Raw genomic sequence first — 144179 nt, 5'->3', positions numbered from 1 at the left:
CTGCATTAAGATCTACAGAATGTCCCAAATTCTGAGATTCAAACTTATTGCAATAATGTATCTATGGGAACTGAAATCAAGTGAAAAGTATAGAAAAGAATGCTAAGGGAAGACTCTTGAGTGAGTAGCTAATACGTGCAGCTCAGGTAAAGACTACCTAAAGAGGTGAAAACTAAATAATAGTTGGAACAGGACAGGAGTATTAGCTGGGCTGATTAAGTATAACAGTTATTAAGGTAGGTAAGGGGAAAAAAAAACAAAACCAAAACTCTGTGCTTGCATGAGACCAATCGAATGTATCCAGGCTTCTGAGACTTTCCTATTTAGTGACCTGATTAGTTTTTGGTAATCCAGGACCAAATGTTCCAGAAAAAAGCAGGAAATATATTAGCATGCTTTTGTTTCTGAATTTAATGAGATCCTGCAAGTTCTTTTAGTGTCATGCTAAATAAAAACTTGTTTTCTACCTAGAAGTTATTCTGAATGTTGAAACATTCATTGAATATTGAATCTGGAGTCAAAACCTGGATTCAAATCCTGTCTCTAATGCTTTCTACCTAAGTCACTCAATTTTCTTGGGCTTCAGTTTCCTTTCTGCCAAATGAATGATAGGTGTTTCTGAGCTCTGTTCTGAATCCAACATTTTGTGTGTATTATACACTAAAAACTTATATAGGAGTTGACTTTATGGTAAAAGGATGGGTGGTGGGGGAGAAGGAATGAAGAAGGGGAAGGGGGAAAATCTGATAAAGTTTATAAAAATAAAAAATGAGGCTTTCAACAAAATAATCCTGCAAAGCAGAGGGTAATAGGGAAATAATTCTACTTTGTGTAGAAACAAACACACACACACACACACACACTCTTTCTGATAAAAAGAACAGAACTAGCTTAAATTTGAGAAGTAAAAAAAAAAAAAAAAAAAATTGAGAGAAACCAAAACGGTAAATTTACTTGGCCAATAGTATTATATTGTGAAGTCCTTTTCTAACATTGTAATAGGGAGCAAAAAAACAAGGGCCCTCTCAAAACCTGAATGTTTCCAAAGGATACTGAGGAAACTAGAGGGGAGAAAAAAAGACTTGGGAGTAAGATTGGTTTCATTTCAAGAGGTTGAAGAAGGGAGAGAGAAGGGAGGGGTAAAAGTAATATATTAACATAAGAAGAGTTAGAGGATAAGGCTTGCTATTTTTCAAAGCTGGTGTGGGTAAGGATATATAAATATAAGGCGAGAAAAGGTGGTGGGAGAAAAAGGTAGTACTTAAATGTTACTTTTATCTGAACCAAAAGGAGGAGAATTGGACACAGTTTAATGCAGAAACACAAAATTCAACAAAGGAAACAGTTAAGAAAGGATGTCAGGAAGAAGATGGTTATAAATAGACTAAACTTACTGGTCTTAAAGAATGTGTCTAAAGAAAAGGGGAGAGAGGGAAACAAAAACCAGTAACTAAGCAAGTGTTCATCAATTCTGGAAGGTCTGGTGCATTGATAGAGTTGAATTTTTTTTATGCTTATAGAAGTGACAAATGACTTAGAGAATCTTGAGTTAGTACGAACAGAGTAAAATAAGAGTAAAAACAAAAAAACAAAAAAATGGAAAAAAAAAAAAACCCAGGAGAATGAATTATGCAATGACAACATTTCAGAGAGAAACTAATTTTGAGTCAAAGCAATGGACGTCTCCAGACAATTGGTAGACTTGGGGTATAAAATGAGAAACTTTTTAGGCGTGGCTTCTGTGTGGATTTATTTCTCAATTACGCTTCTTAGTAGAGGATAAGAAAATGGTTATCAGTGATGTACATTGAAACTTTTTTATTTAATGTACAGAGGGAAAAGATGTTAAGAAAACATTTTTAAAAAGGCCATTTTGAAAGTAATGTGTTGACACTTTCCAGACTCAACACCTGACCTGGACTATGGTTCTTAAACCACTTTCCAGATCTATCTATTCATTGCAGTGTGAAGAAAGGCCCTTGGGGATGAGGCAGGAAGTAGTTGGAGATTTGGAGTCTTTAAAAACCGTGGCTGGTCCTAAGTATCTGCTTTTTGTCTTTCTTGTGTCAGTGTCTATATGGTAACTAGATGGACCTCATGCTTGAACACATGTTATCTTTTCATCATTGGGGCATTATTTGGCTTATTTTCAAAGTCAGATTCTGTGAGCAATGAGGTAGATTGTTTTTTTGAAAATTGGAATCCTTGCTCTTTATTTTCTTATACCTCTTTTCATTTTTCCACAGACTTTCAAACACAGCTGACAGATCCCTTAAGGATGGAATCTATGCATGGGTCTCTGATATGTTGTGATAGGGAATTTGAATTCTTGAAAAGCAAAGCAACTGATATTTTTGACTTTAAGTTCACCCTTTGTAAAATAAAAGAAGCAATGAAGAGAACTATGCTTCTGGACTCTGTTCTGAGCAATGGAGGAAAAAAAAATTGCTAAAGTAAACATGATGATGGTCGTTCCTGAGGACTTGGATGTTAAGGTAAGGAGTTTGGACTTATTCATTAAGGCATTGTCACTGCTGAATTCTTTTGTGTGGAACTCTGTATTGGGATATGATCGGATTTATACACATAGTACAAAGGAGCCGTCTAAAGCCTTTGACACAGACCTTTAAACCATGTAAGTACTAATGAAAAACTGTTGCGTTAGTAGGCCTTTCATCTTGTAAGTAGTTAAAACACAAATGTTTCCTTGTAGCAAGGATGGTAGATAGTTTTGTTATGTTGCACTCCTGGTAAAGCTGTCAGTGAGTAAAAGCCTGAATTTTTCTTCCTCAGATTACCTAGCACCTTCCTTACCCCATTGAGCCTATGCCAGCTACCATTACCGGTATGTCTCCATAAGGAAAGAGGGAGATAGTGTTGGTCTGTGTAACAACTAGTTTTGTAAGGTAAGTAAACTTATTTTTTTAATAACTCTTTGCATGGGTCATGTCCATCCCTGTTGTCTTGAACTTAGGAATCAATAGATTTTATTTTCCCACTTCCCCCATTTTATAGTAATGTTGAAGGATGCCTTATTCTCCCTAATTATCATGAGAAATAATCTTAAATAATTTGAACAAATCTATGCAGTTGGCTTTAATGGCAAAGTTAGCGGGATAGTTGAGGGAAAATCGGGGTTGGTCAAACTGGTCAAATAACAATGTTTAATTGCTCAGGAACAGAAATTACTTATCTACCATGAAAAACCAACTCAGATGAAAAGTACTTAAAAAAAAATAAACTTTTGGGCCAAAGATCAGTATGAACCACAGCATGAGGGAGATGCTGTCTGGCCTTTATGGTGATTAAAATTATACATTTCCAGTAAAAGATTGAGGCAGAGGTCTGAGCCAATAACACTTTAAAGTTCCTTCTAATTAAGTGGACCTCAAATCTTCCTCATGATCTGAGATGCTACCTTCAGGCATCATTTTTATGGGGCTAGATGTCCAGTCATTCCAGAACAGCTGTACCAAATACAGAATAATTCCAGTGAATAAGCAAAATAATGTCAGCAGTGTCACAAGTTGATTGAAGCAAGGAATATCTCCACATAAGACAGCCAGGCTTCTTAATTTGGGCAGGAAGAGATGGTACAAGTTATCAGTCAGTGACCTAGTGGTCATAAGATGATCATTTGTTCCTATTGGATGAGTGATGATTAGTCTGGAGGTACAAAAATATTTTGGAGGGACTTTCCATGCCTGTGTCACCTCACTTCTGTGCTGGGCTTGGTAGTTATCACAAGGCAAAAAAAGGGTGGAAGGCCAAAATAACTGCCCCCTTCTTCCTCCCATGGAAGACCTCCCTCCATGCATTTAGATTATAGATCCATAGAAAGACTGGTGTCTTTCTGTACAAAGGGGGAAATGAGAAATGATTGCTTTTGAACCCCCAGCTTTATTCCAAAAAGTACTAATTTGATAGTCGATCCAAAGTTGTGTAAGGCCCCAGAGCCGTGAGCTGCAGATCCTACATTCACTTGCTTAACTATAAGAAGGTAACTAAAGGCTTCCACACACTTGTTTTGCCTTATGATGACCAAGCCTCTCCTGGCAGAGGTGGCACCTGCATGGAAAGTCCCCTCCCAAATAGTCTTTACCTCCAGATCAATCACTTGTCCAGTTAGGAGCAAATGATCATCCTATGACCCCTTAAGTCACTGACTGATAGCTTGTACCATTTCCTCCTGCCCAAATTAAGCCTGGCCTTCTTATGTGGAGATACTTCTTGCTTCATCCAACTTGACCCTGCTGACGTATTTTTGCTTATTTGATGGAATTATTCTGTATTTGGTACAGTGGTTCTGCAATAACTGGACATAGAAGTAGCCTCTCAGATCAAGAGGAAGACCTGAGGTCTATGAAGTTGAAGGGATCATGGGCACTTTAATAAAGTGCTATTGACTCAGACCTGTGCCTCAGTCTTTTACTATAAGTGGGAGAATTTTAATCTCCACACCCTATATTTGAGCTATAAAACCATGATAGCAGATAAGTGCTAAAATAGCTTCTTCTCAGCCCTGCTGAGGGGAGGCCTCTAACACATAGGAGCCATTGTTCCTGTGTGGAGAGATATGGGGGGGGATAGCTACACAAGGATCTTCAGCATCAGGAGAGAATATGGCTCTGTGGGGCATGCAGGCTGGTTTTAGAATCAAGAAATCCTGGGTTGAAGTACTGGTTAACCTGTTGTTAACTAGTCACACGATTCATATGGCATTCATTTATTTTGCATATAACCTAAACTTTTAAGGTTTTTTTGTTTTCTTTTTGAAGTGCCAAAGAACTAGAAACGGAGATTTCTATTGTTTGAAGGATAAAGTTACAGCATATGAATGTAATAAAATATCACTGTGCCATAAAGGAACAAAATGAATATAGAAAAATATGGAAAGACTTAAATTATCTGATGCAGTGAACTAAGGTAGAGATGAGGAAAAACATAACATATAACTATTAATTTCAAAGAACAACCCTCATAAAATAATAATTGAATGTAAAAAATGACAGAACCAGCAAGAGGTGACAAGACAGACTTCTTTGCAATTCTCCTAGTTGCAGAACCATGAGCTTCAGGATATGTATTATATTGCATATATTTCTGATTATTTCAATATATTTGTAGGATTTTTTTCTTGTTTTTCTCTTTAGAATTTTGTTTTTGGATTTATGCAAGATGGATTCCTGGGAATATAATAGATAATATAATAGATTTGATGAAATGGAAAAAGCATATGATTCCTTACAAAATAAATATGAAAAAGAAACCAATTCAATGAAAAACAGAATTTGTGAAATGGAAAAAATCCAATGAACAAAACACCTCATTTAAAAAAAGTTCAATTGGCCAAATGCAAAAGGAGATTAAAAAAAGCTTAAATGAAGAAAATAATTCACTAAAAATTAGAATTGAACAAATGGACACGAATGACTCGACGAGACTTCAAGAATTAAACAAATAAAATGGGGGGAAAAATAGAAGAAAATGTAAAATACCTCAGTGGAAAAATAATTGACCTGGAAAATAGATCTTTGAGAGACAATCTTAGAATTATTGGACTTCCTGAAAATCATGATGGAAAAAAAGAGCCTCAATATCATTTTTCAGAAAACCAAGAAAAACTGTCCTGATGTCCTGGAATCAAAGGGTAAAAAAAAATTTATGAAGAGAAATAATCCAATATAAACAAATCAATCTAGGCTTTCCAGTTGTCTTTAAGTAATAACTTAGAATTTCCAGACTGCTTTAAAGTGGGAGTTGCTATATTTCCTTTAAAATATCCAAAAAAAGATATCATCTGTATTTAAGTATCCCTCTAGTTTGTTATTAAAACAAATGTAGAAGCTATGCTCTGTAATAGGTATTTAAAAAAACATATACAACATATTCTAAGATGAAAGTAAAGTAATTAGAATTTCTCTCAATGCAAAGGCTAATGGTATAGTCATAAATGGAACTTTGCAGGTGACCACTACCATTGTGGTGTTCTTTAGTGACTGATATATTCAGGACACTAGGCCAGACTGGAAAACTCACTCATTTCTAATTTGCAACTGCCAGCCACCTTCAGTCTTGTGAGAATTAGGGAGATAAGCAGCTTCCCTTAATTGTTTAGTTGTGTGGATTAGTAGGGTTTGATCCCCTGTACACAAAACTATTTTTCAACCTAAGTTATCCGGGTTGATTTGGCTCCATTAGCAAATGAATTTATTCTTCCATGAATTTGAAATGTCTTTAATATATTTCTTTTAGTCCCTTCCTATGTAAATGACTGTTTCCCCCCAAAAGTGCAGAGAAAGATAATTAGTAATTGAGGAAAAATCAGGTAAAGTTATATATAAAAGAAACATTTTATTCTAAAGGCAACAGAAAACAAGATAGAGATGACTTCATCTAATTTAAAATAGCATTTTTTTTTTTCCTACCAGGAAACAGCTTAGAATCATTAGAATCACATGTAGTTTACATTTGTAAACTCCAACCAGCCCTCCCATGAATCTAGTCCATATGAATGTCCCTAGAATACTTGACATTTGAGCTTTTGTTCGGCCTTGTTTTAACCTCTACTTGAAGTAATGTTGGATGGTGGACTGAGAGTTGGAAGGGACCTTAGATGTCATCCAGACCATCTCCCTTCTTCCCAGCTTCTACTTGATATAAAGAGTCAGAGAAATACATTTTTTCAAAATTACACATCTTTAAACTCCAATCTTAACTTCCTCTTACAAAGTTGTCTGATTATAAAAATCTAGCATGCTTTCTAATGTTCATTCTATTTTTTTTTATAAGAACCTTTTGTTTTCTAAACTGATCTATTCCCCTCCCCCCCCCCCCCCAAGCTATATTTGCTTTACTGGATTTTCAAGAACAACCTACATAAAAACTGAGAAGGAATAAATTGCTTTGAAGAGGAAAACTGCCTTCAGCCAGGGAAGTCTCAACCAAATGGAGAGCAAGGGAGTTGGACCAGGGCCTTTGGGACATGCTAACGTTTGTAGGTGCAAAGCAAAATTATTCTTCTGTCCCCTAGGAGGCCTCTTAGTAGTGGTATATAAAAGGAGGCTGTAGAAAAAAGGAGACACTAATTTTTCATAAATTCTTTGTTGGTTCCTAGAACTAAGTTTGCATCTTCTTTCCCTCTGAGTGTAGTATGACTTCTACATGGTGAGCATGATCCTTCCTAGGCCTAGGAATGGAACTTTGCACGTGACCTAGGTCTAATGTAACTCATTTCCCTTATTGTGGGTCTGGATTAGGTGATTATCAATTTTCAGTTGCTTGATGCTCCCTTTTCAAAAATGGAATTTTTAAAGCTGTAAGTAAACTCTCCAAAGAAACTAAAATGTCCTTGTTGAGACTGTTGTAGAACAGGGAGGTCCTTTGGGGCCTACATAAAAATATGTAGAAAAACAATTTTTTTTAAGATTTTGGCAGAGACTTCAGTAAACATTTTTGCTTTTGGTTTTAATCTGTTTTTATTTTTCTGAACTATAAAAAGCCACTGTCTTGTAACTTACTTTGACCAGAGGTATTTGAAAATGTTTATTTTATAGATTATTTAGATCCTTGGTTTCTGTGAGATACATTGCTTCAGATATGGGATAAAATTCAATGATCAGACTTAACTTGGGCCATTCATCCATGAATGCAGTATTTATGTACCATAAATTGAATAAAAGCAACTTATAGAATGGGTTAAACAATTTGATTTCCAATTTCGTGTTCATGTATGAGTGGGAGGACTAGCACCTTGAGTGTGAGGGCTTGCTATGGCCTTTTCAGGGCTGCTTATCCACCTGATGTCTGCTCGGCACTAGGATTTCACCTGTGGCTTTCAGAAGCTGTAGCAGGGCAGTGGCCACATTCTGGTGATCATCTTAGTAACTCAGTAACTGTGACAGTTCTTAAACCTGATGAGATGGGGATGTCTGATCTAAGTATCTGAACACTCCTCCTGATGGAATAGATGGATGAGAAGAACTTGTTTCAACAGCCATAAAGGTGGCTTAAATAATCATTCTATAGAACATAGACCTTGGTTAGAGCTGGAAGATGCTAGGATCATCTGACATTCTAGACCACTGGACTTAAGTGCTTTGGAAGAAGGACAACTTTGTAGCTTATTATTCAATTTATTCATGAGGCAGGACTTTTGTCCTCTTTGAAAATGAAGTGCAAATAAGTTCTTAATTCAGATAAGATATATCTAACTTTTACAGATACCATGACACTATTGTTGCAAGCTAGGGAGAATTCTAAGAGTTGAGTATCAACTTCCCATAGTTTGACTTTTATACCTTAAATGGCAGCACAACTTAAGTGCTGGTTCAACCCTAAACCCTCTTGTCAAAATCAAATACCAAGGATTATTTCCCTGCTCCCTCAAAAGGAAATCAGTCCAGCTGATATTGAGCAAGATTTTCCCCAAAATACAGTTCCACTACCCAATTTTAGGGCCTCTCCTACAACAAAAGGTCTCAAAAAGTTCAACTTGTGGAGAAATCCTTAACATTGTTGTTCAGTCATCCAGCTCTTTGTGACCCCATTTGGAATTTTCTTATTGGAGTAGTTTTCCATTTTCAGCTCATTTTACAGATAAGGAAACTGAGGCAGGGTTAAGATTTGCCCAGGGTAACATAGCGAGTGTCTAAAGCCAGACCCCAGTGTTCTATCCATTGCTCCCAGCTATCTGCCTGATTAGTAGAACCCAAAGAGCTAAATACAAAGAATGAAAAGCTGCAACATATTTTATTAAGTGCTTTTATTAAACCTTAAATCCCCTTCATATCTTGAGTTTTGTAAGCCAAGTGACCATAGTTTGATTGGAGAGGGGTCAGATTCTAAAGTCTCCAGATCCATAAAGAGTGTCACAATTTCCTTTAGGGGAGAAGTCCCCTCAAAGTATACCTGGAGTGGGGTTCCTAAACAAAGATATTTTTATCAGTTTTAAATTTGCCCCTTGGCAAACTCTCCTTGTTTTTTTCTTCTGGAACCAAATAGGAATAATCTAATCCTTCCATATGACAATATTTGTAGTCTGAAGTCGGCTATCATGTTTCAGTTCCATATCCAATGCTTCTCAAACCCACTCCATTGCACTTTCAACCAAGGATCATACTATATAGCACTGATAGTCACCCACCTCACATAGTGGGTTGGGGATCAAATGAAATTGAAAAAAAGCTCAGCACAGTGACTGTCATGCAGTAGGTGCTATATAAATATTCTCTTTTTCCCATATGTGCCAATGATGGGGGTAGGGAAAGAAGCATTTGCTGTGTGGCAGTGAGGGTATCTGCAGATTTCAATATCTTTTTAGCTAATTTACACTAATGTGTTACAACTCATAGCTTTACAGTAAAACGTGGACATGTTTTAATGTATTTGCTTTAAGGAGAAATTGGCAAGTAAACTCATATTGGGAACTCATTGAACAATGAAATGCCTCAGATGGTGATCCAAGGTAAGTAGTTTTAGCTCTAGGTCCTATCAGACAAGGCAGCAAAGATTAATGTTTAGAATAACAAGGCCCTTACGGTTCAGTGAGGGGATACCAATTATTAAAGTAAGAACAGAACATTAAAGCTATGTAAGCCCCTTTAAAGTAGGAAATTCAATTGGTCATACCTACATTTTCAGTGAGGTTGTGGGATGGAGTTTGTGGAGTTAATCAGAAATTTTACATAGAAATTTGTTTTCCCAAATCTTCCCTTTGCCCAAGGGATTGTTATATGCCATAGTAAATAGAAACTAAATACAATCCTAGTTTTGCTCTTCCCTTCTGCTAAAACAAATTTGAATTGTAAACAATTTGGAAATTCTTTCCTTTATAAAGTTGAAGATGTTGGTAAGTTTTGTCTACAGTAATCCACTGAAATCTTCTAATTTTAGAGCTTTGAAAGCCATTCTAGGAGGGGTTCTTAACCTAGAATTCATGAGTTTGTTTTTCAATATAATTGATTTCTTGTGTCAGCCTACATATTTTACTTCATGCATTTAAAAACATTCTAGGCAAAGGTCCTTAGGCTTCACAAACCTACCTTTACCAAACTGCTATGAACCAAAAAGGGCCCATGATACACAAAGCAATTAATAGCTTCAGTCTTATGTTTCTAAGCTAATAGGATTTAAAACTTACTAAGGTTATTAAGAGATCTAACTTCATTTTAGAGGGGAAGAAACAAAGAGCTGAAGAAATTTGCCTAAAATTATAGGTAATAAATAAGTCAGAACTGAGCACTACATATGGGTTTGTTGGATCTAAATCTAGAGTGCCTTCTCTATTCCCTCTAAATTCCCTCTCGTGTTCTTAGTGTTATATCTGACTTTTATATAATTCTGTGGTGCATTGATTTTTTTTTCCACTGTCAAGATGTCTTATTTTCCTCAATAATAATCATCCCAGGATGTGTACAGATTATACACATTTAAAGGCAGCAAATATTTACCTTTTGTCCCAGACTGTGATGGAAAAATACCAAAAATTAAAAAAAAACAAAAAAGTCCTTGCCCTCAAGGAACTCATTCTGATGGGGAGACAGCAAACAGCTCAGTTCTAATGAACTATATGAGATCACTTGGACATATCAATTTGGGGAGATACTATCATTAAAGGAGAGTAGAAAAAGCTCACAGTGGGTATGATTTTAGCTGAGATTCAAAGGAATTGAAGAGGCAGCAATGGGGAGGGAGAGAATTGCAGGCAGCCAATGAAAATACATGGAGTCAGGAAATGGAATTGTGAGAGGAACAGCAGGAAAACTAGTGTCACTGTAATGAAGAGTATGGGGGAAGGGAGAACTGAAGTGTAAGAAGGTGGCTATGAAGGGCTTTCAAAGCCAAACAAAGGATTTTATATTTTATTTTCTAAGCAACAGGGAGTCACTGGCTCCCTTTAGGCAGATCAGTTGTACAGCTGAGTGGATGATGAACCGCAGTGGAGAAAGATTTCAAACAAGACCAAACAGAAGGTTATTACAATAATCCAAGCACCAGGTAAGAGCATATGCTTGGAAGGTTGCAGTAACAAAACCAAGAAGGGGACATATATAGGAGGTGTAAGCCTGGGTGACTAGGAGGAGGATAGTGTCCTTGAGAGTAATAGAAGTAGATTGTAATTCAGAAGACCAGATGACATGGGGAAGGATAGATAATGTATTCAGTTTTGAATATATTGCATTTTAAGATATCCCTGGGACATCCAGTTTGAGATATCCACCAGACAGTTGTAGATTTAAAGCTGCAGTTTAGGGGAGAGTTAGGACTGGAATAGACCTGAGAATCATCAGGATTAGAATGACAATTGAATCCATGGGGGCTGATAAGATCATGCAAAAAAAGTAGAAAAGAAGAGATGAGGGCTTCCGAGATACAGCAAAAGAAATTAAGAGATCTAGCAGGTAAAAATCAGGATTAGGGTAGTGTCAATGGAAACCTAGGGAAAAGAGAATGATGAGTATTGTCCAAGTCTGCAGAAAGGTCAAATAAAAAATGAGAATTAGAAAAACCATTAGATTTGGCAATTAAGAGATCAATGGGAAATCATTGATTACAGTTGAATGACAAGGTTGGAGGGGAGACTACAGATTATAGGAAATTAGGAGGAAAAGAGTTTACAATAAATTAAAAGGAAAAGAAGTGGAAGTACTGATTATAGATGGCCTTCTCAAGGAGTTTCGCTATGTGGAAGACACTTTGAGCCCAACAAAAAGAATTTACCGCTCACATATTACACTGAATCTAGCTTTGTCCTAACTTCCGAGTCTGTCCCAAGGCAATCTTTCTATGAATCACTCTGACAATGTTAATTCCTGCCTCTGTCTTCAGATTTTATGTCTTGCTCTGGAAAAGGTATATTGTGTCAATTTGTCCATCAACTTCCTTTTGGCTCTGCTCATTCTCGTGATTTCTCTAACTAGACTCTTACTTCCTGGCCAGCATTTCCCTTATGTTTATTGTCTCTCCTTGGAGCATGAGCTCACTTTTGTGAGGACCTATATTAGGTGCTTGACACCTAATATATACTTAATGAATGCTATTGACTCATGAGTTATTCTTTCCAGAGACTAATTATTGAGATAAACATGACCTATATCTGGCCACTAGAGCCTGATGGAGGAGAAAGTGGGGCTGGTGACTTTGCATAGCCCTCCCTCGCTTCAGTTTGTTGGAATGTCCTAGCATTATCTCTGCTGTCAGGGTCCTCTTCAGAACGAAGGACAAACAGCAGCAGCCCTTCCTCTCCTGGGGCCATTCACAAGTTCATTTATAGAAGGTCACCTTTTGACTTCCATTTCAGTACCAAAGTCTTAGAAATCACATCCAACCCATTTCCTACTTAGCAGTGGAAAAGAAAAACTGGAGTTTAATAGGTCTGTGGCCAAAAGAAACAATTATTAAACTCACAAGACATTAATGCACTTAAACACCTACAAAATTTCAAGACAAATTTACCAAGAGACACATGGCAAAGATTTTCCTTCACAAACCCACCTCCTTTCCCCAAAGAATATTAGTTTCTCCAAAATATTCTGGCAACATTTGAGTCAGCCTGTTTTGGTTTCTGTGAAAATTTGGTGATTCTTTTGTTTTTATAAATAGGCTGAGAACATAGTCTCCCAGTGATAGGTAGCCCCTTAAAAGGCACAGAAACTCCTAGGTAAATTTAGTGTCTTTCACCTAGGCTGATCACTGTAAAACGCCACCTCTGTTTCTAAGATTGATGTACTTTTGGGGGCTTCTTCTCTCCCATAAGAAAGTAGATAAAGACCTTGCAAATGCAAATATACAAATTTGTGTCTTGACCCACAACTATCTCAGCCATTTTTACTGGCTTTCTCATTCTCATTCTAGGATGGGCCTCTGGAAGGAAAGGGCATTTAATGGGAAGTCTGCCATGCCCCACCTCCTTTGCATGTAAGAGAAGGCTTCTTTTTTCTTTTTCTGAGATTCCTGTATCATTGAAGAGTTGCAGCACCTCAGAACTTTATGAGGCAAAACTCTCTGGAATTTGTTAGAAATTCAAGATAATTTTGACTTCTGATAATCAAGAATCCTCAGTGTGACTAAAAGGTAGAGCAGGAGAAGTATGAAAAGTTCTGTCAGCTTTTCTTCCCACGTCTCTCCCTTTTTCTCAACGCTGCCTAGAGAAAAAGGTCTTGAAGGCACTATTGTAGTTCTTATTAAAAGCTGTGTAGATTAGAGGGTTGAAAAAGGAATTGGAATAGCCAAGCCACAAGAATATGCTCTTCCAGGTGGGAGGGATATTCCAAGAACTGAGAGGACTGATGAGCTCAGTGACGAAGAATGGGATCCAGCAAAGCACAAACACACCAATAAGGATGCCCACCATCAGAGCTGCCTTTTTCTCCTTTTTTTCTCTCCATGTCTCTCCATCATTCTGAAAGGTCACCATAGCATGACGAGCAGTGAATATCATCTGAGGTTGGTGGAGGACCTCTTTTACCTGCAACGATCAACAAATGTTTAGGAACTGTGTTAAGTGCTACAGGTACCAAGACAAAAATGAAACATCTGCCCTCAAGGAGTTTAATTCCATAGACAGAAGCTTTAGATAGACATTCCCTTGAGTCTAAGTTTTGCTTGCCCAGATATCTAGCAAAAGATAAACATCTGGGTCATTCCTTGTACATTTACCGTGAAAGGAATACATTTACAATCAAGACCAGGGAATTCTATTGGTGGGGTTCAACTTGATTGGACTTTTAGGACAGGCGTTCCTAAACTTTTTGTGTCTTGGATCCCTCTGGAAATCTGATGAAACTCAAGGACTCTTTGTAAGGATGTTTTTAAATGTATAAAATATATACAATTACAAAGGAAGTCAAATGCACTAAAATATACTTAAAATATTCAAAGTTTCAGGTTCATGAACCCTCTGAAATCCAACTACAGATTCCCCCTGGGGGATCCAAGGTTAAAGGTTCCTGCTTAAAGATACTTTGTAAAAGAACAGTAACAGAGGAAGAGATGACTCTCATTCCTTGGGTGGTATCTAAGACCAAACATGTAGTCTCAGTTCAATACAACAATAAATTATTTAATACCCTTGATGGTCTGTGCTTGACACAGAGTTTGCAGAAAGGGAACATAAGCCAGGATGCCTCATGGGTTTTGTTTCTGATGCTAGTTAAGGAAGTTATATGGGGATTTATTATCTTCATTTTTCAGATAAGGAGAGATATTTTAAGAGATTAGAATGTAGAATGGAGGCTCCCTGAAGTCAAGAACTAATTCTATTTTTGTCTTTATAGTCCTAGTGCTTAGCCTATAGTAGATACTTAATAAATGCATACAGAATTTAATTGTGATACAACTTGAGGCAAATTTCCAATCAATCATAGGATCATAGATTTAGGGACAGAAGAAATTTTACAGGTCACTAGCATAATTCTCATTTTATGGTTGAAGAATCTAAAACTTAAGAGTGTAGGAGACTTACCTAATGTCAAATAGATTGTATCCATATGACTGATGGATCCTATAAACAAAGACAAATAGCACAGTCTCTGCCTTCACAGAGCTTCCACAGGTCTAGAACTAGAAGTAGACAATTTAATCTCTCTCTTCATTTTATAGATGAGGAAACTCAAGGTCACACAGGAAATAAAATGTCAGAGATAGGATCCCAGTCTAGAGACATCTCTTTCCAGTGAATGCTACCAGCCTCTTGACTAAAATTCAATACTCTGTTTATTGACTATTTAGAATCCTTCCATAAGAAGATGTTTAAAAGGAAGTTAGGAATAGTTGAGACATAATAGCTAGCTAGACAAGATAAGTGAAATTGTCCTTCTCTTCCATGTCCCTCACAAACTTAGATAGTGTTAAATTACCCTTCAAAGTCACCATTAAAGTTAATTTCAATTAAATGTCATTTGAATGAATATATCCAGGGTTAGGGGAAGGGCCATGATTACTTGTGCTTCTCATCCTTACCCAGTGGTGATGCTGTAGAAAATTCATTTTAATATCCAGTTCAGCTTTGATAAAATTGGGGAATACAATGTAGAGAAAACATGCATTCATAAGGAACAGACCCCATGAGAGTGTGCTGACCAAGGGTTTAATGTCACACTTGAACATCAACATGATATTAGTCTGTTCAGATATGTTTGGGGTTAGGTTAACAAACGAGTTTTTCTTGGTCTGTGCTCCCCCTGACTGACTCTGCTCCAGAGACCTGCTTCTTCCCTTAATCCCACTCCTCCAAAATCTAGTTACATTCTGAGCCTACATCACTTTGCATCATCTTTGAATTAGAATTGATTGGTGCTAATGGAAAGCAAAGGGGAACAGGAAAAGGGGAAGGTGAGGGAGGGAAAGAGAGAGAGAATGTTGTCATGATGAATTTAATGCTTTTATTTTTCCATCTTTCTCAATCAGAGGCCTCAAATATTAAAATAAGTCCTCATTAGGATATTTTGACAGCTTCAGTTCCCTGAAAGCAAATTCCACCTGTGGAGAAAAATTCAGAAGCAAATATTCCCTGTCTAGTCTTTGGCTTTGCTTTAACATTAGCATTTCCTAGTAGCTGTCAGATTCTTCAGAAGACATGATGTCCTCCTCAAGCAGTGTGAGCAATTGCTCTATATACTTAGGGGGGTGTCATTGTAAATAGGGGAGGAAGTCCCAGAAAAGGAAAATTTAAGGGAAAGGAATCGGAAAACAAGAACAGGATCTAGGATTCAATATACTGTTTATAACTTGCATCATAGCTCAGGGGAAAAGAAATCCTGCAAAACTATAGTAGTTACCTAGGAAACAAGTTGAAAACTACAAGGCCACTAAAAATGCTTGCAAATCATTATATAGAAACCAAGAGATGGAAGTACAGAATATTATTTCCCCTTAAACATAATTAAATCTCATAGTTAGATAGTGCTCTATGGTCTGCAAAACAATTTTCTTCATTACATTCCTGTGGAACACTGCATCATCCTTTCTCTCTTCTCTTGCCCAGAGGATTCCTGAATTCTTTGATTTAGTGAAAAGAACTTGAGTTGGAATCTTGGCTCTAATCTTACTGCCTGTATGGTTCTGGAAAAATCATCGCACTCCTCTGGGCCTCAACAATAGTACCACTTAGTGTTACTACTTAAAATGAGAAGAAACAGATCATTTTACTGAAAACAATTTCATAGTGATTTTGGGGGCAGGGGGTGTCTAAGTGTTTAAAATAGAATTTAAATACTGGCCTTTCCTACATCCTACCGCTAAGCCAGGCAATATAGTCTCACAATATATTCTTAGGTGTGTATGTATATATACACACATCCATACATACATCTTCTAATTATACATCTTCTAACCAACACCATTATGCCCCTCACCCCCAAAGCCAGGGCAAGGCAGTAAGGTTATATAGCATTGACTAGCTACTTGTGACATTCTAGGGAAGATGTGCAATTATATATTTATCGGAGTCTAGCTGAACTACCCTATTTTATTTACATGTAAGCCAACTGATGACCAAAGAAGAGAAAATAACTTGCTGGTGAAAGTCACACCAGGAGTTAATGACAGAGCTAGACTGGAGCCCAAAGTCTTTTAACATGGGCAAAGGGCATGATTCCCCATAAAGATCCAATGTACTGAAGTGGACCCTAATTCTATGATCTCCTCGCTCCAAGTTTTTGGGGGAGTTAAAGTTGCGGGATAGGTAGTGAGAAAGCGGGGTGAGGAATAGGGGAGGGGAGGACACAAACGTAGTTGTAAATCCACCAACCTCCACGGCTTCGGGCACGGGTGTGACGCTGTTGGTCTTCTCGGAGCCTATGCGGAACTTGGCAGCTTTGTAGATCTTCCAATAAACAAAGAGCACCACGCAGAGGGGAAGGTAAAAGGCGCCCACAGTGGAGAAGACGGTATAGGAGGGTTCGCGGCTCACCTGACACTCTTCCTTGTCCGCCGAGTAAGTCTCCCCCCAGCCGAAGAGCAGAGGGGCCAACGAGATGACTGCGGAGAGCAGCCAGGTCAAGGTGATCATGACATTGGAGAGGCGCTTGCGAATCCGGAGAGAGTAGTCCAGGTGACGGGTGATAGACCAGTATCGGTCCAGGGCGATGGCGGTCACGTTCCAGATGCTCGCAGTGCAGCACAGCACGTCGCAGGAGATCCACAGCTGACACAGCCGCCTGCCCAGCTTCCAGCGGCGCCCGGACAGCTCGTGCACCAAACTCAGGGGCATGACCAGGGCTGCCACCAGCACGTCAGAGAGGGCCATGGAGGCTATCAGGTTGTGGGGTACCCGATGGAAGGTGCGCACGCGGAGGATGGTGGCCAGGACCAACAAGTTCCACATGAAGGTCGCCACCACCAGTAAACCCAGCAGGGTGAGGACTAGCACGCCAAAGATGGAAAGTGGGGGCTGACTGGGGCCAAGATTTTCAGGGCCACTGCTCCCATTGGTCGGGAAGGGGGAGGGGAGAGTGAGAAAGGAGCCGGTGAAGTTCAAAGGCCAGTCCATTTCTTGGTCAGGAAGTCTGTCTCTCTCTCTCTCTCTCTCTCTCTCTCTCTCTCTCTCTCTCTCTCTCTCTCTCTTTCTCTCTCTCTCTCTCTCTCTCTCTCTCTCTCTCTCTCTCTCTCTCTCTGTGTGTGTGTGTGTGTTAGAGAGGAGAGGAAGGAAGCTCTGGTAGGAAGTTTGGGAGGATTATCTAGGCTGTGAACCCCGAGGCAGCTGATCCAGCTGTGGCACCCTCTGATTAGCAGGGTAGCTTCTGCAGAGCTTCGGTGAATTAAGTCCCAAATGACCAGTCAGAGAAGACAGAGAGGTGAAAGGAAGAGGTTTGGATACAACCCACTTTTAATAAACCCTCGGGGGTGGAAAGTGAAACCTCCCCTGGCTGTCAAGTCCAAAAACCTCAGAGACTGAATATCAGGGAAAGCAAGGGGTCAGGGAGCCAGATCCTTGAGTCCAGTGCTGTCTGCTGCTGCAGAGACCACTCCCGAGCTGGCCTTGAGCCTTACTAATCTTAGGGCAGCTTTATGAAACTAGCTGTAAGAACCTGTCAAAGAGGTATCTCAGCAATTACCTTCCAGAGGTCTGAGATCTCTGCGTTTTCTCAAGAGCAGCATCTAAATGCAGGGGGAAGGGAGAGAGAGAGAGAGAATTAAAATGAAATAAAGGCTGGTACTTGCATTCAGCTCCAGCTTTCTCCCTCCATTCGGACATCTCAGCTCTGCAAAAAGAATTCGTGCAAGTCCAGCCTACCCTAGCTTTGTCAAACTAGAAATCAAGCCCTACCTCAAACATCAGCAGACTAGCACTTTCCCCTTTGCATCTTGCCCACTGTCTTTTTTCTTCCACAAATCACAAAATCCCTAAACTTTGGTTAAAAGGCCTTCTGGCGATTCTCCCTCTTGGCATTACAGGATCTGTCCAAGGTGCTGAATCGATTGCTTGACTTTTCCATTTAACTGGGCTCCTTTACTTAGTTGTTCTCCTCCCTCTTTCCCTAACATGCTTATCCTGGACTAGAGATTTCTGGCAGACTTGAGACACAATCTTTGACTTTCAGGAAGCTACTTCCTATTCAAAAGGTGAACACCAGGTCACAGGGACCACAAGTGGAAACTGGATTGGAAATCATTCAGTGAATGATAGAAAGGAGTGAAGTTTAAAAGTCAGTTCATTAGAACCAAACATTAGAACCCAGATCTGCTAACTATCTATGTAGTTTTGAGAGAATCATCTATCTCTGGGCCCCAGTTTTCTCATCTATAAAGTGAAGAAGGGTGTTTAGACATCATCTGGTCCAATCATTCCAACTTGTTATTTTGTTAACTCATCTTTCCTGCCACCTTCAGAATTCTATTGTGCTTCAGAGGCAGGGGTTTCAGCATCACATTGCTTTCTTAGCACTGGCCTTCCCCATCTATTTCTGGCCTGATAGAGGGTCCCTTACAGGATGAAAGATGGGATTATCTTTAATGTAGTTTGCTTATTCAGCTGGTGTATATTCCTAGAATATTAGACGGCTGATTAATAAAAGGTTTAACACATTTATTTAACAATCCAAAAGCTTTTAGTTTTCTCTCTGTTTCTGTGGTATGTTCTGATACTTTATCCTGTGAGAAATAAATTTTCAGGTAATGAGTATCAGTTATCAGTAGGACATATAACACTTATGTTTTATGTAATTCTCTAGAAATCAGTAAGTCCCCATACAAGATCCATGTCTGAGTGAAGTCAAACTCAGTTGTTTATTCAACAGTAGGTTGCATGTGACATTAAAACTGAGGCTACCAGACAATCTGTTTTGACTAAATTGACTCATGTGGCTGAATTCCAGATCAATTCAAGCAGTTATATTTTTCCAACATTGAAATGATTAGTTGTTGGAATCAATATATGTGGGTAAACACATATGTAGGTATAAGTATTGCAGCATAGTGGATAGAGTACTGGCCTTGGAAGAAAGAAGAATTGGATTTAAGTTCTGTTTGGTACATACTAGGTATGTGACTTAACCTTTTAATGTCCTACAAAATAAATCATTTGAGGGAATTTCTAATGCAGAAGTTCTCTACTGAGATGAAATCACAATTCTGAACAAAATTAAAAATGTTGATAGAAAAAGTATAAAGGATTCCATAAAAATGGACATTTTCTGAGATTTATGAAATTACAATTATCCTTTGTGGGGGGAAAAGTGATTAGGTCAGAGCAAGAACTATTTTTTAAAGAGTAAAAATTCTATGTTGTGGTCCATATGTTGTGGAACCACTCAGTTCCCACAGTCCTCTCTCTGAATGTAGACAGCTCTCTTCATCACAAGATCATTGGAACAGGCCTCAATCATTTCATTGCTGGAAAGAGTCATGTCCATGTGAGACCATGCTTTTAAAGAATGTGAGGAGCTTGAATAAACCCTAAATGCAAATGTCAGGTTTAAATACATGCTTTTTTTAGCATCTCAAATTTTCCCCACAAAAATTATTTTTAAAAAATTTAAAAAGAAATTTGTATAGCAATTAAGAAAACTAAGAATTTGCACAGGATGCATTTATTATAATTTATCTTGTACACATAAAAGATGCTATTCATTTGTTGTGTTGTTATTATTGTTAATATTATATAAGGGCAGTTAATAAGCTTAAAAATTTTTTAAAGATAAAATCATAGAAAAGTCAGGCAGTTGTCTAGGCTATTTCCCCTATATCAAATAGAATGACAACAGAAATACTCCCCAATAGATTATATGGAAAAAAATTGTTAACCATGTCTCTAGATGTTGTTTATATCTTTTTAAATGGACAAAATGCTGTTGTCTCTTTTTTCAAAGTGATTTTATTTTTATTTCTTAATTTCATTTTCAAAACATTTTTTTGAAAGCAAATAGAATTGTCAACACTTCAGATTTAAAAAAAAATCATAGAGTATGTATTGTGTCTAAAGTTATTCAATGGCGGAACAGAGATTGGCATTTATATCTGCTGATCTTAACTATGAACTTTCCAACAAACCATGATGAGTTTTAAACATAAATGAAAAAGCACAAGGAATAGGGATGTATTTATCACCTTTCATTTAAAAAAAGACTGATTTTCCTGTAGTAACACAAATAGATGGGGGTTCCTTGACAATATTAATCTTCCATCAAGACTTGATAAGAAATTTGAACACTGAATAGTTTGAAGTTTATAATGTAGTAGCAAAATATTCCTCTGCTTATCTACATCACTGTCTCTTGACATGCTTTGGTTTCTGTTGATGGCAATCTATTTCTTGTGAAGTGGGCACAACTGGGCCATGTTTATGGGGTTTGTACAATAAATAAGGAAATATGTTTTGAGGTCTTCCTTGTAGTGTGCCAGATCTAGCAGAGGCATTGGTTAACCTATAAGCTTAATTAAGAGCCATTGAATTAATATTTATTAAGTGCCTGCTATATGCCAGGCATTCTGCTAAGCACTGGAAAATATGTGTATGTACAGTTGTGAAAAATAGTTGAAAGTGATGGAGGAGTATACATTAGAGATGAAAGAATATAGTTTTAATACAGTCAGAAAAACTGGATTTAGTAATGGCGGCACACAGGTTAAGCATTAATTTTCTCATGATTAAGTAAACATTGAGACCAGATCCTGGAGCATCTGCTAAAGGAAACTGTAAAATATTCTGGAAAGATATGGAGAAGAACATAAACTAGATCCTTCTAACACTCGAACGTAGCTCTTAAATTACCATGAACTTTGTCTTCTAGGGCTAAACATTCCTACTTCCTTCAACTGATTATCATATGACATGGATCATGGTTGCTCTCTTTTGGATGTTCTTTAGCTTCTCAGTATCTTCTTAAACAGTAATACCCAAAATTGAACACAAGTTAGATGTGATCTAATCTGGGGAGAATAGAAGGACTATCACTTCCTTAATCTTGGGAAATCTTTTTCTCTATATAGCCCAATCATCTCCTTATTGATAAATTCAAGAGCCTTGTCTCAGTTATTATCTCTGTTGACCTGTGGAGATTTCATCACTGTTGACTATACTGTTGAGATATTCCTTCTAATGAAGAGAGAATAAGATATTTATTTAGTAAGATTTTTGTTTTTCAAAATACATGCAAAGATAGTTTAACATTCATCCTTGCAAAATTTTATATTCCATATTTTTCTCCCTTTCTCTTCTCTCTCCTAGACAGCAAGTAATTCAATATAGGTTAAACATGTGCAATTCTTTTAAATATATTTCCACATTTATTGAGGAGAGAATATCTTGAAGGAGGTGTAGTCAACAGTAGGTCTGTGTGATACTGCACTGTCTTCCTCCCAAAAAGCAGGCTCAAATTTCTTCTCATTCTATATCTATCTCCATACCAGCACTCTGGGCTTCTTGCCCATTTTAAATTTGAAATTAGGTTTAGATTGTTTAAATCCCAAATCCTGCCCATCATGCTCTTTACCAGATAAAAATGTATGCCCCCAACTTCCCCACACTCCCCTATTTCTTCTAGCACTGGTCAGAAGATTTTGATCCATAATTGGGCACCCAGGAAACTCAGTAGATATGGTGCAGAAAACACAGTGGGAAGGGACAGCATACATAATGGGGAAAAATCTAGATCTCAAAAGATCTTGGCAGTTTTAATTTCATTAAAGTTTTAAGTTCTTATTTTTTTTAAAGGAACTCTATAATTCTATAAGCCTTAGAAGATTCAATAAACTTTAAAATGTTAAGAAAAAAGTCAAATAAATTGTCTAAGATCACACAGACAAAAGGATATAGCAGACAAATGATATAGCTAACAAGAAATAAATGTAAATAGGAATAGAAGTAAACATTAAATCTTGCTTTGGGACTAAAAAATTCATAAGGACTGTGTGAAAGAGATGTGATTACATAGCAATTTATTTGAATAAAAATCTGGCTGTTTTGTAGATTATAAAGTCTGTAGAAGTCAACAGAAATAACCCAGGAGCCAAAAACAGCTAATGCTTTGTATTTGAATGATGGCCAAATACTATCTGTGACAGAAAAATGATATAACGTTGGGTCAAAGGGAAGAAAGGTTTTACTTATAGTTGAGTTCTGAATATTTTAGATAGAATGTTTTTTCATGATTCTTTAGGAAACTGGCAAAACAGTAATGGAGCTAGAAGTATTAAGAGTCTTAAGCTGAATTTATCCTCTTTATCCTTTAGCTGCAAAATAAGCAATTGTTTAGTCCCTTCCTTCCTCCTCCTTTTTAATATATAAGGCTTTTTAAGGTAGTATTTACAGCAATACAAAGAGTCAGGGCCATGGAGACAGAAAAAAGACCCTTGGCAAGAACTGACCTATTTTCCATTGTGTTTGTGTTTTTCCCATGCAGAAGAGCTTGATAGTATGTAAATCTCTACAAGCTAACAGATTTTTAGCTAAGGAGGCACTGTGGAATTTTATCCAAAGTTAGCCTTCATTCACATGTAGTAATTACAGACTCTGGTAGAACCATGACTTCATTAATGTGGGAATGTATGGTAGATTTCAAGAACCTTGGGAAGGTAAAGACTTTTTCTACAGGATAGTTAGGGGTTTGTATTTGTAGTAAGGGGATTTACTGTCTGTTTATGTTTATGAAGGACAGCAAACTTCTGATATGTAATTCAGGCTATCTGATCGTGTTGTTCTTGATAAGCTATAAGTGCTAATTTTTTTTTTTTTACCGGTCTATGGTAATATGTTACACAGTTATTAAAATTTCCCTCCACAATCTGCATTGTTCACTAAATCCAGACTCTTTAAGAATAATCTTTCTTTAATTTCTGGTGACAATCACCTGAGGCTGAATTGCTCTTCCATGCTGAGTCTGCATGACTCAGCTATTTGATTGATGTTTTATATCATTGGATGAATTCATCATCCAGGAGGAAACCACTTATAATTACATTCAGAAATCAAATGGTAGATTTCTAGCATTTATAATTGTACAGTATACTAAATAAAGTTTATTTACTCCTAAAGCATTTCTATATATTTAAAAACATTTTTTGTGTGTTCTGAAAAGGAAAAAAATCAATCCTCTTCTTCCTTTATGATAAAAAAGTGTTAATCTTTTTCTAATTGCTTTACTGCAAATTGTTTTACTGTCAAATTGTTTGAGTTTTTATTGGGATATTTGAAAATGTATTGAGCATTTTACTTTTGTAAAAATATACATCAAGACTAGTACTGCATAAATGTAAATTGTTTTAAACATGCTCTTTCCATTGAACCTTGATTTCAGGATACTGGTAAGTCTCTTTGCATATACAATTTTTCTCCCTAATAACTTTATGCATAATGCCTAAAAAGAATAACGTATTTGTAAACATCCTTTTCATCTGCTGGTTGAATTTGATCTCCAGATTCAAGCTCAGAACCTTTAGTTCTGATCTTCTGTCTTTCCTTGGTGTACACTAAGAATTTTATGCTTATCAATTCCAAGTGATATTTTGATATGACTAGAGAAAGTCTGAGACAAAGAAGCTTTTTGAGGTTCCCCCACATTGGAGCCATATAACGTGATGTCATCCATGAATATCAAATGATTCATAAAATAATTTGGTAAAACTACTTCCTTAATATAATCCGTACTATTTTTATTTGGTACTCAAGCAATATGTTTTATTCTTGTGTTTATAAATTTTGGTGAATATTAAAAGTTGTGAATAGGTTGCAGTCAAGTAGGTGGCATAGTAGATAGAGCACAAGGTCTGGGGTCAGCAAAATCTTAGTTGAAATCGTCTCAGACACTTATACCTATGTGGGCTTTGGGAAATCACTTAATCTGTCTCAATTTTTTCATCTGTAAAATGGGTATAATAATAGAACGCAGCTCCCAGGTTCTTGACAGGATCAAATGAAATGATACTTGTGCATAAGTATTATCTTGTAATATTTGGCACAGTACCTGGTACATAGTAAGTGTTGTATAAATATTAAGTATTGTTACTATTATTATCATTATTCTAAAATACACAAATGAAAACTTGATCTATATTCAGAGGCTACTCAACTTTTGGTATTATATATGTGATGCTTTTTGTTAAGAAAAACTATATCCATTTTTGTGTCTTAGGGGAAGCTGATAAGATGCTTTACTAGTTAGTTATTCACATTGTCTTGTGAAACATTTGAGCCAATAGTTGTGAATCTTACTTGTTACTATTTCTGAAAAGAAGATACAATAACCTCCCTTAATGTAACTTTTGTGTTGTATTAATATACTTTGTTTTTCTGTGTTGTGCTTATTGAGGCCATATAATCAGTATTTTTTCATTCTTTGGAAGGTTCTTTGGGAGCCTTCTCTTTCTTGGCTTCTCCAACTACTGTAGTAAAGACGGAGGTTGAATTTTGTATTTTGTTATTTGTACTGCATTAACTCTTTATGTCACCTTACATTTGACTTTCAGTTCATCATAGATTTGGAACTAGAAGGAACCTGAAAGCCATCTACTCTAATCCCTTCCCTTTAGGAATGAAACAGTTGGTTTAAAGGTCTTTTTGCATAATACTATCCTCATTGGTAAAGATAGATTGCTTGGTGCCCCAGACCTGCTTGAGTGAGAGGACAGAGCTGGTGAGAGCTTGAAAAGAGGAATTCTAGTCTTCCAGCTGTTAGAAAGAAGGCAAATGATTTCAGACTCCCCTTAGGTCCCTGAAAGAAGAGAATGTTTCTGAGAAGACAAAATTTAAAAGAACTAGCACTTCTAGGAAAAGAGACCTAAAGAGATTTAATAATTTGCCCATAAATAGTAAGTGGCAGAGCAGGGACTTGAACACAGATCACCTGACTCCAAATTCAGCACATTTTCTGCTTTCCATGCTTCTAATATATTTTTGTATATCAGTTCCATTCTTCACGTTTCTGTCTCTATTTGTCTCTCTCTTTATCATTATCATTTTTGAGCGATATGGCATCCAAATTTCTTACCACATATTCCAACTAGATATTGATATTTAGAGCAACTGAAAGTCATAATGTAATTTTCAGATATCTTTTTGCATGCTTTCTATAGCTTTCTCAGTTGTTTCTCTCATGGTGGTGTTTGGTACCTGTCTTTAGAGATATTCCTAAGCTTCATCTTTCTTAAATTTTTTTCACTAATATTTTATTATTTTTAAGTTAGCAAACATTTATTTTCTCTCCCTTGCACCTCTCCACTTCTCCAAATTAAAAAAAAAAAAACAACCTTAGCATAGATATACATAATTAAGCAAACCAAATTTCCATATTGGTCATGTCCAGAAGTGAAGATTTCATTCTTTATCGTCAGCCTTTACCTCTCTATGAGGAAGCGGGATGTATACTTCATCAATAGCTCTCTGGAATCAAGGTAGTTGCTCACTGCATTGATCAGAGTTCTTTAGTCTTTCAAAGTGGTTCATTTTTATAATATTGTTATTTTTATATATAGTGTCCTCTCAATTCCATTATTTCACTTTTTATCAATTCACATGAGTTTTCCCAGATTTTTCTGATAGCATCTGTTGCATCATTTTTATGGTACAAAATTAATCAATTACATTCATATACTATCATTTGTTCAGTTATTCTCCAATTGATGGATATCCCCTTAGTTTCCAATTCTTTGTCCTTACCAAAATTGCTGCTCTAAGCATTTTTGTATATATGGATCTTTTCTTCTTTCTTTCATCTCTTTTGTAGGCCTTCTTGTGGTATCACTTTGTCAAGGGATGTACACACAGGGTAGCGACTTTAGAGGAATAATTCCAAATTGTTTTTCAGAAGGCTGGACCAATTCACTAATTCTATCTTTCTTCTGTGGTTCTTTTCATATCAGTGGTTGTATAATATATGATTATATGCAGCTTCAGGAATATTTTTATACTTTCTGTCAAATACTGTGGAAGAATATATTCATAATGTTTATGGCAAACACCAGCTTTTGGGGGGAATTATTCCACTTTGTTATAATTAGCATATTAATTATTCTTGACATCAAGCTCAAAAAATGTTTTTAATTCCAGTCTAAATAAGTGTGCTAATTAGAATCACAGGAGACATTGGTTTTAACTTTTCCATTAGTTTCATTAAGTAGAATTTCTGGAGTTTGTATTAACTAACGATTTTCAATGAACTCAGGTACATTAATTTTTCCCTCTTAAGATTTTTTCCCCTAATTCCTTGATTTCAGCTTTTATTCTAGCTAATCAAGGTTTGGAGATTAAATTTCTCATGATTACCTGTATTGATCTTCAGTATACAATTTTATAACCTGGAGATAAGCATATTGTTGACAAAAAGCAATATGAAGCCCTTGTTCATAAATGTTGAGACATTTCTAATTATGATATGTTACTGGAACGTAATGAAAGTCTTCGTGTGGTTAGCCCATTTAATAATATATTTGTGGTTTGTCCACTTCAGAGTTCAATGGAATATGCATTGAAGCATTTTCAGCAGGTATTTTTAATTTGTTTAGGTGTTAATTTGCCTTCTTGTGATATCAGAACACCAAGGAGAACTTTGTTCTGTAGTTCTCTTTGTTAAATTAATCATTACAATAGGTTTACCTAAGATCAGCTTGCACCTTATACCACTTTTATATAAGATTAACAGAAGCAATTTCAACACAGTGCTGATACGCTAGTCCAATGAGTGGTATAATCAGAACCCAGCTGACCAAAATTTTATGGCATATGGCTGGATTGTGTGTGATATGTTCTCGGTGGAGTAAAAGGAATTGATAAAGATAGGATCTCAACTTACTTATCTTTAAAATGATGGGGTGAGGGATGAGGCTGATTTTGAAATGTTTTCCTAATCCCCAGATCTACTATTCTGTAGTGGTTACATCATGGTACTTTGCTGAGTTATCCATATGACTTTTAAACAACATCACTATTGAAATGATTTCCTAGTAACCTCCAATGAGCAACAAGCTACCTCATATCATAAGAGAGTAGTTACATAAAACATAAATATCAACATATAGAAAGAGTGAAAACAACTCTTTTACCACTTCCAGCACCTAGACACCCAGACCCTGAAAAGAAAGATAAACATACATAACATGAACCAAAAAGAAGGAAATTATTAAGAAAGAAGAACCAGAAGTCAAAGGAACAGCAATAGTAATCAAAGTGATGAACTATGTTAAAAGTGCTGACCTCAAATATATGTAGTTATCTATATGTACATGAGTCACAAGGATTGTATAGTGCCTTTCTTGAGAGTTTAACGTGTTTCACATCTGAAATAGAAAATTATTCTTATAGAGAAGGTAAAATTAATAATTGTTTAGTAATCAAGCTTTTCAATTTTGAGGCAGCATTGCAGAATGGTTAGGGAGCTGCCCTCAAAGCCAAGAAATCTTGGGCTTAAGTTCTGCCTCTGATAGATATTGACTATATGATCTTGTCATATCATTTAATCTTTCAAGTGTTCTAGGCAATTCTATAAGACTCTAAATTGCAGAGAAGTTGCTAACCTCTATTAGGAGATATTTTCTCATCTCCCATCCAATTTTCCCACTAAGTTTTTTTTTTTAATCAAATAGTAGGTCCTTATTCCAATAGTTGGGGACTATGTATTTACTGAACACTAAACAACCAAGTTTGTTTGCTTCTGAATGTTGTGTACCTAATCAGTTCCACTGGCTGAGCTCTTTATTTTTTAACCAATACGTAATTGTTTTGAGAATTAATGCTTTTCAAATGTTTTGAAATCTGACACTGGTAGGCTCCCTTCAATTTCATTCCCTGCCCCCCCATCCCATTATTTCCCTTGAAATTCTTTATTTTTGTGTCCCTATATGAATTTCATTATTCATTTTTCTAGTTCTACAAATTAATTCTTTGGTAGTCTAATTGGTATGGTATTGAATAAGTAAGTTAAATTAGGGATTATATTATATTTTATATTTTAATTAGGTATTAATTATATTGATTCAGGTATAAATAGTTGGGAATATGCTAATAGCTAATGGCTCATGGGTAAGTTGTCTTTATCTCTTTAAATAGTGGTTTGTAGCTGTATTTTATGTGGTTCTTCTGTGTATGTTGGTTGGTAGATCCCCAATTATTTAGTATATGCTATAGTTATTTTAAATGGAAGTTCTCTTTCTAAACCTTCCTTTAGAATTTTACTGATGTTATATGGAAATTCAGGTGATTTCTTTGGATTTGTGTTGTATCCTATAAGTTTGATGAAATTATTTTAATTTAATTTTTTTTGTTTTTTTTCTCTAGAATTAAGTACAGCCTCCCTTCATCCATAAAAAGTGACAATTTCATTTCTTCTTTGTATATATGTATTCCTTTAATTTCCTTTTCTTGTATTATTGCTAAAGACAGCATTTCAAATGTTATGTCAAATGGAAGTGATGACAATTTTACATCCATTATAATTGGAAAAGATTCTTGTTTATCCCTGTTTTATACAATGTTAGCTCTTGGTTTTAGATATATACTATTTATCGTGTTAAGGAAAAATCGGTTTATTCCTATACAATGTAGTGGGTTTTTTGAAAACAGAAATTAAAGTTGTATTTTATTAAGTTTTTTCTGCATCTATTGACAAAATCATTTGATCTTTGTTGGTTTTGTTATTAATATGGTTAAGTAAGTTTATAGTTTTCCTCATAATGAGCCAACTCTTTACTATAGGTAAAAATTCAACATAATCTTAGTGTATTATCTTTGTGATATGTTATTATACATTTGCTAATATTTTATTTTAAAAATTTATATTAATTTTTATTAAGGACATTGGTTAGTTTTTCTCTTTTTCTTTATGGATTGTCTGGCTCACAAAGGTAAGGTCTTATTTGTGTCATAGAAGGAATTTGGTAGGATCCATTCCTTGGCTATTTTTTCAAATAGTTCATGCAATTAATTATTCTTTGAAAGTTTGATAGAATTCATTTGTGAATCTAACTGCTCCTGTTTTTTGTTTTTCTTTTGAGAGGTCATGTATGCTTTATTCAGTTTGCTCTTTTGAGATATGTTCATTTGCATCTGGGGCCATCACCAGTTGTCCTGATCCATATTTTACCACTGGAACTAAATGGCTCTGAAGGAGAGACTGGTGACTTTGCACAGCTCACTATCACTTAAATCCAACTAACTTTCATGTCACATCATTATCTCCCTGATGTCATGGTCCTCTTTAAGAATAAAGGACAAACAACATGCCTTATCCAATTTCTTTTTCTGAGAACTATTAATTTGGGCACCTTATATTTTTGTAAACTAATGTTTATGATTTATCATTTTATCTTTTAAGCTGTTGGCTTTTTTGGCAAAGAGTAGGGCAAAATAGTTCCTAATAATCAGTATTTCTTCATCATTTGTCGTAAATTATTAATTTTCATTTTAAAATATTAGTATTTTGGTTTTCTATTTTCTTTTTAATCAGATTAATCAAGTTAGCTTATGGCTGATCTATTTTATTATTTTTCTTTTCTTCAAAATAAACCCTGCTCCAAGTTTTAGTTATCAATTTAATATGTTTTTCTGTTTATTTTCAACTTTATTAATTCCTTGATTTTTAGGATTTCTATTTTAGTATTTAATTGAGGTTAATTTTGTAAAGTTTCTTTTTACTTGCATATCCAATTCATTGATCTGTGTTTTTTCTATTTTGTTAATTGAAAATATTTTAAAATATAATTTTTTTAAAGTATCATTTTGGTAGAATTCCAAAAATTCTTCATGCTTTATGCAAAAAAGGATTGTTATTGTAATTAACTTTAAGAAAATTATCATTTCTATTGTTTCTTCTTTTTACTAATAGTTCTTGTGCATTAAATTATTTAGTTTCCAGTTGATTTTTATTTTTTTCCAGTGGCCATTTAATAGTTTTATTGTATTGCAGTCAGCAAATAATATACTTAATATTTCTGCCTTTCTCTGTTGTTTTATGAGGTTTTTAAGTCTAAATACCTGACAAAATTTTGTAAACGTACTATGAACAGCTGAGAATATATAATCTTATTTTTAAACTTTTTAAACAAAATTGTTTCAGTTTTAAAAAACAGGAAAGGAATACAAAGCAAAATAAGACAAATCAAAAAAAAAAGAACATTGTCATGCCCAGCAGAACATCACATAGGATTCAAAATATGTAACAACAAATTACCAGTTCAAGAAAATATTTTTGGCCAAGTCTAGTTCTTTTGATTGTCAGTAGATAGATTCCAGGACTTGCAGTCTTTTATTGTGGATTTATTGTGGAACTCAATCTCCCTTCAGGTGGATACTACTTGCAAAATCCAATTGTAGTTCTAGTATATTTGCATTGTTTTTTCTTGTTTCTTGTAAAATTTTCTCTTTGATCTGGGGGTTTCAAAATTTGGCCGTAACATTCCTATGTGTTTTCCACAAAGGATCTCATTGAGGTGGTGATCAGTGTATTTTTTTTTTTTTTATTTCTATTTTCCCCTCATGTTCTATCATTCCAGGACAATTTTTTTAGATTATTTCTTGCCTTATTGTATTGAGGTTCTTTTTTTTTTTGTGGGCACAACTTTCAAGTAATCCAATTATTCTTTAATTTTCCCTTCTTGATCTATTCTCCAGATCTGTCATTTTTCTTATAAAATGTTTCACATTCTGTTCTTTTTTTTTCATTCCCCTGTTCTGCCCCAAGTCTTCTTGATTTTTCTCCAATTTATGTTTGCCCTGAGATGCAAATTTGTTCTAGAAATCTAGAGAATTTGAAATTGACCAACCCATTCTATTATCTTCCCAGAATCCTCCCTGGATATATTTTTAAAAGATTTTTGAAAATAATTTTTAAAATTTTAAACTTAAATACAAAATGAAAAAAAGAAAAAAAATGCCATGTACACAGCAGAACATGAGAGGATTCAATGAAATTTGTATTTCAAGAAAATCTATATAATAAATATTGTGTATTGTTTTCAAAGCTACCCAACTTTTCTTAGCTTTCTTTTTGGTTTTCTTTTGTTCTCTGCTATGTACTTTTTACTTTCCCCCCCCCCAATATATATACTTATAAAATAATTTTCTTTCAATAATCATGAGAGGTTTATCGAAGCAAACTTTTCTAATATTCTGTGCAAGCTTTTAACTTCTTGTTATTTTTTCATTGCATTTATCTGCATTGCAAAGAGTTACATTTATGTCCCCACTATTAATAATTTGTTGTCTCTCTTTGTAAATTCATTTAGCTTTTCTTTTAAGTATTTACATACTCTATGGTTCAGTGCATGTATGTTAAGAATTAAAATTAATTCATTTTCAATAATGTCTTTCAGCAAAGGCATTATTCAGCAAAATGTAGCTTCCCTTTTATCTCTAATTAGATCTATTTCTGTTGTTGCCTTGTTTGAAATCATATTGCTATTCTTTGCTTTTTTTGTATTCAGCTAAGGCTCAATAGATTTTGCTTGAACCTTTTTTCTGAACTCTATGTGTCTCTTTATGGTTTATATGTTTCTAATGAATGAGACAGATTGTTGGATTTTGTTTTCTAATTCATTCTGTTTTCTCTTCCATTTTATGGGTGAATTCATTCTATTCACGTTCAAAGTTATGATGAGTAATTGTGTACTTTATCCTATTATCTTTACTATACACATATTTTTTAATTGTAAGTTCTTACTCCTTTCTTCTTAACTTGTTTTTCAATATCCTTCTCCAAATTTAGAGATTTTTGCTTAGGACTAATTCCTTCTTGAATCTACTTTCTTATACTCACTTTTTTTATTTTCCTCTTCCTTTTTGTATCTCTGTTAAGTTTAGAGAATTCCTATGCCAAACTCTGTGTGTGTATGTACGTGCCCACATGCACATGCATGTGTTCTTTTTTTGTCCAGTTTAGATCAATTAAAACTCAGTCTACCTTCATGTGGATGCTACTTGCATAATCCAATTACATAAGTCCCCTTATCCTTCCTCCCATTTTTCTTCCTCTCTTCTTTCAGTATTACCAAACCATAAGAAAATCAGTTCTAAATTTTCGCTGTTGTTTGATTACCTCTATGACCTTATGTGACATTAGGATTCCATTAGGATGCAAACAGTTAATTCTTATAAACTCCTTTCCAATTTTCAAAGAATAAAAATTAAAGAATTTTTTCAATTCTTTCTTCAATTCAAAGAAAAAAATAAAAAATAAACGTTAAAAACAAAAAAAGCTTGCCAATAAGAACCATTAGGTGAAATTATGCAAGAGTTTTTTTAAAGTTTAAAATACTATTATATAAGAACTAAGAGCTACAGAAGAGAGACACTTGAAAAAAATAATTAATTTAATACAGGAGCTTTTGCAAGCAGCCAAAAAGAAAAAAAAATGAAGGAATTGCCATTAGGATTATAAAAGTTTTAGTAAATACCCTTACAACGTCAGGATAAACTAGGAAAGTCCTTCAGCATATGAGATCATAAAGAAAGGTGGTATTTGAATTGAGCTTTGAAGGAAATTAGGGATTCTTAAAGACAAAGGTCAGAATGAAGCACATTTCAAGCATGTGGGATATACAGTGAAAAAGAACAGAGAGAGGAGGTGTATATCATGTTTGAGGAATGCCACTTTGGTTGGATTGTATAGTGTCAAAGGTAGATTGGAGCCCAGCTATGAAGAGCTATAAATGGCAAATTGAGAGACTTTGATTTGATTGTAGAGATAATAGGAAGCCATTATAATATATTAAATAGGTTACCAACATAGTTAAGACTAGTGCCTTTGTAAGGTCACCTTGGAAATTTTGCAGAGGACGGATAGAGAATGGAGACACTTTAGAAATAGAAAGTTATTAGGGAAGAGGGAAAAGTGGGAAAAAGAAGAAATTTACATAATATGTATATATAAATATATATGGAACTTGTTTATGTTAGATTTTCAGTTTCATTTGCAATCATCTTTTTTAAAAAATTAAATACTATATTATAAAAATGCTTGTTTTATTCCATAAATTAAAAATAAAATAAAAAATGCTTAAAAAGAAAAAAGCTATTGTAATAGTCTAAGCAAGAAATGATGAAAGAGAGAGTATGTCAAAATTCAAATTCAGGCATCTTAGTATAAGAACAATATTTATGGACATGCTAGGAAAAACTTTGGCAAGCCAAAGTATGCCTACAGAAAGCAACAAGGATGATCTAAATATACTGAAATGTATAACTAACTTTCTTCAAGGCGTCAGTTCAAGTGCCTCCTCCTATACGAGGCTCTTAAGTTCCCCATTGTCAGCATTCTCCTTTTTCTCCCAAATTACTTTGTATTTACTTTGTATATATGTACTTATTTTTATACATGTTGTTTTCACTCAACAGAATGTGTGCTTCTTTAGGTCAGCAATTGTTTCATTTTTTATTAGTATTCTCAGAATCTTGTACAAATAGTAACAGCTAATATTTTTTACAGTGTCTACTGTGTGCTGAGCATTGTGCTAAGTGCTTTATTAATATTATCTCATTTGATTGTTAGAAACTTGAAGGGTAGGTACTATTATCGTTCCCATTTTAGACTGGAAGAAACTGGGGCAAACAAGTGACTTGCCCAGGGTCACAGAACTTGTAAGTGTCTGAGGCCAGATTTGAACTCGGGTCTTTCTGACTCCAAGCATTGTATGACTTAGCTGCCCTGTTCCAATATCTGAAACATAGTAAGCACTTAAAAATGTTTGTTGAGTTTAAAGATAGGGAGGCTCAAGATCATTCCATAAGAGAATAAATAGGCTGAAAGAACTGGGACAGTTAACCTAAGAATAGGTGTGGCTGGAGACTTCACATTCATCCTTTTTTTCAAAAGACAATCTTCCAAATATTTACTTTGTTGATCCCAAAAGAACAGAGATAGGAGCAATGGGCAGAAGTTAAAGAGGCATTATTTAGTTTGATGTAAGGAGGAAGGAAACTGGGTAACAACTGGAAAGTCCAAAATGGAAAGAATACCTAGATACCTTGATAAATAAGATCCACCTACCAGAAGGTCTTTAGCAGAGATCTTATGATCACTGCCAATCTGGATTGGATTAGACAATTTTTGGGTTTTTTTTCTTTTTTGATATGTCAAGTATCTGTTCTGCACTTCCATCCCATAGGGAATGGCTGCTCCAACCTCCAAAGTGTGTGCAACTCCCCAGTTAATGGCTATCAATGCCACCTGGTGGTTAAATGAATAATTTTTTAAGAGGAAAAAGTTCCATTATCCTTCATTCTAATGCTTAATTACCCTTACTATCAGGAAGTTATACCTTGGAACTGACTTTACTCCTCATGCATGTTCAGTCGTCTTTATACCCAAATTCATTTGGAAGAGAATGTAAAGGACAAAAATGGTTTATTCCTATTTTAGAGTCTATTCAATCTTTCTTAACTATTTGAGCTTTTTAATTTGTAGCCAACTGCCCCACATTACAGCTGCTTTCGTTGTATTCAAGACTGCTTTCTGAAGACTAGGAATCTAAATCAAAGTATAAAGGAAGAAACCACTAGTTCAGATTTGACATTTCCTAGTCAGTCACCATGATTCAAATCTCTAAATCTCTGCAGAAGAGAGAAGCATCAGGGGAGTCTAATGATAGAGGGCAATAAAATAGAGCGGTTCTCCTGTTTTGGTTGCATGTTAGCTCACATGTATCCCTGTATGTATCCCTGAATGAAGAAAATCACCCAATTCTGGAGATCAGACTGGGAATCTTTGTTTCATCTTGGAAAGAATATCCCCCTAAGGGTATTTTTCTGGATCAAAATAATCTAGAAGATATTAATTAGCATTAAAGGTGCATTTATCTCTTTGAAATTTTCCTAGAAAAAGTCAGTCAGTCAATAACGCTAAAAGAAAGAGGCTTATTACTGGTGTATTTTCCCTTGCACAAGGGAAAGGGTTTAACTTGAAATACCCAAGGGTAGGGGCAGAAAAAGCAATGATATATTAGGACTAAAGAGACAAGAATCAACGCTCTGCAGGCCAATTTTATCTATAACTTCACCAATCTTTCCTTTATGTGAGTGATCATTTACAAAGAGAAGTGAGAATCAATAATGATGGGAGATGCTCTCCAGACCTAATGCTCAGACCTAAGGCGAAGCTCTCACTGTTTCTCCCCAATTTCATACAGAAATGTTTGAGTTAGTCCCACATAATAAAGTAACAACAATGCAGATAAAGGCCAGGCATTTTACAGGTATGTGTCTGGAGAATGGATTTTCTCTTTTCTATGTATCTGATTAGCTTCTCACCCTGAATGTCAAAAGGAGTAGGTATAAACTACATAGCCGTAAGTTTCCAATATAGGAAATTCTATGAAAGGAGAGTTTTAAGAATTGATAGAGTAGGAGTGCTGGGCAGAAGGGGGCAACATCTCTAGAACAGAAATAGTCTATGACAAGAAGGAGTCGGTCCAGAAAATTAGGCTACCTTCTCATCTTATTCGGAGCTTTGAGGTTTGTGGGCTTTGCTTCTATTCTGGCAATTCTAAGCTGGCAATAAGCAAAAAGAAGCAATTTTAATTGTACTGGTTTAATTATATTAATGCTTTTTTTTGTTGTGAATTCCACAAATGGAACTGACCTATTAAGATATTCCTTTCTATTATATTTTGATGACTATCTATATTTCCCATTATAAACATTTCTTGAAAGCCAGGAATACATTTCATAATCCCTTACTCTAACATATAGCAACAAATGAGAAATCAAAATTTCTCATGGACTAAGAACAGTCATTTCCCCATTATTCATCAATATCTAGATTCTTCTCAGGTCTGTTCCTGGCAATAATGCCAATATTTACATCCTAGTAAAATCAGGCTGTGTAAGCTACTCACTGGGAAATAGGGCCCTTTGCTACAGCTGAATTATCTATCAGGTTGGGGAGGATTTGTTAGTATTCAATGGGATGAATTTGTAAGATACATGTTAACTGGTACATGTGATGTGAATATACATTCAATGATATGATATCAATTGGCTAAAACTACTGAAGAATAAACAAAGAACTGTTCCACAAGAAAACCGAATTCATTATAGTGGAAGCAATTTTATTCCAAGATACACCAGAATAACGCAAAAAAAGTTTTGAGACATTTGGAGATAAACATGGATACAGTTATTGAAGAAAAGGTCTTTGGGAGAAGTATAGAGATAAGAGTTTATGGATGGCGAAACTATCCCTTCAGGTTATGTCAGAACAAATTTCCTATTTTGAAACTTTTAAACGGATTTTGGAGAATTAAGTCTAATTGGTTCCTTTAAATGTTAAACAATCAAATATTCCTTCAGTCAGTTGTTAGTCAACAAAAATTAATTAATTCGGTGCTTATTTGCTAGGCACTGAGCTAAATGCTAGGGACTCAAAGAAAGGAAAAAACACTTTCTTAATTTCAAGACAGTCACATCCTAATGGAGGAGATGACATGCAAACAAGCATATTTATCTACCTATCTATCTATCTATCTATCTATAGAAATAGATATGTACAAAATATGGACAGAAAATGGAAAATAATCACAGAGGAAAGGCATTAACTAGAGGAATGAAGACAGGGATGAAGGCACTGGCAAAGATCTCTGGCAGTAGCTGAGAATAGCTGTAAATTTTGAATGAAGTCAAGAAACTCAGAAGATGGAAACAAGGAGTGAGAGCCTGGCTGGTATGGTTAGAATGTCAGTAAAAAGACACCAGAAAAGAAAAATGGTCTTTTGTGAGGAACGTCAAGGAGATCAGTGTCCTTAGATCTTGGAATACTTGAAGGAAATAAAATGTAAGAAAACTGGAAAGGTGGGAAGCCTCTAAGCTTTAAAAGCCAGAGCAAATTGGAGGTGATATGGTCAGATTGTGCTTTAGGAAGATCATGTTGTTTCTCACAACACAGTACTATTCCATCACAATCATAAATTATGGCTTGTTTAGCCATTTTCCTACTGACAGGCATCTCTGAAATGTGCAGTTTTTTGTAACCACAAAGGAAATGGCTATAAATATTTTAGAATATATAGGTTCTTTCCATTTCCCCTAACCATCCTAGAAAACAGACTTAGTAATAGTATTTCTGGGCCAAAGGGTGCAGACAGTTTAATAACTCTTTGGACATAATTCCAATAAATAAATGGTTAAAAAATAAATCACATTGGTAATTGTGTAGGACATAGATCAGATCAGGAAAAAATTCGAGATCAATCAATAGACTCTCTTTTCCCCTAGTTAGTTGTTAGTTTATTTTTGTTTATATTTTAATAACTCCTAAAATTCCTTTGATTTAATCTTTATTAGTGATATATTCGCCCTTTTTGTTTTTGATACTACTAACTTGGTTTTTTCCTCTCCTTTTTTTGATTTTATTTACCAATGGTTTATCTATTTTATTATTTATTTCTCATAAAACCAACTTCTAGTTTTATTTATTAATTCAATGTTTTTTTACATTCAATTTAATTAATCTCACATTTAATTTTAAGAATTTCTACAGTAGATTCCTGCAATAGATTAGACATGAGGTAATGAGAGTCTGCACCAGAGTGGTAACCAGCTGTTAAAGCAGACTGCCAAATGATGATTAAAAAAAATAATTGTAAGTCAATGTATTTAATGCTGAGTTCATTTAATCTACTGGAAAGGAATATTGGCTCCTCATTGGTCACAAAGGTGTTAAAAGGAGGCTGATAAATGCTGGTATACAGACTGCCTGTAATGGTTGGTGTATAAATTACCATTGATGACTACAGAATTCTTGATCTTGATGATTTTGAATTTTATAAGAGACTAGATGTTTCCATGTTTCCTGGGGGCTGATGATCTAAGAAGAGGACTATTCTTCTATCTATCTCAAAATAGACTTTATACTGTTTCAGTCAGAAAGTCAGTTAAAACAGAGGGATAAAAATACTAAATGAAACCATTTCTTGAGAAAAGAAAAATTACAAATCTATCAGGGTATAAGTTACTTCCACTTCATCCTTACTTCTTATTTTTTATTTGATTGGAAAGCTCTGAGCTAATGAAATCTGTGCTTTTTTTTTTTTTTGGAAGAAGGAAGGCTGCTTTCTCAGTATGGATTAACTGTGGTTTCCAAGAAAAAGAGCAGTGAAGCAGTAATTAAAAAAAACCAACAACATATTTCTCTAGTCATCTGACCTAGAAGTGGGTTTTCATAGGCCTAGCATTGGAAGGTACCTTGGACATTATTCAGTCCAATCCTGTCATTGTGCAGTCAAGGAAATTGAGACCCAAGGATGTTAAATAATTTGTTCAACATCACATAGATAATAAGTGCCTATGGTATTCCTTGTCTACAATAATTTACTACTACATTTACTACAAAATTTCCTGGAGTAAAACTCCTATCCTTTAACCAAGATTTATAATAGCCTCCAGTGTATCAGGTCCTCAGTACAATCAAATTATAGTCTAGGCTTCTATTCAACAAAACTTTTATTCTATTTGTTTTTAATTTCATCACTTGTTAACATAAAATTACTTCATGATGTGAAACAAGAAATTCCATTTTATTCCTTTATTTTTTTGACTCTGAATCTTTTACATATAGATAAAAATTTAGATAGAATACAGAATTTATCAATGAGAACATTTTAGATCCTGAGCCTTTACATTCATACTTGGAAAAAGAAGATAGATTTTTTATATGGGCAACCTGCCTATGAAATCATAAAATCTTATTTCTTGTCCCACAAAAACAAAACTGGCCTATAGACCCAGAAAATTGTCTAGGAAATCCAAAAATAACTTTAAACTATTTAAAAATAGTTTAGTGTCAACATTCTAATATCCTAGTCCCAAACAGAATGACAAAGTGAATTGTCAGTTTCCCACTGATTTTGTAGGCTAGGTCTAACCGTATAGGCAGATGAGTCAGTTGACTACTGAATATAAAAATGTGGACATTTACCATCTACCAATCTAGTGACAATGTAAAAAAAAAAAAAAAAAAAAGGTAGCTGAGGTTTATCTGGCATGACTTGTTCTGGATCAAATTGTTTGGATTCCTTTTGAGCACCACTTCTTTTTCTAGATGCTCACTAATTATCCTTTTGAAAATAAATTCTAAAATTGTACCAGAGATAATGTCAAGCATTTTGACCTGAAGGTTACAGACCAGAAGGTTGCCTTTTATTTGGTAAATCATTACATTTATTCTTCAGTCCTGCAGTGTGTCTTCCAGTCTATATATGATTTCAGAAATCACTAAGAATGACTCCAGTAGCAATAGATCAATAGATCTATTCATATGAAACTATATTGGCCATTTGATAAGAAGGGGAACATAAGAACATGTATAACTCCCTCAGTTCAAATCCCTATTGGTCAATTTTGTTCCCTCTTTTCCAGTTCTAACTAATTCCAGTGCCCCAATCACTATACCATGCTGCTTCACAAACGAGAAATTGTTGGGTATATTGAGTATTATGTTGCATCAAAAAAGAAATGGTTATATCCTGACTGATGATCTGGGTAGGAATCAGCTTCTGAAAAAGCTTTCTGTGTGCAGTCAACCCAGCAATTTCAAATAACAAACAGTAAAATCAAATAAGAAAGAAGAATATATTTGAGGCTACTCCAGCAAGTGACATGTGGTACATACCCTGAGGAAATCAAAGACATTAAGTCTTGCAGTCCAGAATTGGGAAATGCCCCAATTACGTGGGTTTCCCTACTGATATGCCTTTCTGCTAGGTTACTGTAAGTTTGTGCTCTCAATACCTTGGTAGGAGAGTATGACCCAGATTTGTGGTGGACTGTTACAATTATTCTTACTTTTGCTTTCTTTTTTTTTTTGAAGCAAATATTTTGTTATTGTTCAGTTGTTTTCAGTCCTGTCTGACTCTTGGTGACCACATTTGAAGGTTTTTGTTTGTTTGTTTTTTCTTGGTAAAGATACTCGAATGGTTTGCCATTTCCTTCTCCAGCTTATTTTATAGATGAGGAACTGAAGCAGACAGGGTTAAGTGACTTGCCCAGGATCACATAACTAGTAAGTGTCTGAGGTCAGATTTGAATTCAGGAGGATAAATCTTCCTAATTCCAGAGCCAGTACCCTATGCACCATAGCACCACCTAAAGTACCCATTAACTGTTTTATCATTGAATTAATGTTATCAGTTTAGCTGATTTATTTAAATGGAAAACACTAGTGTTGGAACTTAGTAGCTATGGTTGCGTAGTAGATAGTTCCTCCATATCAGTAGGGTGTTGTAGCTTCCTCTGTTAGGGAATCCTCTGACCTATCTGTGAACCAGACCAGCGATTAGTCTAAAAAGGAGTTACCTAATATGTAACATTAACCTATTTCCAATTTGGATCATGAATTTTACACTTTGTAATGTTCATCAGTTTGTAATACTTGTTTGTAGGTATCTGTCCTATTGCTACTGTGAAATGAAAGAAGAAAATTAGAGCTTAGACAAGTCCTAGACAAAACTGTGGAGTTCAGGATGGTCTTTTTTCTGTGTAGGACTTCCCTTCACAGGACCTACCTTTCCTGATTATCAGAGGAAGGCAAAACCTGCAGTTAAGAGAAAACAAAGCCATATACCAAACCTTCAATTACAGAATTTTACAAATTGATCACTAAGTGGGCAAGTTTTGGTTTGTTTGTTTTAAAATCTAGGATGTGGACAAGAATTCCTTTCTGGAAATTTAATGGGAAATTCCTGGTTACTAATATAAGAGTTATGTGGGCATCATTAATCCCTTATAGCAAAGATCAAGATTAATATACTGAAAGAAAGAACAAAATAACAAAAAAGGCATAGTGTGTAATTAAAACAATTTACAAGAAGTTACTGAAAATGAAAATGACCCATGGATAGGAAGACACTGAAATTATGATAACATTTCATGTGGAAGTTTAAAATTGATCTTTGATATTGGCTATAATGAGTAAATTGATCTGACATAAATAGCTAATTGAAAAATTATCTCCATGGGCATTTCGTGCCCATATTTATTATTATTACCATTTGGTGTTGATTATGTCAAGCACCTTCCAAATCTCTTCTTGAAGAAAATATCCATCTTATACAAATGGGAAGTTTCTTTGGATTCAGACTTTTTTCTTTTTTTTAATCCTGCTTCCTATTTTCCAGCAGATTTTACTAATTACTCTTAGACTCAACTTTAAATTGAAGTGACTGAATATTAAAATGTATATGGAGTTAATTTAGAAGGATATTGTCAAGTCCTGCAAAGAATAATTCTATCTCCTTGTCCTCTACAAGAGATGTTGGCACCTAAGTTGCGGTTATCTTCATGGATGCCTTTACAAAACTTATCATCAGCTTTGCTAAACTAGGTAATCAGATGTCTTATGAAATGACTTTCCTCGTTATTTTTGGATGAATGATAAAACTAACTCTGCCAAATTCTTTATCTGCCTCTCTAAGAAGGACTCCTGAGTCATCTTACCATTTAGCTGAAATATCCTTTTCTCTTAAGGTTTTATTTATAGCCTGAATCAGAGCTGTAACTAGCACAAGGCTGTTGTTTTTGTATGTTGTTCGGTCATGTCTGACTTTGTGACCTCATTTGGGGTTTTTATGGCAAAAATACTGGAGTGCTTTGCCATTTTCTTCTCCAGCTCATTTTACAGATGAGGAAACTGAGGCAAAGAGAGCTAAGTGACTTGTCCAGGGTCAGTCACACAGGTAGTGAAGCTGGATCTGAACTCAGATCTTCTGACTCCAGGCCTGGCACTCTATCCACTGTACCCACTACTTCATTCCAGAGAGCTGATATAAGAAGGATAGTGTGGGTACATTTTCTCCCTTTTTCAGTCATGTCGGGCTGACTCCACAGAGGACTACAAGGTTTAGAGGATTGTCTTAAAGATGAAGAATGTAGGATTTCAGTCCTGAGAGGTAAGAAAAAAAGATCCCACTCTTGTTCTAAGGCTCCCAGTTTCCAAGCATGGGTATCATTGTTATGCTTCTTCCTTATGCCCAGTTCCTTCCATTGCTGTGCTGGGGCATCTTCGCCCAACATAGAGTACTGGGGCATCCTTGATCTACTTATGCTAGGAACGTCATTATAGGGGACAACCAGATCAGCAGTGATCCAAGTACAAGCTGACCTTGTGTTGTCCTCATCCCTACACGCCCTGAATTCTCAGTCATGGCTCTGACAAGAATGTCACATGAGACTGCTGTGATTGCATTTCCCAGGAGTATGTCTGCTTATCAGTCACTGGGTAAATATTTAGAAAGTCTACTAAACTAGGTTAGTGTTTATAGGGTGATCAAAAAAGAGTGTGATTCTTAGAATTCTTTGCCCTTTTTGGGACACGTAGTCATTGTCATTAAAAAAGTATAAAAGAGCACCTGCCCTGAAGTCAGGAGGGCCTGAGTTCAAATGTGACCTCAGACACTTAACACTTCCTAGCTGTGTGACCCTGGGCAAGTCACTTAACCCCAATTGCCTCAACAACAACAATAACAAAAGTGTAAAAGGCTACCATGAAGGACCAAAGGCTATTTTGTACTTTTCTTTGTTTCAAGGACTGTCATAGAATTCATCATTGAATGGTTAGTGTACTGATGATAAATCTTTCTGTAGTTAGCTAGACAGGAATTGTAAAAATATATCTGTCTGTCTATCTAGTTATTCTCTTGCTGAGACCATTATTTGAATCATTTCTACCCTGATAGAAACTGCAAAAATTTGAATTCTTTGTGTATAGTCTTTGAAAAGCTAGGATTACTTCCCTGCCTCAGTAAGGCATCAGACTCTGTTAATACCATTGGAAAATGTACCAATGTAAAACATCTCTCTTTCTTTTGGTAGATGCTAAATTATCTACCCTTTTTATATTAACCCTATTTTGTTTTCTGAAAGATCACTCTATAACTGACAGGCATTTTTATTTGAATATTATGAACAAATTTCATTAATGCTTTATTCGTTTTCACCTGTTCAGAGTTTATTAAGAAGGTATTAAATTAAACAGCTCCATCAAATCTCAGCAGTTGTCACTGTTCCCCACTGAGTATCACAAACTGAAATCTTATGATTATTTGGGGGGAAGCACCGTAATTACATGACTAAGATGAAAATCCTAGCAGCCAGGAGATGCATATATTTGTGACACTTTCATTAAATTTCCTCTCAAAAATCCTGAAAAATATTACTTATAATGATAGTTTGTGCTTACTTTGAGGCCCTTTCCTCCATGGATCTCAAAGATTTGATTAGTATTAATTAGCCCCAATTCCCCTGTTTTCTTATCGGTCAAGCATTCAGATTGATCTCTTGAGTCTCTTGGAGGCTAAATCATGAAGTAAAAAGAACATGACTGGGAGTTGGAAATCTTGGGTTCCAGTTCTCAATTCTGCTATTAACTCACTATGTGATCTTATGCAAGATTCTAACTTTCTAAGGGATTACTTTCCTCATTTGTAATACAAAAGTGTTGGACTAAATGATTTCTAAGGTCCCCTACTGTTCTCAAACTTTGTGGGCAGTAATTGGCAACTTCAATAAAAATGATTACTTCTCGTTTATACCTATAAATGGTTCTTTTAGTTGAAAGCAAAAGATATCACAATGTACTTAATTCACAATTTCTTGAGTACATAATACATGCTCAGAGAGGAAAATGGCAGAGTAGATAGTCAATCTCCAGTTTGAAACAAATTGGGTTCATGTCACACCTTCCAAAATTACTAACTGTGATAACTGAGCAAATCACTTAACTTCTTGGTGTCCTTCGGTGCTTGGTGATCTGCATTGTTTGAGGATGAGCTAAAAAGAAAGTATATTCAACAACTTTGCTAGACACCGAGTCTATTATTGCTATGGCTAGACAGAGCACTTATTTTATTTTGCCCTATTTTTATCACTATCTTTTATTTTTACATCACTTTCATTTCCATATACAGCCCTCATCCCACTTCATCCATTGTAACATCTGTTGTAACAAATGAAAAAAGTAGTTTAGAAAAAAAAATTATAAATCAATCACATAGGACAGTATAAGTAATTCTCCACTTATCTTTTTCCAAGTCTGCAAAGAAAGGATGAAAGTAATTTTATTAATTCTTCCCCTGGGTCAAATTTGGCCCCTTTATCCAGGATTTGGTTACACTTTTTTTTGGTTCTGTTTTCATAGTTATAATAATTGTTTAAAGTGTTTTCCTGGTTCTGCTTACCTCACTCCTCTTTTTTATCCACTTCTCTGAATTTTTCAGGTTCATTATTTCTTAGAGCACTGTAATATTTCATTGTATTCATGTATCCCAATTTGTTGGCCTATTCTCTAATTGATAGTCATTTATTTTGCTTAAGATCCTTTGTTATCCCAAAAAGTGATACTGTAAATAATCTCATATAGATTCTTCTTTCTGTTTTTGATCTCCTTGGGCAATGAAATCTCTTGGTCAAAGGGACATTTAACTCATTTATTGGCGTAATAACAAATTGCTTTCCAGAATGGAAATTTTACAGTTTACCTGCTAAGAGTGTGTTTTTTCCATAGCCCCTCCAACAATTCCCATCTTTGTTATTTTTGTTCATTTTCTAGGAATGATTTAGAACATCTGAGTCATTTTGATTTGTATTTCTCTTATTTTGAGGGAGTTGGGAGGATCTCTTGTATTGTGGCTAATAGTTTGTAACATGTCTTTTGAGTTTTTTGACCACCAGTACATTTGGGAATGGTTTAAGCAAAGTGCTTAATGAGCTGCCTTTCCCATACATTTTCTAAATAAATTAAACTTAGAGTTTCTATTGCTACAATCACAGTTGTTTTAGATTTTTTAAATAAGAATGTCTAGCAGGTTATCACACTGCTCATATCTGCATCCTCTTCACCATTCACACTTAAATTTCTCCAATTAGACCTCATCATGATTCATCTACCATAGTCAAGGGTTTCCTCCCTATATTCCAACCAAATCACATTCATCTCTACCTGAATTGTTTTACTCATGCAGGCTCTCCTGCCTGGAATGTTCTCCTCTCCAAATTTCACCTTCCCCTTTGTTCATCAGCCTGCTTCTTCTATAAAGTCTTCTCTGATAATGTGACTTACATGAATATCCCTTCTTTTAATTGCTAGAGTATTTGTTGTCTATAACATGTTCATTTAGTCTTATAAATATAAATATATTTAACAATAAGCCAGAAGGCTCATGCAGGAGTCTGGAAGATCAGAGTTTATATTTGGCCTCAGTGAATAAGTCACTTAACCTTCATTTTCCACTGAAGAAGGAAATGGCAAACTACTCCAGTATCTTGGCTAAGAAAATCCCACAGGCAGTGTAGGCATGCTGTGCTCTTCGCCAAGAATCTGACAGGACTAAACAACATGGACATAAGTCGGGTGAGGTACTTTACCCCTGGTTTGGCACTTTCAAATGAGGGTCACACAGCTAGTTCCTCAAAGACTTATTTTGTTTGGTCATTTGACTTTTCAATAGGATTATAAGCTTCTTGAGAGCATCTTTTTTTTTCTCCTATTTTTAAGATCCCCATAATGCTATAGCACTGCCACGAGCCTTTATCAAACACTTACTATGTGGCAGTCAGTGCTTGCAAAATAGTATAATTTGGAGTCACATGAATAACTAATAACTAAAGAAATAGTTATTTAACTCACCCAAACACATTTTACTTAGCTCACTTTTTATTCATTTTTTGGGGGGGAGTTATAATTTTTAATGCAAAATTTAAAAAGATTTCTTTGTCCACTGACCATTAACAGCCAATAGTCAATAAACATTAAGGCCGCTATATAACTCAGGCACTGTGCTAAGTTCTAGGGATATAAAGGTTTGAAACAGTTCATACCCTTAAGAAGCTAACAATCTAATAGAAAACAACATTAAAAAATATCCTATAGGTGAGGTGGGAAATGATTTGGGGAGATGTATTTGAGTCAATTTCTAGGGATAATGAAAGCCAGAATATCATCTGAGTGGGAAATGAATTTTCTAGTTGCTGACAAATCAGGATCAGGTACTAAGAGGGGAAAGGAGCTAAGTTCTTTTTAATCTTATGTTTTACCTTGATAAAGACTTGTTGACAGTGCTATACTCATGCTATAATGGAAGAGCACTAGACATGTAGTCAAGAGAAACTGAGGGTTAAACCTAGTTTCCAGTACTTGCAAATCACGAGACATGGATAATCACAAACAACCTCCCTCATCTATAGAATGCGTATTTTGACCACCTGTAAATGCTTTGTGACAGGGTTGTTACATCATATGAAATAAAGTACATAGAGAAGGGTTTTTTTTTGGCATTGTTATTATCAATATCAATGTTAGGGAAAGGGTCTGAATTTACATATTTACATGAATTTTGCTTTACAATGAGCAATGTACATATAATACATACTCATAAAGTAATTAGATGGATTTCTTTAACCTATATGAAAATATGCTATTATTTTATAGTCATGTGGCATGTTTATAGAATATATAAAATCATTTATTTAGATCATAACAGAATACAGGAAAAAGTAAAATTTCCCCCCTTTTAATAGTATTTTATTTTTTCAAATATATACAAAGATAGCTTTCAACATTGATCTTTACAAAACCTTGTGTTCCAATTCTCCCCAGCCCCTTCCAAAGATAGCAAACAATCCAACACAGATTAAATATGCAATTCTTCTAAATACAGGAACAACTAAATATTAACATATTATTTATCTTATAAGATGGTTTTGGCAAATAAAAATAGCATTTATATATCACTTTAAGGTTTACAAAGTACTTTAAAACATTATCTGATTTGATATTTACGATAATCCCAAGAGGTAGGTGCTATTGTTACCCCTATTTTATAAATGAGGAAACTGGGGCAAACAGGATTCTTAAGTGACTTGTCCAGGGGCACATAACTAGTAATTGTCTCGGGCTAGATTTGAATGCAGATCTTCCTGACTCCAGATTCAGCACTCTGTTCCACTTTGTTCCAATCTTTCACACTTGTTCCACGTTGTTTAGTATGTGAAAAGGATTTTACTTCAGTACCTCAGGCATCCATGATTTCATTGATTCATGGCATACTGCCTCCCCAATAGAGAGCTAAAAATCCTAGAAGCCTTAATTTGTCTTTGTGAATGACCTTGGCTGAAAAAAAATGTCAGCATCCAACAAATGTTTTTCTAATAGTAAGCTACCCTTAAATTAGATTAGGGCTATGTGATGGCATAACCTTTGACATTCTCCCACTTGTCTCCAAGCATGGTCTCCTTTATTCCCAGCATCACTTTTCATTTCTTTTTCATGCTTAGAAAGCTTTAATCGCATCAACAACTCACCAAGTCTCTGAAAAGAGTACATTAATGGATGAACTTCATTGAACCACTCATCTGTCCCAGTGGACAGCTTCCTTCCCTGGTCATCTATATCCTATATGTGTTATCTTCCCTGTTTAGAATTTGGGTTCCTTGAGAACAGGGATTGCCTCAGTTTGGGTATTTTTATCCCTAGCACTTAACACAGGCATATAAGAAGCACTTAATAAATGCTTTTAATTAACTGATTGGTTCATTCAATACAAGTTACTTCCATACATAATGAGGAATTAGAGTTAGACTTAGGGTATTGCATATATGTGAAATATTTCAAAATTATATTTATATTCTTTCACTAAAATCAAATAATTGTAGTGTTAGTTTTTAATGTGAATTCGCCATTTTTTCCTAGAATATCTCTTAACCTTTTCAATTTAATAAAACATCTCATCCACTGAGTTCTAATTGATAGAAATAAATTGTTAATACTAATACATTTTTATATGGTACATGTACTTACTTTAAAACAATTGGGAAATAACCCTTCTAGTATATGACACTTCACCTAAAAGACCCTTTAATCTATCCAACTATTTTACTGATCATAAAGCAATAAATGCAGAATTTGACAATTCTCCCTCTTGTCATAAACTATCTAATTATTGAAAATTAAATAAATCCCAGTAGAGGATGAATCATTAAATATATAGTAAATAATGAGGTTAATTAATTTAACCCTTTCTAATTAGGGAACTAATTAAATCAGAAAATTAAAACTGAAAAAAGACTGAAATCAGTATAAATTAGAGCACTTAGGTATACCAATTGTCTATTCTGGCTTTATCTACTCTAGTTAGGCAACTATTATTTAACTACAAAAGCATAATCAATGGAGTGTTCTCAAGCAAGTTAGAGAGGAAATAAAAATACTTTTTTATATTTATTTTATATTTTGACTATGTTTTCTTGATCCTATTATGTCCTATTATAAATAAAACATGATTATAAAAATAATTAAAAATTTTTCTTAATCTTAATAATAAACAAATGTGACCTGACTTATTACAGTTATTTGACAGTTGGCTAATAGGAAAACAATATTTTTTTCACAAATGGCTTTTGTTAAAGACATTGTGGTAATTTTTTTTAAATTAAAAGTTTTTATTATGAACCTAATCATTAACCAACATAAGTATTTAATACCTAAAACTCAATAGTGTAATTGTAAATCCTTAAAATAGATTATTTTTAAAGAGGCAAATATATTAAATTTGTTATGGTTGTAACAAAACTACTCTATTTGTGTCTCCTTCTGCATTTTTTTCTTCTAAAATGTTTTATTAATGCTTCCCCCTCCCTTCACTTATCCACTAATCTATTTTCTCATCTTTTTTTCCTCTGCCCCCAAGTCATCCCTTACAACAAATATATTGAGTATAATAAAACAAATCATCATATTGGTCATTTCAAAGAATCCATACCTCATTCTGACTCTTAGAATCACTACTTCTCTTTCAAGAGATGAGACATATAATTTCATCATCAGTACTTTGAAGTCACTATTATTTGCTGTTTTGGTTAGAGTTCTGAGGTTTTTCAAAGTCATTTTCCTTCATATTATTATTATGACTGCATAAATCATTCTTCTGAGTCTGTTCATATTACTTGCTTCAATTTGAACAAGTTTTTCCATGTTTCTCTGAATCTATCATTTTTGTCATTTCTTATGCAATAATATTCAATTACCATTTGTTCAGTAATTCACTAATTTCTGGTCACTTGCAAAGCTTTTTCTCATTTTGCCTTTTTTCCAACTAATTTTTTTTTGGAGGTTAATTCTTAGAAATATTTTGTAAGAAATCTAGATATAATAAGTAGATGTGAAATCTCATTTCTTTGAAATAAAAATATAGGATTCAAGCAAAATTTAAGCTCCGTGAGGGAAGGGAGTATTTTCATTTTTTTCTTTGTATCCTATACCGCAAGAAATGCAGAATGAAGGCAAAATGAGAAAAGAGTTTGGTATCACAAGAAAGAAGGGCAGATCATTGTAATTAGGATTCCATAGGAAAGCAAATTGGAAAACAGATCTGAACAGTTAGAGAGATGATCCTAGGGTTCAAATGATTTTTCACTGCTTTCATTCTCTGGGATGTGTGTACATGTATGTTTGTGTGTCTGTATGTGGAGCTGCATGAAGATATCCAGAGTAGGTATATGATTTTGAAATTTAGAAAACTGGGGAACAGACTAGAAGAGGAAAGAAGGCAGGGCTTTCAAAATAGAGGCTTAAGGAAGATAGTGGAATGGAATGGAAGATAGTCTGTGGGGGGAATGAGAGGGCATTCTTTCAAGGGATATTTCAAGATAAACAGGCCATCGTCATGGCCAGATATTTTAGGGTAAGGGGACCTCAGGTGCTAAGTAAAGTTCCAGGATGAGGCAGTGGAAGAGATGTAGTTTTGAAGTGCACAAAGTCAGGAACAGGACCAAGGAGGAGCATACTCTGATACACTTTGGCCCATCAAAAACAGGGAGCCTGACCAAGGGTAACAGCCAAAATCTTAAGTCATCGGCAAACAGTTAAATGAATTTTTTTCCCCAAAAACGTTAATATCTAATTCACTGACAATAATGAATAGAAATAACAGATGCTTCCATGTTCACATTCATACTCTACAAATGCTTTTGGCAAGACAGCTCACAATGACTTTTCTTAACCCTTGTTTGAGAGGCCATATGTAAAGCTCTTAAGTATGACATTTACCACGTTCATGGTTTTCTGAAGGAAGTTTTCAACTTAAGCACTTGGATTTTATGTCTTTCTCAATGAGGGAATATCAAAATGGAATTCTCAGTCTACAGATCCTTATTCATCAGGGCATTTCATCTGAAACAATCTACTTTCCAAAGCAATGTTTTCATAGTAGTGTGCCATTAAAGGAACATACGTCATAGTGTGTGGAGTGTGGTAATAGAATGCCTTCTTTTTCCCCTGCTGGTTCAGTAGCAATTAGAGCCATAGCTTCTAGCATTCTGATGACACTGCCTAAGAAGCTGATTTGTTGGGTTTCACAAGGTAAGATAATATATAAATAAAAGAACTTTTTTCCCTCACAGGCAAAACATAGATAGTATAGGGTGAAAACTCTACAAAACAACAAAAAATTGGTGAAACAAGTGGATTTGGAGGTTGAAGGGCTTAGATTCAAATGCTACTTTAAACACTATCTGACACTTAGCAACTTGATACTTGAATTGTTTGACTCAATGGTCTCTAAATCCTTTTAAGGTCTAAACTTATTCTGTGATAAGATTCTATGAAACCAAATCAGCACATACTGATTGGTTAAAAATGAAAGGTGAACCTTCCTTTCTACCTATTTATTTTTCAAATTCTACCTCCAATAGCCTTCTTACTGAAGTTATCTTTACTGAACTTCATTTATGACATACTTCACATTTTAGCACTTAATTATTGAACATTTGATCATATTTTATGTTGTTTATGTGGCAAAATTTCTCATCTTATTTTGTAAGTTTTTGAAGGAAAGACATATATTCTATTTGTTTTCTGTTCCTTAGTATACCTAATCACAGCTCTGGTTTCCATGTCTTCACCAAATGCTTCTTGATTGTTGAAATACATTAGGAGTTTGCTATTTTAAAATTCTATTATGATACTTTTGTAAAGCAAATGATTTGTCTAGAATTTCAAAGTCTAGATTTTGATATATTAAATTGCAATGTATATTTATATTTAGTCATTTTATAAATTGCTTTTCATTGTGCTAGGTGCTATGGAAAATATGATGATGTATGTATATTGAGGTTCAAAAGGGAGACTGCAAAATGTTGGGGTCACAGACCAGTATTTCGAGGTTTCTCAAAAGAATTTGCAGACTTGAACCTTCTCCAAATCAAGCAGCAAAGTTTATTGTAATTGTAATGCCAATTGAAGTGGGCTAAGTTCCAAAAGGATTTTATCAAAGAACCAGGAGCAAGAAGACAAATTTATAGGAAAAGACAGAGATCTGGTTCTTCATGACACTAATATTAGCTTAATTTTATAATCCAGAGGTAGAACTGAGGAGTGGTCTATTCATTATTGTCTCAGGAACTTGGTTTTTACTGACCAGCAGATTATCTATCTGACAGCAATATTTGTAGGACTATCCTAAAGCAAGAAAACTTTAGAATCATTGACAGACAGATTGTTAGAACAATGGCACTCTAAGGTCAGGGGATCTCAGGATTCCTGCTGTATTTTCCCTAGAAGCTTTCCCCTGTCACATAAATATGAAGAAAGGCTGGGTGCTTGGAGCACAAAGTCTGGAGTCAGGAAGTCCTGAGTTCAACTCTAACCTGAGATGTGTAACCTTGGGCAAGTCACTTAATCCACTCTATCTTAATTCCTCCCCTGTAAGATGAGCTGTAGAAGGAAATGGCAATGCACTCCAGTATATTTGCCAAAAAAATCCCAAATGGGATCACAGAGTCAGACATATAAATATGTGTAGACACAGAACTAGTATATGATACTTGAAGATGACTATTAATTTCATTTGTTGTTGTTGTTGTAGTAAGTGTTGCAAAGACTAATACGTAACCAGAATTCTTTTTCATTCAAAAAAAATGTTCTTTGGGTTCAGTTCTAGTTGACATTTATCAAACTTGATTCTACTTGTGATTTTTCTTTCACATTGGCCCAATTTCTTTTCATGAACAGAACTACTTCACCGTGGGTCCCTGTGTGCCAAACTAGTGGAAGCTCTGGCTTCCCAGTTTCTCCACAGTTCTCATTTGACATTATTTTCTAGGATTTATCTTCTATCTGCAATGAGTCATGATTTTACTAAGTGATCTTAATGCATAATAATGTCTAAGTATCCCATTGTCATTCACTCCAGAGGTCAGCTCAGAGCACTTATGTTAGAATAACTCAAGCATTCATTAAATAACAAGTGTTTATATACCAAGGTGCTGGGATTAATAAAAAGACAAAAATTGCTATAAAGCTACTAGATTAATAGCTGTATTCTAGGTTCTTATATTCCCATTAAGTATCTTATAGGTAATACGGATCAGTTACTCAAGATTCTGAATCTGAAAATAACTATGCAGTTCAAGATTTAATTGAAAAGCAAACAGAAAATGGAATTAAGGAGATATAAAGTATTTTGGAAAGGTGCTGTGGTGCTAATGTGGTAGACATCACATGTGTGATTCATTTTGACCAAAGGGAAGTTTTTCTGATTCTCTTGGTTGGTAGTGTCCAACCTCCTACAAACCTTGTTGTGTTTATACATCATATTTTGTACTGGCTGATAACATTAGTTCAAGTCTATATCTGCATGGAAAATAAATCAATGAGGCAGCTGGTGTGAGTTGTTGAAAAACCCTTTCATACTTAAAATTCACAATTTAGGGAGTTTATTTTTGGTTATTCAAATAATAGCCTCAAATTTCTATTTCTTTCTCCCTCTGATTTAACCATTAGGAAAAGCAAAACAAAACAAAACAAAAAACTTCCTGGTTTCTAAGTTCTCACTGACTTTCAATCAGCAAGCTCAAGTAAGTTATTTACTTGACCTAAAGCTCATGTTGTAGATTAGAAAATTGAGGGGAGGAACAGGGAGACAGTATTGGTTTACAGCATCTAATGAATTTAAAAGGGGAAAAGAGCAAGCATTTATTAAGCTCCTACTAAATGTCAGCCCTCAATGTATAAGTGCTTTACAGATGTTATTTCATTTGAAGTGATTCAGAAAATTGGAAAGTTGCTCATACCATGCTGATTTGTATTCTCCTAAATCATTAGGCCTTGACAATCAGAGCTGATGAAACCTGATCATTTTAAAGTTTAGGGTAGCACAACAAATATGTAACAAAATCTTAAGAAATGCAAAATACTTAATCTAGTGTACAGTTGTTCATACTATATAATTAAATAGTTATAATTACATAGATAAATATATATATATATATATAAATAAATAAATAATACATACTATGTAATTAAATAGCTGTGTGCTACTTTATGTATAGAGGATAATAACCATCTATTTGGGGGTCTCAAAATATAGCCATTTTATTTTAAAAATTCTCTGTGGAGCCAATTTTGATAAGCTTCATTGCTTAATTTTTAAAAATAGAATTTTATTTCCAATCCGTTTGTTTTTTTTTTTTTTTTTTTTTGACGCTTTTAGGCAGGGTTATTTTTCATGACTTCAGGATGTCAGTTTTGTGGACTTTATTTTTCCTACTTGCCTAGCACATCTACTCTCTGAATGAAATTAGATTTTGTCTCAAGATTTTTATTTATCATAACTGGCCAAGAGGAACAGTCTTGGCCATGATTGACACACTCTTAATGAACATTTTCTTTGCTTGAAACTGGTTTGACTCTGGTCCTTTGTGGTGATGGCTCCCTATGATTTAAACGTGTGCAGCACACTGACCTTGCATAGTTAGCATCTGATATTTTACGAAGTCTGACAGGTTGATGGGATTTTAAATATCAGATGGACACCTTAGTCCTACAATTTACCTTATTGAATAAATATTGAAAATCAAAGTGGAGGTAGTCTATTTCTGTGATAGAAAAAGCTACAAGGATTCTTCCTTTTAAAAATCCAATCAAATACTTGTTTGAGTTGTATCTTTAAGTCTTTCAGTTTAAAATCTTATAGATCTAGGCTGTGCCCAACCAAGCAAAGCAGAAACGTGAGCAATTATCTTTTTAAAAAAGAATTTGACACCTTTTGCTTTTTTCTGCTACTAATCACTTCCCCTTGTTGTGCCCCCCAAAACCTATCCTTATTTTAAAAAAATGTTTATATACATTTATAATCTCTTCCATTGCTCTTTTGTGTTAAACATACAAAGAAACCCCCAACAAAAATTAAAACTCATAATAAACATGCATAATCCAACAAAACAAATTTTCCCACTAGCAAACCTGAAAATAAATGTCTCTCACCACTTCTCCAGCAGGGTAAGTGATGTATTTCTCAAATTCAGCTCCCTGGACTCATGGTTTAGCACTGCTTTGTTCTAAAGTGTTTCAAAGTAGTTTTTCTCTGTATAAACTGTTCTTCTGTTCATTTAGCTTTATATCAGTGCAGAGAAGACTTCTCAAGTTCCTCTGAAATTATTTTGCTATTTCCTATGGCATTTATTCTATTATACTAATAGCCAATTTTTAAAAGTCATTCCTTAATTGGAGGATAGTTCTTTAGTTTCCCATTTTTGGCTTTTGTAGAAAGAATTGTATTTTTGAACATATTATGTCCCTTTCTTGTAAAAACAATAGTATAGCTGAATACCTTTTGGGGAATCATTTCCAGATTGTTTCCCAAGTGGCTGGACCAATAATTCATATGCACAAGTAATGCATCAGTGGGTCTGATTTTCCACTGCAAGTCAGTCAATAAACATTTACTAAACACTTACTATATGCCAGGCACAATGCTAAGCCTAGTTCTCCAAGTTAACATTTTCTGCTTTTGTCATCTTTGCCAGTCTGATCTATGAAGTGCCTCAGAACCTTAATAGTTAAGTAAAACCAACTTATGTTTTTGTTCAGTCATGTCTGACTTTTCCTAACCTCATTTGGGGTTTTCTAGGCAGACACTAGAGAGGTTTGGCATTCTTTTCTGCAGCTCATTATAGACGAGGAAACTGAGGCAAACAGCAGGGTCACAGTTAGTGTCTGAGGTCAAATTAAAACTCAGAAAGATGAGGCTTTCTAACTCCTGGCTGGGGTACCACTTAGCTACCCTCATAGCCACAGCAATCCTGACAATATGAAATAATACTTCATACCTAAACTCCCATTCTTTTACCAAGATACAGTCTTTAGGAGCCAAATTGACCACTGCTTTTAATCTGAATAGATATCCTTTAGTGTCATTTTCTGTTACATGTAGGTATATATATGTATACATGCGTAAATATACTTAGACACATATACGTATATTTTGTCTTTTTTTTCTTCTATATTAGCTCATGTTTTCCCATGCTTTTTTGCACTTTGTTACTTGTTATTTCTTATGGTACTATTGATTATATTTTACCGTGTTCATTTGACATTTGTTTAGCTATTCCCCAATTAGGACTGGGGTAATCAAGTTTATTTCCAGTTTCTTTGCTATCACAAAAGGTTATTGCTTTAGACATTTTGATATATGCAACATGTAATTTTGTCAGCTATTATCTGAGAAGCAGCATGGCATGCTAGATATAGTGTCAGCCCTGGAATCAGAACCTGAATTCAGTAGTCACCTACTGGCTATGACTGTGGGCAAGTCACTTAACTCCATGTTGTGGAGAGTTCTCAAAAGACAGGACTTCACATGGGGTTTCTGAATTTATTTGTAAAAAAAATATGACTATATTTTGATATAATTGGCTTCCTTTGAAAATCTCTGTATTTTATGCATTTAAAAATACTGAGAAGGGATCCATAGATTTCAGTAGGTTGACAAACGGTCCCCGATACAAAAAAAAAAACGAGGTGTCATGATTTGCAGGTTTGCATTGATAAGGAGAATGCTTCATGGTTCCTTTCTCCAATGAAGTGACAGGTCAACATCCCAGAAAGTAGCAATAAAAGGGCACATGAATTACAATAGAGACCTAGTATTTGACATTTTCTTTACTACTTATGTAAAACATTGTGATTAAGTATGTAAACATCTTTGGGCAATATTTTGCTTAATTGTGACTATACTAAGGTGGCAAAGGAGCCAAATTGTCAGTTCTTGAAATCAGTCAGACCTTGGTTCCAGTTCTTTCGTTTAAAAATACTAAGCAATGTGATAAGGCCTCAGTAATTCTCTAAAACTATCAATTTATAAGGAGTTCCTGTGGGATTTCTATCTCTGCCCCACACACTCCATATTCCTTGTTAAGTTGTAGTTACCTGAAGCAAGGTATAATACTTTTTTTTTGTTTTGTTTTACAAATGTAAAGGTTACTTTTAGTTTACTTGGATTTTAGTTTCCATACACTTTAAAATTAGATGCACTTATATGTAGCCAATAATTAAAAATTGTGTTAATAAAAGGAATGGGCAGATCTGTCTAGCTGATCCGGAAGTACATCATTTGCTTATATTTTTGGAACTAGTGTACACATTATTTCCCCCTGTATTGGAGAGGAATTATAGTAATGATGGCCAATTGTTAAAAAAGGATGAAGGAATGAATTAATCTGCTATATTAGGTGCCTCAGAGTAATTTAAAATAACCCTTAATTAAAAGATTTCAATTATTTTTCTCTTGCCCTCACCATACACACACGCCTCAAATTAGTTTTCTGTTTGTTACATGGAAAGGAGTTCTAGGAAGAATAGTTCGTATTTCATAAAATGTAGTTCAGTGAGTCTGAAGGAAACATCTCTGTGGAAAAACAAATTTGATAGCTAAAACATCTCAATATACTCCTTAAGAAATTACTAGCCTACTTCTGGTTACAATGCACCTAAGATGAAGTACAGGAGGTGTAGAATAATACAAGCTTCCTTTTTTTCAGAACGTTTGTCACAAAGGATTTGAGACTAGGTTGTTATTAGTTCCACAAGGCAGAAATTTATTACACTTACAAGTTGGAGAAAAAAAAATTAAACAGCCCTTGCTCATAAGAAATTATGTTCTACGAGCTCATATGAGCTCCCCAGTTACTGAAACTAAACAAAGATGGAGATTTAAGCACACAAAGCGATCCCGAATCGGCAGGTAGGTCCCCTGTCCGCGTGGGGTGCCTGGCGGGAGAGCGCTTCTTCCCAACAGCAGCTGCAGACTTCCCGCACACATCACAATCCGTCCGCGCCCCCTCAAGCTCTGACTCTTCTACGTCGGTGCTCCTTCTGGGTCACCCAGATTTCGGGATTCAGCAAATAAACGTCACGGCCAGAACTGGGAATGCAGCAAGTAAAGCAGGGGAACTGCTGGCCTGGACGAAGGGGGAGTGGTGGAGAAGAGAAAGAAGGTTCCGGGCAGGCGAGGGGGAACCCACGGGCCAGGGAACAACTCGGCCCTTAACCCAAAACCTCGTTTCCCAAACTACCCGCCACGGACTCGGTGAATAAGCAGTGAGCGAAGAGCAGCGGCCAGGGACCGGCAATAAGCGGAGCCAGAGGAACCGCGGCTCCCCTCCCCTCCCCTTCCCGCGCAGTGGTCGCCGGGTCAGCAATGGTGGCCGGCGGCGCAACCCCCACCTCGGGCCCTAGCGCTGCACGTGAGCAGCCAGCCAGGCCCCAGGGGGCGCATTCGGGTTCGGGTCCGTCCCGGTCACTTCCTGCGGGAAAGAGGCGGGACAACTGTTGCTCCTCGTGTGACCCCCGAGGAAAAGGGAGACGAGTTCCCAAGGTCACACACACGTGTGTCCCCGGGAGCCCCACCGCTCCCAGCTCCGACTCCACCCGGGCCTCTGCCGCTTTGGGCCGCTTCTCGTTCACGCGGGAGCGTGGCGTGGCGGAGTTTTGAACTTGTACGAACCCCACTTTGCTAATCACTCCTCGCGGGTCTCGGCGGCTCGGGAGCTTCGGTTAGCGATCGGGGCTGGCCAGAAGTGCACCAATATTCCAAGTCCTGGCTGGAGAACCCAACCCAATGGGCCGCGGTCCCGGGCCCCAAACGCTACCTAACCTCCTCCTACTGTTCCTGTTCCACTTCCACCTCCACCTCCACCTCCACCCCAGCCTGGGCTTGACAGCGGGGCTGGTCCTGACCCCCGCGGGCCCCCGCCGGCGCTCCGCCCCTTCCGCCCCGCGCCTGCGCTGCCCAGGGTGAGTGTGTGAGGGAACGTGTGTTGATGGGAGGGGCTGCCCTACCCCCTTTCCCCGGGATCTGCTCACTCTTGCCCCAACGTGGGGGTGGTGAGGCTATTCGAGCCCTCGGGTCCCGCCGGTGAGAGGGCTGGCCCCGGGGCCGCTGGTTTTCTCTTAGAAGCGGGATAGGCGAGGAAACCGCCTCCGCGCCCCTCGCCCCAGGGAAGAGGCGGTGAGAGCTGCCGGCCCCGCTTCCCTTTCCCTTGTCCCCCTTACTCTCCTGAGGGGAATGGTGTGCCCCGCAGGGCGCGCGCTGCTCCCGCGCTTTGGCCGTTCTGAGAGGGAGGGGGGAAAAGAGGAGGAGGAGGAGGAGGAGGAGGGAGGGAGGGAGGAGGGGGGAACCGGACCCCGATTCGTAAAGACTCCGCCGGGACCGGACTATCCGGGCCGTATAAGCCGGGGGCGAAGTCGGGGTGCGCGCGGGCCGAAGTGGGCCTCGCTGGGGGGGTGGGGGGTGGGTGGGGTTGGGGTGGGTGCCATCGTTGATTCTTCCGGATCCAGGGAAGCCAGTCGAGCCGCCGGGATCATGTCGGACGAGGAGTTGAAAGTTCCCGAGGAAATGTTCAAAGAGGTCAAATTTTACGCGGTGGGAGACATCGATCCCAAGGTACCGCATCCGCTTACTCTGCCCGGCTCCTCTTCCGTTACCTCCTCCACTCCCCCCTCCCACCCGCGACCCACTCCGGGTGGATGTGTACCCTCCTTAACACCTTCCACCCCATCTCGCTCTCCCCCTCCCCCCCGTCCTCCTCCCCCTAGTCTGCGGCCGTACCATTGTCGAGGTGGTCTCGCGCCGGCCTGCCCGGGCTGGGGAAAAGGAGGCTGGTCTCGCGCCGGCCTCGCGCCGGCGCAAGGGGCCCCTGGGTGGTTGAAGGAGGAGGGTGAGCGTGAGGGCCGGGCTCGCGCCTGCTCCGCGCTCGCCGGCGGCCGGGCGGGGGGAGCGGGCTGCGGGCGAGGAGAGGAGCTCTCGCCGCCGGCTTGGGGGCTCGGAGGAGGAGGAGGCGCTGTAGGAGGAGGAGGGGAGCGGACGGGGTCACGCTGGCGCCGTGGACTGCCCAACTCGGGAAGGGGAACGGGAGCGTTTGGGGGCGAGCCGGCTTTCCCTGACTGGTGGAGGCGGCGGCGGCGGCATCTGCGCAGCAGCCGCCTCGGGCCCGGGGGTTGCTTCGCAGGGCTTCCGCGCCTCTTGGAGCGGGCACGGGAGCTCGGGCCTAGTTGTCCCCGGCTGCCGCCTGACGTCGCGCTTTGAGGGGGAACCCGGCGCTGTGCTCGGTAGTGAGTAGCTCTCCTGTGTCCGTGCTGGCCGCCTGGGACAGCCGCCGGGGACGTCCGGGGTGCTCGATCGGGTGGCCGTGCGGCTCGCGGGGCTGCTGCGGACGCCTCGGCTTCGGGACGGGACTGGGGGAGGGAGGAAGGGACGGGGGTGACCAGCCTGGGGAGGCCGAGCGGTTTGGGCACAATCTACAAGTGGGATCGGGTTTGCTCAAGGCCGGGGGGCGGACTCTAGGGTAAGGGTCCTTGCCCCGAGGGTCGGGAACTGGTTAATTTTTTTTTTTTTTTTTTGGAAAAAACGTCTTGATAACTATTTCTACGTCTTTGACCTCTGATAACCCTGTGTATTTTATGTATCTAAAAACCGTGGCTTCCGATGGTTGTCAAAGGGGTTCATGACAAAGAAAGGTTAAGGACCTCTTCTCTGGGCACTCCAGTCTGTTTGGTCAGCTAGCTTTTATCCAGCCCCTGCTGCATTAGAGACCCCGTGTTAAGGAAGGTCTACAAAGAAAGGGAGTCCACCAGCTCGTGTCAAGTCTGTAGGTGCCTTTATAAAGATAGGATGCGTCTAGAAATATACACATACACACATGTCCCTTTAGCCATGTTTTGCTAGTTAAAATGATTTGGAAGGATCATGTGTAAAAGGCACAAACCAGATTTTACAGAAAACTAAAGGCTATCAGATGGCAAAAAGAAACAAGCTAGTTTCACTGAATTTTAATGTCTCAGGTTCCTCTACAAAGGTGTTTTCTAAAAATAAATTTTATGGTCCTGTCAAGAATTTTTAGTAAAATACTAAAAAATTTTATATTTTTGTCTTCTACAGCTGTATTGATAGATATGGGAATTTTATTGTGTAAATACAAAACGTGAATTGTTATCCACTTTTCTAAATAATATGTCCTCATTCTTAAGGGATTGTGGTGAGAATACCAGATTATTTCATGGTGGTCTCATTTTTATGACCTCATTTTTTGAAATAAACTTTTGTTTGTAATTTATTTGTATAGCTATAACCTGGAGTAATGAAAAAGTAAGACAAGACTCTTAATTTCAAGGAACTTATAGTTAAAATCATTCAGATGCAGGATACACAGTTACTAAGAATTAGAAATGAGGAAGAAGGAAGAATTGGAATGACTGATGAGCTCATATTTCAATGATTATGTTTCTCTCATAGTCTTAAGTAAATTCAATATGTATGTTTGTGTTTTGTCTTAGTTTTCTTGTGTCACTAATTTAAATTTAGAGATTAATACTTCAAGTTTAAAGATTGGATGGAATCATAAAAATTACCAAAGTTGCATCAGTATATGCATAAATATAATCACATAGCACTTTATATCATATGAAAGTAAATATGAAAAGTACCCTGTGGAATGCCATAGGAAATTTTTAAAAATAGGATATTTTAAAAATAAAACTTTAATAGTTTGTCAGGAATCTTTCAGAAAGAGGAGGGATCATGTACTTTACAAGTATATTGATTGTTTTTATCTTGTTATTTTTATTAGAACTTTCACATGTATTTTAAAAGCATATTAAGGAAACATGGTATAGTGGAAGAGAGTATTGATTTGGAGTTGAACTCTTTTCATGGGCAAAGTATGTCTCTGGCTTCAGTCTTCTATCCATGAAACGAAATTAGATTAGATAACCTAGCTCTAAATTTATGATTCTAAAGTCTGGTTGAAAATTTTGGGAGATTTCATATGACTTTGTGTAACTTTAATTTTTAGAAGTTCCTCTTGTTTCTTGGTTTAAGAATAAGGGTTAACTTAGATTTTTTTAATTAAAATTTTTTTTCAGCTGTTATATATATATTTGTCTTAAATCTTCCCCCATCCCCACCCTCACTCCCCCAAAAAGGAAAAAACTAAACACAGTTAACCAAAGCAACTTTCCACATTGGGAATGTGGAGAAAAACATGTGATAACTTCTGATTTGAAAGTTGGCATGCATGAGGTTTAAAAGCTAGCACTCAGAAGAAATAAATAATAAACTATTCCTCATCTGGACACTACATTTTACATAATAGGGATAAATATAATTTTGAATTGATTTGAAGAAAGTAATAGCACTATCTGACCTGACCACAGTTTAAAATGCTTTGTTTTGATTTTAATACATTTTAGGAAGGATATTGACTTAGTGGAGGGCAACCTAAATATTAGAGCACTCAAAATTATTATAGTTTCATTGAAAGGATTAAAGATGGCCCAGAGAAGAGAAGAACTTGGATTATAATTATTTTTCTTTAAATAATTGAAGGATTGATTTGTAGAAGATATGTTTGTTTATTCTGCACAGCTATAGAAAGAAGGCAGATTTCAACTGTAAAGTATTTCCTAATGATTGGAGCTGTCCAAAACAAGTCCACTTGTTGAGGAAGTTAGAGAGACAGTATGCATGTATCCGATGGAAGTTGGACCAGATCTGAAGAGGTTCTAGATCTGCATTACACAATGATTAATATTTTAAATATACAAGTATCATTATAAAAAGACATTAATATCTTTTTTGTGAGCTTTTGGAAATTCTTATCTAAGATTAAAAGTTTATATGCCATAGATTACTAAAAACTATCTCTATAAATCATTTTATAAAATTATCTTTCCTTAATTTTAAAAGGTAATTATGAAAACTGTCTATACTTAATTTTAAATGGTAATTATTTGAAGTTCTCAGAAATTTTAGTTACTTGGAAAAATATTCTATATATATGGCATATTTTTAAATCTAATCCTCTTTATGCAGTTTTCATTCAACAAATGGAGTACTTAGGGAAGTATATATCGCACCTTCATGTCTAGTTGGAGAGAGAATGTGAAAAGTTAACAATGCAAGAGATTTTTATTTTCATTGAATGCCACATTCATGACTTTGGGTTTAAAAGAGGTACTAGTATGGGAATAGAATATATTGAGAGACTTCATGGAAGAAGTAAAAGTTAAGGATGGCATTCAAGATTTGAGACTCAAATTCATAGCAGTGTTGAAATGATTAAAACAAATTTTTTAACTGTAAAGTACCTTAATATTTTAAGAACCTACACAAATGGAATTGTATGTGTATACCTTACTCCTTAAAGGTTTTTAATTTGACAGTAAAATATTTATTGAATATTGAATGAAACTCAAAACAAACCACTTACTACAGAATTCTATCATTGAGATCCCAGTGTAGTAATAGAAATTTAAAGATGAATAATCAGGAGATGCCATAGATCGAAACAGTAACTGAACTGTTTCATTTGATTTGATTACTTAGAGATTATAAATACAATTGCTCAAAAATACTTCTAGACTATCCACATAGTACTTTATTCTTTCAGGAGTATTTGTTGAGCATAATTGATATGTAATGATTTGTGATATTTAATGATTCAATTATAAAATGTACTAAACAGGTTCATTTTGTTAGCTAGAAAAATTGTGTTAATTAAAAGGGGCTTTCTTTAATGTGTTAAAAGACTCAAATTTGCTGATTCTTATTCAGAAAAAAGTGTTTTATTGAACTGTCATGATTTATTCAAGTGAAGAATGAAGTATATTGCTTTATTTCAGTGCAGATATTCTTTTTCTAGGTTATCCAGTTTTTGAAAGCTGGAAAAGCTAAGGAAGTTTCCTATAATGCACTAGCTTCACATATAATTTCAGAAGATGGGGACAATCCAGAGGTTGGAGAAGCTCGTGAAGTCTTTGATCTCCCTGTAGTAAAAGTGAGTAGTAAATTAAAATTTTTGTGTTTATTTTACTGATAAATAATTTAGACAAATATATTAAAATCTAAATATGATTCTTCTCAGGGCCCATGTAGTTGTATCAACCTTATATCTGAAGCCTTTTTGGTAATTAAACTTTGGTTGATAATGACGGTATACCAAATTCTACTAGATGGAGATTCCAGTATTATCACTAGACTCCAACATTATTTGTATTGTAGAAACTATTGAATTTCATATATACCATGTCAAGCACTCTTTCTGCTTTGTCCTGGACAGTATGCTTGACAATAGAAGTGAAGAAGAAATTAAATAGACACTGTCCCTAGCTTCATGGAGCTTATCAATTTTTTCATGAAATTCTTGGTGAACTGCCAGAAAACCTATTTTTAAAATAACTTTTAAATAAGAAAATTAAAATGTCCACTTATTCTTTGCAGCTGACTCAAGCCAAAAATTTCATTTGGTTCACCTTTTCTTTCCCTATAGTAAGGAAATTTGTTGTGGAAAGTGAACATGCAGTCCAAGTCCAGAACCAGTTTGGGTATTTTGAAATTATGTCATGAAACACGTTTTTATTTCTCTAATCATTAGTGCTTCGTTGTTAGAAAGGAGATACTGTCCCCCTGGACTTGAGGTAGAAGGAAAGAAATCTTACCCTAAGATTGCTTTCTTTATGACTCAATGTCAGGATAATAAGATAAGAGGGAAATAATCCTAATTTGAGGGATGGGCAGAAGAGCACCCTATTTGCTATATTTCTCATCTGGTTTGGGTATCACAGGTATGACTTTTAAGATTAGTGAGCATTGTTTAGCATAGGACATGGTTTAAAATTCAAGACTAAGTTATATTGAAAATTTGGTTTAGAATCATTGCACATAGCTTAAGCAGGCTTAGGGTTTTTCATTATCTGTATTTTATTTATTTATTTATTCATTCATTCATTCATTCATTCATTTATTTATTTATTTGTTTGTTTGTCTCGCGAACACAGATAATTGAGAATTGACTAGCTTTTTGTTGTCTGTGTGTAGTTTATTGTCGGTTAATAGGCATTTACTAAAGACCTCTAGATTAATAGCTTTCTTTCTGCCTTTATTTGATTCACATTGACTATTTAGCTTTCTGGATCCATACCTGTTGCTTTTTGTTACCCTTCTATTTAGATTGTGAATAAACTTGCATATACAATTTTTTGGCTTTTTTTTTTTTTTTTTTTTTTTTGTCCAAGAATGTGAACTGCTTGAGGGCAGAAACTATTTTTGTTTTTTTATATCCCCAGCACTATTAGCAGTGCCTTGCATATATTTAAATGTTTGTTGATTGATATATCATTTCCAACACAGTTTAATTTTTAAGCTCTAAGTTCTAATTCACTCACTAATTGTCATTGAACACTAAGCATTTTGTCTGTAAAGTTGGAATTATAACAATAGATATTTGGTTATGAAGATAAAATGCAAGAATATGAAATTACTTAAAAAGAGCAAAATTTCAATGGCATTAGTAAAACATTAATTTTTGCTATGTATTTAAGTTAATGAAAACTTAAAGTTAAGGCAACAAGGAAGTTTTATTTTTTTACTTAATATTCATTTGTAAAATTTATTTATATTTGATTCTACAAACTTAAAATTTTTGAACTTTGCCTTCCTGGATTTCCACCAGTTAGTTTTATGTCCCCTGCTTTTTATTCTGCTTTAACTCAGCTTTTCCTGATAATTTGCCATAATTTTTCTTCCCCGTCCATATTCATTCTTTGTCTAGGTCATCTTAACTTCGTAGAGTAGCTTTTTTTTTTTTGCTAATGCTATTTGTTTTTATCATATGAAGGATAGCTGGATTGTAGGGAAATTCTGCTATGCTTACAAATTTATGATGAAAACTACAGTAACATGTAGTTGAACATCAAATTTTATTTTTCATATATACCATTCCTGATGACAAGTTTCTTAACTTTTCAAGCTCCTTGAAGACAGCTATGCTTTTCTGTATTTGTCTTTGTATTCTTTGTTTATTTCCAACTAATCGGTGCTTAATTATTTTTAGTCCAACCAGTCATTAAGTTTTCTACTGTGTGGCAGGTACTGGGGATATAAAGACAAAAATGAAAATTCTCTGCCATTTAATAGTTGTAAAGCACTTAATACTTACATAGTGGGCACTATCTAAATTCTTCTTTCTTTTTTTGCTAGCTTACATTTTATTGAGAGATACTATATTCATAAATAAGTGCATATAAAATCATGGTAGGAGAACTTTTAGAGAAAAAAGCTCCAGCAGTTTGGGTTGGTTGGGATATGGAAAGGCCTCATATAGAGTGATACTTGGAACTAGTTTCAAAGGAGATTAGGGATTCTTGAAAGTGGAGATGAAGAGGAAGGGCATTCCAGGTATAGAGGACAGCTAGAGAGGTTGACTGCTGCTAGATAATAAAGAACTATTGGAGATAATAAGGAACCATTGAGGTTTATTGAGCAGAAATGTGAGATGGTTGGATTTGTACTTTATGAATATAACACTTTGGTAGTGAATAAAGAGAAATTGAAGATTAGAGAGTCAATTTATTTATTATTTAGTCAGTTTATTGTTTCCAGCTCTTTGTGACACCATGTCACAAAGATTCTGGAGTGATTTATTATTTCCTTCTCCAGCTCATTTTTCAAATGAGATAATAAAGCAAACAGACTTGATAGATTTGCCGAGGATCACACTGCTAGTAAGTGTGTCTGAGGCCAAATTTGAACTCAAGTCCTCAGTCTTTCCAGTATGTTGCCTAACTGTCTTAGAGAAAAGGAAGGTATGATTAAAGGAACAGGCTTTCAGAGAAGAAAGAAAGGATTAAAATTCAGAGACTTTTTTTTTGTTTTAAGTATAAGATAAAGCCCTCTACTTAAAAGGAAAGGAAGGTGGTAGTATAGGGGATTTAAAGGGAAATGGTTTGGAACACTATTGTTCCAAATGGTATTGGAACAATATCAATTGGCAAAGGATTGCTGAATTGATGATTTAGTCAGACCTGAAAGAGATCAAAGGGAATTGACCAGTTGTCAAGAAAACAAATGGGAGATCTTAGAAAAAAACCTTTGTGAAATTTGATGTAAATGTGCTCCATGGTCAACACTGGGCCATTAAAACTGACCTTGAATATGACTTTTCTGATTAATTGTGCACACATAACATCTAGATGTTTTGTTATTATTTTTAAGTGTTTGTTAGAAGAAATATATTAGCGAAATATGAGGTTTTATTTTTGTTATAAATTACAAAAAATTTTAATTTCATTAATTTTTCTTTTCTCTTTTAGCCTTCCTGGGTGATTTTATCTGTTCGGTGTGGAGCTCTTCTGCCGTATCCTTTTAGGGGTTAAGGGAGTAAACATATTGAATTTGAGATTATAGTAAATTCTTGATTAAAAGACTTTTTAGTTTGGAATTAACTTCTACTTTTGAACTCCATTTCCAAAATTACCCATCATATGTGAAAATTATTAGTCATGTAATGGTCATTACTAGTGTAAACAAGAGGCAAAAGAAAACAAAATAAAACTAGATCACTGATTATTTACAATTTAATGGAATATTAGGTCAAGATAGAGATGATGAAAAATTGTTGAAGTTGAATTTGGCTATGTTCAATTTTGTTTTATGCCATCTTTTAGTTTTATTAGCCAAAAGATTCATAATAGTGATTTGAATGGTAAAATTTTGTCTTATCATTTTCTCCCATAGTTTTGAAAGAATTTCTCCCAATGTCTTATATCTTAATAACATGGAAGCTGGTGTTTGTGTTGTCTTCTTTGTAGTAAAAAATGGATTTTGTTAATATTTGTTACCAAATTCCCAATGTTTCTAGCTCTTGCTATGTAATTTCCAACATACCTCTTCATTGCTTAAAAGGAAACCACATCTTCACTTTATTGCCTCCTCTCCTTATATGACTCTTTGTTCACATTTAACTTCTTTTAGTGTCATATTTTCCTTCTTAATTCAGTTAGCTCTCACTTCTTCCTCCTGTTCTGTTACTAATCTTTCTGTGATCCTGATCCCACTCCTTCCTTGTATCTACCACTGTTCTGTTTATAATTCTGTTCTTGATGCTTCCTTTTTTTACTATGGTGAATGTTCTTAAAACAAAATCCACTATATGAAAGTTTCCACAAAGCAAAATACATTCTAGAAAAGATTATTTGAAAGAAATATCTGATATTATAGGGAAGGCATAAAGTCAAAGGTACTTGACTAGAAAGTATTTAGAGATCATCTGATATACTATCTGCTAACTTTATGACTTTAGTATCCTCTCTATAATTTAGATAAGAGAAATGAGTTCCAGAAAGATTGTGCCTTCCTAAAAGTTGTTTCTAGAGCATAGACTTTTAGAGCTTAGAGGAAACTTAGTAATCTCCAGGTCCAGCCCTCTCACTTTAGAGATGTGCCAGATAGCTCATTTAAGTGCATGCTGTAGTCCATTGTAGTATCACAAATGGAAAGAGAAAGGTCAGTTTTCACATGAAAAATGACCTCTCTTTCCATTTGTGATGACTTTAAGAGGCAGCTTGATGTACTAGCTGTATATGTATATGCATGTACATGTATACTACTATGGATTTGGAGTCACAGTATCACAAATGGAAAGAGAAAGGTCAGTTTTCACATGAAAAATGACCTCTCTTTCCATTTGTGATGACTTTTAAGAGGCAGCTTGATGTACTAGCTGTATATGTATATGCATGTACATGTATACTACTATGGATTTGGAGTCAGGGAAGCCTAAGTTTAAATTTGGCCTCAAATACTTAGTAGCTGTGATAGTGGGTTCTGTGTCTCAGTCTTATCATCTGGAGAATGAAGGGATTGGACTTGATATCCTTAGATGTCCATTCTAGTGCCAAGTTTATGATCTGATGATTTAAAATTGACAAAACAAACATATCTTTAAAGGTGATTGTTCTTAAAGTCGTGCCCAGATTAGAGCTCTAGTTCAGAAATGAGGATTCTAACCCTCAGTTTGCCACTGATTTAACTATCTGGCAGTGGGAAGTTAAAATGTAGTTGGTTTGTCTGGTTCTGGGAATACAAAGACAAAAACCTATACTATCTTTGCTGACAAGAAATTCAGAGGTGGGTTATATGTTACATATACATGGGTCTAGACAGGCTATAAATGACAAGGTAATAAGAGGTACAAGCATTTTGATAAAAACATGTGGTAAATAGATGACTCTTAAGGAAACTAGGGATTTAAGGTCAGAAGCAAAGTAAGATACCATTGCAGACATGAGATAAGCACTAAGATGAGATTTAGTGTTGTATTTGAGGGACAGCAAGTAGGTAGTTATGATTGGACCATTTAATTTGTAGATTAGATTTCACTTCAGTAAAGAGAAGCAGTTGGTATGGTCTTTTAAGATTGTTTCTGTAGAAAGATTTTATAATCATATGGCTTAAAAGAATCACTAGAGTGAGTTTTTTTTTGGAAGTGTTGTAATGATGTCTTTTTTTTTTTTTTTTTTTTTTTTTTTTTTTAGTTATCCAGAAATCATTTGGGTTAATAAGTCATTTCCCTTGAGCCAATTTCAGTAATGGCTATATTTCTCATGAAGATTCTTGAGGCAGTAAAGAGTTGATCTTCAGGTTATTTGCTGTGCCAAGATACTCCAGCATTTGCTTCTGAAAGGATTTAGACCCCTTTGATCTCAGAATCTCTGGAAGGAAAAAAAAATCTCTTGAACTGCTATATTGCAGGATCAGATCTATGTCCTGCTACTTTTTTAAAATAAGAGACCTAGAATTTGAAACAAAAGAGCTTGAAATCCCAATCGTGTTTCTTGTCTTCCTGTTTCAAAATAATGTTTAGCTACTTTTCTACTTGGTGAAAGAGTACTTTTCAGAAATTGTTCTTTGAAAATTATAGATACATTATTTTGAAAAGCAATTTTTCTTGAGTAGAATTTTTGAAAAGTATCATAGAAGCTTAGTTCACCCCCCTTCATTTTGTATATTGAGTCTTGTGATGTCCAAAGCCACACAAGTATATAATGGCAGATTTCAGAATAGAATCCTGGTCTCTTGATTTATAGTCTAATGCCATTTTGGTAAAAGTATCTGAATAATAATATTTTCATTCTTTTCCTTCCCAAATCTGTTTTATTTAATATGTACTTTAGAAAATTGCCACACTCTCAAATTTGAAAAAGCATGTACTTATTTGTATATGTATATTATTAGGATTTAATTTATTCCACTGGCTATATAATTCAATTTTTATAGCAGGTAGGAAAGTGGTTCAATTTTGTAATTTGCTTTATAACTCATTTAATTAGTTCATAAAATGAAGGAATTCGGTGTCTACCCCCTCCCTTGTTATCTCCATGTTATATTTTCTCTTATTGTACAAGATTCTGTTCTTAGACTTTCATTTTTACTTAATCTAGTACTTGTTCACTGTGGCTGAACATGCCTTTTTGCTCACCCTCAACCCATTTCTTCCATAAAGACATTTTAGGGGTAATTTTTTTTTGTTATTGAAAGGGGAAAGAAAATGTTCAAACATTGGATGCTTGAAATTCTAAATATAGAATGTTTTGTTGGATTGTTAATCTTAATAGCTGTTATCCAGAGTGAATGGTTTTTCTCCAGAATCTTGTCAGATCTTTTTTGGAGTCACTGCCTGTCTTTCTCAGGTAAGCATCATTTTGAATGATTATGATATTTATAATCCTAATTTAACAGATTTCTGAGGATTTTTTTTTTAAAACCTTTCTGAGATGATAAAAATCCAAAAAATTTTTAGGGGAGATATTAATTAAATTGAATATTTAATATAGATTTGCTAAACATTTTACATCATAATTATAGTTATTTTTAGTACCAAAGTTTATTTATTTTTGCTAGGTAGGAGGCATTTTTAGGAGGGGATCATACTAGATTAAATAATTCAATAAATAAAGTTATTATTCATTATTTGAAAATGATACATAATTCAGGCTATATAGCCAAGCCATTTGAAATTTAGGAGAATTTTTAGGCCTAATACTAAACTCTCACCCAGTGTGATTTGAGAATTTTGTTCTAAATACCCAAAGTTCTTTTAAAAGTTGCAATTCTCCCTTTTCCTCCCCATTTCTTGGAGCTTCTGAAAGCATTAATTTTGAAAATAGAGATAATAGTCCTTATCTACACATAAGCCAGTTGCTTGGGGGGGAGGAGAGGAGGGGGTTCTTTGATCCATGGGACAATTTAATTTTCTTTTAAAAATTATTAATCTGTATTTTAGACAATGAAATTTATGTGAACTGTTTTCATTTAACAATTATGGACTTGGATTTAAAATCTGTGTTCTCTTTGAGGGTCTTTGGTAATCACTTAACCTGCCTGGCCTTTGGTTTTCTCATCTTTAAAATGAAGTAGTTGAACTATATCTATCTAAAGTATTTTCCAACCCTAAATAGATGGCAATAGCATTTTATCAACATAAAATGTCTATGACATTAGGTATTCCCTCTGTTCTTCCTTCATTTTCCTTTGTCCATTTGGCTATATTTGTCTTGTAATCTGTGTATATATTTTGTTTTTGTTTATGCTCTTAGGGCCTTGCATGTTTTTTTTTTTTTTTAATTCCTGTGTGGTTTTAGTTTGGTTTTGGGAAAAATTCCAACAATTTGCAGTTTCACTAGTATACACTGGACTTGTTTATTTTCCAACCTAAACAATATTAAATTTTTTGGCATTTTAACCTTAAGACTTTGTCTAATAATGAAAATTGGTTTTTTAAGTGTTGAAGTTAATAAAATTTTCATTTCTGCAGGTGATGATGGTATTTAAAAGTGGCCATTTTGAAAGCCTTAAGACAACATATTAAGCATAGATAAATTGTGTATCTTTACTAATATGCAATCTTTGCATTTATTGAGTTATTTCTAATGCAGTGAGTTGGATTTCTAAATTCCACATTCAGAAGTTCATCAAAATCCAAAGGAGAGAGAGATTTTGAATATACTTAGTGGAGTTAGGGAGTTAGATCAGTTTAACCCCGATGAAAAGTCTAATATGAGATGCTTGACATAGGGGAAACTGAGGGTATATCAATTAAGAAATAATTGAATCCTTGCTTTGTGTTTCTTAGGTCCTGAGGGAAAAGGACATATATCAAATCCTAAGTCAGGATTTATAAGAACCTTTATAGATGAGAATGTACTGAACCAACAAGAATATATTTTATACATTTATTCCTGCTAAAATTCAGTTTTGTATTTGTTTTCAAAAGTCATTTACCAAATCATAAAATATTCCAGACATGGTTTAATATTCATATAAATCTGGGAAGCTTAATGTACTATAGGTTCCAAGCTAGTGTATTATGTAATGATAGGTGTTAAGAAAAAGCTTTTGTGATTATAAGCTATATATCTAGAAATACTCTATCAAAATCCAGAAAAAGAATGGTTATGTTTTAATTTGTGTCCTTATCTGGAGTAGTGTGCTTAGTTTTGCACACTGCATTTTAAGCGAAATCGATTGTGCTTTTAGAGGAGGGTGAGCAAGATGGTGAAAAGTTCAGAAATGTATCAGTTCGAGATTCTTTGAGGAAAGTAGGATTTTTAGCTTGAAGAAAAAAATTGCTAGTGGGAAGATTATAGTGGACCTTGGAAATTATATGGAGTTTGAATCTGATCTGATAAACTGTAGGGGGAGCCATTGTAGGTTTTTGAGTTAGAGGAATGATGAGATTTTTATGAAGATTTATTTGGTAGTGGTATTTATGCTAAAAAGGAGGGGAAAGGATATTAGCTTTAGAAAATTCATGTGAAAAATTGAAGGCTTGGACAAGTGTAGAACTTTGGGGAATAAAGGGAAAAATGATGAATTTTAGGGAAGAACTGAAACTACCAAGGACCCATTTCTTTTCAACAGACTACTTCACCTTTTTACTGGGAGGGGGGCTGGAGGGGTGGAAAGACTGCCTGTCCTTTTCCCCTACTCTACATTTCATGACTTCTTTACATTGTCCCCCATTCTTTTTATTCTGGTCCTTGAAGAAGGCAGGTAGCCCTTCTTTTTGCAAAGAACAGTCCTTTTCTTCTTATGCTTTTGATCCTGTTTCATCTTGGCTACCTTGGAAATGTTGCCTCTCAGTATATGCCCTCTTTTGCCAGTTCTGCCTCGTTCCTTGCTGCTTAAAAATATGGTTTCCCCATTGTTTAAAAAAAAAGTGATTGGATCTTGCCATCATCTCAAGTTATCATCCTATATCTTCTCTTTGACAGCTAAACTCTTAGAATCACATGCTAACTAAAATATTCTTTTCATCTTTACTGTTCTCTTTCTTTTCGGTCCCTAATTCCACCATATTACTACTGAGTGCTCCCCAGTGATTTCTTAACTTTTCAGTCTGATGGCCTTTTCCCATTATAAGCATGCTTGATCTCTTTTTGCTTGTGTCACTCCCCTCTTCTGGTTTTCTTCCTATTTATCTGATTTGTTTGATATCTTTTGCTGGATCATTATCCATTTCCCTCCTATGTGGATATTCTCTAACATTCCTTTGTGGATTTTATTCTCTTATTAATTTCCATGATTAATTTGTATATACATGTATGCATATAATCCTAACTTCTACCTTGAACTTCAGTCCCACATTGCTAATATTTCTGAACATCTTTAACAGAAAATTTAAAACTCATTATATCAAAAACAAATCCTATTGTTTTTCCTAAACCTCCCTTTGAGGATACCACCATTCTTCAATTTAATTTAGATTTGGAACCTCTATTATCATTTACTATATGGTGTCCTCAAAGTCTTAGCCATTTTATAAGCAGTTATATCTAAAAGCCACAATAATATTTTTGGAGCACTATGTACCAAGACATAAATTCTATCTTTACAGCATTTCTCATGAGTAATACCCTAGTTAGGGCCCTCTTTATCTTTCATAGACTATTTTCAATACCCTAATTGGCCTTTTACTATTTATTCACTTGCTTCTCCAAATCACAATTCTTCCAAAACAATATTACTAAAGTACAGGTCTGAACATTTCATATTTAAGCTAAAAAAATCTTTAGTGACTTTTTTATTGCTACGAGGATAAAATAAAAACTCAATTCGCCCTGTCCAGTTTGAAATCAACCCATTTTTATTCATTTAAATTATATACTTCACACACTCTATAGTTGAGTCAAACTGAGCTATTTCTTGAAAATACTGCTCCAGGCCCTTTTTCTATGCTTTCTTGCAGTCTCCCTCCCATGTTTGGAATAAACTCTCTTTTTAAGATCCTTAGTTTCCTGTAAAACCCAGCTCTTGCACTACTATAATACAAAAATATTTTCAGGTTCTCTTATATCTCCCCCTACTACTGAATGCTTGATTCCCTCTAACACCACTGTGCATTTACCTATTTGAATATATGTTATTTATCACTAGGACAATATAAACACTACATGGAGACGAACTGTTTTGGCTAAAGCCAGGCACTTTGTGCCCCCAATATGTAGTGTAGTGTTTTGTAGTGCTGTATTCAATTGAACTTACGTTACAGGTGAAGTGATTTAGGAACACAACAGTAGGAGAGCTAGTAAGTAGCTGGCTAATAGTAATACCCTAATTAAGAGTTACACTAGAGTTCAGGTTGCTAGCATTATTTTCATTATACCATGTATGGTATAGAGAAATTCCTTTGTTATTTGTTTTGGGTAAAAAATGTGAAATTGCAAGGCTAGTAGTTACTTTGTTTTCACACTTTGGCTGTATGTAGTCTTCATTGGCATATGTTGTATGGATTTGAATCCTGACTCTACTTATAACTTATGATATGATCTTGACCTGTAATTGCTTTCTTTTTCTTATCCTTGGTTTTCCCTCTTATTAGATGAGAATATTAAAATTTTGGAACTAGCTAGTCAAGTCTTCATAATATGTTTCTTTGGTATGGTATCTAATAGTTTTATAAGGTAAATTATTAAAGAGAACATTCAGTTTAATAAGGATTAATTTATGACAATTTATATATTATTTTTGTTGTTATAGTAAGATGTCAAATTGTAGCATAATATACCATTTTAAATTAATATTATCTTCAAAAATGATTAAAAACAATATTGGACATTCCTTGATGCTTTTTGAGTAACAAATATTAATTAAAAATTAAATGAAATATATTTTTTCTAAATTTTGTTATTAGTACTTTTCTTTGTAATTATTTAAAATTTAAACAAAATAATGCTAACAAAAGAATAAAACGATAATGCAGAAGGATTTTCCTGCTGCATAGTAAAGATTCTACCATGAGTACCAGAAGTTGTAAAACAAGCTTTCATGATTAAGAAATGAGATTTAAAGGCAGCTATTAATGGAAAAACAGAGCAAATCAAGTTTTTAAGAATATGGAGAAATTCAGTGGATGATTTAACTGTTAAGGTAGGTATATTTAGATTTTAAGATATTCATGCAAGTGGATTTGTTTGTGGTTATATTCATTTTGAAAGTTGAGCACATGTATTTTACATATGTTTTAGAAGTATAAAAGTTGAATTTAGATTTATGGAAAATACATATATCATTAGCTTATTTCTCTTTATTGACGTTTTATTCCCTAGTGGTTTAAATATTTTCTCCATCAACTCTCATACTTTTTGTAGTTATTTGAAGATCTCATTTCATTCTTCAATTTAATTTTATTATGTGACAAAAATGACAGAAAATTAGTTATGTAGATATATGAAAAGATAGTATCATTGCTTATTTTCTTCTGTCAGTTTCTCAAACAAGATTGGATTAGTACTTTTATTAGGGCCTTTTACTGCAGATTCTAGATATTTTCTGGTTACAGATATTTTTGGTCACTTAATATTTTAACTATTAGCACTTAGGCCAGTTATGTTAATTTGAGAATGTTTATATAATTTAAAGAATCTTACAAGTGAAATGAATCTTTGAACAATGAAACAAAATTTTTTTTTTTTAAAGAAAACATTTTTCTATTTCATCTTTTAGGTTAGCAAAGAAGAAAAGTTTATATTTTGAAAGAGATGTTATATTGTGTTTTAATGCATAAGTTAAAAAAAGACATCTAAAGAAAAAAGTACATTACGTAACTCTAAGTTTTATTTTTAACTTTCTATTAGATTTCATCTGAAGACCGAAGTGCGCTGTGGGCTTTGATTACATTTTATGGGGGGGATTGCCAGCTGAGCCTCAATAAGAAGTGTACTCATTTGATTGTACCAGAACCAAAGGGGGTAAGAATCTTCCATGTACAATCCTTTTAATATATAGCACTGAAGTATTCCCAAATACTTTTTTTTCCTCTTTGAAGGTTTTCTTCTATGGTTTATTAGATTCAGCTGATGATTGCATTTACATCTTTCATGTTTTTCAAATTATTACAGATACTTTTGAGCTTTTGAACATTTCCAAAAACATTTTAGCTTTTTTTTTTTTTTTACTACTTTTGCATCTTTACATTTTTAATTTAAGTAATTTGAGTTATGTATTATAGTATTTCATTATTTGATTAGTGTGAATCTCAGCTTTAGAAATATGTTTCAAAATAATTATTGTACACATGTATTGTCTTCTGGAGTAAGGGAAAAAAACAGTTTTTGCCAATACCAGATCATTTGCTTCAATGTAAATGAAACTGAAAAGTTTATTCTTATATGTGAACAAAAGTTTTTCTGTCTACTGAATCATTTAAAAAGGTCCTAACATGATTACTAAAGCGGGAACTAAATGGAGTTTTCGTATTTGCTTATTTAATGGCCTATAATAGCTGACATTTTACAAATATTTAGAGTAAGAAAAGCTTATTTTTCAGAGTTTTGATATTTTAAAAGTTCATTTTTAATACATCAAAACCTTAAATTTTCAATTAATGATTTTGTGATGATTTTCAAAAATTTATTTTGCTGTGATAAAATTGAAACAGATACATATATATCCTAAATTATATTGTCTTTTCCTTTTCCTTGATTCTGTATCCAAAAGAATTTTGACTTTTTAGAGTATTCATTTTGTTAAATTGCATATTCTCTAATGATGAGGAAAAAAAGGTAGGAAAAGATATAGAATTTAATGAATGAGTTAAATTTACTTATCCATTTAATATGTGCAAAACATTGTACTTTAATAATGATAATGCTGTCTCTGAAACTTACTTACTCCAAGGTCTGCAGTTTCAGAAACAATATCATGCTTATATCAGATGGCTTGAAAGTTCTGGGTTTGAATTCTAGCTTGATTACTTCTGAAATAGATGACTATGGGCATTCATTTTATTCTTTATAGCCTACTTCTTCATTAGTGAAATGAGAGGGGTGAACATAATGATCCACAAGGCCACTTTCAGCTAATTTTACAAATATTTACCTTAGGCTTTGAATTTTATTTTCATTCATTTTGGGTTAGCCCAATGTAATTATTTTTCTTTTTGAATCAAGTCCAATTGCAGATATTTTCCCATGAAAAATACAAAGAACTCTTCAGGAAAGGAATTGAACAGTGGTAAATGAATGTTTTGAACTTCAGTTTGAAATTTGGCTTGAATTCAAACTTATCATGTTTTGGGGATTTTTGTTTGTTTTGGTATTGTTGATTAAAATCTATCATTATCAATTTTTTTTTTTTTTTCATTTTGATATTCCTGATTCTTTACTTAGAAGTAATAAATGTTATTTCCTGATTCTACAACATTTCTTCTCTCATTCCAACCCTCAGTAATGTTTTCTATGGACTTTGAGACATATTTTGTTAAAAATTGATTAAATTTTTTTTGAGCTATTGTGATACTTGTAGAAGTAATTCCTAATAGTAAACATTAGTGGTTACTGTCCCAATTAGTGATAAAGATTATAGTTATTATAGTTATAAGTTATTAATAAGTATCTAATTTCAACACACATTTTATTTTAATTTTTTGTTTTTGGTAAGGCAATTGGGGTTAACTAACTTGCCCAGGGTTACACAGCTAGGAAGTCTTAAATCTGAGATTTGAGTGACTTCAGGGCTGGTGCTCTCTATCTACTGTGCCACCCTTTTGAAGGTAAAAGTCTGGAGCAGAATTCACTATCCTTCAGCTGAAGCAAAAAAAGCAGGGGAGGCATTTTTTTTTTTTTTTTTAATAATAGCTTTTCATTTAAAAATATATGTAAAGCTAGTTTTCGTCATCTGTCCTTGCTTGTGTTCCAAATTTTTCTCCCTCCCTTTCCCCTACCTTCTAGACGGCAAGTAATCCAATATATGTTAAATATATGCAATTCTTCTATTCATATTTTCACAATTAATCATGCTGCACAAAAAAAAAATCAGATCAAAAAGAAAAAAAAGGAGAAAAAGAAAGCAAAATGCAAGCAAACAACAAAAAAATGAAAAAATTTGTGATCTACAACTATGTTGTGATCTACATTCAGTTCCCACAGTCCTCTTTCTGGGTGCAGATGGCTTTCTCCATCAAAAGTCTATTATCATTGGCCTGAATGACCTCACTTATTAGGTGCCTACTGTGTATGCTCCCTAGTTCCTAGGAGCATACAGCTTGTACAGAGTTAGATAAAAGATGATAATCTGAGGAAAAAAAGAGAACTAGCAGTGGGGAGAGCAGAGAAAGATACATAGAAAGTAGAGCCCAATCTTTGAAGGAAGGTAGCATTGGAGTTTAGGATCAAAGGTTTCTTGCAACTGCATGATCTCATCTTGTTTAGTGCCTTCATTTTATAGAAAAGGAAATGGGATTGAGGGTTGGGCCCAAGGTCACACATAGCTGGTGAGAGGGAGCATGAATCTAGCACCACCTTCTTCCTTTGTGATAAAGATAAGGGCTGCATATAATCAATTATAGAATTATCTACATAGAGCTAATTTAATTTTGGGTGTCTGATGATAATATATAGCATAGGAAATCCTCTGGTAATCTGGTGAATACTATAGCTCCCTTTTCTAGATAATATTGAAAAAAAAAAAGGTAGACTTGGGAAAAGAAACCAACCGTACTGAAGTACAATTATCAAAAAAAAATTTTAAAAGTTCTTCCCTCTTCCATCTAGATGGATGTATTGAGAGAAGAAAAGTACTTTCAAGTCCACAGCTTCAGGAGATACTTAGGAAATATGCCCATACTTGGGAAAATGAGTGTGAACCATCAAAATATATGAAGGAGTAGATAGATAAATCTATGAGATAAGAGTATCATGGAAGAGAAAAAAAGAATATCTAAGAGGAGGGTGGTGATTAACTTTGTCAAAAACTACAAAGTAGTTAATGAAGATGAAAATTGAGAAAATGTTAGTGTTTAACAATTATTAGATCATTGATAATCTTAGGGAGCAGTTTCAATAATTTCTAGATCATTGATAACCTTAGGGAATGGTTTTAATACAGTGAATCAGAAGCCCTATTCTGCTACAAAAAGAGAAATGGAAATGACAGTAAGTTTGATCAATATTTATATATAGCACTTTAAGGTTTGCAAATCACTCTTCACAACAGTCTTCTGATATGGATATTACAAGTGTGTGGTTCAGACAGCATTTAACAAAAAAAAGCTGGAGAGATGTTTAGAAGCAAAGCAAAGTTTATTATATGAGAGATCTCAAGAATCGGTCTTCCCACCCATCTAGCAGACAATCGAAGGGAGGAGCACCCTAGGGGACAGGGTCAACACTTTTTATCCCTTACACAAATTACCCCCCTTCACCACTGACCCTCATCCTCATTGGCTGAGGATCTTACATTCTAAACGGGAACTACCAAGAAATGAACTTGACCAATAAGTGCATAGTTGCCCATATTTGACTGAAATTGGGAGGATAACAAGAAGGGGACTTAAGTATGCCCTCAGGAGGATAGCAGGTAGAGGGCTCAAGTATGCCCTAAGACTTAGTGCTTAAAGTCCTTCAGGCCTACTCAAACTTTGAAATAGATGAAGCCTTACTCGATTTTCACAACTGTCTTGAAAGATCTCACCTCATCTCGTTCACAAGTATCATCATTTCTTTTTTACAGATGAGGAAAAATTGATACTCATTGATTTGCCTATGTTCACATGTCTGATAGATAACAGGTAGAATTCATATTTTGGTCTTAATTGACCCTAAGATAACATACTACTTATAAAAAAAAAAAAAAAAAAAAGATGATAGAATGACTTTTTATGGTTTACAAGATATGTTATAATGTAGCTGTCCATCCCAGAGGACTCAGAATGTGGAGTGAGATATGTTTTGACATGTCCAATGTGGGCATTTACTTCTTTTTTTACTATTCATATTTACTACATCAATCTTGTTCTTTTTTCATTTTGGGGATAGGGCATGCAGCAAGAAGAGAAAAAAGAACATGAGGCTTTTCCCCTCTGCCAGAGAACTGAAAATTGATCATTAAAATGAAGGTGGTATTAGGCAAAAACAGAAGGACAAAATGTTTAAATATAGTAATATAGTTTATTAAATAAAAGTAAAATAAAATTTAAGATAAAAAAAATCATTGGTAAGCTCTATAGGACTGTGGACAATTAAAGCTCACCCAAACATAAATCAAATATTCATTTCATATAAAGACCCCACAAAAGGTGCTTGACACATAAAAATAAAAATGGCACACATGGATTGAGCAAGTTCAAGTAGTATTGCTTTCTTCCAGGGGTCCTCAAACTACTCCAGGTACGGCAGCTGAGGACGATTATCCCCCTCACCCAGGGCTATGAAGTTTCTTTATTTAAAGGCCTAAAAAACAAAATTTTTGTTTTTAGTATAGTCTGGTGCTGCAACAGTCTGAGGGACAGTGAACTGGCCCCCTGTTTAAAAAGTTTGAGGACCCCTGCTAGATTCACACAAATTGGACTTCAATTCATGATAATGACCCTTTTCATATCTACTTATATCTCCTAAGAGGTTATATTATATTCCTATATATAGGAGCAATTTAGATGTGAGATTTATTTCTTTTATTACTATACATAATATTTCAGACACTTCTAGATCCTTCTATAAACTGGTTGAAATTAAGTGATCAAAAACTAATTATTTAAATTGGGAGCATGAAATCTGTCTTTTGCTTGTTTTACCTGTGAGGATTATTCTGAGTTAAAATATTTACCAATTACTGCTTACCAATAAGTCATCAACATAATAATAATGCTATTTCTCGGACCCTATGCCCCAATATTCAAAAATAGGCTCATTGCAAAAAAAAAGTTAAGGAAGTTATTCCTTGTTGTGAATGTATGCCTTTAAGACCATGCCACTGATACAAAAATTCATTTTTTCCAAGATTTTAAGATCACTGAGTAGTCGAGACCCCTTACTCTATATTCATACCGCTACCACTGTGATTCAGGCCCTCATCTTTCACCTAGATTATTGCCTCACAGTTTCCTTCCACGTATCTCACCACCAGTCCAGCCTAATGCTAACAAAATAATTTTATTTTAGCCTATATTTGACCATGACAAGAAGTACCTTCTTACTGCCTGTAGAATAAAATATATCCCACTTAGCTTTTAATGCTCTTCATAACCTGTCTCCAAACTATGCTTTGTCTTTGCTGCCTTTGCTTTGATCTGTCCTCCCTGAATGGACTGTATTCTGCTTATCTTTGCCTCTTTGAATCCCTCCATTCCTTTAAGACCCAGCTTCTTTTAAGACCCATATGGGGTTCTCATAAATGAATGTGGAGATTACGAAATTAGGATTTATTATCAGTAAATATTTGATTTGTATACCTATTTTATATACCATGGTCATGTAAAAATTTCTCAGGTGAAAAGGGATGGCGAGTAGAAAAAGTTTTAATAAGCCCTGCTATAAGATTCAGTTTAAGCATTTTTTTCTGCATGAAGCCTTTGCTGATCTGCCCAATTACTAATCCCTAAGCTAACTTCTAAACTATTTTGTATCTGTATTCACTTTCTATTGCTGTTATGTCTTTGTCATTCTTGTTAGAATGTAAACTCCTTGTGAGTAGGGGCTGTTTCATTCTTTGTACTTGGATGATGTCTGTCACATAGTGAGCACTTATTAAATATTTTTATTGAATGATATAAAATATTATAAAATGACAAATCTTAAAAATGCTTCTTTCAGTAGGGATGACATAATATTGTTTTGTTAGATAATAGAAATTAATAACATCTTGAATTCCTGGAGCATTTAAATTGACATATTTTATTGACTGTTTTTATGTTTATATCACCATTATGCCCTGAATTCTTTCTTAGGACAAAGAAAATCTATTAAGCAAAAGCATCCAATGGAAACTCTCTCTCAGAATAGTCTCTCATCTTTCTGCCACAAGGGAACATTATGTTTTGTTATCTCTTCTCTTAGATCTTCATTAGTTTTTCAATTAATACTTAAGTTTCCTTTTATTAATGTTTCCATTTACATTGTTGCAATTGTATATAATAGCTCCTTCAAAATATTTTTTCTCTAACACATATTGTGATGACTTGGCAAATTTAGTTTGGATAGATATCTTCATTTTATAAATGAGGACACTGAGACTAAGGTTAATTGACTTATCCAATATTGTATGTAAATTATGATCAGAACTAGAACCAGTTAGTCTTGAGTGGGTCTGATTAGATGAAGTTTTCTCAGATTGAGACTAAGTCACATGATTCCTATTCCCAGAGCAGGAAAATCAGGTCTTGAGCCCTGGGTTGAAGGGTATCACGTGGTCTCTAAAGGTCAGACACTCGGGAAATTAGTGAGTTAAAGGAAGTGACAGGACCCACAGGAAGTAGACAACATTAATTAAGGATGGTTATGTCCTTTTAGTCTACCCAATGAAAAGGCTTGGGTTTTTTGCTTTTTAAATCCCCAACAAGCCTGAAGCTGGTCAGGTTCCATGAATACATGGTGGGAGTTGGGATGGCTCTCAAGTGTGTGGGCCTTTCCCTTCAGGGACTAAATAAATGCTTTCTTTTTGTACCTGAAGATGTCTCTGATCAGTTAATTTGAGAAAGGGGTCTACCACCGTTCTCACACTGTCTGTTCTCATGAATCAATCTAGTTTTTTTTCTAGGATATTTTGCAGGTAGAAAAAGTTATGAGTTGAAATAGAGATGACTGTAGACTAAGTGTAAATTAAAAAAATTCTTTTTTTCATCACAAAGTTTATCTAATTGAAATTGAGACAAGTTAAAGTGGCATTTGAAATTCAACTGAAAAGACTGAGGAATTAATATTTCTTAAATCTTAAGTCTTTTTCTGAATTATCTGAATGAAACTTTATCAGTACTTAAACTTCTTAGGGAAAGAATGTCCTTCACCAATCCTTTTTTCCTTTGAGGCCTACTATCTTTCTTCTTAGTATATACATAAAAGGTTAAGAACTAAAGCTCTTGTCTGGGAAAATGGATTAAGAATAGTAAGCACACTTAGAGAAGATAGCTCTTATTTAGTTAAGGTTGTTTTCTTTTTCGTTGCTTTGTGGAGACTTAAGATAATGATCCATCATTTGGGCCCACCCTCTTTCCCCCACCTATCCCTTGGAGGCAAAGATTTTCTTTGATTATTTCAGTTAGTGGAAATATTTCTTGGGTTTATCTTTGATTTGCTGGAGAAAAAAGAATTCTTGTAGAAAAGAGTGTTCCAAGGAATAGTTTTGGCAAAATATTTCTCTGGGGGTGTGTAAATAATGATCATCCTATTTGATGAAATAAATTCTTAACTGTAACCGAAACTCTTTGGATACTTGTTCAGTTTTGTTATAAAGTATTCTTGTTCAAGATCGCCGTAAAATGTGAATTACCGTGATTTGTGTTAGATGTCATGTCTTAAGGCATGAAGAAATGCTGTCAATTCTGTCATGACTGAAATTAAGATAAAGAGACACAATGTTCTGAGAAAATTTACTTTTATTGATAAGCAATTACCAATAAAATGGTTCTTGGCTCCTCAGCAGTCAAAAGACTGCAAAGATAGGGCTTGTTAGCTTTCATATGGTTATATGGGAAATACAAGAGAACAAGAGGTTGTTTCTAGCTCTGCATTCCAGACTTTCTTCTATTAGACAACCTCTCTTTCCATCTTGTTGCAATAAAAAGCTTACTGATGGTGTCTACTTTCATGACTGCTCAGTGTCATAGTACTAACCAACCAGACTTGCTTCAAGGACAGCTAGTATTGCGAAGATAACTAATTTCTTGGAGTTCATCTGCCTCTTGAAAGACTTTGTACTAAGATAACAGATTTCTTAATTGCATGTTGGTGTGCAGGGCTCTTTAATGAGGTAACAAGTCTACTGTAATTGTTAATGGATAATAAGATGTAAAGATGTTGTATTTTTTTGAATTAAGATGATCTGTAGGACAGCTGAATTTTAAACTAAAAGAGGGGAAAATGGAACTTTTGGACTCATGAATTTCTGAATTTAATTAAAAAGAACTCAGGCAGTTAACAGAATAGAATTAATTATAGAATGGAATCATGTAAAATAAAAAATCAATATTTGAATTTCTCAGTTTGTACTTTTATCTTTTTAAAGTAAAAATGCTCATTACATTTAGAAAATCATTTAAGAAGAGAATTGCATTTTGGACTCATGCCTGCCAGAAATAAACTACAGATTGTCTTTCTAAAATAAAATTTCAGAGTACAATTTATTATTACTTGTGTGTCTGTATGGAATATCAAATCGATGTTTTATTCTTTAATGAATATCTTTTTGAAAACAGGTAAATTCATTTGAAAAAGATTTGACTAAAAAATTTCAGTAGAACAAAATAAAATGACTGTATAATTCACTATCTTCTTTGAAAGTTAACATTTTTACTAAAATTTCCCCAAGTAGTGACTAAAAAGAATAAAAGAAAATGATAAGTTGTGTTATGGTAGATGTACTAAAGTGGAAGACCACTGAAGGATAAATATTATCATGAGATATTTGTCTTCCTCATTTCATAGAAATTTTTGAGGCTGAACAATTATAAATATCTGTAAATGCCAAAATGCAGAATTGTCATCTGTACTGTTTATACTGCAATTTAATTGCTTGTTGCAGATAATGATTTATTTCCTCATGACAAAAACAGATTTTGGTAAATAGAGTTATATTTACTATTATTTGCCAACATAGTCCAAATGAAAAATACAAAATACTTAATTTAGCAGAATGCATCTTAACGAATGCATCTTAACCTTAACTTTTTTTTTCTTCATCTTTATTTGGATAATAGAAAAACTTTCCTTTTGCAATTATAAAATCTGGTTTTAGAAGTTCCTCACACACAGTGCTCCCTCTCCAGATTTTGAACATTTTCATTCTAAGCCTGCAGTGGTTTTGTTTCCTGGTCTACACCTTCTAGCTTCCCTGATTTTCCTCAAATCTTGGGTTCTACAAGAAGTCTTTCTTAGCCTTCAGCCTTCCTTAACTTTTGTGTCTTCTTTTTTACCTCCTCCCTAATTTCCTTTCTCAGATTTATGCTCTTTTCAGCTTATTTGTACATAGCAGTATGTAGTTTTCAGTTGTGTCCCATAGAGGTTAAAAGTGAGACCTATAAGGTCATATCTAATAAGTGATATAAGAAATACTGAAACCATTGCCTCCTGGTATTTATATTATTATACTTTGCTGCTTCTTGAAAGTATCTAGAATATACTTTCTGGGGGAAAAAATACGTTCTGCCCTAAACTATTTTTCAATTTTTTTGAATTGCACTTAAAAAAATATTGCAAGTATCTATTTTCTTCCCCTTCTTACCTATTTTTCAAATTGAAAAATGAAGAAAAACAAAACCTTTGCATTGTCAGGCAAAACAAATCCCCAAATTGACCATATCTAAAATTATATTTTTCATTCTGTTTTTTGCCATCAATCTCTGGCAGCTACATGACAATGGATAGTGTGCTGGCGTTGGAGTCAGGAAGATCTGAGTTCTCATGCAGTCTCAGGCACTTGTTTTGACTCATGGTTGATTACTTAACCTCTTAAGCCTCAGTTTCTTCAACTGTAAAATGGAGATCATAATGCATCTATCTCATAGGACTATTAGGATCAAATGAGATATTAGCTACAAAGCATTTGGCACATAGAAGGCACTTAAGTGCTTTTTTTTCTCTTTTTAGGAAGTAGGTAGTTACTGGGCAACTAGGTGGCACAGAGTAGAGTGCTGGACTTGAGGTCAGAAAGATTCATCTTAGTTCAAATTCAGCCTCAGACACTAGCTATGTGGCCTTGAGTAGGTTACTTAACCCAGTTTGCCTCAGTTCCTCCTGTAAAATGAACTGGAGAAGGAAATGCTAAACTATATCAGCATCTTTGCCAAGAAAGCCCCAAATGGGTTCATGAAGAGTTCAGTGTGATTGAATTGACTGAACAGCAACAATAAAGATTTTTTCAATATGGGTCTTCTGGAATTGTAATTTATCATTGTATTGATGAGAGTTCTTAAATCTTTCAGATTTGTTCATCTTTACAAGGTTGTTATTGTATAAATTATTCTTTTGGTTCTATTCATTTACTTTACTTTGCATCAATTCATTCAAGTGTTCCGAAATTTCTCTAAAACTTTTCCCTTATTTCTGATGGTATAGTAGCATTCCATTTCCATTTCACTTGTTTGTTCACCCATTCTTCAATTGATACATACCATCCCTTTAGTTTCTAGTTTGTTGGTACTATAAATAGAACTACCTCAAGTATTTTCAATAAATCCTTTCCCCTTTTCCTTATTCTAGGCAATTGGGGTTAAGTTGGCCTTGCCTGGGGCCACACACCTAAGAAGTGTTAAGTGTCTGAGACTACATTTGAACTCAAGTCCTCTTGCTTCTAGGAGCTGTGGGGCCACACAGCTAGGAAGTGTTGTATCTGAGGTTAGATTTGAACTCAAGTCCTCTTGATTCTAGGGTTAGGGCTCTATCTGCTGTGCCATCTATCTGTCCCTGCTCTAAGTATTTTTGTATATATGGGTCCTTGTCTTCTTTGATCTCTTTGTGGTGTAGGCTTAGTAATGGTATTGCTGGGTCAAAATATATTCACAGTTTAATAATTATGGAGGTATAATTCCAAATTACTTTTCATAATGGCTGAACTTCACACTTTGCAGTTCCACCAACTGTGCATTTTCTGAAAACTTTCCAACAATTGTCATTTTAATTTTTCATCCACTAAACAATATTTTTGTGTGACCATCTGTTCAATGCTTTTGCTTCAACTATTGTTCAACTTCCTACCTGATCTCTTGAATCTGTCTTTCCTAATTCAACTCTTTACTAGCTGCCTGAGTAATCTTGATAATGCATATGTGTGATTGTTACTTGTTTAACTGAAAACCTTTAATATCTCCCGCTCCCCTAAAAACATCTTAAGTTTCTCTACAGTCTGGCTTCAGTTAATACCTTTTGTAGCTTTATTTCATACTTTCCTCTTTACAAGACTTTGTATTCAAATTATACTGACATATTAGTAATTTTTCACTCCTGTAGTTTCTTTCCCCCATTCTCTGCATTTTTGTAGATTTTTGTCTGTTTCTTAACTCTCATTCCTCCCATCCCTTTTCTGTCTGTTGAAATTTATCTTTTCAGCCTATGAAGTATCATGTCTGTCAAGCCTTGCCCAGTTCCCTCAGATGAAAGCAATCCTTCTCTTCAAATTATTATAGTACTTCTCTTTTGTCCTTATTACCTGCTTTGTTTTATGTTAATTTGTCTATATGTCTGATTTTCCCATTAGCTTAGTAGCTTTTTTGGAGTAGGTATTATGTTTCTCCATGGGTCCAACAGTTTTAATTTGATATTTCATGATAGTGTGGCAGTGATACTTGAAACCACACATTGAAGAGTTTATCAAACTGAAATAGTTTTGACTATGTTTGGGGATGAACTGATTGATTCTTTTTTCAAGAAACAGTAGTGATTTATAAATAAAAAGTAAATTGTTATATTTTTCTAATACTCATAAAGATTCTACTTTAGGTGAAGGTAGAAAGACACAGTTACTTACAAGGGAGTATTTGTGTTTATGAAATTACTGATTCTTGAAGGATGTCCAGTGCCTGGCCAGGTATATTTTGTATATTGTATGTGCATAATAAATGTTTAATTGAATTAAATGATTCTGAGATTTTTAATGATGGGTTAGCTGTAGGAAGATGGTCATGTCATAAGAAGAAATAGGGGAATAGGAATGACAGATTTTCAGAAGAAAATGAATTCAGTTTTAGAAGTGATGATGACTAATATAATTTGAAATACGATTCAAAGTTAGAGCTGGATCTATAGTTTTAGGAATCATCGTAGAGAATCTAGAAAAAAACTACTGGAAGAATTGCTTGACCATAATTGAATTTAAATTTTCTTTGACTTCCCTTGAGAGGCAGAATGGCCTAATGCCCTGCCTATGAGCACTTGAAGCAACTTTCTAAGATTGTAGATGGAGTTTCCTAATGCAAATTCTATTGTTTGTTTTAATGAAGGTTTGGCTCCTTTCTAGTTCTGTTCCTTGTTTTTTATTACCATTAACAGCATTCTCTTTCTAATTCTCTTGCTTCTTTATCCTCTTACATTTTAATATTAAAAGCGATGTCATTATAAATTTAGTATTTTCTAAACTAGGTGTACTTTATTATAATCCTACATGTAAAAATCTTCTTTACAAAAATAAAATTGTCATAGAATTCCTCAAATAGGAAGTGCCTTTAATTTTTTAAGTATGAGATTTGTTTTACAAAAATTTATTTTACATTGAACTTTTCATGAATTTATAAAATGAGTCCTCTAGTCATTTAAAATAGACATTTTTGTTTTAAGTTCAGCATGCTGTGACTAAATGAATATTTAGGTTCTTTCTACAGGTAAGCTTAATATAATCATCTCAGAACAATTTTTTACTATGAGTTTTAGTTCCATAGTGGTTCTTCTATATTGTGGCATGAAAACTGTAATCTGTTTTTATTTGTACAGGCTTCCAGGAAATTATTTGCTTACCAAGTTATAGTGAAAGGAGAGAAACTGAATTGTAGGGCTTTTAATTTATTTTTTATTTTCTCCTCAGGAAAAATATGAATGTGCTCTTAAACGAGAAAGCATTAAAATTGTGACACCAGACTGGGTCCTGGATTCAATATCTGATAAAACTAAAAAGGACGAAGCTTTTTATCATCCTCGTCTAATTATTTATGAAGAAGAAGAGGAAGAAGAAGAGGAGGAGGAGGAGGAGGATGAAGTTGAAAATGAAGAACAGGATTCTCAAAATGAAGGCAGTACAGATGAAAAGTTGTCAAGTCCTGCAAGTTCTCAAGAAGGATCAACATTAGGTGATCAACCATTTTCACCTAAATCAAACACTGAAAAATCTAAAGAGGAATTGATGTTTGATGATTCCTCAGACTCCTCACCTGAAAAACAAGAGAGAAATTTGAATTGGACCCCAGCTGAAGTCCCACAAATAGCTGCAGCAAAACGCAGACTGCCTCAGGGAAAGGAGTCTGGTTTAATTAATTTATGTGCCAATGTCCCACCAGTTCCAAGCAACATTTTGCCTCCAGATGTCCGAAGTAATTTAATGGCTTCAGGACAAGGTCTCCAAAGCTCTGAAAGACCTGAAATGATGGCTACTTGGAGTCCAGCTGTACGGACATTGAGAAATATTACTAATAGTGCTGATATTCAGCAGATTAACCGACCATCAAATGTAGCACATGTAAGTCGCACTTTAAAAAATTCCAAAATAATGGACCTTTCAATTAAAGGTTTTATATGCATTAGTCATATTTCTAGTAATATTGTATATTGTCATTTTATTTTCAGGATTAATTAGTTTTAATAGTATTTATTTAGATCAATTGAAACAATAAGAAGTTGGTATCTTCTTTAAATACTTCTATTTTAATTGTTTTAGATAGTAGAAGCTGTGGTCTAAGGAGCAGAACAGTAGTTAACAGTTTTCAAATAAATTGTCTAAAATAGTAAACTAAACAGAAAACGATGTATCTTGAACATTGTATTTATTAACATGCCTGTACATTTCTAAACCTAAAAATGAGAATTACAGTTACTAAATCATTAACATTTATACTTAAACTGATATAAGGGCTTAAAAATCATTAAGTACCTAATTAAGGCTCTGATAATTTTGTTCCACTATATATACTATATAATACATGATTAACTCTTTGATTAATTTGTTTATAAAATACAAACAGCTCTGTATATGCAAAACAAGTCAGATAGTTGGTTGAACATCTAGAATGGGAAGCATTAACTACAAGGAACATGGCTTTATCCAAAATAAGTCATACCAGACTAACATTTATTTCTTTTTTTTACAGGATTACTAAACTAGTAGATGAGGGCAATGCTATGAATATAGTAATCTTGTTTTTAGCGAATCTCAGTGATTAATGATTCATTGTAAATGTGATGGAAGGGCCTTATTATGTACCTCGGGGATTTGTTTGACCTTGTGCTGTTTATCTATGTCTGAAAGTCTGGAGAACCTCATCTTTGCAAATGACCCAGAGCTGGAGCCATAAACTGGTAGGGTCCAAAAGGCTCTAGAGAATCTAGAGCATTAGCTTGAATCTAATGAGATGATATCTAATAGGGATAAATGGAAAATCTGGTTCTTTAGGTAAAACCAAACATGAGATGGATGAGGAATGGATAGACAAGTTCTGAAAAGGATTTGGTAGTTTTGGCTGGCTACAGATGTACTTAGTATGAATCAGCAGTGTGGGAAGTGGCAGCCCCAGAGTTGTGTGAATTTTAGGGTTCTGGCTTCCAAAAATAGGGAAGTAATCCTCTGTTGGACTTCATCTGGATTATTGTGTTCTGTTCTGGGTGCTACAGTTGAAGGACCTTTTTCATCTGGAAGATGTTCAGAGACAGCTGCAGTGGTAAAGATCCTTGAGTCTTTGACAGGAGAATTGGTTGAAGAAACTGGTCATATTTAGGAGGGGGAGAAGAAGCTTTGGGACATGACAGCTGTATTATTTGAATAGCTGCTATCATTTTGAAGAGGGACTACATATGTTCTGTGTAGTCCCAAAGAACAGAATCTGGAGAAGGGACTAGATAGAAGTTGTCAAAAAGCAATGTTTGACTTTCTTCAGGAAAAATTTCCTAACAATTGAAGTTGTACAAAGGTGGCATGAATTGCTTTGAGAAGTTTCCAGTTTTGGGGTGTCTAAAAGCAGAGGCCACATAATGATTTTTTAAGTATATTCTAGTGATTATTATTTTCGCATGTGAATGAATTGCACTAGAGGGCCACTGATGTTCTTTCCAACTTTCAAATGCTATGCTTCTGAGTTAAAATTGGAGAGGAATAATAACTTGGAGTAAAATTTTGAAGATTTAAACTGTAGTTTACTATTTTAATAATTAAAATTATTATTAAATTTCTAAAGTGGCAAACATGTTACATTATTATGTTAAGTTTGCTTTAATAGAAATTTGGAATCCTTAAATAATAAACATAAAATAAAGTTGCTATAAATATTTAAAAGCATTCACTCACTGTACCATTTCTTATGAGAGTAAAGTTTGGAGAGGACTTGCACAGAGGAAAAGGGACTGGAAAGAAAATAAAATAATTACTATAGTAATATTGTACAGTATTTTAGAAGTGGATTGATTAATTCCAATGGGTTGCTCTTACTGGACATTTTTTTGTGGGCTACCATGAACAGGCAGAGCCAGGTACATAGAGGAATGTACTCTCAGGAAAGCCCTTATGCTTTTAAAACTGACTAGAAAGAGAATGAACAGCAGAGGAAAATTATGGCTTATTTGAAGGTACTTTAGTTTATGATTAGCTGTTTTAGGAACTATTTGCCTGTATCTATATGCTATGTTAGAAAAGCACATGGGGTGGACGGGAGCCAGCTTGAAGCATATTGTAACATTTTTAGTATGAGCATTTTTACCTTGGAAATTGGAGAATTACACACACACCTACTTTATTGCAGGTCATTTAGTCAGTGTTGGAGAAACACACGTAGTGCTCTTCCTCCTTGTCCCTCCATACCCACACGCCCCCTCTTCATTACAGGTCATTCTGGCAGTGTTTTTTAAAAGCTAAGTATGCCAGCTACTGTTCTAGAAACTGAAGATGCAGAGACAAAAATGAAAATGGTGTCTGCCCTCATGCAGCTTTTGTGAGGCCAGGTCAGAAAGTTAAATTAATGCTTAATTGTCGAGTACTTTGAATGTTAAGGAATTTCTAATTTGGTTTGGTGGTAAGTAATAAACCATTGAAGATTTCTGAGCAGTGCAATAATGTGAGTTAATGTATATTGTTTTAGTAGTGGTAAAAAGTTTAAAATGAAAGACAAATGAAGAATTGGAAGTAGGGAAATTGGTTGGGGGACTTTGACTATATTGTTACTTGTGAGAGTAAAAGCAAAGGTGACTGATGGCAAATGATTAAGGTTTAGTCCATTGGACTTGGTCATTTTCATGACATAGACATTCAAGAAAGGTGTAATCAAAAATGACTTTAAGACTTTGAGAAGGTTTGACTAGTAGGAAAATGGTAATGATGTATATAAGTAATATAAGGCAAATTGATAAAATGGGAGATTATATTATTATAATGATCAAATTTGACTCCCAAAGAATTGGAAAAAATCACCTTCCTTTCATTACAAAAATGGGTGTATAATATTTCATATATTGTCTGATAATGTCAGTGTGTTGATTGGTTTTTATTTAACTGTTTAAAATTTTTTTTTTAAATCATTGTTAAAAGGAAAGACTATCTGAATAGTAGAGGTCAGTGGTTACATAAAAACATTAACAATGTTAATGATTTTTAAAAGGAACGAGGGAAATTTTGAGGGAGAAACATGGTTTTTGTAGGGAGGATTTTGTAACTTTCTGATTTTGGGGTAAAAAGAAGAGGCCCAATAGACAGTTGACATTGCTCTGAAACTTAGGAAGGAGAGGTGAGAGATAGAATTACAAATTTAAGGATCATTTTTAAATGAATTGGATGGTCATTAGGAAGAATGTAGAGATGATGACTGAAACCCACATATAAAAAGAGCAGAAAAAACTAGCGAAGAATGCAGAAGGAGAGGCTAAGAAGAGACATGGGGAAATGCAATTCAAAGAACCAATATAAAGAACTATACATAGGCTATCAAGATGAAGGAAGTTGCTAAAGTGGCAAAGTCTGGAAGGATTCAGGAATATGTATATTGAGAATTTGGTTATTACACGGTTATTGAAAAACATTTGAAAGGATAGTTTCACTAGTCATGAAATGAAAGTTTGATGGCAGAAAGTTGATATTTTAGTGATTATGCAGAACTAGCAATTTATTGGATATTTGACAATAAGAGAAGAATTGATAAATAGTATCTTCAGAGGCATTGGTGTATTTAAGGAAAGGCTTTTTAGGGTAAGCCAACTGATGCATATTTGTAGGCAGAAGAGGAGCCAGTGGCAAGGTAGGTATTTATGTTTTGCTTATTTTTAATTTTTTAAAAATGTCATTAATTTTCTTTCCATTATCAAGCATTTATTTTTTCCCCTCTCACCTCTCTTGCCCCTGAAAAAAACTAAATTTAATATCACAAGGTAGGTATTAAAAATGCAAAGGAAAGGATATACTGATGGAATGAAGTTAAAACAGAACTCAGGAAGGTTTGGAATCAACTGAACAGACTTGCTATGAAGATTAAATGAGAAAATACATGTAAGGTTCTTTGTAAAGAAAAAAAACTGTAAATATCAGTTATTATATCTGTTAATATAGCTATATTTAGAAATTCACTATCACTTGGAACTCAATGACATGAATGGAGTGGTTTACATTGGGACTAAGGCAATAAGGGCAAAAGTATGTATGAAAATATAGAGAAATTTCGAGATATGAGGGAGAATTGAGGGAACTAATGTCAGATGTCTTTGGTTTCTATAAGTAGAAAGTAAAGTTGTGGAGAATAGTAAATTGGGGATATAGGGAATAGAGTTTTGAGGAGAGATTTGAAACAACATAGTAGGAATTCAGAAGATTTAAGAAAAGGAATTGCCAAGCAGAAAAATGAAATAGTCCTCTTGGACTGTTCATGATCATAGCATGTTAGGAATTTTATTTTGAATTCAGGGCACCACATTTTAGGAAGTACATTGATAAATTAGTAGAACAGATTGGTGATGTGCCTTGAAATCTTGCCATATGAAGATCAATTGAAACAACTAGAAATATTATGCCTGGAAAAGACAGGATAAAGCATACATAATTCACTTATTTGAGGGACTTTCAGGTAAAAGAGACATTTGATTTGTTGAGAACGCAGAATAATCATTGGAAATTTCACAGAGTAAACTTAGCCTATATAAAGAAAAACAATTCTTAATTACTATTATATGAAGTGGATCAGTCTACTTTGGGTTCTTATTAAAGATGGATAGTCTCTAATACTAGTGAAGATGAGGGTCTTAGTGGAAAATAAATGATGCATCAGGCAGTAAAGTTGGGTCTAGATTTAGGTAAAATAAGTAAAAATTCTCTAGTCAGAACCTGATGAGGATTTAGAAAAATAGGAACGAGTTAGAGTAAGATGAGCTCCAACTAAAATACTCGACTGTGGCTTCAGTAGGATGAAGAGAATGGAGTTGGAGGGGCAAGAAAATGGATAGAGAGTAAAATTTCAATATTGGGAATTTTTTTTAGCTGACAATAAAGTCCACAATATTGATGGATGACTAATATAATAGTTGATGGTTTTATAATTTTTTAAGATTTTGCAAAATATTTTAAGTATTTTACATCATTTGATCTTCAAAGCATTTCTGCATGTAGGTATAGCAGCTTATTCTTTTCATTTGACATATGATTGAAGATCAGAGAAGTTGTGATTTGCCTGTAAACATAGTACAGTTAAGGAATACTGATTCTGGATTCAAAATCTTGGTTTTAGTAACTGTGTTTTTGCGCAATTAGCCTCCCCTCGTTTTAGTTTTCTTATTTGTAAAATGAAAGTGTTGGCTTTGACGAGGTCTAATTTGAAACCTTGTCTTTTGAGTCCAACTAATACACTTAACTCAGCCTTTCTACCTCTACAAAGCAAACAGTAGAGATTAAGATCATTGCAATTGAAGACCTTTAGAAACTGAAGGCAGGCTAGCAGACTTCTTTTGTAAAGGCAATGCAATATTGAATTCTTGGAAACCTTAAAGTTCACCAAGGTCAAATCCTAGTTGTTACATAAAGATTTTCCTCAGCAAAATAAGGCTGAAAATTTTTGCTTTTTATTTTTTAAAAAATAGTTTGGTCTTCAGGAGTCTGGTAGACAGAAAGTAATGCCAATTCTAGACCAAGCAAATGTTGGTCCCATCTCATGAGAGATAATGAAATCTCAAGATCAAATATTAGTTATATCTTATTTTATATATGATTCTGAATTTTGGATTGACCATTAATTGACCTGATAATGTCAAATAATGATGTACTTCTGAGTCATGTTCAACATTAAAAGGCAAGATAGGATTAGTAGTAATGAGGTACTGGAATACTATTATTAAAATGCTGTTTTTACTGTAATATATTTCTTTTGGCTAAACATAGGCGGAGAAATGAATGTCAGTAATGATTTCTAAGTAATCTTGGTAATCATAGACCAAAAGGCATATTAAAGATAGGCTTTACTAGATGCAATTTAGTTTTTTAATATTGGGAAACATAATTAGAAAGACTAGTGTAAGGCCTTGCAAGAAGCAACTACAAACTACAAATTAGAGGGCAATCTTTTAACTAATACGTTGCTCATCTTAGTTTGGGCTTTATTGATTCATTATACCATGGGGTCATCTTTTATGGCATAGGTTCTTGAAGACATAGCACAACTCTGAGATGTTCAAACTAGTCTAGGAAAGGCTTCAGGTAGGAACTCAGCAATGGTTATATGTCCTTTTGCAGAGGACCAGCCTAGCTAAATTCAGAGAAGATATCCTTAGAATTATCAGAAGATTGGATGTAGAGAGATGAAGTTTTTGGTTATAACTATTTCCAGAGACCTGTGATCTGTTTTAGTGAAGGGAATGCTGTCCCTTGGAGTGGGCCAGGTTACAAAGCACCCTCAAGTTATACATAGGAACTGAGACTTAATGGAATAGCTATTAGGGAACATTATTTAATGGGGAAGAAGAACATGAAGAAAAGTTTTTTGGGAAAAAATTCACCTGGCAAGTTGAAATGAAATGATGGAAAAAGTAGAGGTAAAGCGATCAGGTAGGAGACCTAGTGATGTAAAGAGGACCTAGAGGAAATGAAAAGAAAAAATGACTCGAGATTTCAGTTTTATGACAGATCATATATAGTGTTCGAAAATCCCAGCATTATCCTTTATTCTCACCTTCCTTCCTACCTGAGAGGAAGTACTATCTTTATCCCTTGCTAAATTTAATCACAATTCCTGTGTCCTCAGCCCTATGTTATCCCATCTCCTAGAGGACTGTGATCCTTGCTATCCTCTAATGTTTCCCTGGTTCTTTCTGATATGTCTACGTACATGCATATATTCTGTAATCTTAAACAAGTTTTTTGTTTGCCTCCAAATTCTCCATAAAGTTGTCTAATTCATTGCTTTTATTTCTTTACTGTCTCTCCATTTCCTGCTTAATTCTTTATGATCTAGTTTTTTTTCTCTAGTAAAACAGTTCTTTTGATAGTTCTTATTCTCATTGCCAAATCAATTTTTAAGAAATATTGTATTATTCCTATCTTCTCAGCAATATTTGATACTGGTGGACCCCCCCCCCCCCCCCCCATTCTCTCTTCCCTTGTTTTTATATCTCCAATGTTTCTGGTTCCTCATTTTCTCCTCAATTCCCTAATGTGTATGTTTCTGAAGTTTTTTTCCCCTTCTTCACTTATAAAGTACTTTACTGACTTAAAAGTATTGTTGATGGACTTTTTTTAGTGATTTTTGATACTTCATGATCCAGTTTGGGTCCCATAACTATTAAGTGTCCGAGGTCAGATTTTTTCACCTAATCCTGGTGGTCTATTTAATGTGCCAAGTAGCTGACTCCCAGCTCTTTAGAGATGGAGGGAAAAATTACAGATGAGAATGTGAAGGCCCAGGGAAATTAAGTGACTCATAGTAATATCAGAAGCAGTATTTTGAACGCAGGTCTTTCTGATTCCAAGTAGACCAGCATTCTGTCTGCTATGTCAAAATGCCCTTTACTTTTTAGCTCTTGTCTCTTTTCACTTTCTTTTTTAAAAGAAAAAAACCATTAATTCCATAGCTTCAACTATTACTTTTTAATCAAATGATGCCCTCCCTCCAGCTATTTTTCTAGACCTGACTTTCAGTTATATTTTGAAAAATGTTTTTTGCAAAAAAAAACAAAAAACAAAAAAAAACCCCTCAAAAATTAACTATTCAAACCATTTCAAAAATTGAATTCATTATTTTTGTTTGTTTGTTTTCAGTAGTATTTACTTTTTCCAAATACATGCAGTTTTTGATAGTCATTTTTGTAAGAATTTGTGTCGCAGATTTTTCTCCCTCCTTTACTTCCTTCCCCAAGACAGCAAGCAATTTCATAGATTAAATGTGTAATCCTTTTAAACATTTCTATATTTATCATGTTGTGCAAGAAAAATCAGACCAAAAGGGGGGAAAAACATAAGAAAAAAACAATAATAAAAAGGTGAAATGAATGTACTTTGGTCCATTTAAGTCTTTCCAGGCTTTTCTGAAATAAGCCTACTCATCATTTCTTATAAGAGTTCATCTTTTTAAAAAATATTCTTGGACCTAGATTTCATTTTATCAAACCTGTTTCTAAATAGAAACTCATTTATAGTATCCTAACAGTTCATTCAGGACTCACCCAAAGTCTGCGGGACTACAACTTAAATTATCTCATCTCTGGACTTAAAATTCCTAATTTGTTAATTTCTAGTCTTCTTAGTTTCCTGGTCTCCTTTTCTTGAATGTATTCATTTGTCATATTGTTTTTTTAAATAAAATAATGACACCTGAAAACAGTATTGTAAAAATGATACAATGTAATACAAGGAATTTTTTTATTAACTATCTCTAATGTGTACATAACACCACGAATTGGGGAAAGATAAAAACCTTTAAATAAAACACTAACACTAGCTATAATACTTAATATTATATTAGTGCAATATAGAGTTAGAAAACAAAAGTATAGGATCTGAGGAGGCAAATTCTTACCAAAGCTCGAATGAAGAAAGTTCAAGTCTTCATGGACAGTTGAGTTAGGATTTGAAGCACAGATAGACATTCAGAAAGCAAAGGAAAGGAAGGGAGGGTATTTCAGGAATAGGCTGCATGAAAACATGAGTGTGATGGTTCAGTAGTAAAAAGTTGTTTAATTTGTTTGGAGTATAGTTTGTAGAAAGGAAATAATACACACTTGCAAAGATAGCTAATACTGATGGACTGTATTCCTTTAATTCTTGAATGTCAGAGGAATTTGAACTGGAAACAATTGATTAAAAATTATTAAGCCTTTGGGCAATTGTATCAGATTTAGGGATATAAAGACATTCTTTTGGGAGAAACCACATGTGAATAAATATACATAAAATGATAATGTATGAATGTACATATGTATAGATAAATAACAGTATATAAAATATATGCAGAAACCAATAAAGGTTAGTACTTTTTGTTGGGAGGACATAAAGGGTGAAATCAAAGTTTTATGTAAAACAGGACTTTAGCAGATTTTGAGCAGATTATTTGAAGGAACCAAGGGATTCTGAGAGTTAGAGGAGTCAAGGCATGGCAGGTAGCCATTACAAAGATATAGAGATAGGATTTTGGGGGCGTCAATGGGGAGCAAACATCAAGGTGGTCTGTGTAGCTGAATTAGAACGTGGGCAAAAGTATGCAGTATTGCAAGCTTGGAACAAGGTAGGTTGAGCCCTGGTTATAAAATACTTTTAACAGCCAACCAAGGGAATTATATTCTGATTCTAAAGTCAGTAGGGAACCATTGGAGTTTGAATATGGAAATAGCATAGTCAGAAAATTGGGTAGCTGTATATAGAAGGGGAGAGACTTGAGTCAGTGACTCAGAGATCTTGGCAATTTTAACTGGTGAGAAATCATGAAAGTCTGAACTAGGCTAGATAGCCTTGTAAATAGAAGGGACTAAATAAAAAAGTGTTCTGAAGTTAGAAATTACAATATCTGATAGCTGATGAGTTGTGTGTAGTGAGAGCAAGTCACTGAATAATGTCAAGATTGTGAACCTTGTGGATTGGTAGTGTCCTCAGCAGAAATAGGGAAGAAGGGAGTGGAATGGTTTAGAGAAAAGATAATTTTGTGTTTTGTATGTGATGAATTTAAAGTCTTTGAGGGACAAGTTTGAAGTGTGAAAAAAGGAATATAGGGATAGGATAGAGCCAAGGACTACATCCAAGTTAGGGGACAAGAAAAGTGAGCCAGTAAAGGAGACCAAGGAGTAGTGAGAAATAGATGAGAATTGGGGAGAACAGTGTCATGAAAACCTAGAGGCTATTACTGTTTTGTAGACATTGTGGGTTATCGTTATTTAAAATTTTTTTTTTCCTAGATAATCCTCATGTCCCAAGAGATTACCTTAAACTTTCTGTTTTTGTCAGTTTCCTTTGAATTATGAAATCAGAAACCAGATTACCAAGATTTTAGAAGTGAATAAAAAGAGATGAAGTGGAGTCAATAGGAGTAGATTGAGTTTGGTTGTGAAAGGGGAGAGAGATACAGGACAGGCTTGAGACAAATGGTAGCATATAGTGGGGGCAAAAACTGGATTCAATGTCAAAGGACCCTCTTTGGATCATTTCTTCTACATACTATCTGTTTGACCCCTAGCCAAGGCTTTCTTGGCCTTGGTTTCCTGATCTTTAAAACAAGGATGGTTGAACTAGTTGAAGTCCTTGCAATCTTATGAAACTACTTTTCAGGAGACATGGAGGTTGGCATTTGTCTTTGAGACAGAATTGTATAAACCTGGTCATATCTTTACTTTATGCAAAAAGCCTTCTGTGATAACAAGTAAAAGACTTGCCTTTCAAGTAAAGTTGAAATTCCTTACCTTGCACTTCTATTTCCTATTAGTAATGACTTTTCCTTCCCTTGGACCTCGACTCACTTTTTAATTTTCTTGTAGGTATCATGTCTAACTTGTATTAAAATTATTTTTATTTTTACTAGATTGTGTAGCCTTTAAGATATTACCTTAAACTTTTTATTTTCCCCATTACCTTTTTTTGTAGAGTATATGTCTAATGCATATTATTAGTTGGCATTGGATTGAAGGAAAAAATCATTTGGTAAAGAATGGAATCAAAAATAATTGTAAGTTTTTAGGCTTATGGGAGATGAGAACAGCAGTGATCTTAAATGGAATTGTTGGCTAAGGAAGCAAGTTATGGAAAATAAATATACTTAGCTCCTGAGCTTTTAAATCCATATATAACCCAGCTCCAGTTTCTTTTTCCAGTCTTACTGGGCATTACTACCTGTCCTAACTCTGTTTTAGCCAAACTGGTCTTCTCACTGTTCCTCACAAACAGGTCTTTATCTACTGTCTCTCTGTTCCCTGTCAGCCCTGGAATCACCTCTTCTTTCCCTAAAAAGCTCTCTCTCTCTTTTTTTTTTTTTTTTTCTTAAGGTAAATCTTAGGGTAGCATTTTTTTGCAGAGTAATATCTTTCTGATTCATTCCCCCTCTCCCCCCATTTCCCCTCTCCTATGACTAATGCCTTTATTTCCTCCCCAACTACCTTGTATTTAACAACTATGTGTTTATTAACTTATGTAATAGGTACTTGATTGATATTTATGCTATTTGTTTCATATGTATTTATTGTCTTATCTTATTAGAATGTAACCTTACTGTGAATTTAGGGTTAGCTTCATTCTTGGATTTTTATCTCAAGTAACTATTAGCATAGCACCTGGCACACACTAAGCACTTAATACATTTATATTGGATTACTATCTCCTTTTGACAAATGAGGAATTTTTGAGAAATTAAGTGGGTCCCACAGCTAGCTAATATTTTGAGGTCAGATCAGAAATCAGGTCTTTAATGATTCTAGGTCTAGTAGTTTATCTGTTCTGCCACCCAGCTGCTTTTATATGTGATATTATCAGAAGTATTCTAAAAGATACTGCTAAAAATTATAAAGTTCTGAGTAAAAAAAAAACAGTCCTGTTTCTAGTAGATGTCAAACATACTTGAACTTAAAAGAAAGATTTGGGATATTAAAAAAAAATTAGTTTTTAAGGTGGTATTTGAGAAAGGGAAGACATTTCTGAACAAAGAATTAGTTAATGAGAATAATTAAGGATGGAATTCACCTAGTGATGAGGGTCAGCAATAAGGCCTGCAGTCTTGCAAATTTAACTAAAAAGACTAAGCTGAAAAGGAAGATGAAAGGAAGAAACTACTAAGCTTATATAATATAAATCCAAGGGTTTTTAACCTGGGGCCCATGAATTTGGACATCTTTAATTTAAAATATGATGGTTTTTCTTTTTAATCTTATATATTATATTTTGTTCATTCAAAACAGCATGAGAAGGGATCCCAAGACTTACTAGGTTGAAAAAGGGATGCAAGACACAAAAAAGTTTGGAAATTCTGCCAGAGAATAGCTATAACACACAAAAAAAGCAATAGAGATGCTTAATAGTTTATAAAGGATAAAGTCAAAGAAGAAAAGCCAGCAACATCTGTGGTTTCACATGTCTACTCAGAAAAATATGGTTAACTCATGGGATCTAGAGATCTTAAAAGAAAGATCCAAGTTTAAAGGAAAAAAAAATTTTTTTAATAAGGCAAGTTGGACAGACAAGGAAACTTGGAGTTTTAAAAAAATGTATAAAGTGGTTAGGTATAGGGCAGCTAGGTAGTGCAGTGGATAGAGCACTAGCACTGAAATTAGAGGACCTGAGTTCAGATTTGGCGTCAGACACTTAACACTTCCCAGCTGTGTGATCCTGGGCAAGTCATTTAACCCGAATTGCCTCAGCCAAAAAAAAAAAAAAAAGTTAGGTATATTTTAGATATGTTTAAGGTCAGTTGAAAGGATGAATAATAACTATAAAAGAACAGAATGGTTCTGTGAGATTATTGTTAACACCCTTTAAGTTCAGAATGGGCTAGTGCTTGGTGAGGAATATTAGAGATTGTAAATGAGATTTTAAAAACTAGTTCAGGGCTAGGAGAATCAGAAGAAATGGGATCCCTGCTTGGGCATAGAGAAACTGAACTACTTGCTGGGTCCTTATTTTGCTGCTTTATCTGTCAGGGAGAAAGATCTTTGAATTGGAGATAACAACAATACAACTAGCAGGGAACTGAAACTTTAGTTCATAAGGAGATAATATTGAAAATGAGAGCACCTTTTTGCCTTGATGAACTCAAGTCACCAGGCCTAGACGAATGAAACCCAAGATGTTGAAAGAATGGGTGAGTGGGATTTCTAAAAGATTATGGAGACTGGGAAAAGTTCCACCAGACCAATTTTGGACAAATGTCCCAAGTTTTTGAAAATGGGTAGAGTGGGGCATGTAAATTATAGACCAGTGACCTTGAGTTTTAATAAATTTTAGAATTCTATCAGGAATCAAAAAGGATGATTATAGAACATCTAGAAGAAGCAATAATCAGTGATCACAAAGGGCCAGTGTGACTTTACCAAAAACAGGTTATATCTCACTAACTTCAGTAGCAGATACCAGATAGGAGAATTTTATAGATCAGTTTATATTGATTTCAATAAAGCATTTTGTGAAGTTTTTCATGTTTTTCTTATATTGGATGTCAAAGAGATTGACATGTGTTGAGAGTAATTCAGTGACACAGTAGTGAGACTACTAGACTAAAGGATAGATTCTCCCTGAAACTTCATAGATGTATGACCCTGTGCCTCAGTTTCCTCAACTGTAAAATGGAGATAATAATAACACCTACCTCACAGGGTTGTTGTGAGGATCACATGAGATAATATCTGTAAAATATTTTGCAGTCTTTAAAGTACCATATAAATGCTAGTTATTAATCTGTTGGACAGTTGTTGGATTTTGTCCAGGTTAAGTGGCCAAATTCAAAGTACCATAACTAATAAGCTGGTATCAGCTTAGAGTAATATCTCTTACAAAGAGGAATATTATTTAATATTTCTGGGTTCATTTCCTCTTCTACAAAATAATTTGAACAGATGAGGTGATCTCTATGGTTCCTTTTAGTTCTTTCTAAATCCATGGTTTTTATATTAGTAACTTGGATAAAGATGTGGGTGGCATATTGATAAGTTTTGCAGATGACACAGCTGGGAATTATAGCTAGCATGTTTAATTCATGGAATCCAAAAAGTTCTGAAAGGCTAGAAAATTGAGTTGAATCTTCTAAGATGAAAATTAATAAGAAAAACTGTAGAGTTTTACAAGGGGTTCAAAAAATACTAACTTCATCAGTATAGGTTGCAAAGTATGATCCAAAAGTTTATCTGCAAAAATGGAGGTTTTAGTGTTCTATACTATGAAGCAACAATGAAAACGACTGCTCCTGAAAGGTAATGTGATGTTAAGTTGCATTGAGAACCACAGTAGCTGGAGTAAAGGAGGTGATAATTCAATTGCATTCTATCTAGTTTAAACCATACCTAATATATTGTTCATATTTAATAATGTTTGAAATTTCAGAAGAATGTATGTTATAAATTAAAATGTATGTTAAAAATCATGTCTGTCATACTGTGCAATTAAAAAGCAAATAATGTAATAATCTAAAATGTTATTCTGAATGGTAGTAAAATCTCTGTTTTTCATTAGAATGTAAGCTTGAGGGCAGGAGCTGATTTTCTTTGTACGATTAGAAGATAAATAATGATGGTTTTGCATTAGAAGTGCCATAACAACAACTAATTATTGAAGGTTTGGTTTCTGTTGTACTCTAATTGTGTCTGTGTTGTACTAAAACTTTAGAGAGGAAGAAGTGAACTGGAGACAATCCATTGGGGGGGAAAATCAGAAAAAAACTTTTATTTTCTAGTATCAGTAGTTGGCTTCATTAAAATAAAGTCATCTTTATTTTAATGGACCTTTCTGTGCTAGATTGGCTCAGATTCAAGGTAAAAATACAGTATGTTTCAAGGAGGGCTTCTTTGGGTGTTAGAATTAAAATGATGAATTACTGACTACTACTCCTTAAGACTCCCTACTTGCTAGGCCTTAATTTGTTTGAAAAGGAACACCCATCAAAATAACTAGAGGGGGAGGCATTTCATGGAGAAATGATCTAAGCTATAGCAGACCTCAGGATAGCACCTATGCAATCTGTCTTTGCTAGCCCTTTGGGAAAGGGCCTAGAGTGATCACATTCTCCTACATCCAGAATCTTTTCTGTTCAAAACACACCAATCATGAATTCATTTTCATTAATATTCATTTTCATATCCTTTTTTGTGATCCATTAGCTGTAAATTGTTTAATCATATAAATTCAAATGTTGATGGCTTTTGCGTATTAATGTTGATTTACTAAATTAGTTACCAACATTACCAATTAGAGTTTAGGATACTCTTTTTTTTTTTTTTTTTAAGTTTTTCAGAGTTCTTGTTTCTCATGTTATTAATATGTGATAGCCTTGAAAAATGTACTTATATTCTTTCAAGTAAGTTATTATCAAAGTGTGGCCATACCTTGTATTTTGGATAATGACACTTCATTAAATCTTTGTTTTCTAGATCTTACAGTCTCTTTCAGCACCTACAAAAAATTTAGAACAGCAGGTAAATCATAGTCAACAGGGACATGCAAATGCCGTGTTGTTTAGTCAAGTAAAACTAGCTCCAGAGGCACATTTGTTGCAACAGCAACATCAAATACAGCAACAGCAGCAGCAGCATCAGACACAGCAGCAGCAGCAGCATCAGACACAGCAGCAGCAGCATCACCCGATTTTACATCTTCAACCTCAGCAGCTGATGCAACTTCAGCAGCAGCAACAACCACCACAGATTTCCCAACAACCTTATCCTCAACAACAGCCTCATCAATTTTCACAACCACAGCAGCAAGTCCATCAGCAGCATCAATTTCCACAGCAACAGCTACCTTTTCCACAGCAACAGTTACATCCTCAGCAGCAGATTCATCGACCTCAGCAACAACTACAGCAGTTCCAGCAACAGCATGCCCTTCAGCAACAGCTCCATCAGCTGCAGCAGCAGCAGCTGCAGCAGCAACAGTTAGCACAGCTCCAACAGCAAAATCTACAACAGCAGCAGCAGCAGCAGCAGCAGCAGCAGATACAGCAACAACAGCAGCAGCAGCAATTACAACAGCAGCAGTTACAGCAGCAGCAGTTACGTCTGCACCAACATCAGCAGCAACAGCAACAAATGCAAAATCAAACAGCACAACATTTGAGTCAGACATCACAAGCCCTACAGCAACAGGTTCCACCTCAGCAACCACAACATCACCACCAGCAGCAGCAGCAGCAACAGCAACAGCAACAACAGCAGCAGCAGCAGCAGCAGCAGCAGCAGCTGTCACAACATCATCAGCTCTTTGGACATGATCCAGCAGTGGAGAGTTAGTAATTTTTTTTTCCTCCTAAAAGTATTGCTTTATTTTGAGGGTGGGGATTTTATCATCACCACTACCATCATCATCATCATTATTATTCAGTGGGGAGAATGTGAATCTCTTTATAAAGAATTTACTATCTCTGGAGGAATTGTCTAATGCTTTCAGGGTTTAAAGCTTTTACTTCAGTGTATAAATTATTAAAGCTCTTATATAACTGTATACCTAAACATATGTATAATCATTTTTTATAATCCAATTTAGAATATCAGCACTAGTTTTTACTTTATAGTGAATAGTAATAATAACTGTTTAGCTACCTTTAATTCAGTTTATTATTTTAATAAATTGAGTTGGAAATTTTCTTGCGGTGATTTTCAAGTCTTTTAAAATATTTCTCTGGCTGATAAGGCCCCAACCAAACTAATTAGTCTCCAGAATTTCAGATTTTACTTGGTAAGATACATTTTTAATATTTATTTATTAAAAGTTTATGGGTTTAATATATTTTGTTTTCCTATGCAATTCTTTTTTAGTTCCAGAAGATGGTTTCTTATTGGGATGTGTATTTGCAATTGCTGATTATCCAGAGCAGATGTCTGATAAACAGCTGTTGGCAACCTGGAAAAGGGTAAGACATGTCTCAAAGAACTAATAAATATTTCTTAGTTAAGATTTTTTTTTTCCTGTACATCTGTATTTAATAGTTAATAGGTAACTTTTACATAGCATTTTTAGGATTTTCAAATCACTTTACATAGATTATTTAATTTGATTTTTCCTTTAAAATTGGTGTTACGTTTATCTGCATTTTACAGGTAAGGGAACTGAGACTGAGGCTCTGACCTGAGACCTTGACTTAGTCCACTGCTTTATCCACTGTGTCACCTAAACTAATTCCTGTTTGTATTATAATTTTTGTAAATAAGTTGTAAGTGAAGTGACATGACTTAATGGTTAGAGTGCTAAATGTTTGAAATTCTCATACCAATATTAGCTCTGTGACATGGGGATAAGTCATATCCTGTACCTCAGTTTGCTTATTTATAAACTACAAATCTTAACAAGGGTCAAATTAGATCATTATCTGTAAAGCACTTTGTATGCCTTCAAGGGCTATAAAATTGTGAGTTTTTATTATGATAAATGTTTATTTTAAAAAGAAAAAGTTGCAGAAATCATATAAATAGATGAATAAAAATGGGAAGTAAATTGAAATGAACCACAGAATTTTCTTAAATTATTTAGAATAGAAATCTAAGTGTTACAACTGCAGTTTGCAAAGTATTATTAATATTGCCCTTAGTTTCTTCTTGCTGTTATTGCAGTTAATGGTAATAATCTCATAATAGTACTTTCTTCACTAATAAAACATGGTTATTTTTAATGTGACTTTGTAAAGCTGTGATGAGAAAAAGTTAACTAAGTGATCATCACTTTGACAAGAAAATATTTTCTATTTTGCTGTAACCATTAAAAAATGTATGCTTCACTTGAATTTACTTGAACTGAAATGTATTCTTTATATACATTTCTAAGCATAATACTTTGAGTATTCCAGTTTGATACTTGAATTTTGTTTATTTAAGGCTTAATTGTTTAAGGTTTCAATCCTTTGAAATCTAAAAATCTATTCATTTTCCTGCTTTAGCTAATAAGAGTATCCTGAATCTGATTGATTCTTTCTGTGGTGATTATGGATCAAGTAGTGGGTACTTCAGGATTTTCATTCTTGATTTCAGTTCCCATTGTGCAGTGTGGTAAACAAATAGAAGATGTGGGAAGAAGGAATGAATTTGTATTGAACTTAGGTTCTCCTCTGTAAGATATTTTATGTTTGTTTAATGAAGTAAATTTTTTGTATGTTTTCTTATTTTGCTTTTCTCCCCTTAAAATAGTGATGTCTCTATGATTCCCCTCCTTACAATCTTAAGTCAGATTCATAATTAAAATTTAGCTTTTGTTGTATTGTATCTTATAATTTCATGTTTTGTAAAAATTTATCGTGTATCTTACAGTAAATTTGATTGAAGTTTATAATTGGTTAGACTAATAAAAGACGTAAATTGGGTTTTCTTGGATTACCAGATAATACAAGCACATGGTGGCTCTGTGGATCCTACATTTACAAGTAGATGTACACATCTTCTTTGTGAAAGTCAAGTCAGTAGTATGTATGCACAGGTAAGTAATTAAAACAAATGATAATGAAAAATATCTAATGTTATAGTTTTATGGTCATAAACTATGTGATTTTGGTAAATTTTCATTATTTTGGGGGGGAAAATCTTAATTACCTTCAGAAGAAAGAAACTCCTGTTTAATGGTGAATTTCTGTAGTTGTTCTGTAAATTGTTCTGTGGTATGCTATTGATGAGGGAGAAAGGAAGGAGATAAATCCTCATTATTTGCTTGATGCTTCAAGCAATTCCTGGTTGATTGACTAAATGATGGGTCACTTTTTTACTGCTTATAAGGATGGAATAGGAAAGGTAAGTTTGGATTCTTACTATTTCAGGGACTTTAGAATTTCATAGGGATATAAGTTTTGGGTCAAAATTTCTGCCATTCTTATTGGTTATTCCTTGGTTTCTTCTTAGTTTTATTTGCTTACCTAATGAGTCTTTGAACTGTGTAATTTTATTATCTTTAAGGAAGCATGCCCAGTGTCTTATCTCGTTAACAAAAGTCGTTGCAAATTCTGCTTCTGGCCATATAACAACCAAGAAAGTCTGTAGAAATGGTTGAGGTTTTTTCCCTCAGTGATTTTTTTCTGGATTGTTATTGTTGGGGAAGTTAACTTTGCTGCCTCAATATTTCACTAAATGAATAAAAAAATCTCTTGACCTTTCATTAATTGTATCTTCTTATAAATTTTGAAAAGTAAAATCTTTTCAAATAAACTGAAATTATCCAACTATATTGTTTAATCCAATGCACAGTAATTTAGTTTAGATCCTTAGTAAGTCCCATTGCATTTCTTTGATTTTGTCATTCTAAACAAAGATGATAGTTATATAACATATAAGACAAAATGTAGTTAAATGGTTAGTCCTACAGTAAAAATTCTAAAATTTTGTTTTGACAGGCGCTGAGAGAAAGAAAAAGATGTGTTACTGCACATTGGTTAAATACGGTCTTAAAAAAGAAGAAAATGGTACCACCTCATCGAGCCCTTCATTTTCCAGTGGCATTTCCACCAGGAGGAAAACCATGTTCTCAACATGTAAGAGAAAACTTCAAGCTAAATGTATATATAAATGTATATTTTTGAATAATCTATTAAACCATTACTAAAATCCTATTGCAATTCACTATCCCTATTCTACCCTTTCTTGGGCCAAATGATCGCCTTGGTTATATTGTGGAAAAAGTATTTAAACAGATAAAAATGATAGATTTTTTGGAACTATTGTGTTAACTGTAGTAATGTTGGCTATATCTCATATTTGCTTTTGATATCTCTTGTATTATTACAGACATGCATTGTTTTTTTTTAAAATGACAATAACTAGGATTTATGTAGTATTTTAAAAGTTTGCAAGGCACTTTATTCTCACAATCCTGTGACATAGATACTATTATAATCATTCCTTTTTTTTTTTTTTTTTTTTTAGGTGATCTTATTAGAGGTTTAATGATTTGCTTAGAGCTTGAAATCAAGCTTTCCTGACTCCCCAGTCCAGTATCACCTACTATGTCATCTTTAAATATCTATCTATCTATAAATAAATACAATTTGTATTATCTTTAGCATATAGCTTCCATCTAGCCTTGTATACATACTTAGTTAAGACTTGTTTATTGATTTTATAAAAGCTATCACTTAAGGTTTTTAGATTGTTGATTCCCAGATATACTGGTTGATTGCCTCAAAGAAGATGTTGTTTTTTGATGTTTTGTTGATTTTAAGGATATTTTTTATCACATGATTAAATAGACATTTCCTCTTTCTCTTTAAAAATTCAACTTCCACTATGTAGAGTTAGAAATAATATTTTCATTATACTTAATTGATTTCTCTTTGAATGCATTTATCTATATTACTTTGCCCATTAGTGCAAATCAGAATCCTTAAACACATTGTTGCTTTGTACTGATTTGCAAATATGTTGTCACCTCCATGATAATGAGGAAGCTCTTTGAGAGTAGTTAATTGAATTTTTTTTCTTTGTATCCCTAGTACTCATTTTCTTGTCTGATATTCAGTTGGCTTTTAGGTTTACTGGTTTTTTGGTTGATTGATAATCAACCAGTATGTCCCCCAATTCTTTATGTTCCTGGAACTTAAGAAAAGAGAGAGAAAAAAAGTAGTACTTTGGGGTTTTATTGTAATGTCTTTTATGTTTTTTTTTAACAGATTATTTCAGTGACTGGATTTGTTGATGGTGACAGAGATGACCTAAAATTAATGGCTTACCTGGCAGGTGCCAAATATACAGGTTATTTATGCCGTAGCAATACAGTGCTTATTTGTAAAGAGTAAGTGATTTAATGGAATTATTTTCAATTTAAGTCTCACCAAAAAATTATGAACATTCTTTATATGGTATATATTTCATAATTTTGTTTTTCTTACTATAATAAAATTTTTTCTGTTAAGTGTACCACTGTACTCCTAGTTTGCTAGGTTCACAAATTCAGTCATTCTGGATTCCTTGCTCACTTTAACCCAGTTAGCTAGTGTCTTGGCAGTTGTGCCTTCACATCTTGTTACATCAGTCCCTTTTTCTTTACTTAAACTACCATTACTCCTGTTCAGGCCCTCAGCATTATTGTAGCAGCTTTCTAATTGGTCTCATTCCAGTCCATCATCCATACAACTACTAAAGTGATTTATCTTAATTGCAGATTCAGACAACTTTACTCTTTGCCTTAGAAAATTCCAGTGGCTTTCTCTTGCCTCTAGGATAAATATAAACACCCTTGTTTGCCTTTTTAAGCCCATCACAGCCTGGCTCCAACCAACGTTTTCTGCATGATTATACTGTCACTTTACTTTATTTCTTCTACAGGCTTGCCATTCTATCTTGCTATTTCTTACAGATGAGAAATTGAGGCTTACCAGAGGCTCTCAGGAGTTCTGTTTCTCATCTCATACTTTTTAAAATATATAACTTTCCCTGGCTTTGGAATCTACTACCTCTACATCTCCACCTCTTAGATTGTTGATAGTCAGTTTATAGCTACATTAAGTCTGTTGATTAGTGCCTCCCCCCCACAAAAAATTACCTTGAGTTTATTGTATATATATATTTTGTACATTTAGTGCCTCAGACACAAATATACAATCTACCTGATAGAATTCAGAAACAATGAAGTTTCATTTTTGTCTTTGTAATCTCAATTTTTAGCAATAATGTCTGACACAGAAGATGCTTAAACATATGCTAAAAGTAATTCTTTTTAAATATAAGTAAAAGTGCTCACAGTAATGGTTGTAGACATAGCCATAACAAGTGAATTACAGTTAGATATAAGGAAAAGCAAATGAAATAAAAATAGGACTTCAAGAAATTAAATTGGTGATCTATTATTCCAGTATGAATTTTGTAGTGTAAATTGACTATTCTGCTGCTAAATTATTGTTTCAGTTTTAACGTGATTTAATATTTTCAACAATTTTATAGAACAAAAGAATTTCAATAAAAACTTTGAATTGTTTTGGTAAATTAATTTTCTCCTCATATATAAAGGCCAAGTGGTTTAAAATATGAAAAGGCCAAAGAGTGGAGGATACCATGTGTGAATGCCCAGTGGCTTTGTGACATACTTCTTGGGAACTTTGACGCTTTACGTCAGGTGCAGTGTAGCCGCTACACAATGTTCAACCTGCAGGATCCATTTGCTCCTACTCAACATTTAGTTTTAAATCTTTTGGGTAAGTAAAGATTCAAGTATAATACAAATTATAATTCAAAGAATTAAATACAAAGTGTTTTTTTTTTTGTTTTTTTTTTATTATAGTAACTTTTTATTGACAGAGCCCATGCCAGGGTAATTTTTTTTACATTATCCCTTGCACTCACTTCTGTTCTGATTTTTCCCTCCCCCCCTCCACTCCCTCCCCTAGATGGCAAGCAGTCCTATATATGTTGAATGCACATACAATGTATGTGTGCAGATCCAAACAGTTTTCTTGTTGCACAGGGAGAATTGGATTCAGAAGGTAAAAATAACCCGGGAAGAAAAACAAATGCAAGCAGTTTACATTCATTTCCCAGTGTTTTTTCATTGGGTGTAGCTGCTTCTGTCCATCATTGATCAATTGAAACTGAATTAGGTCTCTTTAATACAAAGTGTTCTAGAATTATTGAGAACAAATACTTGGATAACAACTCAGTACTTAAAAACTGATTATATTTCTTTTCTTCTTCACATCTATGAAGTTTTTCAACCCATGATTAGCTGGAAACTTCTTAACTTTAAAATCTTATCAAAATAAGCCAGTAAGCTTGGCTTTATAAGACTTCCTATGCATTCCTGTGGTTTTTTTCCTTAGACTTTACAGAACTTGTAGAAGTTATCTTATCCATTTTCCCCACTTAGTGCGATGATTTCCTCTCTAATCTCCATAAAAAAATTGCTTTGAAACCTGTGCCTAAACACTTTTAACAATGATGAAGGAGTTACTTGATAGGACTCTTCCAATTTATTTTTTAGATAGGTATTTTCTTTATGTTGATCCAACATATATCTGTAAACATATATTTTTAATGTTTGTCCTGATTATACCCTTAGAAACTATGCCGAATAAATCTATTCCTATTTACACTTAAAAAATAGTTCTATTTTCCTTGTTTGTGAGGTAGGTAGGGTATTGCCATCTTTTACAGATGTGGAAACTAAGGTCCATAGGTTAAGTGATTTGCTCAAGATCACATAGCTATTAAATATTAAAAGCTAGAGACTCAGATTACTTGACTCCTTTTGTTACCATTCTCATTCCTGTTTTCTAGATAAGATGATACTTATTCCATGAAACTGCCTTGTTATAACTCCTATAGGATTTAGTACATACTCTAATTTGTATATTAATTTTTGTTTGTATACTTTATCTTCCTTTTGTGTAAGTTCCTTTAGGATACAAGACTTTCATATGTGATGATTCATCTTTATGATTACCCTTAGTGCTTAGCTCAGTACATATAAGTACATATAGGATGTACTTAAATGTTGAATGAATAAAATACGTCCTTGATATCTGGTCACACTATTTACTTATACTGGATTTAAGATTATTTAAAATCTATAGGTCTTTTGCACTGATTACTTTTGTTAAGCCAGATCTATGATCAATGTGTACAGATGGTCTTTGAATCTAACAATAGCATTTTAAAAACATGTTTTATAATTTATATATAATTTGTATAATAATTTATGTATAATTTACAAAGCCAGTTTCACATGCATTATCTCTGTTGTGAATATTGTGCTTAATATTTTATAGGCACGCATGTAATCTTGTTAGTGGCAACTCATTTATATAGTCTTTTAATTTTTTTTTAAACTGTTTAATATTCATCCAGTCTGTTAGTTGTCCAGTGTTGTGTAATCTGTAAATTTAATATGATAGTAATAGCCTATCTTTACATAGGACCTTTCAGTTGCAAATTACCTTTAAGTCTTCTTCAAAGTTGTTAAAATGTATTGTACAAGACAAGATTAAGCCCAAAGGCCAGCAGTATCCTAGTAGGATTTTAGAAGAAGTAAAATCTAAGAAAACACTGCCAATTTGGACTACCTTCTCCCCAAAGATAGTGTAGAACCTCACTTTATAAGTTCTTTTTTCTCTTTTGGTAGTCATATTATCCATAATGGAAATAGTGATAAACAAATGAGTTTTTAGAATAGAAAAATTCTGCAGTATAATTTTTCTGACATTTTATGCTGAGGTTTGGCAGTTTTGTCATTTCTGAGCTATGCATAGCATCACAGATTTATTGATATTAGATTGTAACCAAGTGAACTGACTAGTTGTAGAGAAAATATGAATGTACTGTATATTTATATGAAGCCTTCTTGCTTCTAATGATGTAATTGTAAAATATTGTATTTTTCTTTTAGATGCATGGAGAATTCCATTAAAGGTGTCAGCAGAGCTACTAATGGTATGTTGTTAATAATCTCATATTGTTTTCCATTTTAAAAATTTATTGAATTATCTAAATTGCAGATTCATGGAATAAACTAAAATATATTAAATGATAGCAAATGTATTACAAATACCTTGATAGCTTAGTAGAACAAAACTTATTTCTAGTAACTGTTTTTCCATTCGGTGTGTATTATGTTTTAATCATTGTTAATTAAATATTGGGTTTAAAAAATAACTTTTGCATTTCTCTGTCATAATTATTTAACTTTAGGGTTAGCACTATGGATTTTTTTTTTTGCATGTTTTTTTGTAGAGTCTTGGATTAAGCAGCTCAAGCCTGTACTATGGGATGCTGTATAAATTTTTGTTAATCTTGTATTTCTATCGCAGAATTCAGAGTTTACATTCATTGATTTTTTTTTTCACATCTTCCCTATCATGTAGATAAATTAGTTGGATGATTATTATTTTGTACAAGTGCATAAAATATGACTGTTATTTTGATTAAGTAACAAATTGATCTAAAACCTGGTCTAGTCTGGTGTTCTGTTTACTGTATTATTGTTTTTGTCCTAGAAGTATTTTATTTTTCCATATGTATGCAAAGATATTTTTCAACATTCACCTTTGCAAGATCTTGTGTTCCAAATTTTACTTCCTCCCTTCTCTCTATCCTTCCCCAACAGTCTGATATAGGTTGAACGCATGCAGTTCGTCTCAACATTTTTCCATATTTGTCATGCTGCACAAGAAAAATCTTATTATAATATTTTGATCCCTGTTGATTTTTTTTTTTTAGCATCTTCTGAGTAATCTCTGTGAATATCCTATTTTATTAAATGTTTTTAGCTGTATGATAGCATTTATCTCCTTTTATTTTGGGCATAAGTGAATACTACATTTGATTTGTCATCAGAAATAGTATTTTTCTGACCAATAACATTTTATATTTACAGAGCATTTTACAACAACTTTGTAAAGTGTAGTAAGTGCAAATAACATTCACATTTTATAGAGGAAGAAACTGAGACATGAAAAAATTAAATATCTTACCTACATTAATATAGCTAAGAAATATCAGAAACAAAATTCCAATCCAGATTTCTTAACTCTTAAGTTTATTGTTCTTTTCACTCACAACACAGAGCCACCCTAAAAAATCAGTTAGGTGAGGTGAATTATGGTCATCAGAGTCTTTATCCTACCAAGCACAAATTTTATCTTGTATGTACTTAGCAACTTTTGGAAGCTCTCTGGCATTTTTTTCATTCTTAAAATTATAACAATTATAGTGTGTGATATAAAATGCTTTTTTAAACTTTAAAATGCTATATAATTTTTCTTTATTGGTCTGGAACTTTTTTACAGATACTTGCACTGTGTCCCAGCCATTAGAACAAGACGAATTGGGTAATGTTTAATCAGTATTAACTTTAAATTTCATTTCCTTTGACTTTGTAATCAAATTGGAGATCGATTAGATATTGAAAAATAAAAATATAGATGAAGCTTACTTTATCTAGGGTGATAAATGTATTTAACCAGAATACTATAGATCTTCTAAGAAAACAATAATAAAACTTTTTCCTCTTTCTTTTCTTTAACAAAAAATTCCCTCCAAAACTTGACTAGGCTTTTATCATGAAAATATCAAAAGTATGTGTGGAGAGAGGTAAATGGCATTTTGTTTTGTTTTGTTTTGTTTTTTTCATGACCAAACTGTTATTTTGCTGATGGCATTGTTTTTAAATGAATTGTTTAGTAGATTTTAATCTCCTCCCTAGTACCTAGCATACTATCATGAATGTATTAGGCATTTAATAAATGCTTATGAATTGAGCCAAATGGTCCCCTCAATTGGAATTTCTAGCATGCAGTAGATTCTCACTTAAGTAGGCATTGCATTTAAAAAGGGAAAAAAGGGAGTAAATATGCCATTTTGTAATTTGTGATTATTTTACTATGTATAAAAAAGGGCATATTATCAACTATTTGTTTTCAATGCTATGTTAAGTATTCATGGAGAGCTTGTTATGGTCAAGTTATAAAACAGTTCCTGTCAGGGTTTATACTCTTGCAAATAACATAGACATAACATAACAGTTAAGCAAACATAATATATGTAGATGCAAAGTAATTTTGGAGTAAGAGGAGCACTAACAACCAAGAAGATCAGGGAAAACCTTGTGGTAGGATATGGCACATTAACATAATGACACTTGAAAAGAACCTCCTGGACTCTGGGGACAGCACCTGCAGAGGCAGATTTTTTTTTCTTTTGGGGAATAAAAGATAAGGCAGTTTTAACAGAAATATAATTGGTGTGAAAGAAAATTTTGTAAAGTTTGTCAAGAAAGACAAGTTAATCTTAATCTTATTTTTAAGTTAAATGTCAAATACAAGAATTTCTATTTTATTTTACATTTAATAGGGAACCTTTTTTGTTTTGCATTCATACTTCACCTTTTGCAAGACTCCTTTCCCAGCTTATCTTGTACTCTTCTTCCTCCATTTCCAGTGCCCTCCCTCTGATACTAACTTATTTACAGTGTTTATCTTTTTTCTTTAAACACTATGTACATTTTGTTTATCCTTAGTTGTTTGCATATTGCCTCCTTCATTAGATTGTGAGCTGCCAGGGAACATGTTTTTGACTTTGTTTATAGCACCTTTTTTTTGTGTGTGTGTGACCTGGCACTTTATAAGTTCTTGACAGAATTGAAGCTTGGTATTACACTATTTGTATAGATGCATATATGTGTAATACCTATATATTCATAGGTATATTATACAGATATATTCATTAGATATTTCCCATTTTCCGATGATGAATCACCACTTAAACTGGTTTGTAAATTTTTATTATTTTAATCAATATGTATAAATTGATATAATACAATAAAGAATCTAAATTAGTTGTCTTTTGAAGGCCTGTTATACAGATGTGTATCTTAAAATTAGGATACACATTCTTCAGTGGATACATTTGTACTATTACAAATTATAAAATTACAATTATACAATTGTACAGATTAGTTAATTATCCATGCCCTCTTGATGGCATGAAATATGGGACAGGATTAAGTTGACGTAAAAAGAAGAAATCCTGGCTTAGATCTCTGCTTGAAACCAATCTAACAGTTGTTGATACAAGATTACATTACATTTACAAGTTAATGAGATGTTAACTCACAAATTTATAGCCTCATAATGCCAAAACTGGAAGTAAAGCCACAAGAATTTTACATATCATAACTGCAAGAGTGTAAAAAATCGATGTCAAGCTGCAACAGAACTCTGGTCAAATAACCTGATTAGTGGTAGTATATACTCTATAATTAGCTCTTCTGTATTGTAATTTTCCCCCATTGTGTTTTGGATATACCACATAAAAAATAACAATGAGAATCTTTGGGAAGTTTTGTGGAAGCCACAGGTAGCATTGCAAGTTTAGAAGACAATGCAGAAAAAATTTAGAAATTCAGAAATGCATAAAATAAATATATAATGTAATGTAAACTAGGACCAAGTATTTATCCCAAATTTTACAATAAGTAAAATAGTCCATAAAAGAAAAAGAAAAAAAAGACTCAGACTTCTTTTCTGGATTGAACAGAGGGCTAGAAATATTTGTGTGAATTTTCTAGATCATGGGAGATATAGCACCCCTGACTCCTGTGATGTGCAAGGGAAGACTGTAATATTAGAATGTATCTTTGTCTTTTAATAACATATATTTGGAAGTGAGGGCATGATGTATGTTGTCTGAGAAATATTTCCAAACTATATTATTAAATAATTTAGAATAATTGAAAAATCTTGCAGTGGTTCACATATGAATTGGTGAGGATGTTGCTTAGGTTATGGCTCTCATAATGAAAAGGAAAAATAGGTTGTGATATTAAGAGGAAAACCACTGTCACAGAGCTTCTAACAGTAATTTAATGATTATATACCTAATGGATGAACCATGTGTTTTTATAGGGAAAAAGACTCTGATAACTATCATCCCCAAACTGCCCGTTTTTTGGCACACAAACACTTACAGAATTGGGGGAAAATGGTACTATTTCTAACCAATCATCACTGTGACTTTTTATTATAACAGTATGGTGGGATTTAAGAATTATTTTTAAAGACAAACCAAAATAACTTGATACAGACAATAGAAGGAAGAGAAAGTTGCTTAAGTTATAATTTTTTTTTTAACTTTTAAAATCTTTAAAATTTTTCTACTCTAATCTTTGCTTTTCTTGTCCAAGTACCGTATTTTGCCATTTTGGCTCTTAAATGTTTGCTTGTTGAAAAATATATGCATAAATTATTTTTAAGAATATCAGCTTCCAAAATTACTTCTTTGTAAATAATGTATGTGATTCAAACAAAATATTTTAATTAACAGGGTATGAGGTTACCTTCTAAACTGAAACAAAATGAAGTAACTAACATCCAGCCTTCTTCCAAAAGAGCCAGGTAATGACAGTTTTCAATTATTGTTACTACTTTTTATTGTAGAATAATCTTAGATACATTTTAGAAAAGTGATAACACTTCTTGAATTTTATTAATGTACACTTACATTTCTTACAGAGAAATTTTCATTCAATATTTTAGAATACATTTTCACTTATTTTGCAGCTTTCCTATGCATTAACAGCTCTATCTCATTTTATAATTAAATAACTTAAAGTATTCAAATTGGAACTATAGTCTAGGACAGGAGTTCTTAAACTTTTTCTATTCATGACCCCTTTTTGCTTGAGAAATTTTTATGTGACCCTTCAAGTATATAGGTATATAAAATAGGTATATACATATCAAACATTTATTGATAATAAGTAATAATTTCATTCCCCTACAGTCAATTAACTGTCTATGAAGTTGCAAACCACAATTTTAGAACCTGGAGTCTAGGGCACTATATTCAACTAATGATTTGTTTTTTTGAGACAGTGTCCTGTTATTTTAGTTTACTGCTTCAACTTTCCCAGTTTTTGAATTCTGTGTGTGTGTGTGTGTGTGTGTGTGTGTGTGTGTGTATGTGTGTGTGTGTCTGTCTGTCTGTCTATCTCTGTTTAGTGGAGAAAAGGGATTCTGCCTGATAAGTTCCCAGGTTTGTCATAGATTAAAAATGTTTAGAAAACAGTGGTTCATATTTACATAGTGCTAATAATTTTGGTGACTGTATCTCCTAATTGTGTGGCTTAAAAACAGGTACAATATATTTTACCAGTGTAATTTGATTTATAATTTAGCTTTAGTTTCTATTTTTGCTTTTTTCCCTTCCCTTTTCTCTTTTCACAGCATAGGCCAGGGGATCCTCAAACTTTTTAAATAGGGGGAGAGTTCACTGTCCCTCAGACTGTTGGAGGCCCCGGACTATAGTAAAAACAAAAACTTTGTTTTGTGGGCCTTTAAATAAAGAAACTTCGTAGACCTGGATGAGAGGGATAATTGTCCTCAGCTGCTGCATCTGGTCCGCGGGCTGTAGTTTGAGGACCCTTGCATAGGCTATATCCTTTTCTTTTCTTTTCTTTTTCTTTTTCTTTTTTTTTTTTTTTCTTTTTTTTTTTTTTTTTGCTGAGGCAATTGGGGTTAAGAAACTTGCCTAGGATCACAGAACTAGGAAGTATTAAGTGTCTAAAACTACATTTGAACTCAGGTCCTCCTGACTTCGGGGCTGGTGCTCTATCCATTGTGCTACCTAGCTGCCCATTCCTTTTCATTTTTTTTATAGGAAAATTTGGATTGTGTTTCAAGTATCTTCAGAATGATTGAAGTATCAGAAATTGAATTTTTAAAAGTCTGACATTATCTCCTTATTGCACCCTGTCTTAAGGAATAATCTAAAATTTTTGAATGAGAAGGTTTATTTTAGTGTAAATAGTCTTATATCTCCTGAATATAAGGCTAATTGGGAACTATAAAAGCTAACTCATTTCTTTTTAAGTTGAAACTGTAGTTTTTCTTTTTTTCTTGACTTCTTACTATTATTGATACAAGTCAGTGCAATTTAAATGTGGACATATGTATAAAATTGGACATATTTTTGTATAGTTTTGTAAAGTAAATACAAACTCAGTAGAATTTAAATTTTCTATTTCGCTAAAATTTGGCATTTTCTTTATTACTTTTTCAAAAATGGAGGCGTTTTTGTTTTTTGTTGTGGAAGAGAGTTTGTTATAATTAAAAATTAACTTTGACCTCATGGTTCATATTAAATTATGGTGGGGTTGGCTATGAAAATAAATTGGAATATAATTGGGAAAGAGTAAAGATTCCATTAGCTTTAGTATGCATAATATACATTCACATTTTGTTGATGCTTTTAATATGAATAATATATATTCCTAATGTATTAAATAATAAAATTTATTAGGTATAGATGAATTTTAAAAAGTGTACATTCTATTATTTGTGCTTCATAAAGATAGATTTTTAAAATTAAAAAAAAATTTAATGATATTTAAAAATCCAAATCTGTCCAAAGAATTTGATGTGTAGGAAAGAATTTCTTCACTGTTCAAGTCACTAATCCCCAGATATTTATTTAGTTTTATTAAATCCTAGGGTCTTTTTAGTGATAGCTTATAAAAGTTACTCCTGTTTCCTCTCCCTTCTATATTTCAATTTCTTTGTCCAGAGTTTTTAGTGAAACTAGATTACTTTTCAGGGTGGGATAGGGTGAAGTAAGGGGGAAAAGGAATGAAGAGGAGGTGAGAGACAGAGACAAAAAGATGGAGAGAGAAATAGAAAGGGGGAGAGGGGAGAGAGAGTGTGTGTGAGTGTGAGTGTGTCTGTGTGTTTAATTAAAACAAAATTTTTCACTTAGTTTTGGTACCACAACAGGATTTGCAGAATATTGGATCCTCAGAAGTCAGAAATGTAATCATAATTTTAATAGTGGTAGGGCTTTTTAAAAATCCCCCATGAGTTTGCTTTTCAGTGTAATGAAAGCCTCAAAAAGTGAGAAGTAAGAAATTGAGGGTTACTTTTGTCAGAAATATAAAATGATTGGTTTTTTAAAAATGTAAATTAAGAAGACATTAATGTATACCTACTTTTATTTGTAATATTGGGGATTATTTAATGTATATGTTTGACAGAAAAAAATTTTGTAGAGATATTTACAGTGAAAGTGTAGTGTGAAATAAAGTGAAATAAAGCCTTTATTTTGTAATATATTTATTCATTTTGTAGAATTGAAGACATCCCGCCTCCCACTAAAAAGTTAACACCAGAATTGACACCTTTTGTGCTTTTCACTGGATTTGAGCCTGTCCAAGTTCAGCAGTACATTAAGGTGAAAATTTGCTTTGATTTTTATCAGTAACATGTAGAAATCTAGCAATTCTTAGTGTTCTTGCTGATTAGGGTCAGCTATATAATATTTTACTGAAAAGAAATGATAGTATTGAAATAGCCTATTTAATTCTACATTATTATTTAAGCCTGAAGTATTTGCTCTTGTTATTAGAAAAATTTGGGCCAGATAAGTAATCTGCTTCCTGAATTTTTAGAGGCTTATTGCTATTTTCAGACCACTGGAATTTCATTTATAATATATCTTAGTAACCTAACAGAGTGACTGCACCTTTTCATCTTCTATAATTTATTCAGATACTAGCCTTCCCACAAAGATCTAGTCAGTTTTTAAACTGTAATTTGAATAAAATATTTAGAAATATAATTTCTGAAAGTTTTTTTGAGTGAATCAGCCTTTTTCCCCCTAATAAAATAGTGTTAAACCAATGGAACATAGTCTATTTTCCTGTTTTCTTTCCTAATGCTGAATTTAAAAACATTTTAAATAGTGTACTTTGAAGCACAGCTTAATTTTGTGCTATCTTAAGAAAATAATTGTAGTTTTCATGAGTCAAGTTTTTTTTACTTTCATGCTCATGTTTTTTCAATTTTCATGTCATCATTCTTGAAGAAAATAATAGCTTTTTTGTATTCATTATTAGCATCAAAGATAGTCTTTTATTTATTTATTTTTCTTTCGTGTAAGAGGATTCCAGGTTAGACAACCTAGAAATCTTCCTTACCATGAAATGGACAATGCCATTCAAATCATTAATATTAGTCACAGATAAAATCATCAAAATGTATTATTGAAAATATGATTGTGTATATAACCTAATGTAAAAGTGCAATTATATATATTTTAAACCCACCTCACTTAGAATTAAGTGACTCTAGAGGTATATATTGTTAAATTTTTCATTATTTTATCTTTTTTTCCCCTGTAGTATTTTTACTCTGCCTGCCGTATTGTTTTGCCACGGCTATGAATTATTTCATACATTTATTGTAGTCTTTATAAATGCTTTAACTCCAATTGAAAGGAATACTGCTCTAAAATGCAAGTTTTTTGTTTTTTTTTAAGAGGAAGTTACCTAATTTTATTAGGTATGTAAACAATACTATTTCATAGTCTTTTAAAAAAATAAATCTGTCTTGAGATTAGGTTTCATATGTTTTACACCCCATTGATAACGTCTTTATAGATTTTAACTATTTAATTTCTGATCTTACTATGTTTGTACAACTTTTAGAAACTCTATATTCTTGGGGGTGAGGTAGCTGAGTCTGCACAGAAATGCACACATCTTATTGCCAGCAAAGTGACCCGCACTGTAAAGTTCCTGACAGCAATTTCTGTAGTAAAGCATATAGTAACTCCAGAATGGTTAGAAGAATGTTTCAAATGCCAGAAATTTGTTGGTAAGTAAAAAGCACCAGTAACATTTTTTAAAATGCCAAATGCAAAAGTTTAATTAAACCATCGGGAATTGATTTGTTCCAAAGTGTTCTAGGTGTAATTATTGTATAATCACAAGCATTAAGCTTTTACCATTGTGAATAATATGTATGAATTAATTATAATTTTATAATATTTCAAGCTTTGGCAACTCTGGCGCCTACTGCTATTTTAAGATAAATGCAATCTGGTTGATGTCCTTTTCCTGCCCTAAAAAGAAGCGTCACATTAGCAATGAAAGTTTGGAAAATGTTTCAGACAGACAAAAGAGACAGAAACATACACACAATGTATTTATACATACAGAGCAGTTTGTTTGAGCTTTACTCCATTTTCATCCCAACAAACATCTACTTTGTTCTTTAATCATTTAATAATCATCAGTTAACACATGAATTTTGTGTCTCAGAATTCTTCCATTTCTTTATATTTTCAGATGGAAAAGTAAAGGCTTAGGAAATTTGAACAGTATTAGGAAAGAAAAATTACTTTTATAACATTGCTTTATTTTTTGTTAATAATAAACTTGGTCACAGATTCATTAGTGAGAGGTTGAGGCAAACCGATAGCCCATTCTTTCTTCACTTGTAGTTTAGTTATAAAAAAATTTGCCAATAGAATGCAATCTGTCATCAGGGTATGACTTAGAATTCTCCCTTAGGAAGAATAGGTTTACATAAATATAGTAGAGAGCATGGCCTAATTTTCCTGGTACCTAAATATTGTAGAATATTTTGAGTGAAGCCATAGAACTTATTAGTCAGACATTAATCATTTAGTAATTGCCTATTGTATGCCATGTATTATACTAGGTGCTGGAAATTAAAAACACTCCCTCAGTCCCCATGTGTAACAGTCCCATCCCTGAATGAGCTCACAACCTCATTTTTGTCACAAGACATATACAACTGTTTATAGAGTAAATACAAAATAAATGCAAGATAGTTTAGGAGAGGAAAATACTAGTAGCTGAAGGGTAAGGGAAAGAGAGTCTAGAAAGATTTAATGTAGAAGCCAGAGCTAAGTCTTAAAGGAATTAAGGAATTCTGAAGCTGATGTGAAAAAAATGGGTAGATCTAAACCTTTGGGGACAATCACTGCCTAGACAGTATATATACAAGATAGTATCATGCATGAAGAATAGTAAGAATATCAGTTAGGCTTGATTTCAGTTGTATGAAAAAGGGAGCATTATATAATTAATCTATAGAAGGTAGACTGAGGTCAGGTTGTGAAGAGCTTTAAAAATCAACTAGATAATTGTATTTATCACAGAGAAAACAGGGAGGCCTTAGAGTTTATTGAATAAGGATATAACATAGTCAAACTTAGACTTATGGAAAATTGTGTTGGTAGCTATATATATATATGGATTGGCACAGTTAAGACTTTAGGCAGGGAGAGACAATGAAGAAACTGTTGTCCAAGAAAAAGGTAATAACTTTGGCAGTAGAGCAAATGAGGCATATATGAAGGATGCGGGGGCAGAAATATCAAGATTTAGAAACTGACTGGATATGTGGTAGTAAGTGAGAGTGAAGAACTGAGGAAAGCTTTGACTGGAAAGTTAGAGGTACCCTCAATAGAAATAGGGAAATTTAAAGGAAAAGTGATTTTTAGGAGGGAAGATGATTAATTCTGTTTTGGACATACTGAGTTGGAAATGTTTGAGGACATTGTTTGAAGTTTCCACAAGGCAGTTAAAGATGGGAAGAAACAGAACTGGGGGAGAGAAATGAACTGATTTGGGAGTCATATGTATAAAGATGAATCAATGTATGCTTGAACATATATTGAACAAAAAGCATTTACTGAGTATTTGCAGAATCATGTACCAAGTACTATACTAAGCATCTAAACTGACAAGATCATGAAGAGTGAGTATAGTGGGAGAACAGAAGTCTTGAAGTATGTCTTTGGTTAGGGAGTGTGATATGACTAGCAAAATGAAATACACTTAATGATTATTGCTTATTTATATGTTGGCATGAAAAATAGAAGTACAAGGGAGACTGTATTATAAGTAAAGATTAGTCTTGTTGGAGAAAATATGGGAGGTATAATAAAATAAGATCTGCTGTGAAGGAAACATTTTGCTAGCTTGAAGGAAAAAATCAGATCAGTTGTTGATGGTTTAGTTTTATGTATCTTAATTTCTCTTGAAAATTGTATACTGCTCTGTAATGACAGGGAAAGAGCTTTAGAAGTACAACTGTAAATCCATTTAAAGAGTGGAGGCAGGCAATGCTTGCAACAAACTGCCATTACCATCTTGATCACTATCTCTTCTTAAACCCTAATGGTGGTAATCTAGGATCCTGGGTCCAAGAGCCTCGGGAATAGGAGTAATTTCAAAACCAGCAGACATCCTTCCAGCCTAGTCCCCAAAGCCACGATTAAAAAATAGGGTGAAATTGTAGAAAAGTGACCCACCTTCATCATCACCAGCAGCAACAACCATTCCAACAACAATCTGATACCATCAGGTAGGCAAACACACAAGCATTGCAGTGATAGCAAACCACTGGTCTTACTTACACACTATCAATCAGAGTAGAGGACAGTGTGGCTAGCCATTCCCAACTGCTGCCCAAAAGGTAGGAAGGTCAGTGGGACCTTTTCTTTTTAACTCCATGTGTGCTATCTTCCCCATTAAAATGTGAACTCCTTGAGAGCAGGGACTGTTTTACTTTTCTCTTTGTATCACACTTAGCACAGTGTTTTTTGCACAAAGTAGGCACTTAAGAAAGTGTACTTAGGAAAGATACTACCTATTATTAATAGTAAAGATACTACTACTATAGCAGGTAGTTACCCTTCTGATGTACTTTGCAAAAAGGGAAATTCCAGTGGTGATAAAATAAACTTTGTTCCCTTTTATGTTTTGCTTTACATCAAATTCCATATGTGCTACTTGAAATCATATCCTCTGCCATCTTTATCATATGATCTATGAATTGAAATAAGATGAACTAATAGAAAAAGTGCTGAAAATCTGGGTACAGGTCTCTCTTTTGTCATTCACTAGTATGATGAGTGTTGATGTCAGCCTCTTGTGGCCTCCTTTTCTTTACCTGTGGAGTGAAGGAGTTGGATTCTTTGCGGTCTCCAAGATTTTTCTGGCACTTAAGTCCTCTGAACATTTATGATCTTAGTATATGTTCTAGTTATTTGGATAGTAGTGATAACTAATCTTTATTTCATCTGTATATTAATTTGAAGTCAGTATCCTCAAGTAGTTTAAGGCTACAATACATAACCACAGATCCAAATAAAGTTGACTGTTTTTGTGGGGAGAACAGGATGAAAGAAAACCTAGTGACTTAAAAGTTGAGTTAAAGAAACAGTTTTGTTTTGGATAAAGATCCACAAACACTTAGTCCCTCTCTACAATCCAGTCAGTTATAAGTATTCTCAGTTCATCTATGCAGTGTCTTTCAAATATATCCTGTTCTCTTTTTATTTTGCCAACATTTGAGAGTTGTTTTTGTTACTACCCACTTCTACAGTAGCCTTCTAATTGATATTCCTACATTACTTATATACATCAATCTGTTCATATTGCTCTTCCATTTAAAAATCTTAAATAACCTGAGTAAATAATAGACATCTGCCTCATGTCCAGAATCCTCTTTAACCTGGCACAATAATGTCTTCCAAACTTATCTCAAATTATTATCCTCCATGTCCCCTATTTTCAGCCAAATTGGATAGCAATGAAAAATAATCCAAACTATCTGGCCTGCCCCTATACCATATCCTCTTCCCTTCCCCCCTTCCTCATTTAATCCCAATTTACTTCTGTCTACTTGAATTTCAGAATTCCTTTATCTGACTGTTATCTTTTATCACCTGATTTTTCCATATTCCTTAAGATACCTATAAGTTAAAATCATCTTTAACTTTACTATCTTTCTCTCCACCCCTCAATTGTTCTTATCTATTTTCTTTGTAGATGTTTTGCTATTACTAAGCCATGAAAGTAGTAATGTAGGGATTAGAAACTATAGCGGAAAATCTTAAACAGGTAAAATTTGCCAACCTAAGTCTGGAAGTACCAGATGTATAAATAAATACTAGAGCTTGCAACAGATACTCCCAAATGCAGACCAAATTTGATTAGGATATAATTGGGAAATATTTAACAAAGCAAAAATACAATAAACACAGATAGCATACTTTAAAATTTCAGATATTTTGGTCCACAGTGATCTTTATATACAGATTAATGAGCTCCTTTTTTATTTAAATGTTACACCACTGACTGAAAGTGACAATATTTGGAATAGTATGGTGGATTAAGGCACTAAATTTGGAATAAGAAAACTTGGGCTTTAATCCGAGCTGTACCATTTAGTTTCAGTAGACCATGGGCAAGTTAATCAACAGTGTCTTTTTCTATATAATGGCGATGAAGCTGATATTCAGTAAAAGGCATCAGCTTTAAGTCTTGTGATCATGTAATCTTTTCCTAGATTTCAGTGCATTTGAAAGGAAAAAAAATTTGAATCTAAAGTAATATTTTTTATGTAATCAAGTTATACTTGCCCTATATATGTGTGTATATGTGTGTGTGTATGTATATATACACACACTATTCATGCATGCACATAAATATACATATACACATACTTCGTTCCTCTTTTCCCTTCGCTTTCCTATTCAACATTGAGTTTGGAAACTGATAGAGGAAAAAGCCCACACTTTTTTTCCCCCTAGCAATCTCTAGATAAGATAGGAGCCAATTATTTAGGAATGTATGTTTTCTAAAATTAAATTTTTATATAAGTGAGGAAAATAGCATATTTAAATGCTTGTTAATAATGTAACTTATTTGGCAGCTTATCTTTCCCCTAGTTTGGTTATTGTGGATACAAAATTTCTAAACTGGTCTCAAATTTTGCTACTAACTAGTTATATGGTCATGGATAAGTATCTGCATATTTGTTTTTCTTGATGTTATAATTCTAGTCTGGGCAAAAGGACATATTAGAAGTGTTAGGGATATTTAAGCTGGTATGTTCCTTTTGGGAAGAACTGAGAGAAAATGAGTGCAGGTGCAGTAAACTGGGAATGTACCTGCCTCTGGCTCCTTTTGGGAGTTCAGGTAGGGTGGGGTCTGAAGAGCATAATGGACCTTCATTCACTTCCTCATAAGGAATGAGAGAGGATTATATATAAGGTGAGTATCATGAAGCATGTTTCATTTTAATTATTTTCTTGTTTTTAGATGAACAGAACTTCATGCTTCGAGATGCTGAAGCTGAAGTGCTCTTCTGTTTCAGTTTGGAGGAGTCTTTAAAGAGAGCACATGTCACACCACTTTTCAAGGTAGGTAGAGATTGTTCAAAAAATGGAGGTATTTTCATGACTTGCATCATTCACCAAGTGAATCTTGATTGAAACTCCTGCCATTGAAAATATGAAAGAAGCAACAATCCTCATTTTATAAAATTTGATTATTAAAAGAATTTCTAGTTAGTCACTCCTTCAGGTTAATGAAATGATTTCATTTTTAAGTCAAATGCTAGTGTACTTCAGTAAAATACAGTCATTGTTTATATTATTTAGCTTTGCTATTTTGAAAGAATTGGTATTTTAAGCTAATAGTAATAGCAATTTTTGATCAGCATACACCTAAGGAAAATTTAGAGCTCATTTTGGATTTAACTCAGTATAAGATTTGTACAGTTAAGTTTTAAATTTTTTAACAAAATTTAAAACTTAGCACTTCACTTATTAATAACCCAAAAACTTAAATATAAGGTTTATTTAGTATTAACTTTTATGGCCTTGTTTTTGTTTTTTTTTTCTGAATGTATGTTTCAAATAAAATTACCTCTTCTATTCCAGGGCAAAATACTATGCAAAGACTTTAAGATAACAAATATAAATGTATTATATTTAAAACAAAAAAAGAAAAAAGAGGAAATAACCATATTAATATTTTTCTATTTCTGTCTATGACCAAGTATTGTTTTATTGTGAAATAGATATAAATATGTCTATGTTAAATGAATGTAATCATGTGAGGGTCTATCAGCACATATGAATTTGGGCTGTCATATTTGAACAGGTAATTTAGTTAGTATGCTGTAGTTGTTGTGAATTCTCTCTCTGGTTGAAGTATTTGTTGGGCATCTACTGTATGCTGCTGATAACAGTGGCTATGGCAGTATAAATCATTGAAAACCTTTCACTTCTTTTAGGAAATTGGCTAGTTAATTCTTAAATTATAGTTAACATTTATATGTTGCTTTATGTTTAGCAAAGCACTTTACAAATATCTCATTTAATCCTCACAATGACCCTAGGAGGTCAATGCCAATATGGTTACCATTTTATAGATGAGACAGTTAAGATGACAGGAAGAATAAGTGACTTGCCCGTGATCACACAGATAATATGTTTCTGATTGATGCAGGATTTGAACTTCAGTCCTTCTGACCCGCAATTCTAACATCATCCATTATGCCTCTTTTCTTTCTGTCAGTTAACTTAGTAGTACATATATATATATATATATATATATATATCTTAGTGATTTGAAAGTTCTTGATTTATACTGACACAAACTTATGAAGCTAAAATCATTGGACATTGGTTTGGTTTTATTGAATTTTCAGCTTGGTTCACAAGTTATTTTCTTTTTCTTTTCTTTTCTCTTTTTTTTGTAAAGGCAAAGTATTTTTATATTACTCCTGGAATTTGTCCTAGTCTTTCAACCATGAAAGCTATTGTGGAATGTGCAGGAGGAAAAGTATTATCTAAGCAGCCATCTTTCCGAAAACTCATGGAACATAAGCAAAATAAGGTGGATATAAGTAAAATGATCATTAATAGTTAGAGTTTGTAAAATTTTAGAGTTTAAGAATTGTTGTGCATTATTTAGACTTATTATATTCTCTTCCTTAGAGTTTGTCAGAAATAATTTTAATATCCTGTGAGAATGATCTTCACTTATGTCGAGAATATTTTGCAAGAGGAATAGGTAAGATCAGATTATCTGTCATTACTACTTTTATGTATCTGTCACCAAGAATTATTTTTACTTATGTGATTATTTTTATTGTCTTTTAGATGTTCATAATGCAGAATTTGTTCTTACTGGAGTACTTACGCAGACACTGGACTATGAATCATATCCTTTTTAAAAGAGATTATGAAATGCTGTGATAGTGATTTGCTAAGAATAAGAAAACAGTGAATTTTACCATCTCCCTTACTTTTTTTAAACTCTTGTCTTTCATTCTATTTATTTTTACAATTTTATAATAATACTAGCAATACCTCTTTCATGTGTTTCTTCATGCTTTGAATTTCAGGCAGTTTTGTAGAATAAGAAAATTTTTTCTTAGTTTCTCAAAAGATTTTCTTTAGATAAAGCATTTATGACTAACATACTCAAAGGAGAATTTCTTTTTTCTTTTTTGGGCCAGACCTATACCATTATTTTCCTCTGGCAATACAGAATGGCATCTCTTCAGAATTTATATTCCTATTGTATTATGGCATACATACATAGTGTGATTAAATCACTTGCCCAGGGTTACACAATCAGTCTGTGTCAGAAAGTCTAGGTCAAAACTGGGTCTTTTAATCTAATGTACTGCTTTTTGAATACAATTGTATAAAATTGAAAATATGCAAGGAAAAGAAATGTTATTTTTAACCACTTTTTGAGTTTGTAGCCCTGTAGAATGGAATTGCATTTGTTGGTTTGTTTTTAATAGTGGTTCACATTTCTATAATGATTACAGAACTTTATATAGCACTTTACAGAATCGATGTGACTGGTTACACAGCTATTAAGCATTGAAAGCAAATCTTTTGACTCTCAAGTCCATTGTTACTTCATGTACTTGGATCAGACTTTGGGAGATAGTGAAAGACAGAAGGACCCTGATATGCTGTGGTTCATGGGGTCATAAGAAATTCACATGACTGAACAACTGAACAAAAACAGAAACAACTAGTGTTATTTCTGTTAGATTATTTTGTCTTTTCAGTACCTTTCATTATAAAATAATTAAAATCATTTTCCAGTTTAAGTTTTTAAAATTAATTTTAGGGATGGATGAATTGTTATCAATGCAAAAATAACTCTTAAGTTATCATATTCCTTTTTCTTTTATATTGGAAATATCAAGATTTATAGGGTTCATTTTCTCTAACAATATGTTTCCTCATTGGTCACAGGGAAATAATTTTTCATTTAGATTAACATAAGTTAAATTAATCTTTATAGATGATCTAAAAATAATGATTTTTAGCTTCCCTTGCAATTTCTGCCATCCTGCCACCATCACTGAAAGGGGAGTAGAAGGAGGCCAAACAGAATTGAGGCCATTTGCATTTTTTGTTGTTTCATATGTTACTTTGGCCAAAGAGTAATATTACAAATGGCTTCCCTCCTGGTCATGGGTTTATCCTTACTTAGATGAACTTATCTATTCTTTGTAAGAGACATACTGTTTTTCTTGAATTGCATTGTAGGTTTTCTGGCATAGTAGGACATATGAATCATTAGAGTAGGACTTTGAAGAGGTCAGACCAAAAAGCTTTAGTTTGAAACTTTAGATGAAAGTACTCTGAAAACCATAACATGTTATACAGAGAATAATAATTCATATTTCAAAAGCATGAATCATTAGATAGATCATTCGATGAAAATGGAGGTATTTATATTCTATACAGTAGTTGACACCTTTTAAGAGCCCTTTAACTACAAAATTGTTGGATTAAGATTAGATAGAATGATGTGAAAGAGTTAGACTTGCTCTGTTTTATAGATGATGAAATTTAGACTTAGGTTAAATAAATTTTTCAGGATCTTATGGCCGATTCTAAAACTTGCTGGTCCACACTTTTTCTACAGTCTCATATTACAGAGAATTTACTATTTCCTTGGTTTTAAGATGTAGGCATTGCCCCAGTGCTCCAGATTTCATAGAATCAGGGAGATTCTCTGAATCCATACAGCCGAAGGAACTTGAAAACAATCACAAAGCAATAATAGCTAGAATTTATGTGATGCCTACTATGTGTTAGGCACTTTGCTAAGTATTTTACAAATGGTCTCTCATTTAATCCTTACAGTAATCCTAGGAAATAGGTGCTGCTATTATCCCATTTTACAGTTGAGGAATTTGAGGCAAACAAGGTAAGGGACTTGCCCAAGGACATAGAGCTAGTAAATGTCTGAGGTTGGATTTGAACTCGTGTATTCCTGACTCCAGTTCAGATATATATTAAATGCTTAGCCTAGAGCTTGGGATGTAATAGGTGCTGTTAATAGTGCTTATTCCCTTGTTTCTTTCCCCCTTATCCAGGACTTGAATTTGGATCTTTTTGACTACTGATTCTCCATTACATTGCTTTTTCTATGATAGCTGCCTTAATGAAAGAAACAGGATTGCTAGGAAGGAAAAGAGGAAACAATTTAAAATTAAAAGGAGAATGAGATCATTATAGAACAAGGCATAGAGTAAAAGGAATTGATGCCACGACTTCCTGCAGTGTGGTACACTTAACTAAAAGCAGTAGATTTAAAGGAAACCTGAATTCTAGTCACCTTGTGTTGTAGAAAAGAAAACTGAGATTCTAAGGTAATGATCAAATTTGTGATTTTATCTTAGCCCCTTTAAATGGTATTGGGAATGATTTTAAAGCCACATTAAATTTTAGCAACTATAGGTAAAAGTGAAAGTGCTGCCATTTGTTATTTATCCAGATGAAAGGAACACAAGGAATAGAATTAGCTTAAAAGATGGAAACTTGTAATCTTCTAGCTAGAATTTCATTCCTTCTTTTTATGTGTCTTTTCCAGGCAAATAAATATAAGATATAAGTGTTTTGAAACATGTTAGTTTGCTCTCTTAACATAAAAAAAAAAAAAACTTACCAGTTAACTTTGATTTAGTATATTTTGCCAGTAGTTTTGTTTTTTATAGGGAAAATTTATGAATTTGCGTATCATCCTTGTGCAAAGGCCATGCTTGTCTTTTTTGTATCATTCTTTTGTGTACTGGTAAATCTAGTATCAATAAATTTCCTAATGTAGACTAAATATACAGGTTTTGTTATCTCTTATTGGTCATTCTATTTTTTTCCTGTTTTATAGTCCATTTTAATTATCTCCTTAAATTAAGCCACTTTCCTTCTTTCTCTGAAAAGCTGTGATTACAATAGCACATGATGGTTATTTTAAAATGTCTTTGAATAACTTTGGAGTAAAGCATTAAAAATAACTAAATTTGGATATTTTTTCAGAATTTTAAAATAGTTTTGTAAGTGTTTGGTGGACTCAGAGCTGGACTTAGATAAGAAGATAATGCAGGTAGAGAACCAGCCACATCACATATTATCTGTGGTAAAGTGGACAAATCACCTAATTTTTTTTAGGATTGATTTCTTCATTTAGATGGAGATAACTTGCAGCACTCTTTCGAAAATGCTGTAAATGTTAATATATTATTTAGAAACAAACTAACTTATTGGTGCACTCAGCTTTTTATTAGTGATAACATTTGAATTCTTTCTTTTTGGAAACAGCACTCTAAAAATATAATTTATCACTTATTGTGGTGACATCTTAATGTCAATTTCAATGCCATCAACTTTCAAGAGCTTTGATAAAAATGTGATGATTACTTTTTCTGCTTTTCTTCTGATATTATCCAGATGAAAACCTGTTTGGCCATTCCTTCCCAAGGAAAAAGAAAAAATACTATTTATAATATATCAGGTAGCACATTTTAGAGGAATTAACTTTAGTGTTCTGTGTCTCATTCAATTGATCTTATCCTGGTATAGAATATCAAAGTTTGGAAAACATTCTTGAGAATAGGGGTAGGCATTTGTGTGTAACATGTGTGTTATCAACCATGGCAGGAGAGGGGAGAGTGGGCAGAGTATGCTTAGCAATCTGGAGATAAAACTCACCATGTATCATATAGCCTTCCTTGACACTGTATACTTAACTTTAATAATCTGTGACTACACCTAAAACTGTACTTTCAATTAGATATGTAAATTTAAGTTTATGTTTTACATTGTTTTCTAAGTTATTTTCCTCAACAAGCCTACATATAAATTTACTTGATGGTATCTGAAATGTGATCTTTCTTCAGAGCCCTCGGAGCACAAAATCTGGCTGTTGTAGTTATTGGATAAAATTAACCAGTGCTTCCTGCAGATGCTCTTGTTTTCCAGTTGCTTTCTTTAGGTGGCAAGCCATTTGAAGCAGGAAAACAAAATACCTGCATCTTATTAAGATGTGTAATTTTATTCTGAGAAAACATAAATTATTATGTTTTGTATTATATGAATTTAAGAGCCCACATTAGGTTTTATGATTCCTTTGCCAGTTTTTAAAATGTTTTATATAACTGGTATAGAACTTCAACCAAAAGTAAAATATGGGTGTAAATAAGGGCCTTGCTATCTCTTTAAATTATGGATGTTGAAAAATTAAAATGTTTTGTACTTTGATTATTTTTATTTCTTATACTGTTTTCTTTTATATTGATATCTTGCTCAAGTTTTAAATAAATGTAATTTTAAAGTTTACCTAAAATGTGATTCTGGTTTGACTGGACACTATCCTGTTTTTAAGGAATTTTCAAGGGTCAGTCTTCTAAATTGTTGAAAACACTTTCTTAAAAAGTTAAAATTTTTATGAAATATTTGACAATCTAATAAAGATTAGGATGTACAGAACAATAATACCATGCCATTGTAAATCAGTATAAGTTCATATAATTTAAAACACATAACATACTAAAGTCTTATTTATTGAGGAAAATATTCTAGAACCCTAAATATAATCCTTCAGTATTCAATTCAAACAGTTCAATTGAGATATTCCCTAAAATTTGCATCTTAACTACCTGTCATGTTGGTGCATGTTATAGGCTCCCTGATGCTGGAGGGGTTGAGGCTGATGGATCACTCAGATTCTGAATTACAGTAGAGCTAAAGCTAAATTGATATCCACCCAAAGTCCAGGAGTAGGACAATGAGCCTCTGATATCAGAGGGCATCAGGCTGTCTAAGAAGGGGCAAACCAACCCAGGCTGAAGTGGAGTAAGGCAAGCAGTAGGATCAGGGATGTCATGGTCATTGTACTAATGTAAATGTATAAAATACAAAATAGTCTGAAAACGTACTTTAAGCCACTCTGTGCTAAGCTCTGAGAGACAAAGAAAAAGGGGGATTAATTTTTGTCTTCAAGGAGCTTAACAAATACATGCATGGTAGCTATAAGGTAATTTTAGAAGGAAAGGGACTAGTAGATGCCTGCTGCTGAAGGTGACTAATACTTGAATTAGCAACTCATGGAAACAGGCCTTTAAAGAGGCAGAGATGAGCAAAAGCATTCCCCATCCAGAGGATAGCTTATTCAAAGGCACAAAGACTGGAGATCATCCAATCCGGCTGGACCGTGGAGTGTGGAGGTGAGTGATATGTAAGAACACAAGAGGAGTTTGTTTCATAGTAAGAGGTAATAGGATTTATGCAGGCAGTCACTCACTAAACAATGAGTCTACTATATATACCAGGCTTATGCTAAGTGCTGCAAATACAAAGAAAAGGAAAAGACAGTCTCAAAGACTTCCCAGTCTAATGCTAGAGCTAATGTGCTCTACATACATGCTATAAATTGAATTGTAAATAGTGCAATAATTAAGGGGGAATCTAGAAATTAAAACTTCCAATAGAAGATAGGACTTGAAGGAAGGCAAGAGGCAAAGAATAATAGGCATGGAGGACAACTTTTGAAAATGACTGGAATGGAGAGATGCCTTGTTCAAGAAATAGCAAGGGGGCCAGTAGAAGTCAGAAATACGTATGTAGAGGGGGACGTAAGGTATAAAAGAAGACTAGAAGGAGAGAAGATGATGGAAGTCTGAATGCCAAAAGGTTTTATATTTGATCTTAAAGATAGCAGGGAGCCCAATGAGTAAGGGGAAAGGTGTAATCTGTGCCGTAGAAAGATTACCTTGCCAAGTGAATGGAGAATAAACTAGACAAGGGAGAGATTTATGGCAGGAGACCAAAGAGGCTTGCAAAAATGCAGCCATGAAATTAAGTTCCATGAAGGACTGAAATAGGATCCTGGCAGAGTCTGCAAAGAAGGGTGTGAACTAAGAGAAGCCATTAACAACAAATGGGGAATCAAGGAATGCTTCATATGCAGAAGGTAGTGCTTGGGCTGGGTTCTGATATGTAGAAGTGAAGAAAGAAAAGGGGACAACAGGGACCTAGGTGTGGAGACTGGAGGAGGATTAATAGGAAGTTGTGGACAGTGCAGTAAAAGAAGTGTTTAATGAAAGAGATTATGAAAGGTATTAAAAGCCAATGGGAAGTTTTGTATTTGATCCTAGAGGCAATATGCAGTTATTAGATTTTATTGAGTTGAGAGGGACTTGCATTTTAGAAAAAATCACTTTAGCAACTATGTGGATGATAAATTGGAATGGGAAGACATCTGAAGAACATCTAGGATGTCCAACTCAAAAAGTTTGAAGTTTTTAATAGCTACTTAAGTATAGATAGTTGTATTATGAAATTTTGAGAGGATTTATATTTAGTCTTGCCTACTATATATATGCATTTACATGTATATATACATATATATGTATGTAGCTAACAAAGATTTCCATTTTTCTCACTTTGAAATTTGATTTTCTTTTTTTGCTCTTGCAGCATTCTACTCTCCTGCAGACACGGTCAATATTTTCCAGAATTTAAAATGTGGCTTGGTTTTTTGTTTTGAGAAAGAATAACATGGCACTTGATGGCAGGAGTATAGATTGAAATAGTTTGGGAATCCTTTAATAATTTGCAAATTCACAAGACTGAGTTTTGGTTAGTAAGGCATTTTATAAACTCAAAAGTGAGTAAAGGTTAGAAATGAGGTAGAGATGGATTGTGAAAATGGAATCTGGAGAGCATGATGGGCAATAGTTAAAAGTCTGCATAGGCCATTTGTAAGTAACTCACAGATGAGTTACTTATCTCATTGAGCTCAATAGTGACAAATAGATTTGACATCTGAAAAATCGTTCCTAGACATTGTGTGAGAGTACAGGGATTTGACAAATTTAGGGGTGGAATATAGGTTTCTTGGATTTAAATGACCCAACAGATCCCTTAATCACTCTGAGCTTTAAATCTGGAGACAGAGGGCCTGGTTTATTTGCCACAGCACAGTACTTGGCACAGAGTAAGCAGTTTATAAATGCCTATTGACTTGACAAACTAGGTAACATTGGGCAAAGCACTTAAGTCTTAGTTTTCTTACCTAAAATGTGGTTGAACTCGTGACCTGAATACTCTTCCATCTTTAAATCTGTGATCCTCTATTATTCTATGACTCACAAAGCTGTCTTCCTCCAAGGAACGGATTTTAATGTTGTGTCTATATCCCCAGTAATTAACATATTGTAAGTTCTTAATAACTGCTTATTGATTTTTGACTGGTAGTAAAAACTGTATGATTTAATAAAGTGAGAGGGGAATTTAAATGCTAATGTCATGACATTGTCACACAACTAATTCTAAAAATGTTCTATGATTTAACCTTTGAGTAATATGACAATATAAATCCTGAAGCTACCACTCTCTTGTTAGTTACCTTGAAATAGATATATTACAACCTTTGAATAGATGCTAAAAAATAATTTATATTTTGTTGTGTATCAGAATTTCAATATTCTCCCTATCCCTTCTCCATCCCAAATAATAAGACAGTTTTTAAAGAAGAAGAAAAAGACATCAACAAAATCAATCAATACATTTAATAAGTCTGTAAATAAATGCAGTATAATTTATCCAAGGATTTCCCACCTCTGTAAAAACGGGATAGAGATGTCTTCTCATATTTCTTCTTTGGAGCCATGTTGAATTTTTTGTTGTTTTTGCACCAAAATCTGTTGATTTTGTGGTTATGCTTTTCATTTACATTGTTATAACTGTGTGAATTGTTTTCTGAGTTGTGTTTACCTCACTTTTCATCAGATTGTGTATTCTTGCCGTGTTTTTCTGCATTCATCATTTTCATTGTTTCTTACAGGACATTAATATTGTATTAAATTCATATCACAATTTGTTTAGCCATTCCCTAATCAATGGGCATGTACTTTATTTCCAATTCTTTATCACAAAAAGTACTGCCATAAATATTTTAGTTTATATAGGGACTTTATTCTTATCCCTTGGGCTATGCTCCTAGCAGTGAAATCTCTGGGGTCAAAAAATATTATAGTTATTTATATAAATTCAAATTGTTTTTCAGAATTGCTGTATTGCTAATCCATGGCTCCATTTCTGTGCCTGTCTTCTCAAAAACCCTTTATCAATGACTGCCTATCTCGTCATATTTACCAATTTGTTGGTTTTAAGTGAAACCTCAAGGTTATTACTGATGTGGAACATTGTTTCATTTGGGCTCTTATGGGAACAGGTTTTTCATGTCCATTGACTACTTAATTTGAGGGGAATAACTTTTGATCACATATATGTTAGTTGTCTATATAGCTTGAATACCACTCTTGTATGCAGTTACTTTCAATTAGAGATGTAAGTTTAAACACTGAGAGTTGTGCTTTTAAGGTAGTATTTTAAATACTTGTAATGCCTATGACAATGTCTCCTAATTCAGACATTTAGTTACCTTTGGTACAATAGATGGAATCACATTGCTGTTGAAAATGCCCTAATTAATACTAGAGAAATACTGGGAGTGAGGAGGAGGTGGTTTTTTTTGTTTTGTTTTTTAAGGTGGAGTATAATTGGGTTCACATGAACTATTTAAAGTGCTGTCATACTACAGAGAGGATTAAAGAAAAGTGAACATAATTATGGAAAAAATGAACTCCTTGAATAAATGGAACTGTAATGCATCTGTTTCATCATCACTGGAGACAAGATGTTTATTTAGCCAACAATACTAGTATGACTGATTTGATTAACCTTTCAATTAGAGTAAAAAAAGAGGCTGCCAAGAAATAGTCCTTAAAGATCTACAGGAGCTGTCGAGAACCAACTGGCTTACCCAGATGTTAGGCTCTTATTAAGTAAGAGTGGTTTGGTTATGAAATTCCAAGACTGAAGATTTGTGGTAGGAGGGTATTTTTGAAAAAATTGACTTTTCATATAGAAAAGGTGATACCATTAGTTTTCACTTAGCCTGGCTGTTCTTATCAAAGTAGAGGATGAACAGCTGGTATGTTTAAAGAATAAACAGCTGTGTGTTGCTAATGTGAATACAGTAATTTATCTTGAAATATCTAATGTTTGCCAGACTTAATACTTTTGCCAATAATTATACTTTTAACCTTAGAGAATCATTTTTTTCTCCCCCCCTAAAATTGTATAGAATTTAAAAGTCAATGGGTAAAAGTGTCAATATCAAACATCTGAATCAGAAGAAAACATGTAAGCATAAAGATGTGCATTTCCTGTACTTATGTGATAGAGAAGAGTTTTTGGGAAAAAGCTTATCACTGTTGAATCAGATATTTAATCAACAATCAGTAAATATTTAATGTCTGTTGTGTTCTAGACAGTATGCTAGGCACTAGAGATAGGACAAAACCAAATAAGTCTTTAAGGAATACATTGTATAAATATGTAAATACCAAATAAATACAAACTAATTTGGATGATTGGGAGAGGCATTAGCAACTTGGGACAGGGAACAAGGATAAGAAAATCTTCCAGTAAGTGAAACTTGAACTGAACCTTTAAGGAATAGACAGAGGTGAGGAGTGAGGGACAGTCTAGTGAGAGGTTATAATCTGTGCAATCTGTTTAGTCTGTATGGAGAATAAAGATGAAATGTACCATATGAATAACAAGTCTAATGTGGTTGGAGCATGATGTGTCCAAAGAGGAGCAATATGTAATGAGTCTGGAAGAGTAGACTGGAGACAGATAGGACTTCTAAAGACAGCTCTGCCATCATCTTTTTTTTTTTTTTTTTTAATAGCCTTTTATTTACAGGTTATATGTATGGGTAATTTTACAGTATTGACAATTGCCAAACTTTTTGTTCCAATTTTTCCCCTCCTTCCCCTCACCACTCCCCCAGATGGCAGGATGACCAGTACATGTTAAATATATTAAAATATAAATTAGATACAATTTCTATTGTATACATGACCAAACCGTTATTTTGCTGTACAAAAAGAATCAGACTTTGGAATATTGTACAATTAGCCTGTGAAGGAAATCCAGAATACAGGTGGGCAAAAATATAGGGATTGGGAATTCAATGTAATGGTTTTTAGCCATCTCCCAGATTTCTTTCGCTGGGCATAGCTGCTTCAGTTCATTACTGCTCCATTGGAAATGATTTGGTTGATCACATTGCTGAGGATGGGCAGGTCCATCAGAATTGGTCATCATATAGTATTGTTGTTGAAGTATATAATGATCTCTTGGCTCTGCTCATTTCACTCAGTATCAGTTCGTGTAAATCTCTCCAGGCCTTTCCTGTTGGTCATTTCTTACAGAACAATAATATTCCACAATATTCATATACCACAGTTTATTCAGCCATTCTCCAATTGATGGGCATCCACTCAGTTTCCAATTTCTAGCCACTACAAAGAGGGCTGCCACAAACATTCGTTCTGCCACCATCTTAATGGCCATATTCCCTTCTGTTTTAATATCTTTCCTGTTGATTTGTCTACTTGTGCTTTAGGTTTTTACTGAATTTTCCTTTCCAAGATCTTTGGTTAGTTCATTGTTTTAGTAAATTCAGTATTGTAATCCTATATCTCTTTATGACTCCTTTCTCTTTGATGTTGGATTCCATGGAGGCTGAGACCTCAAAGATGTTGTGGCCTTCTCCCATGTTATGAAATTTACTTTTCACCAATCTTGGCTTCTCAGGGGACTGAATTGGCTCCAACTGGATGCTGTTTCCTTCAAGGCTAGTGCAGGTTCCTCTCCTTATACCCACACCCATACCCATACCCTAGTGCACTGCTCTTGTTCCCTCAGTTCTTTGGTCCTCTGGCTGAGTGTTTTTACTTTCCTATGCCTTATTTTTGGTGAGGATATAAGGAACACAAACATTCAGATCACAAGGTAGGCATTTTATCACTCAGACTTCTAGAAGTATGTGGCTCCTTCACCCTTCAGATCCACAGGCACACAGTGGTAGTAGATAGTACCCCAATCAACAGACATACATTGGGTTAGTATTCCAATCAAGAACACAGATCTGCCATTATATCTAATTGTTGTTGCTGGGCAGATTTACAGAGATTGAATAGCATGGGGACTTTAGGAACAGTCAGTCATTAGATATTCTTATTAAATACAAGGATATTGGGATTAGTAAAAGTTAGCCAACATACCCAGATTAAACATGGTCAATTGATAATTTGCTAATGTTGCATACCTAACCTTGAATGTAGCTGACCAAAATGGGTACATAGGAGCTTTTGGTACATAGATGGGTCAATTAGTGGTCCATCTTTCTACAAAGAGATGGACAGAGTTGAAGCAGCACTAGTAAGGACATTGCTGGGTGGATTTCAGAGGTTGTACTACCCTCTCAGGTAAGGGTGGCTGAGTACTGAATAACTTTTTGGTATCTTGGTCTGTAGAGATAGCTGCACTTTTGTCTCTTGCACATAATTCCCATGTTATGAACTTTTAAGTTTATGAGAACTGGAGAAAATGTTTAGTCTTCCAAATTGGTCGTGTAACCCAGAAGTTCCTTAACTTCTCTGTGGCTTGTTTCCCTATTAATAGAATGGAAGATATTGTATAAAATTATTTCTAATGGCACTTTTCATTCCTCACATTCTGATTTTATCATTGGTAATATTTTCTATATTATTTGGGTTCTTGTTTACCAGAAAGTTTTTCATCTTTATAAGGTGAACTCCTTATTGAGTGAATTTTCACTGAATGAAAAAAACATGTCTGTAGTGCTTTTTGTGTGTCAGATGCTATGGGAAATAATAAAAATATAAGTGAGACAGTTCTTGCTTTCAAAGTGCTTAGTTTTAATAGAAGAAGACCACATGTAGAGAAGAATGTTGGCCAGGTAAGGAAATTTTGATCTAGGGAGTGATAGGAATGTTGAGTTTAGATAATAAAAATATTTTTACAGTGAATCAATGTTGACTGCAATGCATGAAATATTTCAACTCGGGTAAGATACTCATTGGAGGAATACCTATGCTAATGAAATCCAAATCCCTTGAAATATGAATATATCATTAACTCTTCATTTCATTCAGATGGCTAGGTGTGGGGGAAAGCAATAAAAAATTAAGAGCACTGGTGGAATAAAGGTTTGGATAACAGGAAAACAGAAGACTTGGATAAGTTTCTAGCATGGAGAGCTTAGCAAGGTCAGGTTAAGATGCAAACATGACAAGGAGGAGGAGGTTTCATCAGCATACCGGGGAGTGAGTTGGGGAGAGAACCAAACATGGAAGGTAAGGAAGGGCTGGGGATAAATTCTCGCAAAATTTTCATGAACCTGTGTATACCTATCCATATTCAATGATAGTATGCCATATTTTTGCTTTATGGGGGTGGATGAACAGAAGTAGTTGTATTTTTTTGGTTTGTGGTTCTCTTCAAAGCCTTACTCCGATAATTTCTTGTGGCATTGAGATGATTAGAGGTTCTTTTAAGGCTATGCCAGCAGTGAATAAGCTCTGCCAGTTTGTACTATGCTAGAAAGACTTCAATTTGCTGCTACCAATAGATTGCTTTCCAAGGATCAACCTAGGTAATGGACAAGTTCATCACCAGTAGATTGGCCACTTGCAAATTAATTCTTTGGTCATAACAACACATAAAACAAAAATACAAAATAGCTCTCTCTTGTGTTTGATCCCTAGCCATTTCTGAGGTGATGAGGGTAGAGGATAAAAGCCACAATTTTTAGACTATCTATAAACAGAAAAACAAGTGGTATGAGGGAGAGAGGGCAGGTCTACAAGAAAGATTTGGGTTCATATCCTACTTTTGACCCATGATAGCTTTGTGACCCTGGGAAAATGACCTCTCAATGTCTTTTGCAACTCTCAATACTATAAATTGCAGAGAATGTGTTGGAGAATCGGAGAATTCCCTATATCAGTGAAGTGATTGGTCTAGTCCCCTCTCTTGATAAACATTAATCTGTTTAGTGTTACTCCAAATATGAGGTATCTGTTTTCCACTAATAAAACTACTTCAGGGAATGTAACATCATTCTTGGTATTCTCACTATAAATGGAGTCAAAAGATTGCAAAGGAAATTGTAGGCCATATAAGACAGGAAAAGGCCGTATAAGGTCTATAATCATAGGCCATAATGAGCTAAGTTCAATAACCTCCCTCTGCTTGAGTTCTATAAGTTGATAATTTTTATGGCTTGCAAATGTTATAAAAATCCAAATGGCCCTTGACAGAAAAAAAGGTTCTCCACCCATTATAAGGAAAAATAAAGGAATTACTTTTATCATCTTTCTAGTACAATAAAAAAAATTCATGTAACATTTATATTCATCTCATGTTTCAGTGTTCATGATCAATATTTACAAAAATACTACAATAAAAATTCTAGCTTGTAACAGAAATATTAGTTGTAGAGGGTTAAGTAGAGGGTTAAGTAAAGAAATTTACTGTAACTTCCCAAGATGTTCAAAATTAAATCATTCTTTAATACTAAATTCAGGGCAACAATAAACATAAGAGTTGGAAAATATGTTGGGAATCATGACTCAGGAATAAAAAATGAGGGGTCAAATATTTTTAGATTTCACAGAAACACTTAGAGATAACACAAATACTTTGACAAAAATTGGGAGGCATTTGGTACTTTGAAAGAATTTATTTTAGGCATATGCTGATTCCTTCCAGAGTATAAAACTAGGAGTAATTGATAAACCTTCCAAAGAGTCAAATTTGGGCTTCAAATAGAAAAACTTTCCAGTTATTAGAGCTTTCATAATTAAGAGAGTTATGGGATCCCCTGGGAAGGTAGTGAGTATCCTTTACAAAAGGTATTTGAGCAATGATAGTTTTCTAGAAAGGATTTTTGAAGGGTTGGATTGGGAGAATTTGAAATTCGAAATAAGTTATAAAGTGTTTTTTTTAAGCTATATATTGTTATCCTTTGACCATTATCAAACATTGGTTGTTAACATAAATCAATTCCTTATGTACCTTGGATATTAAACCTTTATCAGAGAAAACTTGCTGCAAATATTTCCCTAAATTTCCTGTTTCCTTTATAATTTTAGCTGCAATGATTTTGTTTGCGCAAAAACTTAAAAAAAAAAAAATCAAAAACCTTTTTATGTAATTGAAATTGCCCTTTGTAAATTTTCTGTGAACTTCTTTATCCCTTATTGTGGCAGTGAGTGGGGTGAGTAGGGTGCTGGACCTATGGTAAGGAAGAGCTGAATTCAAATTTTACTTCAAGACACTTGACTTGGGGTATTTACTAAGAAAGTATAATAAAAACTGACAAAAATACCTTCCTAAAAGTTTGTGTCATGTTAGAGCACATGTGGCAGAGGGGTAACTCAGATCCTTACAGTACTTTTGCCCAAGTCCTCACCCTTAGATATAGTATAGCTTTTGAGCTAGGTTCTTTGTAGAGCTTTGCTTCTGCAATCCTCACCATGGGTGGTCTGATACAGTGTTGCCAATCACTCCTGTTCTGGGGATAATGCTAGTTTCAGGAGAAAGATGGGAATTTTTTTTTTTTTAATAGCACTTTATTTACAAGATATATGCATGGGTAATTTTTCAGTCTTGACAATTACAAAACCTTTTGTTCCAGTTTTTCCCCTCCTTCCTTTCACCCCCTCTCCCAGGTGGTAGGTAGACCAATACATGTTAAATATGTTAAAGTATATGTTAAATACAATATATGCATGCATATCCATACAGTTATTTTGCTGCACAAGAAGAATCGGACTTTGAAATAACGTACAATTAACCTGTGAAGGAAATCAAAAATGCAGGTGGACAAAAATACAGGGATTGGGAATTCTATGTAGTGGTTCACACTCATTTCCCAGAATTCTTTCACTGGGTGTGGTTGGTTCTATTGATTATTGAACAAATGAAACTGATTTGGTTCATCTCATTGTTGAAGAGAGCCACGTCCTTCAGAATTGATCATCATATAATATTGTTGAAACATATAATGATCTCCTGGTCCTGCTCATTTCACTCAGCATCAGTTTGTGTAAGTCTCTCCAGGCCTTTCTGAAATCCTCCTGCTGGTCA

General features: G+C 34.2%; 2 protein-coding genes and 1 long non-coding RNA gene across 8 annotated transcripts in view; 2 read left to right on the top strand and 1 right to left on the bottom strand.

Annotated features, from left to right (window-relative positions):
• The window catches only part of LOC111721146, a 13408-nt gene extending 468 nt beyond the window's left edge, over positions 1–12940 (top strand). The window contains exons 1-4 of one of the 3 annotated variants that reach the window (XR_004229737.1): positions 1–2495; positions 2794–2906; positions 9398–9466; positions 12856–12940. The exon at positions 1–2495 is cut by the window's left edge and continues 468 nt beyond it. This is a non-coding gene — a long non-coding RNA (uncharacterized LOC111721146). Of the gene's footprint in view, positions 2496–2793; positions 2907–5153; positions 5260–9397; positions 9467–12855 lie in introns of those variants that run through there. The other 2 variants (XR_004229738.1, XR_004229736.1) reach the window with 2 other exon arrangements.
• Positions 12941–13083: 143 nt separating this feature from the next.
• HTR5A (5-hydroxytryptamine receptor 5A) lies at positions 13084–17522 on the bottom strand. Its single transcript, XM_031939509.1, has 2 exons — positions 16751–17522; positions 13084–13468 (listed from the first exon to the last, which is right to left on the bottom strand). Exons 1-2 carry the CDS (start codon positions 17489–17491, stop codon positions 13136–13138), a joined length of 1074 nt encoding a protein of 357 aa, XP_031795369.1. The 5' UTR covers positions 17492–17522; the 3' UTR covers positions 13084–13135.
• A 41209-nt stretch (positions 17523–58731) lies between these two features.
• PAXIP1 (PAX interacting protein 1) lies at positions 58732–133472 on the top strand. 4 transcript variants are annotated; one of them, XM_031939505.1, is made up of 21 exons: positions 58732–59124; positions 63380–63514; positions 66828–66871; positions 70142–70205; positions 75651–75764; positions 88516–89163; positions 104202–105054; positions 105585–105679; positions 107137–107232; positions 108137–108274; positions 109409–109530; positions 110745–110929; positions 113116–113159; positions 117549–117619; positions 120347–120449; positions 121705–121873; positions 127141–127241; positions 128590–128724; positions 128826–128901; positions 128991–129051; positions 132999–133472. In XM_031939505.1, exons 1-21 carry the CDS (start codon positions 58747–58749, stop codon positions 133012–133014), a joined length of 3648 nt encoding a protein of 1215 aa, XP_031795365.1. In that variant the 5' UTR covers positions 58732–58746; the 3' UTR covers positions 133015–133472. The 4 variants fall into 4 exon arrangements, with proteins under 4 accessions (XP_031795365.1, XP_031795366.1, XP_031795367.1 ...); XM_031939506.1 differs by lacking the exon at positions 88516–89163; XM_031939508.1 differs by lacking the exons at positions 58732–59124; positions 63380–63514; positions 66828–66871; positions 70142–70205 and adding an exon at positions 74858–74943.
• Positions 133473–144179: the final 10707 nt, after the last annotated feature.

Source organism: Sarcophilus harrisii, chromosome 5 (assembly GCF_902635505.1).
Source record: "Sarcophilus harrisii chromosome 5, mSarHar1.11, whole genome shotgun sequence".
NCBI lineage: Eukaryota > Metazoa > Chordata > Mammalia > Dasyuromorphia > Dasyuridae > Sarcophilus > Sarcophilus harrisii.
This window is presented reverse-complemented; position numbering and strand designations above follow the sequence as displayed.

Bases quoted from the DNA above. Each gene is read 5' to 3' on its own strand.
- HTR5A (XM_031939509.1), bottom strand. From the start codon at position 17,491: ATGGACTGGCCTTTGAACTTCACCGGCTCCTTTCTCACTCTCCCCTCC. The intron at 13,469-16,750 runs GTTGGTGGATTT...TGATCGTTGCAG, and splicing joins CCGTGCCCGAAGCCGTGGAG to GTAAAAGAGGTCCTCCACCA.
- PAXIP1 (XM_031939505.1), top strand. From the start codon at position 58,747: ATGGTGTGCCCCGCAGGGCGCGCGCTGCTCCCGCGCTTTGGCCGTTCT. The intron at 70,206-75,650 runs GTAAGCATCATT...ACTTTCTATTAG, and splicing joins TCACTGCCTGTCTTTCTCAG to ATTTCATCTGAAGACCGAAG. The intron at 113,160-117,548 runs GTATGTTGTTAA...TTTAATTAACAG, and splicing joins TGTCAGCAGAGCTACTAATG to GGTATGAGGTTACCTTCTAA.